General features: G+C 27.3%; 7 protein-coding genes across 10 annotated transcripts; 6 read left to right on the forward strand and 1 right to left on the reverse strand.

The window, feature by feature from the left end:
• Positions 1-16,734: 16,734 nt before the first annotated feature.
• On the forward strand, positions 16,735-61,059 carry LOC122512668 (putative uncharacterized protein DDB_G0289263). Of its 3 annotated transcripts, XM_043628652.1 has the most exons (5): positions 16,735-17,545; positions 22,655-22,801; positions 53,553-53,942; positions 57,245-57,685; positions 60,040-61,059. In XM_043628652.1, the coding sequence occupies exons 3-5, from the start codon at positions 53,925-53,927 to the stop codon at positions 60,841-60,843; spliced, it is 1,263 nt and encodes a 420-aa protein (XP_043484587.1). In that variant the 5' UTR covers positions 16,735-17,545; positions 22,655-22,801; positions 53,553-53,924; the 3' UTR covers positions 60,844-61,059. The 3 variants fall into 3 exon arrangements, with proteins under 3 accessions (XP_043484587.1, XP_043484596.1, XP_043484577.1); XM_043628661.1 differs by lacking the exon at positions 22,655-22,801; XM_043628642.1 differs by lacking the exons at positions 16,735-17,545; positions 22,655-22,801 and having other exon boundaries at positions 53,274-53,942.
• LOC122512581 (zinc finger CCHC domain-containing protein 10-like) lies at positions 35,073-35,600 on the forward strand. Its single transcript, XM_043628497.1, has one exon. It carries the CDS (start codon positions 35,073-35,075, stop codon positions 35,598-35,600), a length of 528 nt encoding a protein of 175 aa, XP_043484432.1.
• Positions 61,060-63,857: 2,798 nt separating the features above from the next.
• LOC122512741 (kinesin-like protein KIF16B) lies at positions 63,858-90,091 on the forward strand. 2 transcript variants are annotated; one of them, XM_043628779.1, is made up of 9 exons: positions 63,858-63,963; positions 66,343-66,524; positions 68,189-68,489; positions 68,646-68,740; positions 80,960-81,066; positions 81,131-81,405; positions 82,496-82,673; positions 83,795-83,964; positions 84,675-90,091. In XM_043628779.1, the coding sequence occupies exons 2-9, from the start codon at positions 66,478-66,480 to the stop codon at positions 89,172-89,174; spliced, it is 5,673 nt and encodes a 1,890-aa protein (XP_043484714.1). In that variant the 5' UTR covers positions 63,858-63,963; positions 66,343-66,477; the 3' UTR covers positions 89,175-90,091. The 2 variants fall into 2 exon arrangements, with proteins under 2 accessions (XP_043484714.1, XP_043484710.1); XM_043628775.1 differs by lacking the exon at positions 63,858-63,963 and adding an exon at positions 64,400-64,463 and having other exon boundaries at positions 66,347-66,524.
• A 2,271-nt stretch (positions 90,092-92,362) lies between these two features.
• LOC122512786 (L-threonine ammonia-lyase) lies at positions 92,363-95,836 on the forward strand. Its single transcript, XM_043628856.1, has 6 exons — positions 92,363-92,500; positions 93,772-93,894; positions 93,996-94,354; positions 94,709-94,871; positions 94,966-95,258; positions 95,318-95,836. Exons 1-6 carry the CDS (start codon positions 92,468-92,470, stop codon positions 95,661-95,663), a joined length of 1,317 nt encoding a protein of 438 aa, XP_043484791.1. The 5' UTR covers positions 92,363-92,467; the 3' UTR covers positions 95,664-95,836.
• Positions 95,837-95,854: 18 nt separating this feature from the next.
• On the reverse strand, positions 95,855-97,758 carry LOC122512794 (speckle-type POZ protein-like). Its single transcript, XM_043628865.1, has 2 exons — positions 96,889-97,758; positions 95,855-96,779 (listed from the first exon to the last, which is right to left on the reverse strand). The coding sequence occupies exon 2, from the start codon at positions 96,761-96,763 to the stop codon at positions 95,858-95,860; it is 906 nt and encodes a 301-aa protein (XP_043484800.1). The 5' UTR covers positions 96,764-96,779; positions 96,889-97,758; the 3' UTR covers positions 95,855-95,857.
• A 1,404-nt stretch (positions 97,759-99,162) lies between these two features.
• LOC122512811 lies at positions 99,163-100,366 on the forward strand. The gene is made up of 2 exons (XM_043628890.1): positions 99,163-99,287; positions 99,873-100,366. Exons 1-2 carry the CDS (start codon positions 99,243-99,245, stop codon positions 100,236-100,238), a joined length of 411 nt encoding a protein of 136 aa, XP_043484825.1. The 5' UTR covers positions 99,163-99,242; the 3' UTR covers positions 100,239-100,366.
• Positions 100,367-135,805: 35,439 nt separating this feature from the next.
• Positions 135,806-139,419, forward strand: LOC122512704. Its single transcript, XM_043628722.1, has 2 exons — positions 135,806-135,950; positions 137,422-139,419. Exon 2 carries the CDS (start codon positions 137,434-137,436, stop codon positions 139,309-139,311), a length of 1,878 nt encoding a protein of 625 aa, XP_043484657.1. The 5' UTR covers positions 135,806-135,950; positions 137,422-137,433; the 3' UTR covers positions 139,312-139,419.
• The last annotated feature ends 4,760 nt before the right edge of the window (positions 139,420-144,179 follow it).

The raw sequence follows: 144,179 nt of genomic DNA on the forward strand, positions 1-144,179 counted from the left end.
GCCAATGCTTGATCAATAATGCGGTTGTGCATTATCACCAACTTCACTTGGTCCTTCTTCTTGGCCACAGATAATTTCTCGTACATGGATCGAATTACAATCATCAAGCGTTGCATTCGAGCCATGATTGTCTGGCGATCCATCTTCCAAAAAAAAACAAGTAAACGGACACTGTACTCGTCAACTTCGAAAGAGTTCCGAACAATTAATGATCAGTGGACAGAGAATGTGGCCGTATTTATACGCTGCTGAGTCAGTGCGGTAGACGGTGGGGGAAATAGGATCCCCACTAGTTGGTAGAGAGTTGGAAGGGAGGCAAGCGGAACAGCGCGGTTGTTCAGTACGTGGTTGTGTCAGAATGACCTGGTACTCCATAGAGACTTTGGCAACTCTTGTCTCATCGACGTGGGACAAAAAAGTATTGTCTGCATGATGCGCACAACAGAGAAAATTTCTCGTTACGCGCCAAAGATGAGATGGGAAGTAATAGAAATATATTTTTATCCTTTTCCATCTTATGCTATAAGTTCGCCAAGCCTTTTCTCAGAATATAAATTAGCTCCTTTTCTTTGAGAACTAAGAGTTTTTCTTGGCATATTTTATTTTGTAAATTATTTATATAGTTTTCTTATTCCTAATGAGAAAATAATTCCCAGGAACATATAATTGTTATTTTTCTTAACATTACAGAATAAATTGATAAATAAAGTAAAAAACAAAAATTAAGTAATACTTAATTTAGGTAATTTTTATTTAAACTAAATAAATTCTGTTCCACCCAATTAATTTCAGTATTCAAAGAATTTAATTAACACTAATAAATATTATATGAGACAAATAAGCATTTAATATTATATAAATCGACTTCTGTTTCTATGAGAAAACCAAATGTAATGTGAAAGAGACTATTAGTTATAAATTTTGTTTCGTTGTATCAGAATCAAAATAAAAAGTAAATTTTGTTTCGTTACTGTACCAGAATCAAAATAGGAAGTAAATTTTGTTTGTTACAGTATCAGAATCAAAATAGGAAGTAAATTTTGTTTCTATATCGGAAAACGAAACTATAGTGGAATAAACTTTAAAATATTCTATTGATTTAAATTACTTTTATAAAGAAAAAGTTTCTCACTAGGTAAGAGAGACACTTCTCTTTGTAAGAGTGAAAGAAAGACAATTTATTTACCAATCATTTTTTTGAATTTAAAAAAAATTCTTAAAAATTTTGATAGTCAAAAATTCTGTGTCAAAAAATACTGTAATATGATTGGTTGCGCGTTCTCGGTGTGAAAATTACTGTCAAGCAAAAAGAATTTCTTCAACTGAAAACAAACCTGAATAAAAACACCTATTCTTAAGTTAATATCAATTATGCCAAATATTTTAATGCAACTTTTCGAAATCAATTTTTTATGCAATTCAATTTTTATTAATTCTTCCGAAAATTCAATTATTAATACAACTTTTGTTAAAACTCTTCGAAGGAATTCAATTAATTTCAAAAGCTACTATTTAATTAAACTTTCTCTAAACAATTCCATTATGTAAAAAAAAAATTCCGAAGAAATCAATTATTTTTACTAATTTTGATATAATTAGTTTATATGAATTGAATTATTTTTAATACTAAAAAAACATTATGTAATTTTCTTTATGAGAATTCATTTTTAGAAATTTTTATTTCTATCTATTATTTATTTTTCTGTTTAATAATTGAATTTTCAAAAAAATTTCTATTAAAAATTGTTTGATATTAAGTTAAAAGTAGGTGTTTTCATTCAGGTTTCTTTTTAGTTGAAAAAATTCTTTTTGCTTGACAGTAATTTTTACGCTGAGAGCGCGCAACCAATCAGATTACAGTATTTTTTGACACAGCATTTTAACTATTAAAATTTTCAAGATTTTTTTTTAACTACAAAAAAATGATTGGTACATAAATAAATATGTGACGCTCCACGAGAAAAGGGACCTTATGATAAGAGTAAATAAGGTCCCTTTTCTCGTGGAGCGTCACATATGTTTTTCGTTCACTCTTATAAAGAGAAGTGTCTCTTTTGCTTAGTGAGAAACTTTTTTCCTATAAAAGTTATTTAAATCATATATATTATAGAATATTTAATTAAAAAAACCAAATGAAAAATCTATTTTAATTATTAATTTTTTTAGAATTCCATATAACAGTAAAGAATGTGTTTTTAATTAACATTTGAACAAATTTTAACAATTAATAGACTGGAAAATATTTATTTAATTTACATAAAAATTATTTCATTCAAGTAAATATTAATTTAATTACAGAACATGTAATCTGTTGTTTGAATTTATTAAATTTTTCTTTCATTGTAGCCACATATATGGAGAAGAAAAAAATTTATTCAAAACATATTAATTTGAAAAGTTCTTCAGCAGAAGTTAAATTAAAAAAATATATATAATAATATATATAATATATATATTTGTCACCAAATTCTCGGCTACGAGAGGCAACAGTAAAAAAGGCAACTATTGCAGCAATCTGATTGGTGCGCTCCTTTTAAACGTGCACTCTGAACGACAACAATAAAAGGACATGAAACCATTCAGAAAAATTATATTAAATTACAATTTTAGTGTAAAATAAGTAAAATTAAAGATATAAATTTTAAACAAATATATTGAAAGTAAATAATTAATTGAGACTAAAAATTAGTAATAAAATGGAATAAAAATTAAAAACTAATAATAAAATAAGTAAATTTTATTACTAATTTCTAGTTTTAATTAATTATTTACTTTTAATATTTGTTTAAAATTTATATTTATATCTTTAATTTTACTTATTTTACACTAAAATTGTACATAATATTTTTTTCTAAATGGTTACATCTTCTTTTACCGCTGTCGTTTAGAGTGCAGATTTAAAAGGAGAGCACCAACCAGATTGCTGCAATAGCACAGTTGCGAAACATTGGAAAAAATTTTCTGCGAAAGCACGCACCAATTAGATTATACCTAGTATTTCTACAGTTACCTGGTGTAGCCAAGAATTCTATTTCTATGACAAAAATATATATTTTTTTTAATTCAACTCTTCCTAAAAAACTTTTGAATTACTACGTTTAAAAGAAATTTTTTATCAAATACTATCATCTATCAGACTACTTACTTGTCTGTTATCAAATAAATATTACTAATATAATATAATATAATAATATTATAATATTATAATAATTATAATTATTAATCATTAATTATTAATTATATATATAATTATATTATAATTATTATAATAATTTTATTATAATTATTATATTATAATATTATAATTATATAATATAATATAATTATATATATTATAATATTACTATTATTATTATATTTATTTGAATGAAATAATTTTTATTTAAAAGAAATAAATTGTATTTCACCCAATTAATTTCAGTATTTAAAGCATTTAATTAGCATTTAATTTAAATTAATATCTAAAATTCTAAATATCAATATTCTTTCACTCTCACAGAGAGAAGTATCTCTCCTTCTTACTTAGTTAGAAAGTTTTTCCTTATAAAAATTAATTAAAGCATATATTAGAAAATTTAATTAAAGAAACAAAATGAAAAATCTAGTTTACATATTAATTTTTGTAGAATTCGACACAACAGTAAAAAATGATGTTTTAATTAAATTTAAATCAAATTTTCAAAATTGACAGATTAAAAAAATATTATTTAATTTAAATAAACGATTATTTATATAAAACTAAATGTTTATTTGTCCCAAATAATATTTATTAGTGCTAATTAAATGCTTTAAATACAATTTATTTCTTTTAAATAAAAATTATTTCATTCAAATAAATATTTATTTGATAACAGACAAATAATCTATTATTCGAATCAAATAATCTTTTCTTTCAGTGTAGTCTGATAGATGATAGTATTAAATAAAAAATTTCTTTTGATCGTAGTAATTCAAAAGTTCTTTAGCAAGAGTTAAATTAAAAAAAATATATATTTTTGTCATAGAACTAGAATTCTTGGCTACGCCAGGCAACTGCAGAAATACTATAATCTGATTGGTGCGCTCCAAAACGACAGCGATAAAAGGAGATGCAACCATTTGGAAGAATAATATTAAACTAATTTTACAATTTTAATGTAAAATAAGTAAAATTAAAAATATAAATTTTAAACAAACAAATAAACAATTGTTTGTTTTCAATTTGTTTCGTTATCAAAACATTTTTGTTGCTAAATACAGATATCAAATTTCGACATTTTTTTCCAAATAAATTGTTAGAAATTTTATTACAATTGCAATTTTTAAAATTGAAAATATTTGTTCTAAAATTGTTCACTTTTAGTGTTAAAAATAAAAAGCAATTTTAAAAACGCTTCAAATATTGACGAAAACGAGGAAAAGTTAGACAGCACTGCGAGGCGCCTGGACACATAGGCCTTTCTTCACCGTCCGTGTGTTCCAATAAATAACCGCGCGCTCTTGCGCTTTCGTACAGTTATTGTCTGACAGTTATTCTGTACAGTTCGCGGAGGTTACAGTAAAAATTATAAATTCATGTATTAAATTTATTTTTTTACTTTATTTATAACTAAGATAATTCACTTAAATATCGCAAACTAAAGTATCCCATTAGTAAAAATTGGACCGATATACAATTTTTCCTTATTTTCTTACCAGTGAAATTTTTAAATTAGTTCATTTACCACCAGGACCCTCATCATATCTAGATTAATCATCTTAGTTTATAATTATAACAATATTTTTATAATTGTAAACTTATTGATTTATAGTCATAAAAATTGTAAGAATTTTTTTTATAAATTATAATAATATAATATAATAATATAACTCCCACAACCAACTCAGTTGTGCTTAGGGCTTTATACAAAAATGATAAATATTCAATTGTGAGAGTTATAAAATACATATTACCTACTGACTGCAGAGCTTCACTATTAGGAGATAATCGGAAACATTCTAGTCTTCAAACCACGATTTATGAAAAATTCAATACTTCTTTCTTGAGACTTGTTCTCTATATGAATTTATCTAACCAATGGATGTGAGTCGCTTGAAAATTAAGTGCAACACGTGCGTCAATCCATTTAATAAATACGATCATATTATCCATATTATCCTTAGTTTGATAAACAATTCACAACGTATATTTAAAATTAAGTTATCCTAGTTGAAAATGAAAGTTGAGAATGAAAATACCTTCTCTTATAACTTAATATCAATTATTTCAAATATTATAATGAAACTTTTTGAAATCAATTATTTAGTCAATGCAAATTTTATTAATTCTTCCACAAAATTCAATTATTAATAAGAATTTTATTAAAACTCTTTGAAGGAATTCAATTATTTTCAATAGCTACTATTTTATTAAACTTTCTCTAAACAATTCCATTATTTAAGTAAAAAATTACAAAGAAATCAATTATATTTAATAATTTTGATATTATTAAATTATATTATTTAAATTGTTTTTAAAACATACCTACAAAACATTTTGTTATTTTCTTTAAGAGAATTCATTTTAGAAATTTTCTAATCAAAATTGATTGATATTAAGTTAAGAGTACGTGTTTTCATTCAGATTTCTCTTGAGTTGAAAAAATTCTTCTTGCTTGATAGTAATTTTCACACCGAAAGCGTGCAACCAATCAGATTACAGTATTTTTTGACGCAGCATTTTTGATTGTAAAAATTTTTAAGAATTTTTTTTAATTACAAAAAAATGTTTGGTAAATAATTATGTTTTTCTTTCATTTTTACATACAGAAGTGTCTATCTTGCTTATTAGGGAGAAACTATATCCTTAAAATATTTATTTAAATCATATAAGTATTGGAATATTTAATTAAATAAACCTAATGAAAATCTATTTTAATAATTAATTTTTTTAGAATTCGACATAACAGTAAAGAATGTGTTTTTAATTAACATTAAAACAAATTTTTAAAATTACTAGAGTGGAAAATATTTATTTAATTTAGAGAAAAATTATTTCATTCAAGTAAATATTAATTTAGTTACAGTCATGTAATCTGTTATATGAATAAAAAAAATTTTTCTTTCAGTGTAGTCTTATAGATGAGAGAAGAAAAAAATTTATTAAGAACGTATTAATTTAAAAAGTTCTTCAGCAGAAGTTAAATTAAAGAGAGAGAGAGAGAGAGAGACCTTTCTTCTCTGCACGGAGAGAAATTTATAGTAGTGGGTAACATAATTGTGGTTAGAGTGACCATCTTTAATGCTACGTATACAGACAGCTATCTAGATAGTCACCGTTACCATCAATATCATCAGGAGTAACATCTTGGTAGTACGGGGTAGCATAACTATATTTTTTTTAGCATCTGTGATGGTTGGCAGTAGCATAATGATAGTATCGTGTAACATCATCTTTTTAACATCAAAATCTAAATATCCATTTCTCTCAGTGTGATAGTGAAAGAAAAACATTTTTATACCAATCATTTTTTGTAGTTAAAAAATATTCACAATTTTATTATTAATTTAGAATTTTAATTTCTTTTCATGGACCTTAAATTTACTTTCTTCTTTTATTGTTAATTTAAAATTTTAATTCATTTTTATTACTAATTTCTAGGTTCAACTAATTATTTACTATCAATATTTGTTTAAAATTTATATTTATATCCCAAGTGCGAAATGCCAAGACTGCAAAAACGGCCCATCATTGGTGCAGTAATGTCTGCCGAGAATTGGCAGTAGTTACTGGGCCATTATTGGTAACCAAAACGTCCCATTACTGGGCCAATGATGGTGCCGATGGTCAGAATTTCAAATTTTTTAAGACTGGGCCAGCTCTCGGCCCAATAACGGCACATTCATGGCAAAGTTTATCAATGTTTAATGTCAAAAGACAATTGCCAGTGATGTGCCGACCATCGGCCCAGTAATGGCTCATTATTGGCACTTTAATGGCAAAAAATTTGTATCGTTCATGGCAAATTATAATTACCAGTATTGGGGAGTAGCTTGGCTCAGTAACGGCATAATATTGGCAAAGTTGATCAATCTTTCATGGCAAAATTCAATTGCCAGTGATGTCACGAAGATCGGCCCATTAATGGCACATTAGTGGCACTTTAATGGCAAACATTTTGTATCTTTGATGGCAAATTATAATTGCCAGTATTGGGGCGTAGCTTGGCCCAATAACGGCACGTTATTGTCAAAGTTGATCAATCTTTAATAGGAAAATTCAATTGCCAGTGATGTGACGAAGATCGGCCCATTAAAGGCACATTAATGCCATTTTAATTTGGTATAATTTTTTATAAGAATTGAAATTTAAGAAACATTCAGGTATTCAATAAATTATTTATTTTGTATTTAAATAATTGAATAAGCTTGAAAAGGATTCAAATTAAAATATTTGAAACTTTGAATTTTCTATATTTTTAACTGTCAATTTTAAAGAATTAATTTTTTTGAAAAAGTTTAATTAAGTATTAATTTAAAAAAAAAGTTATTAATGTTTTCATATAATTTTACAATTAAAGAAATTCGTAAATAAATGTTACAGAAACCTTTTTTTGAGTAAAATTTTTCCTTTATTATCTAAAAATTAAGAAATTTTCAATTTCACTTTCAATTAATATTTGCAATTGACAAATAGAATTTATAAACATTTTTTTCCTTCATTTTTTAAAAATCTTTGAATTTTTCTTAAAGCAATTGTAATTAAGAAATAGAAATGATGCAAATTATTTCCTTAAGAAAATTTATTGAATAAATGAATGTTTTTTAAAATTTAATTCTCATAATTCAATTTTAAGAAACATTTAGTTATTCAATAAATTATTTATTTTTGCATTTAAATAATTAAATTCTCGTAGAATTTTGTAGTAAAAATTGATTTCAAAATGGATTCTAGTCAAATTTTCAGATAATAATTAAATATTAAAAATATACCATGAATTATGATATTAAAATTTTTTTAAATTCAATCGCCAATGATGTGACAAAGATTGGCCCATTAAAGGCACATTAATGGCACTTTAATGGCAAAAAATTTGTATCTTTCATGGCAAATTATAATTGCCAGAATTGGGGCGTTGCTTGGCCCAATAATGACACATTCACGACAAAGTTGATCAATCTTTAATGGTAAAAGACAACTGCCAGTGTTGTGACGAAGTTCGGCTCATTATTGGCACTTTAATGGCAAAAAATTTGTATCTTTCATGGCAAATTATAATTGACAGTATTGGGGCGTAGCTTGTCCCAATAACGGCACATTCACGGCAAAGTTGATCAATCTTTAATGGCAAAATTCAATTGCCAGTGATGTGACGAAGATCGGTCCATTAATGGCTCATTGTTGGCACTTTAATGGCAAACATTTTGTATCTTTGATGGCAAAATATAATTGCCAGAATTGGGATGTAGCTTGGCCCAAGAATGGCACATTAATGTCTATCATTTTGTATCTATGATGGCAAATTATAATTGCCAATATTGGGACGTAGCTCGGCCGAATAATGGCACAGTATTGGCCAGTGTAGTGTAGCTTATAAGAACCCTTTTGCTTCCTCGACTTCAAGTCAGAGTAGCAGAGTGGTCAGAGTGTTAGGCTGTGGAGCGTCAGGTTCAGGTATCGATCCCCGCGAGAGGTAAGAATTTTTCAAATATTTGTAAGTTTGCGTTTAAATTAGGGAAATAAGCCGTATAAATGTTATAAATTAATTAGTTAATTGAATAAAAAAAAATTATTTTTATTTTTTTCTAATTTTGTCAACACTGGGGGAGTAATGGCAGCCAATATTGGGCCATTAATGTCTGCTGAGATCTGGCTGCCAATAATGGGCCATTAATGTCTGCCGAGATTTGGTGCCAATATTGGGACAGTAATGTCTGCCGAGATCTGGCTGCCGACGTCCAACCGCGGTTAACACCACAAGAGTCGGCGCAAAGTCGGGCCAATATTGTCTGCCAAGTCTCGATGCCAGCTTTGCCAATACTGGGCCAGTGTTGGGCCGCGTTGGTTTTCGCACTTGGGATGTTTAATTTTATTTATTTTACACTAAAATGGTAGTTAAATATTATTTTGCTAAATGGTTACATCTCTTGTTATCGCTGTTGTTTAGAGTGCAGATTTAAAAGGTGCGCACCAATCAGATTGCTGCAATAGCACAGTTGCGAAGCATTGGAAAAGATTTTCAGCGAAAGCGCGCACCAATCAGATTATAATATTTTTACTGTTGCCTCGCGTAGCCGAGAAATCGGTAACAATATTAGATATTTTTCTTAATTTAATTTCTGCTGAAGAACTTCTTAAAGTAATACGTTCTGAATAAATTTCTTTCTTCTACTCCCTATGCGGCTACACTAAAAGAAAATTTTATTTGATTCAAATAACAGATTACATGTTTGTAATTAAATAAATATTTACTTGAATGATATAATAATTTTTATCTAAATTAATTAAATATTTTCCAGTCTGTTAATTAAAGAAATTTGTTTTAATGGTAATTAAAAACACATTCCTTACTATTATGTCGAATTCTAAAAATATTAATAATTAAAATAGATTTTTAATTTGGTTTATTTAATTAAATATTCAAATACTTATATGATTAAATAACTATTTTAAGAAAGAGTTTCTTACTAAGCAAGAGAGACACTTATCTTTGTAAAAATGAAAGAAAAACAATTATTTGCCAATCACTTTTTGTAATTAAAAAAAATTCTTAGAAATTTTTATTGTCAAAAATTCTGTGTCAAAGAATACTGTAATCTGATTGGTTGCGCGCTCTCGGCGTGAAAATTACTGTCAAGCAAAAAGAATTTTTTCAACTGAAAAGAAACCTGAATGAAAACACTACTCTTAACTTGATATAGTAAAAATACTATAATCTGATTGGTGTGCGCTTTCGCAGAAAATTTCTTTCAATGTTTCGCAACTGTGCTATTGCAGCAATTTGATTGATGCGCACCTTTTAAATCTGCACTCTAAACAACAGCGATAAAAGGAGATGTAACCATTCAGAAAAATAATATTAAACTCATAGACCTTCACAGAAATCAAATTTTGATTTCGTTACAATATTTCAAAACAAAACGAAATTATCATTGTATTTTGATTTTGATTCGGTAACGAAACAAAAGTCTATTCTACTTTAGTTTTAAAATATCGTAAAGAAATCAAAATTTGATTTCCGTGACGGTCCCTGAGTTTAATATTATTTATCTACATGTTTACATCTCCTTTTATCGCGGTCATTTTAGAGTGAAGGTTTTAAAGGAGCGCACCAATCAGATTGCTGCAATAGCACAGCTGTGTAGCATTGAAAAAAAATTCCTCTGAAAGCGCGCACCAATCAGATTATAGTATTTCTACAGTTGCCTGGCGTAGCCAAGAATTCTATTTCTATGACAAAAATATATATTTTTTTAATTCAACTCTTGCTAAAGAACTTTTAAATTACAACGTTCAAAAGAAATTTTTTATTTACTGCTATCTATCAGACTACACTGAAAGAAAAATTTATTTGATTGAAATAATTGTCTTCAAAATATTGTCTGTTATCAAATAAATATTTACTTGAATGAAATAATTTTTATTAAAAATATACATAATGAGATTATATTATTTTTCTAAATGGTTGCATCTGCTTTCATCGCTGTCGTTCTAGAGTGAAGGTTTAAATGGAACGCACCAATCAAATTGCTGCAATAGCATACTATACTACTCTTATTTTGAAAGTCGAAAAAAATGTCTAAACGAATAAAAAATTCCTGTATTGGTCCTGAAAAGGACCGATTTTTAAAAATTGTTCCACGTTTGACGTTTTGTCTAAACGAACAAAAAAAATTCTTGTATTGGTCCTGACAAGGACCGATTTTTTGAAATTATTCCATGTTTTTGAGAAACTGAAATACTCTTACGTTGTGAATAAATTTTTTGGCCCTTAAAAGGGCCGATTGGGTTTTTTTTCTCACTGTCGATTTTTTCTATGCAGAACTATATGCTTCTGCATTGCTCTCTTAAATTGTCCATTTAAGATGCGCCATCTTCTTTTTGTCTTCGGTGAGTGCTCGACGTTGTTGATTTCTCCCTTTTCGATTATTCGTCCCTGAATAGCAAGAATTCGTTTTATATAAAAACAAGTTGTGCACTTATGCATGGCGACGAACATTTTTGAAAAATAATTTTTTATTTTCTTAAAACTGTTTTCGGTTGAAACAACTGACGAGAACTGTAATGCTGTGCAGTTGGAGCGTCCGTATTTATAGATTTGCTAACATTTCCCTCACTCCTGGTGGCGAGGGAATTGGATGCGCATGCGCGTGGAAGAGCGTTGACGATGAATTCTTATACGATCGAGAAACTTAAAATAAAATTTCAAAAGTAATTATATACTTTTAGCAAAAGTCAATTATGTTCAAAATTTTTTTTAAATTCTCGTAAAAATTTCTATTATCCTTATAAATAATTAATTTCTTCTCTGAAATTCAATTATTTTCAGAAATTTTAATAAAATTCTTGGAAAAACTTCAATTATTTTCAAAAATGTTTTTGAATTTAATGATTTTAAATATCTACTATCTTGATAGAATTTTCCAAAAGTATTCAATTTATTTAAAACAAATATTTTATAAAATTCTACGCAAACATTTCATTATTTTCATAAATAATAAAAGTTTCACGGGAATTTAATTATTTACAAATTTTTTTTATGAATTTCTTTGTAAAAATTCAATTATTTTCATAAATAATAAAACATTTTATAGGAATTCAATTATTTTCATAAATAATAAAACACATTGCAGAATTTCAATTATTTTAAATACAATTTTAATCGAATTTCTCAAAAAATGTATTAAAATTCGTCAAAAGAATTCAATTACTTAAAAAGTTGTCTATAAGCTTGTATTCAAATAATTGAATTCTCGTAGAATTATTTAATAAAAATTGATTTGCAAATGAATTCCAGTTAAAATTTTAAAATTATATTTTAATTCCTTTTTTTATAATTATATATTAATTTAATACAAATAAATAAAATTTTATTTTTTGTTTAATATTTTGAAGAATCTATTAAATTATTTTTTAAATTGTTTAATATTAAAATGAATGTATTAAAATGTAATCGTATTAACATTACTATTATTATAATTTATTTAGAATTATTATATTATTTATTTACTTATTCAATTTTTTTTTATTATTATTATTACACTGAAAAAAAAATTCGTCAGAATGTGCTTTTTTCTTCAAGCAATTTTTGACTAAGAACAAAAGCAAACAGTCGTAATTTTTGTTTAAACACCATAAACAATTGCTTTTTTAATTTGTTTCGTTATCAAAACATTTTTCTTTTTACATATTCCATTCATTTGTTAGAAAATTGATATTCATTTATTTTCAGTTGCTGAATACAGATATCAATTTTCGATATTTTTTTCCAAATAGTTAGAACTTTTATTACAATTGCAATTTTTAAAATTAAAAATATTTGTCCTAAAATTGTTCACTTTTAGTGTTAAATATAAAAAGCAATTTTAAAAACGCTTCAAATATTGAGGAAAATGAGGAAAAGTTAGACAGCACTGCTGGGCGCCTGGACACATAGGCCTTTCTTCACCGTCCGTGTGTTCCAATAAATAACGGCGCGCTCTTGCGCTTTTGTACAGTTATTGTCTGACATTTATTCTATGCACTTCGTGGAGGTTACAGTCAAAATTATAAATTCATGTATTAAATTTAGTTTTTTTACTTTATTTATAACTAAGATAATTTACTGAAATATCGCAAACTAAAATATCCCATTAGTAAAAAAGGACCGATATACAATTTTTCCTTATTTTCTTACCAGTGAAATTTTTTAATTAGTTTATTCACCAGCAGGACCCTCTCATCATATCCAGATTAATCATCTTAGTTTATAATTATAACAATATTTTTATAATTGTAAACTAATTGATTTATAGTCACATAAATTGTAAGTATTTATTTTTTTATAATTATGATGATTCTTAAACAAAAATGATAAATATTCAATTGTAAGAATTATAAAATACATATTAACTACTGACTGCAGCGCTTTATTATTATGGGAGAATTGGAAACATTGTCGTCATCAAACCACGAGTTTATTAGTGAAAAACTTTTCCCTTGAAAAAGTTATTTAAATCATATATTAAAATATTTAATTAAATAAACCAAATGAAAAATCTATTTCAATTATTAATCTTTTAAGAATTCGACATAACAGTAAAAAATGTGTTTTTAATTAACATTAAAACAAATTTTTGAAATTACCAGACTGGAAAATATTTATTTAATTTAGATCAAAATTATTTCATTCAAGTAAATATTAATTTAATTACAGACATGTAATCTGTTATTTGAATCAACAAAATTTTTCTTTTAGTTTAGCCGCATAGATGGTAGAAAAAAAAACAATTTATTCGGAACGTATTAATTTGAAAAGTTCTTAAACAAAAGTTAAATTAAAAACTATATATGTTTTTGACAGAGAACTCTCGGCTACAGGAGGCAAAAACATCTGAGTAGTGCGCGCTTTCACAGAAAATTTTTTCCAATGATACGCAACTGTGCTATTGCAGCAATCTGATTAGTGCGCTCCATTTAAACCTGCTCTCCAAAACGACAGCGATAAAAGGAGATGCAACCAATTGGAAAAATAATATTAAACTACAATTTTAGTGTAAGATAAGTAAAAATAAAAATATAAATTTTAAACAAATATTGAAAGTGAATAATTAATTGAAACTAAGAACATTATTTCTAAATGGTTACATCTCCTTTTATCGCTGTCGTTTAGAGTGCATATTTAAAAGGAGCGCACCAATCAGATTGCTGCAATAGCACAGTTGCGAAACATTGGGAAAAATTTTCTGCGAAAGCGCGCACCAATCATATTATAGTATTTTTACTGTTGCCTCGCGTAGCCGAGAATTCTGTGACAAAAATATATATATTTCTTAATTTACCTTCTGCTAAATTCAATTATTTTCAATAGCTACTATTTTATTACACTTTCTGTAAACAATTCCATTATTTAAGAAAAAAATTCCAAAGAAATCAATTATTTTTAATAATTTTAATATAATTATTTTATATAAATTTAATTATATTTAATACTAAGAAAACATTTTGTAATTTTCTTCATGAGAATTCATTTTTAGAAATTTTTGTTTCTATCTATTTTTTATTTTTCTGTTTAATAATTGAATTTTCTAAAAAATTTCTAATAAAAATTGATTGATATTAAGTTAAGAGTAGGTGTTTGCATTCAGGTTTACGTTCTGAATAAATTTTTTTCTTTTCCATATATGTAGCTACACTAAAAGAAAAATTTATTTAATTTAAACAACAGATTACATTACTTGATTTGCCACCAGGACCCTCATCATATCTAGATTAATCATCTTAAAGATGATAAAATTTTTACTGTAACCTCTGCGAAGTGCCAAGAATAACTGTCAGGCAATAACTGTACGAAAGCGCAAGAGCGCGCGGTTATTTATTGTAACACACGGACGGTGAAGAAAGGCCTATGTGTCCAGGCGCCCCGCAGTGCTGTCTAACATTTCCTCGTTTTTGTGAATATTTGAAGAGTTTTTAAAATTGCTTTTTATTTTTAACACTAAAAGTGAACAATTTTAGAACGAATATTTTCAATTTTGAAAATTGCAATTGTAATAAAATTTTTAACAATTTGGAAAAAAATGTCGAAAATTGATATCTGTATTTAGCAACTGAAAATAAATGATTATTAATTTTCCAACAAATGAATGGAAAACGTAAAAAGAAAAATGTTTTGATAACGAAATAAATTGAAAACAAACAATTGTTTATGGTAATTAAACAAAAATTATGATTGCTTATTACAGAATATATTAATTTCAATATTAATTGTAATTTTTATTTATATATTTAATTTTACTTATTTTATACTAAAATTGTAATTTAATATTATTTTTCCAAATGGTTGCATCTCCTTTTATCGCTATCGTTTTGGAGCGCAGGTTTAAAAGGAGCGCACTAGTCAGATTGCTACTATAGCACAGCTGTGTAGCACTGAAAAAAAAATTCCTGCGAAAAAGCGCACCAATCAGACTACAGTATTTCTACTGTTGCCTGGCGTAGCCAAGAATTCTATTTCTATGACAAAAATATATATATTTTTTTTAATTCAACTCTTCTTAACGAACTTTTGAATTACTCCGTTTAAAAGAAATTTGTTATCTAATACTATCATCTATCAGACTGCACTGAAAGAAAAATTTATTTGATTCAATTAATTAATTGCTTTAAATACTAAAAATAATTTGGTGAAATACAATCTATTTCTTTTAAATAAAAATTATTTCATTCAAATAAATATTTATTTGATAACAGACAAGTAATCTATTATTTGAATCAAATAAACTTTTCTTTCAGTGTAGTCTGATAGATGGTAGTATTAGATAAAAAATTTCTTTAGAACGTAGTAATTCAAAAGTTCTATACCAAGAGTTGAATTAAAGAAATATATATATATATTTTTGTCATAGAAATAGATTAATTCTTGGCTACGCCAGGCAACTGTAGAAATACTATAATCTGATTGGTGCGAGCTTTCGCAGGAATTTTTTTTCAATGCTACACAGATGCGCTATTGCAGCAATCTGATTAGTGCAAACATTTTGAAAAATAATATTAAACTATACAATTTTAGTATAAAATAAGTAAAATTAAATTTATATAAATAAAAATTACAAATAAATATTAAAATTAATATTTTCTGTAATAAACAATCGTAATTTTTGTTTAATTACCATAAACAATTGTTTGTTTTCAATTGGTTTCGTTATCAAAACATTTTTCTTTTTACGTATTCCATTCATTTGTTAGAAAATTGATAATCATTTATTTTCAGTTGCTAAATACTGATATCAATTTTCGACAATTTTTTCCAAATTGTTAGAAATTTTATTACAATTGCAATTTTTAAAATTGAAAATATTTGTTCTAAAATTGTTCACTTTTAGTGTTAAAAATAAAAAGCAATTTTAAAAACGCTTCAAATATTGACAAAAACGAGGAAAAGTTAGATAGCACTGGACACATAGGCCTTTCTTCACCGTCCGTGTGTTCCAATAAATAACGGCGCGCTCTTGCGCTTTCGTACAGTTATTGTCTGACAGTTATTCTGTACACTTCGCGGAGGTTACAGTAAAAATTATAAATTCATGTATTAAATTTATTTTTTTACTTTATTTATAACTAAGATAATTCACTTAAATATCGCAAACTAAAGTATCCCATTAGTAAAAATTGGACCGATATACAATTTTTCCTTATTTTCTTACCAGTGAAATTTTTAAATTAGTTCATTTACCACCAGGACCCTCATCATATCTAGATTAATCATCTTAGTTTATAATTATAACAATATTTTTATAATTGTAAACTTATTGATTTATAGTCATAAAAATTGTAAGTATTTTTTTATTATTATGTTGATACTTAAACAAAGATGATAAATATTCAGTCGTAAGAATTATAAAATACATATTACCCACTGACTGCAGCGCTTCACTATTAGGAGAGAATCGAAAACATTCTCGTCTTCAAACCACAAGTTATGAAAAATTCAATACTTCTTTCTTTAGACTTTTTCTCTATATGAATTTATCTAACCAATGCTTGTGAGTCGCATGAAAATTAGGAGCAACCAGGAAGGAAGAGTAAGGAGACCGAACTCTGTGTAGAAAGCGCTTTAAAAATCTCAGAGAAATATGCACGAAAAGTGCCAGGCTCACTGTGTTCTAGTTGATCGCCAATTAAGTCGATCATGCGCATAAGCTGTGTTGTGTCTCTGTTTCTCGTAAAAATTGTGCGAGTGAGATGTAAGATCTAATGTTTACATTTAGCCGGTCTTAGTGAGATACATATACAATACATTTCGTTTTAATAATTATGTATTTATTTTATTTAAAAAATGTCGTGTTGTGTGCCCGGATGTAAAGAAAGAACAAAAAGAGTCTAAAAACATTAGTCTCTTCTATCCTTCTACGGTATGTAAATATACTCTAGTTATAAACACAATTCTTCTTAACCATTTTCGCAAAATTTTTCCCTTTTCATAAATATATTATTAAATTATTTTGAAAATCTAAATAATATCACAATTGCAAATAAATAAATTTGCTTTTAAAATTAACACTGTTTAAACTATGTTATATTTACCTTGACATAACCACACTTTTCATCTATGTCAACACGGTCAACACTGAACTTTAGTTCAATGCGCATGATCGACTTAATTGGCGATCAACTAGAACACAGTGAGTCTGGCACTTTTCGTGCATATTTTTCAGACATTTGTAGAAGCAGAGTTCGGTCTCCTTACTCTTCCTTCCTGGGAGCAACACGTGGGTAAATCCATTTAATAAATACGATCATATTGTCGTTGGTTTGATAAACAATTCACAACGTATATTTAAAAATAATTTATCCTAGTTTTATTTAATTTATAAAACAGTCTAAACCGTAAGTTTGAGAATTATTATACACGTATTAATCCTATTAATTAATTCTTAACCCTCATTTATATATTCGTAAAATTCGTAAGATTGATTGTTTTTTAAACAAATTTTTTGCAAGTAGAAATTTTATTTTGTTAATTTTATTAAAAGGACATTTCTCGAAATTATTCAATTATTTTAAATACAATTTGCATACATATATTAGAAAAAATCAATAATTAATAATATTTTAAAGAATCTCTTTAAAGGAAATTAATAATTTGCTTCAATTCTTTTAAATCTTAAAAAATTCAATTATTTTAAAAATTAAATTCTTAGTAAAATTTAATTATTTTTAAAAATTGAATTTTTAGAAACATTCTTGTAATTTTCAAGGAATTTTTCGAAAAATTAATTTCTTTTTAAAAATCGATTACTTAAAAAAATTTAATTATTTTTAAAAATTAAATACTTCGAAAAGTTCAATTATCTCTTAAATTTCTTTAAATTTTTAAAAATAATTAAATTCCTTCGAAGAGTTTTAATAACATTTTTATTAATAATTGAATTTTTGGAAGAATTAATAAAAATATCATTAAATAAATAATTGATTTCGAAAAGTTTCATTATAATATTTGAAATAATTAATATTAAGTTAAGAGTAGGTATTTTCAATGAATTTTCTTTTTACTTGAAAAAATTCTTTTTGCTTGACAGTAATTTTTACGCCGAGAGCGCGCAATCAATCAGATTACAGTATTTTTTGTCACAGCATTTTTGACTATCAAAATTTTTATAATTCTTTTTAACTACAAAAAAATGATTGGTACATAAATAAATATGTTTTTTGTTCACTCTTTTAAAGAGAAGTGTCTCTTTTGCTTAATGAGAAACTTTTTCCTTATAAAAGTTATTTAAATCATATATATTATAGAATATTTAATTTAAAAAACAAAATGAAAAATCTATTTTAATTATTAATTTTTTTAGAATTCGTCATAACAGTAAAGAATGTGTTCTTAATTAATTAATGTTCTTTCATTCTTTCATTCATTCACTTTTTCTGTCCCTCACACTCTGAAGTTGTCTTTTGTTTATACTTTTGTTTTTTATTAACTTTAGATAGAAAATAGAAATCATCAGAATTTTTTTACTTCCTTTCATTAAAAGACTAAAATTTTGTTAAATATTATGTTTTGTCAAATTGAAATTATTTTTGTTCTTTACTTCTAAAAAAAATTAGAAAATTATTAAACAACTGTCATTGAGAAATACAAAATTTATTTATTTTGCATTTTTTTTCTTGAATCAGAATTTTTTCAAGAAAATTATTTTGTTTTAGAAAAATAAGAAAAATATTTGTACAATTTTTATTTTAATGTTATCTTTGGAACAAGATTTTCCACAGGAATTAAGACATTCAAAAATTTCAAATTCAAACGTTTTTTAAATTAATTAACTTATAAAAGTATTGTTTATAAAACATGAAGATATCGATTGCACACATTCGAAGAGTCGGAGTGATCAATTTCTTCATATTTTCTAATAATTAAAGATGACTGAGAGATAAAATCATTATTTTACATTATAAGAATATTGTTACCGTAACTTCATCAAAATTATTTTCATCATTTTAATTCAATTACTATTTTTAGAATTTTAAATTATTTTCATAAATAATAATTTAATTCCTTAAAAAAATTTTATTATTTATGAAAATAATTGAATTCCTTGTGAAATTTTAATTATTTTATGAATATAATTAAATGTTTGCGCAGAATTTTAATAAAATTTTTTATAATTGAATTCTTTTAAAAAATTTTAGTATATATTATAAAAATCATTGAATTGAGAAAAATTTTTGAAAATAATTGAAAATTCTGCCCAGAATTTTTTCAAAATTTTTTTAAATAATTGAATTGATTCGAAGAATTTTATCAAACTTTTTAAAATAATTGAATTTTTGCAACGAATTTTATTAAAATTTTCAAAAATAATTGAATTCTTATGAAGAACTTTTATTAATTTTTTTGTTAAATAATTCTTTAATTTATTGAATACAATCGAATTTTTTAATAATTGTATTGAAAATAATTGAATACCTGAGAAGAATTTTATTATTTTTGAAAAATACTTTAATTATTGCGATGAATTTTAATAATATATTTCTTTTTAAATAATTGAATTCTTTTGTGAACTTTTATTGAAATAGTAGATATTAAAAATAATAGAATTTTGATATTATTGAAATTAATTTAATTCTACGAAGAATTTAATTCAAATTATTTTGAAAAAAGTCGAATTGTTAAAAATTATTTCATTAAAATCTTTGAAAATTAATTTTAATAAAAATTTTAAGAATAATTAAATTTTTCGAGAAATTCCATTAACATTGTACTAAAAATAATTGAAATTCTGCGATGATTTTTATTATTTATGAAAGTAATTGAAAATCTACATACCTATTGAATTTTGTTATTTTTGAAAATAATTGAATTCCTTGTTAAAAAAATGTTATTCTTTATGAAAATAAATTAATTATTGCGATGAAATTTATAAAAAATTTGTAAATAATAGAATTCCTCTGAAATTTTTATTATTTAATTCATTCATTCAAAATTGTCATTTTCGCGAATTTTTTCTTAAGATTTGAACAGAAATTTAATAAAAAGAATTTTATTTTATTTTTTTAGAATTTTTGCAATTATTTTTAAATTCTACAAAATTGAATTTTTATTAGTATTTTCAACAAAAATTTAAATTAGAAAACTTTAAAATTTTATTATTTTTAAAATTGCTAATTTTATTTAAAAAAGGTAGTAAGAAGTTAGCCGCGCGCTTTAGCGCGCGATTTGTTGCTGTTAACATTAAAACTAATTTTTAAAAAAATAGAAAAATAATAAAAAAATTCTAAAATAAAATTAGAAAAATAATATTAAACTTAGGAACGGTCACGGAAATCAAATTTTAATTTCGTTACGATATTTAAAAACAAAACAAAATTATTATTACATTTTGATTTTGATTCGGTAACAAAATAAAAATATATTCCACTTTAGTCCCGTTTTCTGATATAGAAACAAAATTTCCTTACTATTCTGATTCTGATACTTCAACGAAACAAAATTTATAACCAATAGTCTATTTTACATTACAATCGGATTTCTTATAGAAACAGAAGACGATTTATCTAATATTAAATGTTTATTTGTCTCATATAATATTTGTTAGTGTTAATTAATTGCTTGAAATACTGAAATTAATTGGGTGAAATACAATTTATTTATTTTAAATAAAAATTATTTTATTCAAGTAAATATTTATACAATGAAAGAAAAATTTATTTGATTTGAATAATAGATTACTTGTCTGTTATCAACTAAATATTTACTTGAATGAAATAATTTTTATTTAAAATAAATAAATTGTATTCCACCCAATTAATTTCAGTATTTCAAGCATTTAATTACCACTAATAAATATTATATGAGACAAATAAACATTTAATATTTTATATAAATCGACTTCTGTTTCTATAAGAAAACCGAATGTAATGTGAAATAGAGTATTGGTTATAAATTTGGTTTCGTTGCAGTATCAGAATTAAAATAGGAAGTAAATTTTGTTTCGTTACAGTATCAGAATCAAAATAGGATGTATATTTTGTTTCTATATCGGCAAACGAAACTAAAGTGGAATAGACTTTTGTTTCGTTACCAAATCAAAATTAAAATACAATGATAATTTCGTATTGTTTTAAAATATTGTAACGAAATCAAAATTTAATTTCCGTGTCGGTCTTTGAGTTTAATATTATGTTTCTGAATGGATACATCTCCTTTTATCGCTGTCGTTTTAAAGTGCTGGTTTAAAAGAAGCGCACCAATTAGATTGCTGCAATAGCACACTTGCGTAGAATTGAAAGAAATTTTCTGCGAAAACGCGCACCAATCAGATTATAGTATTTTTACTGTTGCCTCGCGTAGCCGAGAATTTGGTAACAAAATATATATTTTTTTAAATTTAACTTCTGCTGAAGAACTTTTTAAATTAATACTCTCTAAATAAATTTTTTTCTTCTACCCTCTATGCGCCTACACTTAAAGAAATTTTTTTTGATTCAAATAACAAATTACATGTCTGCAATTAAATTAATATTAACTTGAATGAAATAATTATTATATAAATTAAATAAATATTTTCCAGTCTGGTAATTTAAAAAATTTGTTTTAATGTTAAAACTAAATGAATACACCTACTCTTAACTTAATATCAATTATTTCAAATATTATAATGAAAATTTTCAAAATCAATTATTTATTTAATGCAATTTTTATAATTTCTTCCAAAAATTCAATTATTAATAAAAATAAAATTAGTTAATAAAATAAAATTTATTTTATTAATTTTAATATTTTATTTTTTATTTATTAATAAAATAAAATTTTATTAAACCTTTTCGAAAGAATTCAAATATTTTCAATAGCTACTAATTTATTAAACTTTCTCTAAACAATTCCATTATTTAAATAAAAAATTCCAAAGAAATCAATTATTTTTAATAATTGTAATATAATTAGTTTATATGAACAATGTATATGAATATATATATATATATATATATATATATATATATATATATATATATATATATATATATATAAACAATAACTTAGGACCACTCTTCCCTAATAGAATGCAATTAATATTGAAAATTAATAATAAAATAAGGAAGTAAATTTTAGTTCCATAAAAAGAAATTGAAATTGTAAATTAGTAATAAAATTGTGAATTAATAATAAAATTCAAGTAAAATTAAATAGAATGCAATTTTAATAAACCAAACAAAAAACCATTTTAAGGAGTGCATTGCAATGCGTATATAAATATTAATTGATTGTGAAAGACGAAATATTTAACACTTATTGAACTAAGTTAAGAATTCCATACGTAAAAATCAAATTTTGGCTCTGAAAAGGGCCGATTGTTATTGTCACTGCTGTTGAGACGCAGTCTTATGTTCATTGAATCAAATGAAGAATTCTAAACGCAAAAAAAATTTTGTGGCCCTGAAAAGGGCCGATTGTTAATGATGAGAGGAGACACTTTAATAAATGCCCAATTGCTGCTTCAGAAATTCCAGTCTCGCCAGTGCTTGGTCAATAATACGGCTGTGCATTATCACCAATTTCACTTGGTCCTTCTTCTTGGCCACAGTTAATTTGACGTACATGGATCGAATTACAAGCATCAAGCGATGCATTCGAGCCAACATTGTCGGGTGATCCATCTTCCAAAAAACAAGTAAACGGACACTGTACTCGTCAACTTTGAAAGAGTTCCGAACAATTAATGATCAGTGGACCATTACCATTAAAAGATATTTATTGAGATCAGTAAAATACAGAGTAAAAAATACACATGTAGATTTGTAACTTAAACTATGGCTCCTATCTTTATTGCGATTTATCCATAGATATTCTTTTATGTTATGCTTAATATTTCTCTTTTAGTAAAAATATATATATCTATGTGTTTTAGGAAAAGTTTTATAAAAACCTAATTGATCTGATTTTCTATATAACAAAATTTAACAAAAAAATATAACTATGTAGGACTTATTTATACTATTTACATTATTTACAAGCTATTGTATTAGATGGTTAGGTAATTTATATTTAATTTTGAATGGCGCTTCGTTATACTTAATTTTACATGTGTTGCTTAAAATATCTAAATTATTTAACTTATTAGTATAAAAATCTTCAGTCAAACTATATATTATTTCTTTAACAGTTTTAATTTTTAATTTTCTATGCATAAGAATGACTTTTTTGCTTCTCTCAGCATTTAATATTAATCGTAAACATTTGTTTTGTAGTTTTTGTAACTTTTCAATATAGGTTTCATAAGTACTACCCCAGATGGGAGCTGCATATAACATAATAGGTCTAATTATCGTTTTGTAAATAATCTCTTTGTTTTGAATGCTCATTTTGCTTTTTCTATTTAAAAGGCAATATAATTGTCCAATTACTTTAAAAGTTTTAATTAGGGTTTCATTAATATGCTGAGTATAATTTAACTCGTTGTCTAAAAACATACCTAAGTATTTTACTTTAGGTTTAGGTTTAATTACTTCTTTGTACATTTCAAGTTCGGGGATAAAACTATCTTTTGGTTTGTGACTGAAAATTATAAATTCTGTTTTATTTGCATTAATTTTGAGCTTCCATTTGAGATAGTACTCTTCTAAAACTAAAATATATTTTTGGAGGTTTTGTGCTAATTGTTTCTTTCTCCAAGAGGAATTATATAACGCAGTATCGTCAGCAAATATTGCTATTTTGACTTTGTCATCCTTTGGTATGTCATTAATATAATATAAGAAAAGGATTGGGCCTAATACTGATCCTTGAGGGACTCCGGCTACTACATCTTTTACGGTAGATGTCTGACAATTTATATCTACTACAAATTTTCTATCTTTAAGATAGTTTGATACAATTTTGATCAAGTAATAATTTAATTTTAAATCATGTAATTTAACTATCAGACCTTTATGCCAGACAGTGTCAAATGCTTTTTCCATATCAAGGAAAACAGCGCCGGTGCTTTTATTTAAATTAAAATTTGTCGATATATGATCTACTAATCTAGCTAGTTGTTTAACAGTACAATGTTGAGATCTAAATCCAAATTGTTCAGGAATTAGTAGCTTATGTTCGAATTCAAAATTTTTAATTCTATTTAATATTATTGTTTCAAGAAGTTTACTTAGGCTGCAAAGTAGACTGATTGGTCTATAACTTAATGCTAATTTATGATTTTTACCTTGTTTTGGTATGGGGATTATTTTTGCACATTTCCAGCTTTGAGGAAAGTAGCCCTGTTTTAAGCAAGCATTGAAGATGTAGTTCAGTTGAACTATAGCTTTCTTTGGTAGCATTTTCAATATGATATTCTGAATTTTATCATGCCCCGGGGCTTTTTTAGACTTAGTTTTTGTAATTATCTTTTTGATTTCCCTTGGTGAAGATAGTTCTACTTCATCAAGGTTTATTATTGGATTTAAAATTTGTTCATATTTATCATTTATTTCTTTCTCAAATTTAGCGCTACCAAAGTTTGCTGTCAACCTGTGTACACCCTCAAAATTACTTGCTATTAATTCGGCTTTTTCCTCATCTTTGAAAATAATATTATTATTGTCCTCTAGGGGAGGAATAAAAGAATTATTTTTACCTTTTAAAGCTCTTGTCATTTTCCAGAGCGAATTATCTTTTATGTTTAGTGAGACTAATTTTTCTTCCCATTTTTTATTTCTAAATTTATTAATAGCATCTTTGATTTTCCTACTCGCTTCATTTATAAATGGTTTCAAATATTGGTATCTGTATTTTTGAGAAATTTTTCTAAGCTTATTCCTTTCATTTATTTGTTTTATTATTTCTGAAGGTAATTGATATTGATATTTAAAAGGTTTTGATCTAGGTATAGACCCATCCATTGCATTGTCAATTATATTTGTAAATTTTTCAACTTGCAAGTCAATGTCAGAAGTAGAGTCAATTTTGGAGTCAATTTTTAAATTTTTGTTTATTAACTCTCTAAATTTAGTCCAATTTGCTAGTTTGTAATTTAAAGTTGGAGGTTTATTTTGTGTGTGATTTATTAAAGAATTACTAAGGGTAATTAGAACTGGTTTATGATCTGAATTTAGTTCATCTAATGTAATGACTGATTGGATATTAGTAATATTTTTAACAATAGATAGATCTACAACACTAGGTTTTGCCTTACGATTGAAAGGATATAATGTAAAACTATAGGGTGCTTCGATATTTAGTAATGTATTCTCAACAAAATTAAAGAGGATTTTTCCGTTTTTATTATTATTATAACAATTCCAGCAAACATGTTTTGCGTTTAAATCTCCGGCAGCTATTATTTTATTATTTAAATTAAAAATACTGTCTAGATCTTGTTTGGAAATATTTTGAGCTGGAGCATATAAAGAAACGATTAATATATTATTTTCTAATTTAATGGCATGTGCTTCTATAGTTTCAAGGTTATCTATATGAATCTCAATACAAGGAATTTCATTTTTAACAAACAGGGCTACTCCTCCAGCTTTTTTGTTAACTCTATTTTTCCTATAGCATCTATAACCTGATGGAGGCTTTGGAAATATGTCATGTTTGAACCATGTTTCTCCAATTAACAATATGTCTACATTGTATCTTTGGAGAAAAATGGGCAATTCATGCATTTTATTATTTAGTCCATTTGCATTCCAATGTACTATTCTAAGTTCACGAAAATTATTTGGGCTATTATCCATCTAATTCCTGAGCAATTTTGGATATGGCCATTATTCTATCTAAATCGTTATCACAATTTTTTAATAAGTCTCTTAAATTATATGCTAATTTGATTACCTTGTTTAAATCACAGATTTTGTTTATCTCAGCTAAGACGTCCAGTAGTTCCTTGAATTTACCTGGGTTGTCATCACTTCTGCTTTGGTTTGTGTGTCTGCTGTAGCTTTCCTTGATGGGGTTGATATCGGCGTTTGCTATTGTGTGTTTGACCTTCAGTTGAGGGAAGTCCTCGGCAGTAAATTTCGGAGGGTCCTTAATTTTGGGCGGCAGGGCCCAAGTCAAGCCCCTTTTTTCCTCGATTTTGGTCACATGTTGAAGATAAGCTGGGCACTTGCTGTAGTTGGCTGGATGGGATTGTTTACAGTTTGTACACTGTGCTTTGTCCTCCTTCTTTTTTGGACAGTCTTTGGTGAGATGATCTTGTATGCACTTTACACATTTTGGGTCCTCATGGCAAAATTTGGATCCATGGCCAAATTTTTGGCATCTGTGGCACTGTGTAGCTTTTCTTTTGCTTTTAAACTTTTCCCACTTCACTTTCACGAACAAAATGTCCTTCACTTTAAATGCGTCACTGGATTTGGTGTTATTGTCCAATACTATCATGTAAAATGGGTTAATTTGTGGTTTATCTGCTGCTTGTTTCATTATAACACACTTTGACACTCCAATACCTTTGTCACTGAGATCACTAATTATTTCACTCGTGGTGAGAGTTGGTAGGCCTTTAACTACGAGACTTTTACTTTTTTCTTCCTTCGAAGCGTAAGTGAAGAATTTCGTTTTTCCAATTTCCAATATTTCAATAATACTGCGGTGGTCTTTGTAGCTTTTTGTATGTATAGTGTAGGATTCCTTCTTCAATGTGATGGAGATTTGCTCGGTGCTGTTTTTGTTTAATTCTCGCATGAGTTGTTGTACATTTGCCAGCTTTTGCGTGACAACTATTGGAGGCGGTCTTCCGGCCCCTTTGTCATCAGTCTTATCCGAAATTACATCCATTTCCTCTAAGTCATCCAGAAGATCGAATTTGTTGTGGGTTTCAACTCCTGTAGAAGGTTGTTGTTTCTTTGGATTAGCCATGTTCAATAAATTGTCAGATGGTCTTTTCCTTTGATGCATTTTTGTGTACATACGTCCACCTGCGCCGAAGCGCCTTCCAGAGATTGGTAACAACGTGCGCCAAACGCCTTCGTTGTTACTGTTTGCATAACGCGCGCCAAACGCCTTCGTTGATATACAATAGAGTGTGGGAAAAGATAAGAGTGCGGTTCATACGTGCGTATCGAACGAAGAACAGAATGAATCTGATGGATGCTTTCAACTCAAGCGTTCAAACAGTTCTGATCTGATCAGTGGACAGAGAATGTGGCCGTATTTATACGCTGCTGAGTCAGTGCGGTAGACGGTGGGGGAAATAGGATCCCCACTAGTTGGTAGAGAGTTGGAAGGGAGGCAAGCGGAACAGCGCGGTTGTTCAGTGCGTGGTTGTGTCAGAATGACCTGGTACTCCATAGAGACTTTGGCAACTCTTGTCTCATCGACGTGGGACAAAAAAGTATTGTCTGCATGATGCGCACAACAGAGAAAATTTCTCGTTACGCGCCAAAGATGAGATGGGAAGTAATAGAAATATATTTTTATTCTTTTCCATCTTATACTCTAAGTTCGCCAAGCCTTTTCTCAGAATATAAATTAGCTCCTTTTCTTTAAGAACTAAGAGTTTTTCCTGGGATATTTTATTTTGTAAATTATTTATAGTAATTTCAAAAATTTGTTTTAATGTTAATTAAAAACATATTCTTTACTGTTATGTCGAATTCGAAAAAAATTAATAATAAAAATAGATTTTTCATTTGGTTTATTTAATTAAATATTCTAATATATGATTTAAATAACTTTTTAAAGGAAATAGATTCTTACTAAGCAAGAGAGACACTTTTCTTTGTATGAGTGAAAGAAAAACATATTTATTTACCAATCATTTTTTTAGGGGATAGGGCCCTAAGGTGGTCACTCTAAGAAAATTTTTGTATATTAGTTAGTATCTTCAAATGTTTTTTGTTATTGTTATTATTTGAGAAGACAAAGATTTTAGTAAAGTTTTGAGGTAAATATTCGTATGAGTCTCTTTGTAACGTGAACGTCGTGAAATTTCTGTTTTTAAATGATCGAGAAATTTTTTTTTCTCAGGGTGTTAAAATCATCGAAATTAACCATTTTAAATTAGTAAAAATCGTTATAATTATCTTTATATATCGTACAATAATATTCCGAATGAATATAATTAATATTGTGCTTTAAAAAATTTTTTCATTAACGTTTAAAAAATTTGTGCCTTGGCCCTAAGGTGGACACTTTTTTGGCCACAAGGTGGTCACTTTTGATTTTTTATGAAAATGTGTTTAAACGCTATATTTATCAACATTTATCACTGTGAATGTGAATTTTATTAATTTTTAAGTTTTATGATGAATAATAATGAAATAGAATTTTTTTCAAAATTTTACCTGTCTAATACATACACAAAAAGTATCATTTTTGACGAAAGGACAAAGTGCAAAAAAAATATGTAATATGTTTCTGTGATCCTGAAAAACAATTAATATTAAATAAACAACTTAATAATACGTTTTTTACATTTTTTTAAAAAATTTTTAGTGAATTTTTGTATGGTGACCACCTTGGGGCCACTTTTTTAAAAGTCGGATTTTCAACTGTTTTTAAAAAGTGCCATAACTTTTTTTTATTAATGAAATGAAAAAAAAACTATATGATAGGAAGTCAGGTAATAAAGTAAAGTATTAAACGCCGTATTATTGACATTTTATATAATTTCATTTCAAATCTACAGTCGTTAAAAAGATGGGTGACCACATTAGGGACCTCTCCCCTAGTTAAAAAAAATCTTGATAGTCAAAATGCTGTGTCAAAAAATACTGTAATCTGATTGGTCGCGCGCTCTCGGCGTGAAAATTACTGTCATGCAAAAAGAATTTTTTCAACTGAAAAGAAACCTGAATGAAAACACCTACTCTTAACTTGATATCAATCAATTTTTATTAGAAAATTTATAAAATGAATTCTCTTAAAGAAAATTACAAAATGTTTTGTATATATTAAATATAATTTAAATAAAATAATTTAATAATATCAAAATTATTAAAAATAATTAATTTATTAATTGTTTAGAGAAAGTTTAATAAAATAGTAGCTATTGAAATCAATTATTTATTCCATGCAAATTTTATTAATTCTTCCACAAAATTCAATTATTAATAAGAATTTTATTAAAACTCTTTGAAGAAATTCACTTATTTCAGGTTTCTTTTCAGTTGAAAAATTCTTTTTGCTAGTGACAGTAATTTTCACGCCGAGAGTGCGCAACCAATCAGATTACAGTATTTTTTGACACATCATTTTTTACTATAAAAATTTTTAAGAATTTTTTTTAACTACAAAAAAATGATTGGTAAATAAATGTTTTTCTTTCACTCTTACAAAGGGAAGTGTCTCTCTTGCTTAGTAAGAAACTATTTCCTTAAAAAAGTTATTTAAACCATATATTAGAATATTTAATTAAATAAACCAAATGAAAAATCTATTCTTATTATTAATTTTTTTCGTTTTCGACATAACAGTAAAGAATGTATTTTTAATTAACATTAAAACAAATTTTTAAAATTATTAGATTGGAAAATATTTATTGAATTTAGATAAAAATTATTACATTCAAGTAAATGTTAATTTAATTACAGACATGTAATCTGTAATTTAAATCAAAAAAATTTTTCTTTTAGTGTAGCCGCATAGATGTTACAAGTAAAAAATTTATTCAGAACGTATTAATTTGAAAAGTTCTTCAGCAGAAGTAAAATTAAAATATATATATATATATATATTTGTCACAGAATCCTCGGCTACGCGAGGCAACAGTAAAAATAATATAATCTGATTGGTGTGCGCTTTCGCAGAAAATTTCTTCCAATTCTACGTAAGTGTGCTATTGCAGCAATCTGATTGGTGCGCTCCTTTTAATCCTTCGCTCTAAAACGACAGCGATAAAAGGAGATGTAACCATTCAGAAAAATAATATTAAACTCATAGACCGTCACAGAAATCAAAATTTGATTTTCGTGACGGTTCATGAGTTTAATATTATTTTTCTGAATGTTTACATCTCCTTTTATTGCTGTGGTTTTAAAATGAAGGTTTAAAAGGAGCGCACCAACCAGATTGCTGCAATAGTACAGTTGCGAAACATTGAAAAAAATTTTCTGCGAAAGCGCGCACCAATCACATTATACCTACACGGAGAAACTTTTAATACCACTAATTCTTAAAACTGGTGAGACATTTTAGTATGTTAGGTTAGATTCAAGGGAAAAACGACATAGGTTATAGAAATTGCTATTGAGACTATCAAAAACACTCATTCAGTATATATTTTACAGTTCTTCATAAGGAAACTAACGAAAATTAGTATGTTGTTTTAGAAAGAAAATAATAATTTTTGCAAAGTTGGGAAAGCCATGAATTAAAAAGAAACACAACAAATTAATTGTCTATAGATACTCATAGAGACGATAGTGATACTTGGATCTGATGGTAGATGGCATTAGTGAATGTCACTGTAACTGTAGGTAAATATATTTAACACGACGTAAGAACCAAACCTATATTATTAACGCACACACGCACACGCAAGTAAAGACACGACGATTGGTCACGGAAACCGAAAGATCGCACGATTCGTTAGAAGTACACAGCTGAATCGTCCTTATATATTAAACGAGTGGAAAAATATGTGCCTTCGAGAGAGAGCATTTTTTAAAATAACTTACTAATCAAATTATGTAAATAAGTAAAAGTCGTGAAAAAAATTATGTTATATTGAGGAACAGTTCTTGAATTTAATTTGGCATGAGGAGACATTCACGTTTATTAATAAAAGGTTTTTTTCTTTCATACACGTGTGAATTTCAACTTCGAAAACATTAGGGTTAGTTCGCGACGTCAGGTGATGGACTCGGTGATGCTCGGGCGAAATCGGTTAAGTCCGCCCGCAGTCCTTCCAAAATTGGTATGTTACGTTAGAATGTCTGTTATATATTCTATCTATATGTGGAAAAAAGGTTAGAATTACCGTATTATTTCACAAACAAAAACTAGCATTTTATTCTTTTCTAAAGAAAAATAAGACTATTTCTAATGCAGATAGTAATTTTTGTACACCGAAGGTTGCTTAATATATAACGAACTTATCATATTTTCGTATTAATGTTGAAATTATTAGCACAACGCACGAAAAATCCTCACATTCTAACGTACTTTTAGAATAAAGATAACCAAATATATTCAATATTAGAAGAAAAAGTTTCTCCGTGTAGTATTTCTACAGTTGCCTGGCGTAGTCAATAATTCTATTTCTATGACAAAAATATATATTTTTTTAATTCAACTCTTCTTAAAAAACTTTTAAATTACTACGTTTAAAAGAAAATTTTTATCTAATACTATCATCTATCAGACTACTTACTTGTCTGTTATCAAATAAACATTTGTTTGAATGAAAAAATTTTTATTTAAAAGAAATAAATTGTATTCCACTAAATTAATTTCAGTATTTAAAGCATTTAATTAACACTATAATAAATATTATTTGGGAAAAATAAACATTTAATTTTATATAAATAATTGTTTATTTAAATTAAATAATATTTTTTTAGTCTGTCAATTTTGAAAATTTGATTCAAATTTAATTAAGACAACATTTTTTACTGTTATGTCGAATTCTACAAAAAATTAATATCTAAAATTCTAAATATCAATATTCTTTCACTCTCACAGAGAGAAGTCTCTCTCCTTCTTACTTAGTTAGAAAGTTTTTCCTTATAAAAATTATTTAAAGCATATATTAGAAAATTTAATTAAAGAAACAAAATAAAAAATCTAGTTTAGGTATTAATTTTTGTAGAATTCGACACAACAGTAAAAAATGTTGTTTTAATTAAATTTAAATCGAATTTTCAAAATTGACAGACTAAAAAAATATTATTTAATTTAAATAAACGATTATTTATATAAAATTAAATATTTATTTGTCCCAAATAATATTTTTTAGTGTTAATTAAATGCTTTAAATACTGAAATTATTTTGGTGAAATACAATTTATTTCTTTTAAATAAAAATTATTTCATTCAAATAAATATTTATTTGATAACAGACAAGTAATATATTATTTGAATCAAATAAATTTTTCTTTTATTGTAGTCTGATAGATGATAGTATTAGATAAAAAAATTTCTTTTGAACGTAGTAATTGTTTCCAAATTGTTAGAAATTTTATTACAATTGCAAATTTTTAAAATTGAAAATATTTGTTCTAAAATTGTTCACTTTTAGTGTTAAAAATAAAAAGCAATTCTAAAAACGCTTTAAATATTGACGAAAACGAGGAAAAGTTAGACTGCACTGCGGGGCGCCTGGACACATAGGCCTTTCTTCACCGTCCGTGTGTTCCAATAAATAACGGCGCGCTCTTGCGCTTTCGTACAGTTATTGCCTGACAGTTATTCTGGGTACTTCGCGAAGGTTACAGGAAAATTATAAATTTATGTATTAAATTTAGTTTTTAGTCTTGTTTTCCGATATAGAAACAAAATTTATTTACTATTTTGATTCTGACACTGCAACGAAACAAAGTTTATAACCAATAGTCTATTTCACATTACATTCGGTTTTCTTATAGAAACAAGACAATTTATATAATATTAAATGTTTATTCGTGTTAATTAAATGCTTGAAATACTGAAATTAATTGGGTGGAATTCAATTTATTTATTTTTAATAAAAACTATTGCATTTAAGTAAATATTTATATACTGAAAGAAAAGATTATTTGATTCGAATAATAGATTACTTGTCTGTTAGCAAATAAATATTTACTTGAATAAAATAATTTTTATTTAAAAGAAGTAAATTGTATTCCACCGAATTAATTTCAGTATTTCAAGCATTTCATTACCACTAATAAATATTATATGACACAAATAAACATTTAATGTTATATAAATCGACTTCTTTTCTATAAGAAAAACGAATGTAATGTTAAATAGACTATTGGTTATAAATTTTGTTTCGTTGCAGTATCAGAATTAAAAAAGGAAGTAAATTTTGTTTCGTTACAGTATCAGAATCAAAATAGGATGTTTATTTTGTCTCTGTATCAGCAAACGAAACTAAAGTGGAATAGACTTTTGTTTCGTTACCGAATCAAAATTAAATTACAATGATAATTTCGTTTTGTTTTAAAATATTGTAACAAAATCAAAATTTGATTTCCGTGACAGTCCCTGAGTTTAATATTATGTTTCTAAACGGATACATCTCCTTTTATCGGTGTCGTTTTAGAGTGAAGGTTTAAAAAGAGCCCACCAATCAGATTGCTGCAATAGCACACTTACGTAGCATTAGAAAAAACGTTCTGCGAAAGCGCGCACCAATCAGATTATAGTAGTTCTACAGTAGCCTGGCGTAGCCAAAGAATTCTATTTCTATGACAAAAATATATATTTTTTTAATTCAACTCTTACTAAAGAGCTTTTAAATTACTACCTATGTTCAAAAGACATTTTTTATCTACTACCATCTATCGGACTACACTGAAAGAAAAATTTATTTGATTTAAATAATAGATTTCTTGTTTATTATTGAATAAGTAATTACTTGAATGAAATAATTTTTATTTAAAATAAAGAAATTGTATTCTACCTAATTAATTTTAGTATTTAAAGCATTTAATTAACACTATTAAATATTATATGAGAGAAATAAACATTTATATTATATAAATTAATCGTTAATTTAAATGATATTTTTTCAGTCTCTAAATTTCAAAATTTTGATTAAAAAATAATTAAAACAACATTTTTTTCTGTTATGTCGAATTCTGTAAAATATAATATCTAAACTAGATTATTTATTTTGTTTCTTTAATTAAATTTTCTAATATTTGATATAAATAATTTTTATACACTGTAAAATCAAGTGTCTCAATGTAATACGTTTTGTCCCCAGTTTTAAAACATTTGAGGTGTTTTATCTCAAAATTATTAAGGTAAAACACCTGAAATGTTTCAAAAGTGGGGACAGAAACGTCTTACATTGAGACACTGTTACCTCGTGTAGCCGAGAATTTGGTGAATATTCTTTAATATAATTCATTTTAATAATGTAATAGGATTATATTTAATCAATAAAATTTACTATTTCATTAATATCTTTTATCATTTTATTATAAATAACATGTACTACACAATTAATAATATTTATTATTTATGTTTCAACAATTCCGTTGATAGTAGCTACAATCACTGGAATTGTTAAATATATCATGTTCTGAAATTATATTAAAATCAAATACGATTTATTTGATTCAAGTAAATATTTATTTGAAAATAGACAAGTCATCGGCAAGAATATTTTGCCAAAAATCGTTCCGAGATTTGGAAACATATGAAACAGACAAGGACAGCGATATGTTTGTGTCCTTTTCTATCTCATGTTCCACAAACGCAGGCGTTCCGAAAAATGGGCGTTGGCCTTTGAGGTTACTAAAAAACAGATTCTATTTTTATTTCACATTGAATAAGAAATTAATTTGAAAAACGGAATTTTGAAACTCGACGTAATTAATTTTCTTGTATATAAAAAAGTAAAGAAGCGGTTATTTTAATTTTTGGTAAAAATAATAATGTATTGAAAGAACAAAAATATTCGTAAAATTTATGTTGGCCCTGAAAAGGGCCGATTGTTTTGTAAAAGTCTGGATATCAGAACAAATATACGTTCCCAACGTCTTCTTGAATCTCCAACAACAATTTTCAACAAAATAAAAACACGTCTGAAGCAAACGTGAGTTCACGAGAAAATGGTGCCCGATCGTGAAATGGCGACTTCTTTTACGTGCGTCGCAAGTAGAGGGAGAAGCAATCTGATTGGCGGGCGCACTCAGGTACCCTTTCCATGGAGAAAATTGTCACTGGTGGGGACGTAACTCGGGGCGCAAGCATAAATACCCTTGCGTTTCGTGAAAATGTCACACAACACCTGCAAGAAGAGTCTCAAGCGCCAGAAGGATTTCTCAAATTTCAAAACAAGAAATGGATCAACCGAAGAAATCTGAAGAAGCTTCGCGTCCTTTCATCGGCGGCCAAGGAAGAAGATACTTTCCGAATGTGCCGTGTGAGGTGCCCTTTGGAAAATTCCCGTCGAAATTCATCCCAAGGCTCTTCGCACGGAAAAATCGACTTGCTCTGAAGGCGAAAATTCAAAGAGCAAAAAAATTGAAGCGGTACGTGTCGGAGTCATCGGGTACAGACGACGATGACTTTTACTGCCCACCGTCGTCAAGTCCAGTGGGAAGTGCGATGACAGTGACGTCATCTACAATGGGATCGGAGCGTACAAGAACGTTGTCATCATCATCGACGTCCGATGATGAGAACAATAATTGTACGAAGTCTCTGGATGGAATAGCTGCACTAAAGAAGATTCCGGACTCTTTAAATCTGTCAACCTCAAGTACAGATAACGATGAAGAGTCATCATCATCGAGCTCCTGTTGCCCGACTTGTTGCTCTTGCTCATCATCGTCTTCTTCTGACGATGAGACTAACAAGAGTTCATAAGGACATTGTGCAGAATTTTTATTTGCACTAATAATCGGCCCTTTTCAGGGCCAAAAAATATTTTTACGTGGAATATAAGGTTCAAAACATTGAGTCACGTACTCTTTGAAGGTCCATTCACAAGTAAGTCGAATGCGCAAAAGAGGAAAGCATAAGTGCAAGAGAGATAGACGCATGCTTCTGCTTCTCTCACACTTATTAATTTAATTATTTTAATTGATAAAATAGAAAATTATTCTTCGTATTTCTTTACAGAGTGAAAGAATGACATTTTATTTACCAATCATTTTCTTGAAGTTAAAAAAAATTGTTAAAAATTTTGATAGTCAAAGATGCTGTATCAAAGAATACTGTAATCTGATTGGTTGCGCGCTCTCGGTGTGAAAATTACTGCCAAGCAAAAAGAATTTCTTCAATTGAAAAGAAACTTGAATGAAAACACCTACTCTTAACTTAATATCAATTATGCCAAATATTTTAATGAAACTTTTCGAAATCGATTTTTTATGCAATGTAATTTTTATTAATTCTTCCAAAAATTCAATTATTAATACAAATTTTGTTAAAACTCTTCGAAGGAATTCAATTATTTTCAATAGCTACTATTTTATTAAACTTTCTCTAAAGAATTCCATTATTTAAGAAAAAAATTCCAAAGAAATCAATTATTTTTAATAATTTTGATATAATTAGTTTATATGAATTCAATTATATTTAATACTAAGAAAACATTTTGTAATTTTCTTTATGAGAATTCATTTTTAGAAATTTTTATTTCTATCTATTATTTATTTTTCTGTTTAATAATTGAATTTTCAAAAAAATTTCTAATAAAAATTGATTGATATTAAGTTAAGAGTAAATGTTTTCATTCAGGTTTAAGTTCTGAAAATAAAAAAATTTATTCAATATAAACAACAGATTACATTACTTGATTTGACACCAGGACCATCATCATATCTAGATTAATCATCTTAAAGATGATGAAATTTTTACTGTAACCTCTGCGAAGTGCCAACAATAACTGTCAGGCAATAACAGTAGGAAAGCGCAAGAGCGCGCGGTTATTTATTGGAACACACGGACGGTGAAGAAAGGCTTATGTGTCCAGGCGCCCCACAGTGCTGTCAAACTTTTCCTCGTTTTCGTGAATATTTAAAGCGTTTTTAAAATTGCTTTTTATTTTTAACACTAAAAGTGAACAATTTTAGAACAAATATTTTGAATTTTAAAAATTGCAATTGTAATAAAATTTCTAACAATTTAGTAAAAATTGTCGAAAGTTCATATCTCTGTTTAGCAATTGAAAATAAATGATTGTCAATTTAAGTATAAAATGTACCATCCAATATCAACACATGTTCAATTTTTACGAATTCAACCGAAATATTAGAGTAAAAAGCGAGAATATGGGTGTCGCACACCCAGGGTGCGGTTTAAGGGTTAATTTTACTTATTTTATACTAAAATTGTAATTTAATATTATTTTTTCAAATGGTTGCATCTCCTTTTATCGCTATCGTTTTGGAGCGCAGGTATAATATGAGCGCGCTAGTCAGATTGCTACAATAGCTACAATAGCACAGCTATGTAGCACTGAAAAAAAATTCCTGCGAAAGTGCGCACCAATCAGACTATAGTATTTCTACAGTTGCCTGGCGAAGCCAAGAATTCTATTTCTATGACAAAAATATACAATTTATTTTAATTCAACTCTTCTTAAAGAACTTTTAAATTACTACGTTCAAAAGAAATTTGTTATCTAATATTATCATCTATCAGACTACACTGAAATAAAAATTTATTTGATTCAATTAATTAACTGCTTTAAATACTGAAAATAATTTGGTGAAATACAATCTATTTCTTTTAAATAAAAATTATTTGATTCAAATAAATATTTATTTGATAACAGACAAAAAATCTATTATTTAAATCAAATAAATTTTTCTTTTAGTGTAGTCTGATAGATAGTAGTATTAGATAAAAAATTTCTTTAGAACGTAGTTATTCAAAAGTTCTTTAGCAAGAGTTGAATTAAAGAAATATATATATATATATATTTTTGTCATAGAAATAGAATTCTTGGCTACGCCAGGCAACTGTAGAAATACTATAATCTGATTGGTGCGAGCTTTCGCAGGAATTTTTTTTCAATGCTACACAGATGTGCTATTGCAGCAATCTAATTGGTGCAACCATTTGGAAAAATAATATTAAACTATACAATTTTAGTATAAAATAAGTAAAATTAAATTTATATAAATAAAAATTACAAATAAATATTGAAATTAATATTTTCTGTAATAAACAATCGTAATTTTTGTTTAATTACCATAAACAATTGTTTGCTTTCAATTCGTTTCGTTATCAAAACATTTTTCTTTTTACGTATTCCATTCATTTGTTAGAAAATTGATAATCATTTATTTTCAGTTGCTAAACAGAGATATGAACTTTCAACAATTTTTTTCAAATTGTTAGAAATTTTATTACAATTGCAATTTTTAAAATTGAAAATATTTGTTCTGAAATTGTTCACTTTTAGTGTTAAAAATAAAAAGCAATTTTAAAAACTCTTCAAATATTCACAAAAACGAGGAAATATTAGACAGCACTGCGGGGCGCCTGGACACATAGGCCTTTCTTCACCGTCCGTGTGTTCCAATAAATAACGGCGCGCTCTTGCGCTTTCCTACAGTTATTGCCTGACAGTTATTCTTGTCACTTCGCAGAGGTTACAGTAAAAATTATAAATTCCTGTATTAGGGGAAAGGTGTACGAGATGATTCGCCTAAGGGAAAAAACCTATTATTCAAAGAAAAATCAACATATTCGAGTTTTTTTTTGTACGCACTACTAGATAATTAATCTATCTAACTATTCTGATTTGTAATATTTGCAGCTAATTAATATTTTACTATTAAATTTAATTTTTCTAAAACCAAAATTAAACCCCAATTATTAGAAAAGGAGTCTAAATTGAAGGAATAACAGTGTATCAATGTTAAATATACTATATTTAGGCCATAAACGCTTTCGACCACTCACCACGATTCGTTTTCCTACTTTATAATTACGAGGCATTGTCTACAACGAGAAAATTAATTAAATAGATGTAGATGTTAACTTTTTGTTTTAGATAAGTTAGTTTTTATAATAAAAACATATAAGAAGCGAGAAAAATTGAATTTTTTATTAATACTAGAAAATTCACTTTGAGGTGAGACGAAATACATGGGAATTAGGGGGGATCATCTTGTACACCCATTGAGGGATCATCTTGCCTCAAATGCCACTATTTTGTAATTTGTTCGTAACTTAACCTACAAGCTCTGTTATTCCATAATACCAATCAGAACACTCAATTGAAGATATACTGAAGCCGTGAGTGCAAGAATCATATAATTTCAGCTACTACAACAAAAGTTATCTAAGCCCAAAGTTAAGCTTTCCTTAGATCAAAAGTATGAAATTTTTATTTTTTCCAATAGAATTTTTTTAATTACGCGTATTGTCATGACAGTTTGATTTATTTAATTCAGATAAAAATTATTTCATTCAAAAAAATATTAATTTAATTGCAGACATATAATCTGTTATTTTCATCAAATAAATTTTTCTTTCAGTGTAGCCGTATAGATGGTAGAAAAAAATTTATTCAAATCGTATTAATTTGAAAAGTTCTTCAGCAGAAGTTAGATTAAACAAAATATATATTTTTGTTGACGAATTCTCGACTACGAGAGGCAACAGTAGAAATACTTCTGATTGGTGCGCGCTTTCGCAGAAAATTTCTTACAATTCTACGCAACTGTGCTATTTCAGCAATCTGATTGGTGCGCTCCTTTTAAACCTGCACTCTAAACGACAACGATGAAAGGAGATAAAACCATTTAGAAAAATTATATTAAATTACAATTTTAGTGTAAAATAAGTAAAATTAAAAATAAATATATTTTTTAAACAAATATTGAAAGTAAATAATTAATTGAAACTAGAAATTAGTAATAAAATGGAGTAAAAATTAAAAATTAATAACAAAATAAGTAAGTAAATTTTATTACTAATTTCTAGTTTCAATTAATTAATTGAGGGGCTGGATGCTATAATGTGTTACGCGCCATGTTAAGTGAATGGCGCGTAACACATTATAGCATCCAGCCCCTCAATTACTTTCAATAGTTGTTTAAAATTTATATTTATATCTTTAATTTTACTTATTTTACACTAAAATTGTACATAATATTTTTTTTCTAAATGGTTACATCTTCTTTTATCGCTGACGTTTAGAATGCATATTTAAAAGAAGCGCACCAATCTGATTGCTGCAATAGCACAGTTGCGAAACATTGGAAGAAATTTTCTGCGAAAGAGCGCACCAATCAGATTATATTATCTTTACTGTTGCCTCGCGAAGCCGAGACTTCTGTGACAAAAATATATATATATATATTTCTTAATTTAACTTCTGCTGAAGAACTTTTCAAATTAATACGTTCTGAATAAATTTTTTTCTTCTACCATATATGCGGCTACACTGAAAGCAGAATTTATTTGATTTAAATAACAGATTACATGACTGTTATAAAATTAATATTTACTTGAATGAAATAATTTTTATCTAAATTAAATAAATATTATCCAGTCTGGTAATTTAAAAAAATTGTTTTAATGTTAATTAAAAAAATATTTTTTACTGTTATGTCGAAATCGAAAAAAATTAATAATAAAATTAGATTTTTCATTTGGTTTATTTAATTAAATATTCTAATATATATGTTTTAAATAATTTTTTAAGGAAATAGTTTCTTACTAAGCGAGAGAAACACTTCCCTTTGTAAGAGTGAAAGAAAAACATATTTACTTACCAATCATTTTTGTGTAGTTAAAAAAAATTCTTAATCATTTTTATAGTCAAAAATGCTGTTTCAAAGCATACTGTAATCTGATTGGTTGCGCGCTCTCGGCGTGAAAATTACTGTCCAGCAAAAAGAAATTTTTCAACTGAAAAGAAACTAAATGAAAATACCTACTCTTATAACTTAATATCAATTATTTCAAATATTATAATGAAACTTTTTGAAATCAATTATTTATTCAATGCAAATTTTATTAATTGTTCCACAAAATTCAATTATTAATAAGAATTTCATTAAAACTCTTTGAAGGAATTCAATTATTTTCAATAGCTACTGTTTTATTAAACTTTCTCTAAACAGTTCTATTATTTCAGTAAAAAATTCCAAAGAAATCAATTAATTTTAATAATTTTGATATAATTAAATTATATTATTTAAATTATTTTTAATACATACAAAACATTTTGTATTTTTTTTTAAGAGAATTCATTTTAGAAATTTTCTAATAAATATTGATTGATATTAAGTAAAGACTAGGTGTTTTCATTCAGGTTTCTTTTAAGTTAAAAAAATTCTTTTTGCTTGACAGTAATTTTCACGCCGAGAGCGCGCAACCAATCAGATTACAGTATTCTTTGACACAGCATTTTTGACTATCAAAATTTTAAAGATTTTTTTTAACTACAAAAAAATAATTGGTAAATAAATATGTTTTTCTTTCATTTTTACAAAGAGAAGTGTCTCTCTTGCTTTGAGAAAACTATTTTCTTAAACTATCAATTTAAATCATATAAGTATTAGAATATTTAATTAAAGAAACCAAATGAAAAGTCTATTTTAACTATTAATTTTTTTAGAATTCGACATAACAGTAAAGAATGTGTTTTTAATTAACATTAAAACAAATTTTCGAAATTACCAGATTGGAAAATATTTATTTAATTTAGATAAAAATTATTTCATTCAAGTAAAATATTAATTTAATACAGACATGTAATTTGTTATTTGAATTAAAAAAAATTTGCTTTTACTGTAGCCGCATAGATGGAAGAAGAAAAAAAATTTATTCAGAACGTATTAATTTGAAAAGTTCTTCAGCAGAAGTTAAATTAAAAACATATATATTTTATATTATTGTCACAGAATTCTCGGCCGCGCGAGGCAACAGTAAAATACTATAATCTGATTGGTGCGCGCTTTCGCAGAAAATTTCTTTCAATGCTACGCAACTGTGCTATTGCAGCAATCTGATTAGTGCGCTGCTTTTGAACTTTCACTTTAAAGCAACAGCGATAAAAAAATGTAACCATTTAGAAAAATAATATTAAACTTATGGACGGTCAAGGAAATCAAATTTTAATTTCGTTACGATATTTCAAAACAAATCAAAATTATTATTGCATTTTGATTTTGATTCGGTAACGAAACAAAAGTATATTCCACTTTAGTCCCGTTTTCCGATATAGAAACAAAATTTACTCACTTTTCTGATTCTGATACTTCAACGAAACAAAATTTTATAACCAATAGTCTATTTTACATTACAATCGGATTTCTTATAGAAACAGAAGACGATTTATATAATTTTAAATGTTTATTTGTCTCGTATAATATTTATTAGTGTTAATTAAATACTTGAAGTACTGAAATTCATTGGGTGGAATACCATTAATTTATTTAAAATAAAAATTATTTTATTCAAGTAAATATTTATACAATGAAAGAAAAATTTATTTGATTCGAATAATAGATTACTTGACTGTTATCAAATAAATATTTACTTATATGAAATAATTTTTATTAAAAATAAATAAATTGTATTCCACCCAATTAATTTCAGTATTTCAAGCATTTAATTACCACCAATAAATATTAAATGAGACAAATAAACTTTGAATGTTATATAAATCAACTTCTGTTTCTATAAGAAAACCGAATGTAATTTTAAATAGACTATTGGTTTTAAATTTTGTCTCGTTACAGTATCAGAACCAAAATAGGATGTATATTTTGTTTCCATATCGGCAAACAAAGCTAAAGTGGAATATACTTTTGTTTCGTTACTCTAAATAAATTTTTTTCTTCTACCCTTTATGCGCCTACACTGAAAGGAAAATTTTTTGATTCAAATAACCAATAACATGTCTGTAATTAAATTAATATTTACTTTAATTAAGGAATTATTATCTAAATTAAATATATATTTTCCAATCTAGTAATTTAAAAAATTTGTTTTAATGTTAGTTAAAAACATACTCTTTACTGCTATGTCGAATTCTAAAAAAATAATAATTAAAATAGATTTTTTATTTGGTTTATTTAATTAACTATTGTAATATATGACTTAAATAACATTTATAAGAAAAAAGTTTCTAACATTGGAAGATAGACACTTCTCTATGTATGAGTGAATCAAAAACATATTTATTAACCAATAATTTTTTTGTAGTTAAAAAAAATTCTTAAAAATTTTGATAGTCAAAAATGCTGTGTAAAAAAATACTGTAATCTGATTGGTTGCGCGCTCTCGGCGTGAAAATTACTGTCAAGCAAAAAGAATTTTTTAAACTGAAAAGAAACCTGAATGAAAACACATACTCTTAACTTAATATCAATTATGCCAAATATTTTAATGAAACTTTTCGAAATCATTCATTCAATGCAATTTTTATTAATTTTTCCAAAAATTCAATTATTAATAAAAATTTTATTAAAACTCTTCGTAGGAATTCAATTAATTTCAAAAGCTACTATTTTATTAAACTTTCTTTAAACAATTGCAATATAAAAAGAAAAAAATTCCAAAGTAATCAATTAGTTTTAATAATTTTGATATAATTAGTTTATATGAATTGAATTATTTTTAATACAAACAAAACATTTTGTAATTTTCTTTATGAGAATTCATTTTTAGAAATTTTTATTTCTATCTATTTTTTATTTTTCTGCATAATAATTGAATTTTCAAATAATTTTCTAATAAAAATTGATTCGTATTAAGTTAAGAGTTAATACTGAGTTTTCATTCAGGTTTCTTTTCAGTTAAAAAAATTCTTTTTGCTTGACAGTAATTTTCACGCCGAGAGCGCGCAACCAATCAGATTACAGTATTTTTTGACACAGCATTTTAACTATTAAAATTTTCAAGATTTTTTTTAACTACAAAAAAAATGATTGATAAATAAATATGTTTTTCGTTCACTCATACAAAGAGAAGTGTCTATCTTCCATAGTAAGATACTTTTTTCTTATAAATGTTATTTAAATCATATATTACAATAGTTAATTAAATAAACCAAATAAAAAATCTATTTTAATTATTAATTTTTTTAGAATTCAACATAACAGTAAAGAATGTGTTTTTAATTAACATTAAAACAAATTTTTCAAAGCAATCTAATTGGTGCGCTGCTTTTAAACCTTTACTCTAAAGCAACAGCGATAAAAGGAGATGCAACCATTTGGAAAAATAATATTAAACTACAATTTTAGTATAAAATAAATAAAAATTACAAATAAATATTGAATATAATATTTTCTGTAATAAACAATCGTAATTTTTGATAATTACCATAAACAATTGTTTTTTTTTAATTTGATCGTTATCAAAACATTTTTCTTTTTACGTATTCCATTCATTTGTTAGAAAATTGATGATCATTTATTTTCAGTTGCTAAATACAGATATCAACTTTCGACAATTTTTTCTAAATTGTTAGAAATTTTATTACAATTGCAATTTTTAAAATTGAAAATATCTGTTCTAAAATTGTTCACTTTAAGTATCAAGAATAAAAAGCAATTTTAAAAACGCTTCAAATATTGATGAAAATAAGGAAAAGTTAGACAGCACTGCTGGGCGCCTGGACACATAGGCCTTTCTTCACCGTCCGTGTGTTCCAATAAATAACCGCGCGCTCTTGCGCTTTCGTACAGTTCCTTATTTTCTTACCAATGAAATTTTGTAATTAGTTCATTTGCCATCAGGACCCTCATCATATCTAGATTAATCATCTTAGTTTATAATTATAACAATATTTTTATAATTGTAAACTTATTGATTTATAGTCATAAAAATTGAAAGTATTTTTTTTTATAATTATGATGATTCTTAAACAAAAATGATAAATATTCAATTGTAAGAATTGTTTTTGCAGAAAATTTCTTCCAATGGTACGCAACACTGTGCTATTGCAGCAATCTGAATGGTGCGCAATTTTTAAACCTTCACTCTAAAGCAACAACGATAAAAAAATGTAACTTTTTTGAAAAATAATATTAAACTTAGAGACCGTCACGGAAATCAAATTTTAATTTCATTACGATAATTCAAAACAAAACGAACTTATTATTGCATTTTGATTTTGATTCGGTAATGAAACAAAAGTATATTCCACTTTAGTCTCGTTTTCCGATATAGAAACAAAATTTACTTAATATTTTGATTCTGATACTGCAACGAAACAAAATTTATAACCAAAAAGTTATAACCACAGAAAGAAAAATTTATTTGATTCAAATAACAGATTACATGTCTGTAATTAAATTAATATTTACTTGAATGAAATAATTATTATCTAAATTAAATAAATATTTTCCAGTCTAGTAATTTAAATAATTTGTTTTAATGTTAATCAAAAACACATTATTTACTGTTATGTCGAATTCTAAAAAAATTAATTATTAAAATAGATTTTTCATTTGGTTTATTTAATTAACTATTCTAATATATGATTTAAATAACATTTATAAGAAAAAAGTTTGTTACTATGGAAGATAGATACTTCTGTTTGTATGAGTGAAAGAGAAACATATTTATTTACCAATCATTTTTTTGTAGTTAAAAAAAATCTTGAAAATTCTTATATTCAAAAATGCTGTGTTAAAAAATACTGTAATTTGATAGGTTGCGCGCACTCGGCGTGAAAATTACTGTCAAGTAAAAAGAATTTTTTCAACTGAAAAGAAACCTGAATGAAAACACCTACTCTTAACTTGATATCAATCAATTTTTATTAGAAAATTTATAAAATGAATTCCCTTAAAGAAAATTACAAAATGTTTTGTATATATTAAAAATAATTTAAATAAAATAATTTAATAATATCAAAATTATTAAAAATAATTGATTTATTAACTGTTTAGAGAAAGTTTAATAAAATAGTAGCTATTGAAAATAATTGAATTCCTTCAAAGATTTTTAATAAAATTCTCATAAATAAATGAATTTTGTGGAAGAATTAATAAAATTTGCATTGAATAAATAATTGATTTTCAAAAGTTTCATTATAGTATTTGAAATAATTGATATTAAGTTATAAGAGTAGGTATTTTCATTTAGGTTTCTTTTCAGTTGAAAAAATTCTTTTTGCTTGATAGTAATTTTCACGCTGAGAGCGCGCAACTAATCAGATTGCAGTATTCTTTGAAACAGCATTTTTGACTATAAAAATTTTTAAGAATTTTTTTTAACTACAAAAAAATGATTGGTAACTAAATATGTTTTTCTTTCATTTTTACAAAGAGAAGTGTCTCTCTTGCTTAGTAAGAAACTATTTCCTTAAGAAAGTTATTTAAATCATATATTAGAATATTTAATTAAATAAACCAAATGAATGCGCTCGGAGGAACGCGCAACTGCCAGTTAGTGAGCAGTGAGCGCCTCTGGGCCTCTCACTTCTACCCGACTGGTATTAGCGCGTGTCTTCGAGCGTCGGGCGAGTTATTGGATCCAAGTCGAAAAAAAATGTCTAAACGAATAAAAAATTCCTGTATTGGTCCTGAAAAGGACCGATTTTTAAAAATTATTCCACGTTTGACGTTTTGACTAAACGAACAAAAGAATTCTTGTATTGGTCCTGACAAGGACCGATTTTTCGAAATTATTACATGTTTTTGAGAAACTGAAATACTCTTACGTTGTGAATAAATTTTTTGGCCCTTAAAAGGGCCGATTGGGTTTTTTTTCTCACTTTTGATTTTTTCTATGCAGAACCATATGCTTCTGCATTGCTCTCTTAAATTGTCCATTTAAGATGCGCCATCTTCTTTTTGTCTTCGGTGAGTGCTCGACGTTGTTGATTTCTCCCTTCTCGATGATTCGTCCCTGAATCGCAAGAATTCGTTTTATATAAAAACAAGTTGTGCACTTATGCATGGCGACGAACATTTTTGAAAAATAAGTTTTTATTTTCTCAAAACTGTTTTCCGTTGAAGCAATTGACGAGAACTGTAATGCTGTGCAGTTGGAGCGTCCGTATTTATAGATTGCCTAACATTTCCCTCACTCCTGGTGGCGAGGGAATTGGAAGTGGAAGAGCGTTGACGATGAATTCTTATGCGATCGAGAAACTTAAAATAAAATTTCAAAAGTAATTATATACTTTCAGCAAAAATCAATTATGTTTAAAATCTTTTTTAAATTCTCGTAAAAATTTCAATTATCCTTATAAATAATAAAATTCTTGGCAAAACTTCAATTATTTCCAAAAATGTTTTTGAATTTAATGATTTTAAATATCTATACTATTTTGATAAAATTTTCCAAACTATTCAATTTAGTTACACTTTAAAAGAAGGGAGTTAAATTTTAACTCCCCCGGAGGGTCTGTAAAAGTCGCACCCATTGGGGAGTTAATGCCAGGGGAGTTAAATAAAGAGAGTTAAAATTTCACACCTAAATGCTAACTCCCCAAGGAAAAAATAACTCGCGCGGGTGTTGAATGAAGGGAGTTAGAAATTAACTCTCTTTTGGAGTTGATTTTTAACTCGAAAAATTTCACTCCCAACTCCCGAGTCCGTTAACTCCCTAAATTTTTTTGCAGTCTAAAACAAATATTTTATAAAATTCTACTCAAACATTTCATTGTTTTCATAAATAATAAAAGTTTCACGGGAACTCAATTGTTTACAAATTTTTTTTATAAATTTCTTTGTAATTATTCAATTATTTTCATAAGTAATAAAATTTTCACAGAAATTCAATTATTTCATAAATTAAAATAATTTTCACAAGAATTCAATTATTTAAAACAGAATTTTCGTAATATTTTTCGAAAAAATCAATTATTTAAGTAGATTTTTATAATTCAATTCTTCAATAATTCTTCTTCAAAATTCAATTATTTTCAAAAATTTTAATAAAATTCTTGGCAAAATTTCACAGGAATTCAATTATTTAAAAAATTTTAAATAAATTTCTTCGAAATAATTCAATTATTTTCATAAGTAATAAAATTTGCACAGGAATTCAATTATTTACAAAATTTTTAATAAATTTTATCGAAATAATTGAATTATTTTCATAAGTAATAAAATTTTCACATGAATTCAATTATTTAAAATACAAAATTTCATAAAATTTTTCGAAAAATATTAATTATTGAAGAAGATTTTTATAAAATTCGTTGCAAGAATTCAATTAAAAAAAAAAATTTAACAAAATTCTTTTCAAGAATTCATTTATTTTTATAAATAATAAAATTCTTCACCGAAATTTAATTATTTTTATAAGCTTGAATAAAATTCGTTGCAAGAATTCAATTATTTTCGAAAGTAATAAAATTCTTCGCAGAAATTCAATTATGTTCAAAAATTAAAAAAAATTCTTGGCAAAATTTTAAGGTTCTTTTTAAATTATAAAATTCTTGGGAAAATTTTAATTATTTTCATAAATAATAAAACCCATTGCTGAATTTCAATTATTTTAAATACAATTTTAATCGAATTTCTCAAAAAAAGTATAATTATTTTTAAAAATTTTATTAAAAGTCGTCAAAAGAATTCAATTATTTAAAAAGTTGTCTATAAGCTTGTATTTAAATAATTGAATTCTCGTAGAATTTTTTTAATAAAAATTGATTTAAAAATGAAGTTCAGTTAAAATTTTAAAATTATATTTTAATTCCTTTTTTTATAATTATATATGAATTTAATACAAAGAAATAAAATTTTATTTTTTGGTTAATTTTTTGAAGAATCTATTAAATTATTTTTTAAATTGTTTAACATTAAAATGTATGTATTAAAATGTAATCGTATTAACATTACTATTATTATAATTTATTTAGAATTATTTATATTATTTATTTACTTATTCAATTTTTTGTTATTATTATTATTACACTGAAAAAAAATTCGTCAGAATGTGCTTTTTACTTTAGGCAATTTTTGCCTAAGAACAAAAGCAATACACGTAAAGCAATTGTTTCTTTAGAAAAAAGCAATTTTTGCCTTTAAAAAAGATAATTTCCTTAGTTAAAATTTTTGGCTTTAAAAAAAGGCAAAAATTACTTTTTTTTAAAGAAACAATTGCTTTGCGTGTATTGCTTTTGCTTTTAGGCAAAAGTTGACTGAGTAAAAAGCACATTTTTTCAAATTTTTTTTCAGTGTATAGTTATTAATGTTTTTCTTATTTGCATAATTATAAAACCCACGGTAATTAAATATACAGAATTAAATAAAATTTAACAATTACAAATTTTTTAATTTTTAAATTAAAAAAGTAACATCTAAAAGTATTTAAAAATCAGAAATTATATTCTTTCTAATAAATTTAAATAACTAAGACAGAGGTTAAGATGGGTTTTAAAAGTTTGGACCTGGGTGTTGATGGGGAATCCCAACCGTCCTAGTGGGGGGCTGGCGCTGATCGATTTAAAGATCAACGGATTATTATATCTTCCTCTAAAGGGTTTTTCGCCATTCAAACGATTCAAACAATACAATTGTCTCTCGTCTAAAGTATTTGTTTTTTCTTGTAATCATATTTTACTCGATATAATGACAATGTTACAATACATTATAATTTTTGAGTTGGTATATAGTTTGAAAAGTTTATTCGTTTCGTCAACCGCAGGTCCTTAGTGGCCTTAAATTTTTCTTTTTATATACAAACATATTTAGCAATACACAAGATTCTAGAAAACTGTATTTTTTAATATTGAAAAAATTTGAAAATTTGAAAAAAACTACTTTTGAATAATATATTTATTTAATTTTTTTAATTTTATGTATTTAATTTTATATTTAATGTTCTTAAAAATTTCCTTTAAGGGCATGCAACAGGTCATCATAGACAATTTTTAATATTTGTTGTCAATAGTTAGTTGATCCAATTTGACATAAATTTAATAAAACATACAAACTCGTTTACCATAATTCGAATTTTGACGTAAAAATCATTTGACAGGAATTTTATTTAACATAACAAATATTAGACATAAATTTTAATTGATCTAAGTTAATTATAATTTGTGAATTAATTTTTAAGTGTCATTTAACATAAGAGACATTTAACATAATTCTTTTTTGACATAAAATTTACTTGACGCACCTGACATAAATTTTATTTGACATTCAATTTCATTTGATATAATATTCAGTTCATATCAAGTTTATTTTACATAAACGTCATTTAACGTAATTCTCTTTTAACATATTCACTCGCCATTTTAATTTTACATAAAAACGCGTTCAGCATATTTTAGCATTTGACATGAATTTCATTTATCATAAAAAAAATTGACATAAATTTCAAATGCTCTGTTTTATCTTACAAAAAATTCATTTGACAAAAAATTAGTTTAAGACAAATGTCATTTGTCATAAATGACATTTAATATAATTATCATTTGACATAAAAGTCACACTTGACACAAATTATAATTTGACATTAAATTTCATTTGACATAAAATTCATTTGACAAAGAATTCGTTTAAGATAAATATAATTTAACATAATTTGCATTTGACATAAAAGTGACAATTGACATAAATTATAATTTGACATTAAATTTCTTTTGACATAAAATTCCTTTGACATTACAATTCATTTGTCATAAAATTCATTTGACAAAAAATTCGTTTAGGATAAATGTCATTTGACATAAAACAGACATTTAACATAATTCACATTTGACATAATAGAATTCACTTGACATTTTTACTTTTTCATAGAAACTCGATTAGCAAAATTCAAATTTAATGCAAAAATCATTTGACATAAATTTCAATTGTATTAAGTTTCATTTGACGAAAAACTCTTTTAACCTAAATAATGTCATTTGACGCATAAGAGACATTTAACATAATTTTCATTTGACATAAGAGTGAATTGATCTAAATTTCATTTGACATAAAATTTATTTAACCTTAAAATTCATTTGCCATAAGATTCATTTGACATAAAATTTATTTGACATTATTTATTGCATTAATAAATAAATGAAATAATAAATTATAAATAAACGAAGAATAATTTAGAAAAAAAATTTTAAAGAAAATAATATTGAAGCAATAATTATATCTAATATCAATCAATATACAATCGCCCATTTTATTTTTATTTTTGGTTTTCCTGTTAGTCTAGACATTGACCATTTGGGATTCTTATCCGATTTTCTCTAATGAATGGGGTCTAGTACCCCCTGCGGTTTGGTACAGGTGTATTCATAAAAGTTTGTGTGAAAAAGAGATTGAACTCTGATTATCTTATGATTATTTGACAATAGGTAGATTAACTCTTCAAGTGGGTTGTTTCACACTCATTATAATTTCATAAATCAATAAAATAAGGAATGAGATTTTAGATTTTGAATATAATCCTATTAGTTTTGAAAAGTTGAGAATTGAAATGAACAGTTAACGGATTTGCTTGTCCTCACAAAAGTATGGTAAAGTGTTAAAAATTAATTTCCCTCGGCAAACAAAATTACATTTTTCTTTATTCTCATTTTTGTCCAGTTACTTAGAAAAATAAACATACAAAAACCTTGCAGGGTATTTTTCCAAACCTGTTCGTATATAATTACAGCCTTCAATAATTCTATTATAAGAGTTTTAAGTTTTATTATTATTAATTTTCCAATTTTTATTTTAAATTATTATTTTATTATTATTATATATTGTTAAAAATATAATAATATATTGTGAAAATGAAACTAAAAATGACAATTTAGCAAATAAAACTAAAAGTGAAATTGATAATATTATGGTCACAGTAAAACTAAAAAATTTTGTAAAAGTTGAGTTAGAATGTTTCTATAAAAATAACGAGATCTAGTAAACCTAAAATTTAAATTTAAAGTAAAAATGTCAATTTGTTAAAATGAAAGTGAGAATGAAACTAAAAATAAAAATTTGTCAAACTGATTTGTGAAAATGAAAAAAAGTAGAAATTAATAAGAATGACAATTTAGCAAATTGAAAATTAAAATTGATGATTAATCATAGTAAAATTAAAAATTTGTCACAAAAAAAGTGAGAATAAATCCGATAGCAACGAGATCTTGTAAACTTAATGTAAAATTGAAAGTAAAAATAATAATTTGCTAAAATTTAAAGTAAGTTACAATTTGTCAAAATGAGAGTGAAAGTAAATAAAGTACAAATCACAATTTAGTACAAAGAAAGTAAAAATAAGTAAAATTTAAAGTAAAAATGTCAATTTGTTAAAATTAAAGTGAAAATAAAACTTGTAAAAATGAAAGTGAAAATAAAAATAAAAATGTCAATTTGTTAAAATGAGAGTGAAAATGAAACTTGTCAAAATGAAAGTGAAAATAAAACTAAAAATGTCAATTTGTTAAAATGAGAGTGAAAATGAAACTTGTCAAAATGAAAGTGAAAAAAAACTAAAAATGTCAAAATTTAAGAGAGTATGAATCTAAAAATAATGAGATTTGGTAAACGTAAAATTAAAATTGAAAGTAAAAATGTCAATTTGTTAAAATGAAAGTGAGAATGAAACTAAAAATTACAATCTTTAAAAATAAGAGTGAAAATGAAAGTAAAAATGCCAATGCAGCAGAATGAAAGTAAAATTAAAAGTAAAAATGACAATTTGTCAAAGTGAAAGTGAGAATGAATCTAAATACAACAATCTGTCAAAATGAGAGTGAAAATCATAATCTAGAAAAGAAAAGTAAAATTGGTTCTTCAAAGTTAAAGTATAAGAGTAAAAGTGAAAAATTTTCAATGTAAATGTAAAATTAAAAATGTAAAAGAGAATGAAAGTAAAATTTTTGGATTTCATTTTCACATTCTTTTTTACCACTTTTTTCTTTGAATTTGATTTTCAAATTTAAGATTCATTTTAACTTTATTTATTGTCATATATTCTTAAAAAAATGAAAATGTAAATCCAAAATGAAGATTAAAATGAAATTCAAAGCGAAATTGATATATTAATTCTATGTGAAAATAAAATGAAAAGCAAAAATATAATGTTAAATGAAAATGAAATTCAAATTGAAATGAAAAGGAAACCCGAAGTTAAACTAAAATTGTAGATCCAAAGTGAAGATTAATATGAAATTCAGAGTAAAAATGAAATTAATTGTAAGTGAATAAAATAAAATGTGAAAATGAAAAGCAAAAATATAATGTTAAATGAAAAGTGAAAATGAAAAGAAAAAATATAATGTTATAAATGAAAAGTGAAAATGAAAAGAAAAAATATAATGTTAAATGAAAAGTGAAAATGAAAAGCAAAAATATAATGTTAAATGAAAATGAAATTCAAATTGAAATGAAAAGGAAACCCGAAGTGAAAATAAAATAATTGTAGATCCAAAGTGAAGATTAAAATGAAATTCAGAGTAAAAATGAAATTAATTCTAAGTGAATAAAATAAAATGTGAAAATGAAAAGCAAAAATATAATGTTATATGAAAAGTGAAAATGAAAAGAAAAAATATAATGTTAAATGAAAAGTGAAAATGAAAAGCAAAAATATAATGTTATATGAAAAGTGAAAATGAAAAGAAAAAATATAATGTTAAATGAAAAGTGAAAATGAAAAGCAAAAATAAAATGTTAAATAAAAAATGAAAAGCAAAAATAATGTTAAATGTAAATAAAAATGAATGAGTAAAGGAAAGTTTTTATGAGAACAAAGAAATAACTATAATTTCATCGTCAAAATTCAAACGACATTAATGCAAAAATCATGAAAAGTATATGTTTAATTTTTACAATAAGTTATTTAATTAACATTCGAATGATTTTTGTTGTGAACAATAATTTTTATCGTTTTTTTGTCGTCAATATTTGTCAATTTTAATAGTTCGGTCACCATATTTGTATTCAGTTTATTCGTCACGACTTCGGCTATCATCGAGCGTTGTCGGCAAAAGAAATGAGAGAGTCTAACGTTACAGCCAATAGGGTTGAGAGAAATAGTGTGATAATTAACCCCCACTATGATGTAATTAAGTGGTGGGGAAAATTTTTGCCAATTTGAAATTACTGGTCATTAACGAAAGTGTCATTCGTTCGACTGCACTTGTGGTTGTTGGGAAATCCTTGAAATCCTTCAGGATTTTGAATACTTTTAATGTATTATTGAGTATTTTATTTTTTAAACAACAAAAAAAAGAAGAAAACAACAAAACAAACAAGAAAAAGAAGCAATCAACAAGAAAAAGAAGCAACAACAAAAAAAAAAAGAAAAAAACAAGAAATGGAGGAAATCGGCAAGGTAAGAACAATGTTTTTTTATTAACTAAAATATTTTACTGTCACTCATACATTTTTTTTGCTGTTAGAATATTTTAATTTATTTTCCTTATTTCAAACTGCAATATTAAAAAAAAAATTAATTAAATTAATTAAACAATTTTTCTAAACTAAATTAAAATTTCATTTTTAGCGATAAATTTATTATTTTTTCTGTTTATTATTTTGTTAAAAGTTTTATTCAAAATTATTGTTTATTGATGATATTAACTATTTTGATTCAAATTATGATTTATTTTATTTATTCTTATTCGAAATTATTATTTTTTATATTTAAAAATATTTATTTTATTTTTTGTAATTTTTTTCATAATTATAATGTATTTTTACTGTTTATTGTTATTTAAAATTATTATTTACTTTTATTTATAAACATTATTTGTTGTTTTATTTTTTACTTTGATTAAAAATTTTAAAGTGAAACTACATATTTTTGTGAAAAGAAAAAATTGAATAAAAAGGTTGAAAATTTATTTTCAACAGTTAAAAAAAATTATGTATGGAAAATTTTCAATTTATTCATTTTAAATAACGAAAAATTGAATAAAATATTTGGAAATTTATTTTTAACAATTAACAAAAATTTATAATTTAGAAATTTTCCATTTATTTATTTTAAATTATTTATTTATTTATTTCATTTAAAATATGTACTATTTTTAACTTATGTGGAAAATAAATTATCAAAATTTCCATTTACACTAAATTTTAAACTATTTAAAATTAAATTTCATTTAATTCAAAATTTCAAGTGATATAAATTTTTGAAGCTGTATCAGACAATTTAAAAAGTTCGAGTGTTCGAACTAAAAAAATTAATTGAAATTTTTATGTGTCAAGAGGTCAAGACATTATTTCTAATTTAAAATTAAAATTTTATAATCACAAATTTTATATTATTTAACAAACAAATTTCATTTTATCCCTATTTAAATTTTGTTATTATAAAAGTTATTTTATTTTCTCTAAAATTTTTTTGCTATTAAAATTTCTTTTTTTTATTTTATTTAATTAACATTATTTAAACATATGATTTATAATTATCAATTTTTTTTAAATTTTAATCATCAATTAAATATTAATTATTTAATTAATATTAAATTATAATTAAATTTTTGTTAAATTTATTTTTTCTTTCTTTCACATATTACTAAGAATATAAATTTTTTTTAAAAATTGTAACGACTAATTTTTAATCAATTTTTTACAAAAATTTCAAGAAAATATTTGAATTCACTTTATTAGAGGAAAATTCAGTAGATAAAAATACCTTTAGTCAGACATTTGTATTAACGCCTCTGCATAGGCAAACAAACTTGCACACGTGTATATTTCTTTGCAATGAATTTAATTGAAATTAAATAAAAATTTTAAAAAAATTGTTTACCTAAAATTTGAAGTTTATGTTCTTTATTTATCCTGAAACGCATGCTTTTAAATTTTGAGGTTATATTCGCTATTTAGCACGTGATTTTGACCTAAATTTAACAAATTACATCCACATTCCAACCTGCGATATTTGACCTAAAATGTTAAATATTATACAATTGGCCTCTCTTCAACTTTCCATTTTTGACCTAAATTTTAAGTTCACATTTTCATTAAGTTATTTTTTCAAAACAAATTTAAAAAAAAATTTTTAATTCAAAAATTAAAAAAAAAAATTTAAGTTGATTTAAATTCACTTGTATTTCTTTTGTGCTTTTGACCTAAATTCTAACCCAAAATTTTTATCTTAGGTTAAGATTTTTTCTAAGATCAATATTTTTATCTTGACCTTTTAAATTTTAAGGATAAATAAATATATTCAATGACACTTGACCTAAATTTTTAAATTGTGGTTGTTTACATATAGGTCATTAACTTGAAATTTTAAGGCTTAAAGTCAGATTAATTTTTACTTTTGACCTAAAGTTTATAGATATGTAAAATTTGTCCAAAGTTATTAAATATTAAATTAGATTTCAGGTTAAATATTAACATTTGACCTAAATTAGGTTAAAATTTAACAATTAATCTAAATTAGGTTAAAAGTTAACAATTAACCTTAATTAGGTTCAAAATTAACATTTGATCTAAATTAGGTTCAAAATTAATAATTGACCTAAATTAGATTAAAAATTAACATTTGACCTAAACTAGGTTAAAAGTTAGCAATTGACCTAAATTATGTTAAAAATGATAATTTGGCCTAAATTAGATTAAAAATTAACATTTGACCTAAATTACATACAATTGACCATTCAAATTATGACCATCACATAAATTTTGACATTTGTCCTAAATTTATGTACGTTTATTTTTCTATAGTATATCTTTGACCTAAATATGAACATAAACTGTGAGTCTCAATCTGTAATTTTTTAAAGTTAAATATCTATGAGACTTGACCTAAATTTTTTAAGTTATGATCAACAATTCAAACAGGTCAATGACTTTCGCTTTTAGGTCAAAAATTAAAATTTGACCACAATTTTCGTGTATTTTTATTTTTGTACATTTGACCTGAATTCTAACCTAAAATATAAGTTTTGACCTGTAAAATATTACATTTTTAGGTTTATAAAATTTATATTTGACCTAAGGTTTAAAATTATGTTCGACACTTAAATTGTGACAGTTGACCTGAATTTACAAGTATTTTTCTATTATATTTGACCTATATTCTTACCTAAAGTAAGAATTTTGACAATATTCATTATTGAGCATAAATATCAATGCAATTTGACCCATAATTTTAAATTTATATTTCAAACAGGTCAATTAGGTTTGACAATTGACCACAATTTTAACGTGTTTCTTTTGTAAATTTGACCTGAATTCTAACCTATGATAAAATTTTGACCTTTAATTTTAACGGGTAAAAATAAAAACTGAAGTCCATTAATTTTACATGTATCTGTGAACGATCGTGAATTCAAAATTTAGGTCAAGTGTCTTATTTTTATCTTCGAAATTAAATTTTTAACTTAGGTCAATTTAGGTCAAAGGTATCAAAAAATATGATTTCAAAATTTACAATTTGACCTAAGTTTTGAAATTATGTTCTTTGACACGTTTGACCTTAGTTGACCTGAGTTTAAAATTATATTTCGAGGTTAACCTGAATTTTGAGGTTATGTCTGTATTCTCTTCAAATTTTTATATTTATTAATTTAATATATGCAAAAATATCTAAAGAAAATTCTAAAAAATTTAATAAGAAAGGAAGAAAATCAATTTTTTAAATTATAGTAAAGAGTTTAAATTATTTTTTATTTATAGAGAAAATCAAGAGCTCAACGTAGACGAGAGCGTAAGAGAGCGGAGAGACATCGTCAGATGAAGGAAGCGGAGGTTCAAGTCCTGCCAAGTGTTGCGGCACCAAAACGACCAACAAATGATATTTTACCATTAATGTCACTTCCACAACCATCATGGCTATCGAATACAAATAATAATATTTATAATAATAGCAATAATGGATTATTGGGTTCAAATCCTTTTGCATTGCTGGAAAATTTACAGCGAAGCGCCAATAATAATATGAATATTGTTCCGAAATCAATTGGACTCGAACCATGGAGTAGATTGTTACAATCGTCCCATTATATGCCCATGATTGTTTTTCCAACACAAACACCTGGACCTGGATACTGTAATAATAATAACAAGAATCATCAGACGAATTCAACTCATACTCCTGTGACTGGTGTTGTTCGAAAGGTAAGAAATAATGTTTTGATTTTTTGTTATTTTTAATATTTTTTACAAAATAACTAATTTTGATAAATTCAAAATGACGAATCGAATATGACGGATTTTTTTTTAAATTCATGATTTTTGGATAAAATAAAATTCATTTGACAAAAAATTTATTTAACATAATTTTCATCTGACAAAAATTCACACGACATGAATTTCAATTGACATAAAATTCGTTCAACATAACCGTTCATTTAACATAATATTCATTTGATATCAATTTTATTTGACATAAAATTCATTTGTCATAAATAAAAAGGCATAAAGGCATTTAACATAATTTTCATTTGACATAAAAATCATTTGACTCAAAATTCATTTAACATAAAGTTCCCTTAACGCACAAGCATTTTAGCATAATTTCCATTTTACGTAAAAATCACTTGGCATAAATTTCGTTTAACACACAACCAATTTAACATAATTTTCATTTGACATTAAATTAACTTGATATGAATTTCAATTCACATAAGTTCTATATGACTTAAAATTTATTTGACGTTTAACGTCAAATGTCATTTTACATAAAATACATTTGACATAATTTTCGTTTTATCTTAAAATTCATTTGTCATTAATTTAATTTGGCATTAATGTCACTTAACATAACTATCGCTTGCCATAAAATTTACTTGATACAAATCTTATTTGACATAAGAATCACTTGATATGAATTATATTTGACATTAATTACTTTTGACATAAATTCCATTTTATCTTAAAATTCATTTGTCATAAACTTTATTTAACATTAAATGTTACTTAACATTATTATCATTTGATATAAAATTCACTTGTCATAAATTCATTTGATATAAATTTCATTTAATATAAATTTATTTGACATAAATATCATTTGACATAAATTTCACTTGACATAAATTTCATTTTAACATAAAATTCATTTGTCATAAGTTTCATTTGACATAAATTTCATTTTAACATAAAATTCATTTTCAATAAGTTTCATTTGACATAAAATCTGTTTAATATAAAGTACATTTGACATTAAATTGATTTAACATAGAAATCATTTGACATACAATCAATTTAGCATGATTTCTATTTGTCATACAATCATTTTAGCATGATTTCCATTTGACATAAAAATTTTATTCTAAAATTCATTTGCCATTAATTTCATTTGACATTATTGTCACTTAACATAATTCTCATTTGACATTAATTTCATTTTATCCTAAAATTCATTTGTTATAAATTTCAATAAACATAAAATATGTTCAACATAAAGTACATTTGGCATAAAAATCATTTTGATTTTTTTAATTTGATATTAATGTCAATTAACATAATTCTCATTTGACATAAAATTCTTTTGTCATAAATGGCATTTTACATAAATTTCATTTAACATGATTTTCATTTTAACCTAAAATTCATTTGTCATAAATTTCATTTAACATAAAAATATGTTCAATATAAAGTACATTTGACATAAAATTCATTTGACATATATTTTATTTTATCCTAAAATTTATTTGGCATAAATTTCATTTGACATAAAATGCGTTCAACATAACATTCATTTGACATAAAATTCATTTATCAAAATTTTCATTTGACTCAAAATTCGTTTAACATAAATGTTACTTGACATAAAATTTATTTGACATAAATTTCGTTTTGACCTAAAATTTGATTATTCATATAAATATGTCATTTAACATAATTCTCATTTGACATAAAATTCACTTGATATAAATCTAATTTGACGTAAGAATCACTTGACATGAATTATATTTGACATAAAATTCATTTGACATAAACTTCATATGACATAAAATTAGCGCCGCTTATTTTAAAAGTAACCAATCAGATATTAACAAGAAAAGAAATGTTTAAATTTGATTAAAACTTATCAGCTGGATATTTTTAGGGTCTCTCATTCATTTTTCAAAATTCAAAATGGCGGATGCAATATGACGGAGAATTGATTAAAAATTGAGGAGACATATTGAAGAATAGTTGAGATTTGATAAAAACTTGTAACTCGGAAATTTTCAGAAAATTAAAAATAACAATTCCAAAATGACAGACATTTTTTTAAATCATTAGAATCACTTAATAATCGTTATTTTTTCAAAATTCAAAATGGCGGATCCAAGATGGCTGACAATTTAAAAAAATTATTGCATTTCTTTGAAACTTGGTATTCAGGCATTTTCAAAGTCGTTGATTCTGAATCCGTTATTAGATTTTGAATATTCAAAATGTCGGAAAATTTTTTAATTGAAAAATTATTGATAATATTTGAATTTGTCAAAATAAATAATTTTAAATGACATTTGTTTTAGGCTCCAAAAGTTAAAACAGAAGCCCGACGACTTCGAAGTCGATTGAGAGCAATGGAGCATCGCAGAAAAAAGGCGGCTAAAAAAGAAGCAGAAGAAGAATTGTCAATTGTTGTTAAAGGTGAAACAACTCTTTCTGAAAACGAGTTATCAATTGTTGTTCAAAATGAAACAACAAATTTAAATGATTCCGAGCTGTCAGTTGTTGTTAAAAATGAAACGACAAATTTAAATGATTCCGAGATGTCAATTGTTGTTCAAAATGAAAAAACAAATTTAAATGATTCCGAGCTGTCAGTTGTTGTTAAAAATGAAACAACAAATTTAAATGATTCCGAGATGTCAATTGTTGTTAACAGTGAAACAACAAATTTAAATGATTCCGAGATGTCAATTGTTGTTAACAGTGAAACAACAAATTTAAATGATTCCGAGATGTCAATTGTTGTTAACAGTGAAACAACAAATTTAACTGATTCCGAGTTGTCAGTTGTTGTTAAAAATGAAACAACAAATTTAACTGATTCCGAGGTGTCAATTGTTGTTAAAAATGAAGCAACAACAACTTTATCTGATTCCGAGGAGAAAGAGAAGAAAAAAGAAGAACCATTGAAATTGATTTCAAAACAAGTGTCAAAAAATAAACCATCGCCAATAATTAAAAATCCTTTATGGAAACCCATACAACCAAAGTTAGAAATACGTAATGATAGTGATCACGTGCCAATATATCATCAATTACCATATCGTGTGATTGATACCAATCGCTGTCATGTACGCGTTCAAGTACGCCTTCGAAATGTATAATTTTTAGTAGATTTTTTAGAAAAAAGGAAAAATTAAAACGACAAAAAATTATTTAATTTTTTTTGCAAATTTTCATAGTATATTTCTGAAGAATGATTCAACTTTTTGAGAATAACTTCTGATATATGTTAAGACGAAATATAATAATTTTATATAATATGTTATTTATTTAACATGTTAGATAATAAGAAAAAAAATTGTAATATTGAAAATGGAAATGGAATTTAGTTTTAAAAAAATTTTAAGAGATTAATTTTAATGTATGATTTAGACAAAATAGATTTTTTTTATTTGCATGATAGTTTGTAATCTATTTGAATTAGAAAATCAGATTTATTAATAGTTTTCTAATGTTGGAAATTTTTATAATTTTCTAAAAATAAAAACAAGTGTAAAATAGGTGTGTGTGTGAAATAAAAAATTGTATAGAAACTGTACTTGAATTTTTTCCCCATAAAAATCTTAAGTTTAATTTTTCCATAATCTATTTTTTCTTTCTCGAAATCTTTTTAAAAATTTTTATTGCAAAAATAAAAATATGATTATCAAAAAAAGTTAATTTAAAAATTTTTCGAATTATAAATTTTATGAAGAAATATTTTTGAATAATTTAAACAATTAAAAAATTGAATATTTTTCATTATTAAATTCAGGAATTAAATATTTTTAATTGTAAATTTAAAAAATAAAAATTTTTATTTGTAATTTTAAAATTCTTAATTTTAAATTAGAATTTTAATTTTTTTAACCTAACATTTAAATTAAAATATTAACAATTTTTAAATCACAAATTGTAAATTTTTAATTTTCAATTAACAATTTCTAAATTATAATTCAAAATTTTTTGATACATTTACATTAGAATTAAAAAATTTTAAATCACAATTGAAAATTTTTAAATTAAAATTAACAATTTTCAAACTACAATTAAAATTTTTTATCTATAAATTAAAAAGTTTTTAATTTTTATTCCAAATTTACAATTTTTAAATTACAATTAGCAATTTTTTAGAATTAAATTAAAATTTCCAAATTAGAAATTTTGATTTTCAATATAAAATTCAGTTTTTAAAAATTTTAATTAAAAAAATACATTTAAAATTAAATAAATATAAAAATAAATAAATATAAATATAAAATAAATTAAATTTTAATTAAAGTTACATTTAAATTAAAATTAACAAATTTTAAATCACATAATTTAAAAATTTTAATTTAAAATTGACATTTGTACTTCAAAATTGATTGATTTTAAATTAAAAATTAAAAATTAAAAATTTTCAGCTGTGATTTAAAATTTGTTAATTTTAATTTATAAAAAAATTTTAATTGTAATTTGAAAATTGTTAATTTAAAATTAAAAATTTGCAATATTGTGATTTATGTTAATTTTAATTTAAATGTAAAAAATTGTTAATTATAATTTAAAAACTGGTCAATTTTATATTAAAAATCAAAATTTTTTATTTGGAAATTTTAATATAATTATAAAAAATTGTATGTTTGAAATTAAAAATTAAAAATTTTCTATTGCGATAATGTAATTTGTTAATTTAATTTAATTGTAAAAAATTGTTCTTTGTAATTTAAAAATTGTAATTTTAATTTAAAAATTAAAAAGTGGTAATTTTGCTTAAAACATTAAAAATTGGCAATTTTATTAAAAATTTTAAATTAATTTCAATATTTAAAAATGAAAAAAATGTTAACCTTATTACTGTAAAATTACGTTTCTTTAAATTAGTTAATAAATTCATCTTGAAAAATATAAATGAAAAAATAAAAATAAGAGCAAAAAAGAATTTTCAAATATTATCTAAGAATAAAAAAAAAAAATTATCCTAAAAATAATGTTTAAAAAAGAATGTGTTAAATTTTGTTTGCCTAACAAGAATGCAAAATTTTTTTTTTTTTTTGTAATATTTCAAGCACCACATTTTCATATACCTTTCGCAATCTTTGAAATAAGGTGTTGTAAGCTGTCAAAGAATAATTGAGTTTTAAGATGAATAATGAGTTAGTTCGTTTACCTACTTTTGAAAATAAAAATAGAAAAAATGAGGAAAAGACTTCGCAAGCAAAAATCTTTCAGAAAATTGAAATTTATGGTAAACTGCGCAAAAAATTGAGTAAAAAGAAATTTAATCAAATTTTCTAATTATTAATTAATCTATTAATTATTAAATTAATAAGCAAACATAATTTATAAGACAAATATTGATTATATAATTTTATGCAAATTTAATTCCAATCTGTTCATTGACTGTAAACTTATTAAATATTTCGTATTTTGTAATTCTGTTTGAAATAAGTTAATAATATTTTAATATTATTTTTTATTGATTAATAACATTTTTTCATAATATTATTAATTAATAAATATTATTTTTTAATACTAAATTAAAATTATTATTCAAAAATTTTTTATATACTTTATTATTAATTCAATATTTTTGGAAGACATAGTTAATATAAAATTAAGAAAAAGAAGAAAGAGAAAAAAATATCTAAATTGAAAATTAAATAATTTATTATTTTGAGTGCGAAAAAAAAATTGAAATTAATAATTATGTCTCCATGTGCCATATATATATATACACTAGCTCAAGAGCGTTATAATGACGATTCTCTCTCTTTGACTTGTTCTTCTACGATCTATGAATATCCTGAGTCGGAAAAAAGAAAAGTACAGCCAAATGGGGTCTCAGGGACCCCACTACCAAGAAGATCACAGCTGTTCATTTTGGTGGGGTAATTCTCATGAGAAGACGTTGGATATTTTCATCTCAAATAGTATAACACGTGCTCTCTTACCGCGTACACTCGCGATTTTCTCCAAAACATTTTTCTTCTTTTAAATACAATCAAAAATAAAAATCTCATTTTTTGACATTCCTTTTAATTAAAAAAATTTTTTTTTTTTAATTTGTTACTAAATCTTTTTTATTTGTGGAAAAATTATTTTTAATTATTATTTTTCTTTCTCTTTTTTTTTTTTTGAATGAACGGAAATATTTGAATTTCGCGCGAAATTTCGAAATTTTTTCGGTTGTAAATATTGAAAAATTATTTATATGAAAGTTGTTTCCGCAGTGAAATTATTTACATGAGTGAAAAATAGTAAACAATTTTTATTTCTGTAAATATAGAAAAATTACATTTTTTTCTCGAATAGTGATAATGAGAAATGTTTAAAAATTTATCTATTTATAAATTTTCAATTAAAAAAATGACAATTATTATTATTTTTTTATTAATTTTTGAAGCCAAGTGTGTTTTTTCGGCTCTTTTTCGACATTCGAGGAGAATGTGTGAATCGTTCTAAAAATACGAGTGTATATACAAACGACGAGTGTTTCTGTAATATGAAACTGAAACTCACCTAAAAATCAGAAAGAGAGAAAAGAGAGAGAGAGAGAAAGAGCGAAAGAAAGCATTAATGATATATCAAATGATGAAACAAAAAAAATGCTATTCAGGTTTTTGAAATAAAAATAGGATGCGCGAGAATTGTGTTTCGCATTTTTTCCCTGTGTTATCTATACTATCAAGTTTAAAAAGCTGAATTACAAAGGCTTTTGTTTTATTTTATTGTAAAAAAATATTAAGCAACCAGCAGTGTCAGTTTTACAAAATATTTAAAAAATTAAAAAATGTTTTACAAAAAAAATTTTTATTTTTTTTCTTAAATAATTAAATTATTTACCTATTATTATATTTCATAACTCATTAAATTGAAGATTTATTATTTAATTTGACAATTTTTAACAATTATTTAGTAATAATAATGATAATTAATAATTAGTGGTGAAAAATAAATAATTAGCAATTAGTAATTTAATAACTAGTAATTAGCAATTTAATAACCAGGAATTAACAAAAATTATTATTATTATTATTATTAATATTAACCAGTATTTAATAATTAATTATTAATTAGTAATTAATTACCTTAGTAATTAAAAAGTAATTAGTAAATTTGAATTAGAAATTAACAGTTGATGACTAGTAATTAATTTTAAATAATTGTTAATTTAATATAGTTAGTATTAATTATTAACTTATTATCGAGTTTGTTAATAATTGTTATTAATATTTTTACTATTAAAATTTATTAAAATTATTGATAGAAAATTAAATTCTTTCAAACAATTTTATTAGAATTTTGTAAATGATTAAATTCTTATGAAGAATTTCTTAAAATTTTTATGAAAATAATGTAGTTTTTTGAATAATTTTAAATGAAAATTTTGAAAATAATTGAATGAAACAAAGAATTTTTTTTAACTTTATAAAAAATAATCGTGTCTGTTAATAATTATAATAAAATATTTGATTATTAAAGTTTATTGAATTTGTATTGAAAATAATTAAATTCCTGGGAAGAATTTTATTACTTATTAATAATAATTGAATTGTTTCGAAGGATTTATTAAAAATTTTTTAAATAATTGGATTCTTTCCAAATTTTTAAAAAAAATTGAATTGTTTCGAAAAATTTATTAAAATTTTAGAAAATATTGAATTTTTTCGAAAAATGTTATTAAAAATTTTTTAAAAATTAAATTATTTTGAAGGATTTATTAACATTTTAGAAAATAATTGAATTCTTTTGAAAAATTTTATAACGAATTAAGAAAAAAATTGAATTCTTTGGTGTAAATTTTATTGAAAATAATTGAATTTTTGCAAAGATTTTACTAATTATAAAAATAATTGAATCGAAGGATTTATTAAAATTTTAGAAAATAACTGAATTGTTTCGTGTAAATTTTTTTGAAAATAATTGAATTTCTGCAAGATTTTATTATTTATGAAAATAATTGAATTTCTGCAAGATTTTATTATTTATGAAAATAATTGCATTGTTTCGAAGAATTTATTAAAATTTTAGAAAAAAATTGATTTCTATTGACAAAATTTTATAATGAATTAAAAAAAAAATTAAATCCTTACGTGAAATTTTATTGAAAATAATTGAATTTTTGCAAAGATTTTACTATTTATAAAAATAATTGAATCGAAGGAATTATTAAAATTTTAGAAAATAATTGAATTCTTTCGTGAAATTCTATTAATGTTTTGATGAAGATAATTAAATTTTTGCTAAAAATTTTACTATTTATTAATAAAAATAATTGAATTATTGTGAAGAATTATTTAACAAAATTTCCAAAGTATAAACAATTATAATTAATTAGGTACTCTATAAGTGTACCTATCTTTAAAAGTTTGATTATGAAATTATTCAAAAATTCATGTTTGAAATTAAAAAAATTTGTAATTTGCATAATAATTATAAATTGAATATCACGTTCCGCGCGTAACATTTGCTGGTTAATAATAATTAATAATTTAATAATCAAAATTGACAAATGGTTAAGTTCTTAATTAGTAATAAATAATTAAATAGTTTATTTATTGAACATTTTATTTATTAATAAATTTTGTTAAATTTGTAATTCTATAATAATAATTAATATTTATGATAATAAATAGATAGTGAGTGTAAACAATAATTGAAAAAAATTAATAAAAATAAACAAAAAAGCAAACAATAGTAGTGAAAATTCTGCAACAATAGACTACAGTGCCAATGAATTTGTTAGTGATTAAAATTAAGAGGATGAAGAAATGGCCAACATAAAAGTAGCTGTACGTGTCAGGCCGATATCAGAACGGTAATATATATATTTTTTTTGCATAAACTTTGGTTTAAATTCAGAAAAAAAATTTCTGCTTCCTAATTCTGTTAAGTTTGACAAAAAAAAATTTTTATTTATGGAATTTTGTATAGTAAATTATTTTTTCACTTTCGGAGTCGCTAATCACGACTCTCTGTCCTGATTTTGAAAATCTAATATGGCGGATCCAATATGGCGAACGACTTTTTTAAATTCTCAAATTCACTTGAATCATATAAGTAGGGATTTTTTTTCACAATTTTATGTATTCGAAATACTTTACAATTGAATTAAAAAATATATTCAACTTTTAACAAGCGCAATAATAAAAAATAATTAATTAAGTAATAAAAGTCTTGGACTTATTACTTAAATTATATATGGCTTTTAAAAAAGTTCTTTTATCATAATAATTAATTAAATTTTATAAATTTTAATTTTTTTTAAAAAGTAAAAAAATTGTTAATTATGATTATTATTATTTAGCAAGAAGTGGTTATTGTTGATAATAAAAATGTAAATAAATAGACTTGATATTTCTGTTGTGTCGGGAGTTAAAATTAAAATATAATAAATAACATTATAGTCGGCTGTTTACTTGCATGAAGAGCTATTTATATATATAGCTAAGAAGGGTGGAAGTGAAATAGAAACAAAACGCCATCAAGAAGGATGTGACAGTCTTATACACGCATAAAGCAGGGTCACCGGAAGTTCATGTCACTAAGAGAAAAAAAAATTCACGAAAACAATTTTTGCAAATTAAAATATACGAAAAAGTCTTTCCCAATTTTTTTTTTCAATTTTAAAATTGAAAATATTCAAAATAATAATATTTTATTTAACATTTACCAAATTTATAATTTTTTAAAATTTGTTTTCTTTTATTCTTGCTTTTAATTAAATTCCAAAAAATTACGTAATAGTTTATTTTATCGTTGATTAATTTTTGGAACATATCTGCCAAAAAATATTATTTCTATTTAATTAAAGTAATTTTGATTTTGAATTTAATGAGTCAAGTGAAAGATCAAACGAGAGACTCGTAACATTTGGCTTCAACGATATTTTCTAGTGGCTAAATAGGGCACAGACAAGGCGTATAAATACTGCTAAATAGAGAATCACGAATAAATTTCTAACCATCTCTCGAAACATTGGAATAAAATTTTATTTTCAAATTTTCAATTTTGTTTTATTGATGAAAAATATTTTTGCAAATTCAATTCTGCAGTAAAATATTAGTGCAATTATTTTTTTAATTTCTAAATTTTTACCTTCTGTTTTTTTGGATTTTTAAAATTTGTTGTCAGATTCGCAATTACTGATCTCAAAAAAACACCCCGAGTGACGAGATTAAAAAAATCAATGATTTCTATAATAGTTCGCCGTATTGGATCCGCCATTTTGAATTTTCAAAGTATAACATCAAATTCGTAATGAACGACTCCAAAAATCCGCGAATAATATATTTTAACCAAATTTAAATAATTTTTAAATACTTGTTCTCAATTTTAAGTAAAATAATAAGTACCTATTAATCAAATTTGAAATTGTTTTAAACATTTGTCCTGAACCCTCAACTAAATCGTCAGCCATCTTCTAACCGCCATTTTGAATTTTGAAAAACTAATTGCTTTGAATTTATTATTTTATTTTAGTGAATTGAATTTCACTGGATCAAAAATTGTCGTTCGTGCGCAATCGAATGAAATATCGTTGACGAATTTAAAGGTTTCATCATGGAAAACTGGCGATAGTCGAGAGCGCATTAAAACTTATGGCTTTGATTATTGTTTTGATTCATCCAATTCGGAAACAGAGAATTATGCAACACAAGCGAAAATTTATGAAACCCTTGGAGAATCGGTACTCGATTCTGTCTTTACCGGATATAATGCTTGTCTGGTGGCTTATGGTCAAAGCTCGACGGGCAAAACATATACAATGATGGGTAGCAAGGTACAACATTTCATTTAAACAACCATAAAAAATAATTAGCAAAAAAAATTAATTTACAATAATTAATTTAAAAAAATTAATTTACAATAATTAATTTAAAACAATTAATTTAAAATAATTAATTTAAAAAAACAATACAAATTATTTTTTCTACAGGATGATCCTGGACTAACTCCAAGATTATGCAAAGGAATTTTCACTCGTATCACTCAAGAAGAGGATAATGCCAAGACCTATCAAGTTTTCGTGAGGTAAGTCATATTTTGTATTTAACAATTTTTCCTATCTCGAGACAAAACAATTTCTTTTGTTTCATATCTATGGAAAAGTTTCCATTTTATGGATCAAAATTGAGACTTTGTTTGAAATTGAATAGCATGCAGTGAGGAGATAAAGATTAGGAAAAAATATTGAAAAATAATAGAGAACATATTCAAAACGTCAATTTTTTAGTTGTAATGGTGAAAAAACGTTTATTTTTTTCGTGACTGGTGTGAGTTTAGAGTGCAAAAAGAAAATTATTCCTGGAAGAAATTTTGAAATTATATGATTCGCATTTTCGAAAAAATATCTCATTTATATTGTCTGTTGAGAAAATTACAACTGATAATATAGTGTAAAATTAGTAAACATATTTATGTTTCCGGAGCTTAGAATGATAATTAGACTTAATTTACTTTTTGTGTTATTTACGGGGACGAAGAAAACTAGAATGATTAGATTTTGAATGATAAGAAGTTGTGAAGGTTGAAGGCGATATTAGGCGAGGTTGTTTTGTATGTGAAAATAAAATTCTGATTCGGAATTAATTTTTATTAATTAGAGACACTCGACGGATTTTAAGGAGAGAAATGTCTGTAAAACCTTCGCTTGACTTCTAGAAACATTCCGATGGAATTTATGTTGTAATTAGTTTTGAAAAATTAGGAGAGAATGTTTTGAACTTCGACGGAATTTTTACTAAAATTTGTTCGTTAAAAGTCTGCAGATTGTTTTAGTTGAAAAGTCTTATTACACTTGTATTTAGAGAGGATGAGTATCTCTACTAAATAGGTTGTATTTCGAGTGGTATACTAAATTAGCCCAGTATTTAACCACAAATAAATTTTTGTTAATCTTACCTAATACTGCTTCCTGAGATGCTGCGTCCATGAACCTTGTAATATTGAAGTCCTTCTTCCTTGAAGATACTACGTCTAATAATCTGTTTAGAAGATGTTATCTCCTAAAGGAGTTTTATAAGAAATTCGAGTGGTATACTATTTTAGCCCAGTATTCAACCACAAATAAATTTTTGTTAATCTTACCTAATACTGCTTCCTGAGGTGCTGCGTCCATGAACTTTGTAATATTGAAGTCCTTCTTCCTTGAAGATGCTACGTCTAATAATCTGCTTAGGAGATGTTATCACCTAAAAGAGTTTTGTAAGTATTTCGAGTTGTATACTATTTTAGCCCAGTATTCAACCACAAATAACTTTTTGTTACTCACCTAATACTGCATTCTGAAGTGCTGTATTTATGGAACCTTGGTATTCTACTGAACGACTTCCCAAACCCACATTGTCAATACTTCGAATCATGTTGGTGAAATGCGACAGGAAAATCTTTTTTTCAGTGACACCTTTAATTAATATCAATGGGACCCCTTTTTATAGACAGCAGTTCTATCTAAAACTTAAGGAATGATTTTTCGTCCAAGATTAAAAATTTTTCTCAATTCGTGGTGATTTACAAAAGTTAGCTCAGTATTCAACCACAAATAACTATTTGTTAAACTTACCCAATACTGCATCCAGACGTACTGTATCCATGAAAGTCCTCCTTCCTTGCAGGTACTATCTTTAATAATCTGTTTAGAAGATTCCTCCTCTAGTTTCAATGGCGTCTTCTTGAAATCCTTTTCTCAATCCCTTTTCCTTAGTGTGTCAGTCTAAGCAATAAAGTCAAAGAATTTTATCGTAATTTATTAACATAATTGAAAAGATAATGCGGTAAACTTTTTTGGGAATATTTAACTAATGGTAAATATTGTGTCACGGTTAACATATTAATGAGATTTGAAAGAGGATGTTTGTAGTAAAATGGCAGAACAGGTACACTAACTTAGCCCAGTATTCAACCACAAATAAATATTTGTTAATCTTACTTAATACTGCTTCCTGAGATGCTGCGTCCATGGAACCTATTGATTTCCTTCCTTGAAGATGCTACTTCTAATAATCTATTTAGGAGATGTTAACTCCTAAAGGAGAATTTTAAGTATTTGTAGTGGTGTACTAATTTAGCCCAGTATTTATCCACAAATAACTCTATTTGCTAATCTTACCTAATGCTGTATCTTAAGGTGCTGTGTCCTGAAAACTGTGTATCATTATTCCATTCCCGATGAGGAGTAATCGAAATCAGTATGAATGTAATTAACTGCTTCTCCTTTTCATTGTCCATCAGTTTTCTTCTCTTTAAAAATTGTCTATCCTGTAGGGAAAATGTAAGTAGCTGGAAAAGGAAGTAGTTTGTAGCTGCAAAGGAAGTCCATGCTAACAGAGGGATTTTTCCTTTTGTGTTCCGAATCTGGAATTAGAGAGTTCTCATCCAAAATCAAAAAGCTACTAACAACTATCCGATCCTTATTGATATGGGTATATGAGTTTCCTATCTCCATGGCGGAGAAATTTAGGATTTTATATTTTAATTTACAATATCTCAATATTCTGTATTTAATTTCCCATTACAATACAGTTGTTTTTGTATGAAAGCTTAACTCGTTACTATTTAATCCAATTTAATTGTAACAGGAAATATAAGATTCATCCGCAAAAAATGAATATTTTTGAAATACAAAATGTTTAAATAATATAGTGTTCTTTTACAAAATTAACGAGGATGTAACGGAGAACATCATGGAAATTCCATGCGATAATACTGAAATATAGTATTTCCGCAAAATATTTTCACGCAGTTGGAATATATATATAAAGAGGAAGGGAGGAAATCCAATATCAATTATTGTCCATAGAATATAGAGAAACATTCAAACAACTAGCCAGACAGAGACGAGGTTACTGTCTGATTTGATAACTGTGGGAAAGCCAACACGTTGGCCTGCGCTTGTAGTTGAGATATTTGCTATATAGTAACACACAGCTGACGTTCCCAATCATTGGAAACTATTTTATGCGCGCCCACCAAGGGCTTCAAATCTCTGGTTTTGGATTTCAACTTCGAACTATAGATAGGATGCTTCGTGCTGTCACATATATTTCGAATCGAATACCACTGCAATTTTCAATCCATCAATGATTTCGCGCTATTTAAGTGGCGATCAGGACCGGCCTCTGGAGAAAAGAATCGTGCAAGCACCAGATATCGACTCGTGTCGCCGTGACCTGAAATATAAGAATTGCTTTTAAATCTCAATTTCTGATAAAAAAAAATAGGGGGGAACTATAGTTTTAAGGTTTCTTGTAATACTGTTTTTTGTTCTTCTACCTTTTTTTATTGCTTAGTGTATGGGATCTGTTTTTTATATTTCAATCTTTTTGAATTGGACTTTGTTAGACTTTGTTATATTGAAAAAACAAAATAATGAAGAAAATTAATTATAAAAGATATGGGATCTTTAATAAAATTGTTTACATCTAATGTATTTGGAGGATAAAACCGTTAACTGTTAAGCCTAGAAGTGCCTCGAAGCTGTATGGTCACAAACCTAACAGATATTATTATAAAGACGCTGGCAAAGAACATAAAAACGTACAATCTTTAGGATCATCTGAAAAGAACATCAGAGGTCAGTATCGTCAAATGACTTCCAAATAAGGAGGGCGTCAAGTTTTTAAAGGTTACGAAACACCAGCGGAGGATGGAGCACTAGGTAAACGGAAGAATATTCTTAGAGTTTATTTGTGGTTGAATACTGGACTAATTTAATGGAAACAAGAAGTTTTACTGATGCTCAAGAGTGCACGATTTGCAAAGCTACTTAAATTTTTCAATACCACAAATCATTTTTGAAAAATTCGATTCAAGTAAAAGGTGTATCAGGTTTATCATCTTGAGTCCAGTCAGTAGTATTTTAAAAATTTCCATTAATGAATATAAATAAGTATAATTTTGAAACGACCTCCAATTAAAGATTCTGGTAACAAATTAAAAATAATATAAAGCAAAGATGAAGAAAAGTCCTCTTCAGGTAACATCGTTTACATAATGTGAACTATAAAAAATTATTGTTTCACTGTGTGGAGGGTGGTGAGAATGGAAACTTAGGGTTTGAGTTTGTAAGCTTTATGAAACTATATGTTGCCTTGAATGTGTCTTAAGCGTCAGTGCCTCGTGACTCGCATTCCTAGGTGGTCGTAAAAAACGTATCGCAATTAGAAACTAAGATTCTTCCTTTTAGTTCGTTTAATTTTGTGATGTTTCTCTTATTGTTATACTATGTTCTAGTGCAGTCTTTTTAGTTTGAAAACTTTTTTTTACTACTTTTTTTCTGGTTTTGTGCGACATTATTTTTTATGTCATTTTTCATGTCCACTTTCAGTGTGAGTTTTAAAATATTTAATTACCTATGATAATTGCATTGAAATAATTTCAATTCTCTAAGGATTTTTTATTCTTTTAATAATTTGTGAGATAAATCGGTTTATTAAATACTTTTGAGGAATATTTGTCATTATTTTTGCAACTGTTATGCTTGGAAGAATTAACAACAAATTATCTCCTTCACATGTAATCAAAATTGTAAGGATACCTCTAATTTTTACACAAAAAATAAGTATTATCTTAAAAGCACGACAATCTTAAAAGTATTTAATATTAAAATTAAAAATATTAATAAATTAAATATTAAGTTAATATTAACAATTACTATTTTGGAATTAAACGGAAATGAGTGTAAGTGTATGAAACTGATACTTTTTTAAAGTGGAAGTGTAATTATTCGGCCTTGTTAATTTTAGGGGTGGAAACTTTTTTTTCACAATAAGCTCCTGATAACCTCAGATCTGTACTTTTACAGTTTTTATTCTAGTTTTATCGAACTATAATGTGTTATCAAGGTCATCATTCTGGAGGAAAAAAGTAACCTGCGACGTCAATATTTCATAAAATTTTGTAAGGCTACGGTAATTGAGGATAATCGCAATAAAAGCAAAAAATAAAATTTGAATTTTAAACAATTAAAATTAGAATTAAAATACATTTTCTTATTTTTGACGGTATAATAAATGTTTTTATAAAATATCAAGAAGACCGCGTACTTAGTTTATGTAGGGGTGAACAAGAGTCCTAGGAGACCCATTAAAAACCACGCTCTTTGGCTGGACCGTTTTTTATTCTACGGAACTGTTTCTAGACTGCACTTTGTCAATACTTCGAATTACCTTGGTGAAGTTCGTTAGAAAAATCTTCTTTTTGGTGTCGCTTCGATTTTTACCAAACGGACCCTTTTTTTGTAGGTAGTATTCTACCTAAAAGTTAGGTACTGATTTTTTCCACAAGATTATAAACGTTTCCCAATTTGTGGTGAACTACAAAAGTTAGCCCAGTATTCAACCACAAATAAATTTTTGGTAATCTTACCTAATACTGCTTCCTGAGATGCTGCGTCCATGAAACTTGTAAAATTGGAGTCCTTCCTTGAAGATGCTTGAAGATACGTTTAATAATCTGTTTAGAAGATATTATCTCCTAAAAGAGTATTTTCAGTGTTTTGAGTGGTATACGATTTTAGCCCAGTATTTAACCACAAATAAATTTTTGTTACTTACCTAATACTGTATCCTCAAGTGCTGTATTTATGGAACCTTGAGCTTTTCAAAACCACCTTGTTAATACTTCGAATCACGTTGGTGAAATTCGTCACGAAATCTTCTTTTTGGTCACACCTTTGATTTTAACCAGAAGGATCCCTTTCTATAGGCAGCAGTTCTACCTAAAACTAAAGTTGTGATTTTTCCTCCAAGATTAAAAATATTTCTTAATTCGTGGTGATTTACAAAAGTTAGGCCAGTATTCAACCACAAATAACTGTTTGTTTATCTTACCTAATATTGCATCTAGACGTACTGTATCCATGAAAGTTCTCCTTCCTTTCATATTGCAGATGCTATCTCTAATAATCTGTTTAGAAGATTCTTCCTCTAGTTTCGACGTCATTTTTTTGAAATCTTTTCCATATTGTCTCAGTCTAAACAATAAAGTAAAACAATTTTATCGTAATTTAACAATACAATTAAAAAGAAAATTGAATTTTTTTCTGAAATATTTAACTGATGGTAAATATTGGTACAGTGCAGTGTCACGTTCAACAAATCAATGAGATTTAAAAGAGGATGTTTGCAGGAGAGAGGGAGAGTTATTTACCTCGAAAGGGTCGCCAATGATTCCATTAGTGCAAAACGTTGATCGAAATTTCATTGGTCGTAAATTCCAATGATTATCAGAAATACTTAATGGGTGGTATCGGGAGCTTGACATTGGGGAACGATTGTGGTCAATAGCAGGGACGAGTGAGGAATGCGATCACTTTCATTTGCTGTTTCACAGGAGGGAATTTATTTCTTTTTTCTTTTCAAATGAATATTTTCCTTGATATGCGAATTGTTCTTCCGAAATACCCAGTTATATGTTAAACCTGTTTAGAGATTTTCAGCAGTAGCAGAAAAATTGGTCAAAATTGGTCATATTGGAAATAATCAGAAACAGATTAATTGTATTCTGAAATAAGATTTATCCAGAAAAAAATTTATTTATTGAGAGAAAAATTTTAAAGGGTAAAAATAGTATCGTTAGCAGAAAATTAAAATTTTTGATAAATATAGTTATCAGCATTTTAGAAAGTTTAAAATGTAGAGGTAAATTTGATTTTAACTGCGGCCCTTTGTGTATTTGTCATGACGATATTACGGACGTGTCGTTCAAACACTATAAATTCACATTTAGGTGGGACTGCCAGTTATTAAAAGCCTCGGGTTTTCAAGCGTGGAATTGCGGGTTGAACTGAAGTGGGTGTTTGGTGTGAGGATGGGACACGTTGGATAGGATAAAAAATATGGGCGTCTGTCCATCAGTGTCCAACGGCAGTTAAACAAAATTGTGTTTACACGAGTCTCGACGCGTTGTAGATTTTATTCCCAAAAAGCGAGCCAGATAGAGATGAAACCCTTTTGAAGTTAGACAAATACCGTTCTCAAATTTGATTTGACAAAACTTTTTTTGTTAAATATTAATTCTTTATTAGTACTGTAAATTTTAACATATATATCAAATCTAAGCCAATAATGTACTTTTTTAAGTACTACTGTCGAATATTAAAATTTTTATCTTCTTGAAAAATGTTTGTGCTTTTTCGAAATGATAGAATTTAATACCATCTTTTTATTAGGAGATTATAATAACAGTGTTATATATGACGATAATGTCCTTGGCTTTGTGAATCGGGAACAAATCGAATATCAAAACGATGCAGTGGAATATCATATAATGATTCCTTTATGAGAAGGTATAACAGTATTGACGGCATCAGTTACATCGAGATAGTCGTTCACCTAAACGTTTGTTCGAACGTGATAGCCTTCTATTTGCTTCTATTTTACGCGCGCGATCATCATCAAGAGCACGCAACGCGTTAATATGTATTATTAACGGAATTTTCGAAATTATTTTACTATCGTTTTAAATAAATTTAATTACTTCAGTATTTTTTAATTTGATAGTTATTTTTGGCTTCTTTTACTGCTCTAATTCTAATGGAGATTATTGTCATCTTCTACAAATTTGAATGACAAAAAAAGGTAATAGATTTCGGTATTATTCTTAGATATATTTGTGGTTGAATACTGGGCTAATTAAGTGAAACCAGGAAATTTTACTTCTATCTTAAAAAGATATGATAAGGTAACATCATTTATAGAAGTATATCACCATATTTATTTCGTAGTTTATAAATTTGATTCGGAAAATTAATTTCGAATTGACATCTATATCCTTTAATGTAAATTGTATCAAATTCTAATCTACCTTCCAAGTAAAACAATTAAATCATTTTATAATTAAAACTTTGACAATAGATGCAAAAATAATTGTGTCCGAGTGACGCTTTATTGAAACGAATGAAGAAATAAAAACATTTTTTTAACACAGTTTAATCTATTTATTACAATATAAACAAATTCAGTTTATAAATTGTTAATGAAATAATACATTTTGTATTATTATGAGGAAGCCTTTGTATTTATATTGTTGTTTGAATTCACAATGAAATGAATGAAATAAAACCGAACGAATGCTTTGAAATGTTTTTAGAGTGAAATCAAATTAAAAGTATGAATACATGAATATCTTTTTGGTACGGATAAAAAAAGTAATTTAATTATTTTCATTTAGAGCTTAAAAGTAACATTTCAAAAACCACGGAAAAATATTCAATAATAAATTCGTTTTTTTCAAAGGGCAATACAATTATTTTAGTTTAAAAATAAAATTCATAAAGAAAGGATTTTAGGAAATTTTACCACTTTTGGATAAAATTGATAATGCTGCCCTAGGATCGATGTTTAATGATGATTATTGCTTTCAAGGTTTTAATTCCAAAATAAAAATTCAAGTTCCAATTGATCTGTTTGATTTATGAATATTGTCGGTTTTACGAATTAAAAAATTTTTAAACCATGTTTGTTCTTCAATATTAACAATAAAGTTAGATGAAATTTTTTTTATTTTAATTTTGACATGCAATTTTCTTTCTGATATAAAAGAAGTCAGTTACTATGGAAGTTTTCTGGGAGAACTGTAAAAAACCACGCTCTTTGACTGGAGCATTTTTATCCTACAGAACGGCTTCTCGACAGCCGTTTGTCAATACTTGAAATCACGCTAGTGAATTTTGTTGGAAAAATCTTCTGTTTGAAATCACCTAAAATTTTGACTAAAAGAATCCATTTTTGTAGGTAACAATTCGACAATAAAATAGGCAGATTTTACCTACAAGATGAAAATTTTTTTCAAATTCGTCGTGATCTACAAAGTTAGCCCAGTATTCAACTACAAATAACTTTTATTCTAGATTGGAAATATTTTTTAATAAAAGTCTGGTTTTAATTTTAGAATTTTATTCCGTTCCCTTTAAATCGTAATAGTTTCAAAAAATAGGTCAATTGAAAATTTTCTATCTCGAAAATAAAAAAAAAACTTTGTAACACAATTTTTCTAAACGTGAAGTGTGAAAAAAAATTTTCATTTCTTGATTGGTTTTTACTCTGAATTTAACTAATTTTTAGTTTATATTGAGAGATTTAATTGATCCACATTCTGAGTAGATTTGTAGATAGCAATGGTAATCGAAATTGCACGGATTTTAATGAAAGCTCCCCGGATTCTATCGATCAATCAGCCATAAGTAATACAGGGGCTTTTGATGGGTTATACATAGCATTGAAATGAAAAGCTTCTATCCACATGCTATTCTCCCGAGTTGAGACGTAATTACATTAAATGCCTAATTGCTGAAAATAGCAATTAACATACCACTAATTTCTCCTTAACACGTTTCATCTTATTTAGATAATTTTTTCTTGGTTATCAATTGGGTACTTGCAGTACGATAAGGAGGATTGTCGATTTTATGCAATTGTGACTAGTGCTGGTTAATAAATAAAAATATAATTTGATAAATAAGTCTGATAAAATAATTATAATAACTGAAGAAGATAGTTGCAATGGCTATTATAATTGGAACTACTTTTTTGTTTATGATCAGAAGTGGGAAATCTATTTGATTAATTTATTTTATTACCTGGATGTTGATCCTAGATTATGTGAGGCTGATCGCTCTTGTTCTGGTCGACCTACAAAAAACCACTACCGTCTTCAAGTGGATTCTATGTTTACGGTTTATGAAACTACCTTTCAGCTTTAAACTTCGCAGGGAAGGTCTTATAAATCCAATCATGTTGTGTCCCAGTTTCTCCAGTTGATCCGCTTCCTCCTGGTCAGTGACTACAACGGCGAGCTACATCCCTCGCCTATTTGGTCCAAAGACAGTGATGTTCCTGCTTCTCGAGAACATCTAGCAGCCTCTGCTGTACCTCATCTTCCTAGGTAAGGTAGTTGAGGATCGCAAGAGTAGCTCCTTGATTCACCGACTGAACATTGCCTATGCTTTCATTAGCTTCGATGATCCCAGAGGTAATAGCTTCTTTATTGGCGTCTCCTCTGATTTGTATCAGTTTCCCTTTCTTGTCGGCCTTGTCCGCTTGGTCCCCACTGATATCAAGTCGGGCACTGACTTGTAGAGACAAAAGAGATTATAAACTTCCCGCTCTAGACCGAGGAGCCACTTGGAAGTGTTTCGAAACAGTTTTTATGAGAACCGTAAGATAAGTCTACCAAAAAACTTCGATTGCAGTATCTTGACTCCGTTCCTATAGAGGATCGTAGAACTTCGTTTGAGATTGGATCATTGTCATCTCCATTAACGTTACTAAAGAAATCAGCTGGAGTTTTGAGTTTTTGATCCGGTAATGTTTTAAGGACGTTCTAAAGACATACCACGTCCCAGTGTTCTTTGGGTGTTCATCAGGTAATATTGGAGTGACTTTTCCAATGTTCCTTCATGTACAGGAATATAAAAAGCAAACTCCACAACTGTTAGCAGTCCGCCCCAATCCTCACAGTCGATGGCGTACTGTTTTACATAATCAGCTAATACAGCACGACTTTTTTCTAATGCTCCATTAGTTTAAAGTCTGTAACCACTCCTCATCTAAGTCAATCGGTGACCTTAGCAATTGTTTAACTTAAGAACATTCTTAGATTTATTTGTGGTTGAATACTGGGCTAAATGATTGGAAACGGAAATATTCCCAACCTTTCTCTAATCCTCCATCTATTTAAGGTCTATGAGCAGAGGATCCCTAATCCTCTTCCTCAGTGAACTTAGCAATTGTTAAAATTAAGAACATTCTTAGATATATTTGTGGTTGAATACTGGGCTAATTGACTAAAAACAGAATTAATTATCTAATTATTATTCTCAAAGTTGTACCACTGATTGCGAGGAATGATTAATTTATAGAAAACGATTAGAAACTGATTTATAAATTCTGAAAAAAACCGTAAGATATTTAAAAACACATTTTGTAGTATGAATTCCAATGTGAAAAATTGAAAGGTGGAAAAAGAATCTTTGCAATTCGATTTTCTTTTATTTTTTTTTCACCTAGAGGTATCTAACTCGTAGTTCGAAATCGATTCTTATTCCCTTCAGTTTCAACCCCTTTAATGTGAAACAGACACGAAAGGCTGTGTTATACTTGACGTTTGGTTTTCGTTTTTGCCAATGAATCTCTTCTCCTCTTTCTTTTCCTCTCGCACTCTTTCTCTCTCATTCCCTGTAACAAAGACTCTAAGAAAACTACTTGAAAATTTTGAATTCGTAACTTTAAATGAAAGATTCTAACACCTTCCAATTTTTTAAGGCTGAAAAAAAAGAATGTTTTCTAAAATTAGTATTTCGAATAATAATAAAAATAATAATATTAGTAATAATACAAATAGTAATAATATTAATAATAATAAAAATAGTACTAATATTAATAATAATAAAAATAATTATGATAATAAAAATTTGAATTAGGTTTGTTTCAAATATTTCATTCTACATAAAAAAAATCGTAAAGGAAATTGAAGTCCTGACAAATATTAGCATTTCGCTATATAATTTTTATGATAGAATTCATAAGAAAGTTTGTAGAAAACATTTTTTCAATTATTGTTGTAAGAAGAATAAAGTACTGGGAAGTTGTCATAAAAATAATGCCTTCGAAGAAAATAAAAATAAGTGATATTTACTTTCATTTATTGTCCTCATAATTCAAGTTCTCTAAAAAATAGTTCTTTTTTCGAATTTCTTAGAATTTTTCTTCAGAATGGTAGTAAAATAAATTTTCCAATTAGTATTTGATTTGTCAACATTATGTTGACGTTGGTCTGAGATAAAAAAGTTTCTTGTTTTGACCTTGGATGTCAAGGGTCAGGAATCCTGGAATTTCAAGTACTGAATGAGTCTTGCGTACGCTTCCAAGAGTTGGAAGTTCGATTTTCTAATTTCCGGTGTTCTCGTTCTCATTTCAACTGGTAAACATTTTGATGGGCGTCTTAAAAGTGATTGCCGAGCTTGCGCCGCTAAAACTTAGTTTCACTTCAGGAGGAGTAGGTTTAAGTTCCGTCGAGCTTTTTCTTTACATCTAAAATTTTCCCTTCGGTGAGCAAAATTTCTCCTCTCCCATTTACAGTTAAAAACTATTTAACGGGAGATATACAACTCCAGGAGTTGGTAGAAAAGGATATTTTTTGAAATATTGCATTGGAAGTTTTTCTATTTAAAAGTGTACATTTCTTTGACCATGCTGATTTCATTTTACTATTAAAGGCGAAAAAGTTGAAGATGATACTTTTTGGTTCCAGTTATTTGGAGATCTACAACGAAAGGGTCAGGGACCTCTTGAAACCAAGAGCAAATGCCAGTGGTCTCAGAGTTCGCGAGCACCCCCGTTTGGGTCCATATGTTCAAGGTACGAATTGTCTCTAATTTTTTAAAAAATTTTCGGCAATTCGATAAAATATTTTTAATTCCAGGCCTAACACGTCACAAAGTCTCCAATCTGGGGTCGTTGATGTCTTACGTGGAAGAGGGAATCAAAGCAAGAAAGACAGCCTCAACTCTACAAAATCCAAATAGTAGTCGTAGTCACGCATTGCTTACGGTCTCCCTCGCACCAGTTTCGCCAAACAATCATTCAGCAACAGCTACTGCCAAAGAAAAGGATTTTCATCGTGGCAGTAAATTGCATTTGGTCGATCTGGCGGGCAGTGAAAGTGCAGCCACGTGCAGTGGGATTCATCGACTAAAAGTGAGTCATCAAGTATAAATATATCTCATTATTTATATACGCACTAATTTCTAAAATTACCCCCCAAATAATTTTACCAAATCTATTAATTTTATTTCAAAATTTATTTTTATTTATTCCTATGCTATTTTTACGATTTTTTATATTACACATCCCAATTTTTTTCTATCAAAATATTCGATTAGTTGTCAAATTTAAATTTGATATGAAAAAGAAAGTTGATAAATGACATCTAAATAATGAATCCATTAAATTGCAGTATTCGATTTGGTGACCATATTAGAACATGAAACGTCGCCTTAATTCAAAATCACCTCCATAATAAATTCAAAAAGTAATTCCTGTCACTCAAATATCCTATTACAGCATTGCACGAAATATAGACGATTGTTTTAAGCGTTTTGCATTCAGGAAACATTGTCACGCGATGGAAGCATATATAGTCTATTTAGCCAAAACTAACATTTTGATTGTTGTTATATTGAGTACTTGGGGAAAAATTATTTCACTCTGTTCACTTTAAAGGTGGAATTTACTTAAAGGGTTATAAAAGAAGTAAGAGGCAATTTAAAGATTTATATTAAGTAGAATGGAGTTAAAATATAATGTCGAAATTTTTAGGGCTTAAAGGAGACGTTCTTGATGATTTTTTTGATGATCGTTTTTATGGTTTTCTAATTTTTTATATTGTTCCAACCCAAAGAGGATATTTTTTGCAAGTAGAGTATATGTTGCAATAATTAATCCTGTTTGTAGTTAATTAGCCCAGTATTAAACCACAAATATATCTAAGAATGTTTATAATTTTAACAATTGCTAAGTTCACTGAGGGACTTAGACACTTAGATTAGGAGTCCTCTGCTCATAGACCTTAAATAGATGGAACATTAGAAAAAGGTTGGGAATATTTTTGTTCCCAATCATTTAGCCCAGTATTCAACCACAAATAAATCTAAGAATGTTCTTAAGTTTAACAATTGATTATATCAAATTTAAAATGCATCTTGGTGTTGTAAGCAAGTTTTTTCTGTCTGTCCCACTGTGCCTCTCTAAAATTCCATTAACTAACAATAATTTTCATTCCCAACAGGAAGGCGCAAATATCAACAAAAGTTTGGTAGCTCTGGGAAACGTGATATCAGCACTCGCTGAAAGAGGCTCCAGTGGAAACGTTCCCGGCAGAAGATTTATACCTTACAGGGATTCATCTCTCACCTGGCTATTAAAAGATGCTCTCGGTGGAAATGCAACCACAATTATGTTCGCCAGTATGTCTCTATCTTAATTTACCGAACAATAAATTAACATTTTTTTTTTGAATAAACAAAAAATATTCAACTAATAAAAAATTTCGCCCAATTTACCTGGGAGATAATTCAAACTTTAAACAAATTCAAAAAAAAAATAATTCAAACTAATTAAAAAATTCTAATCAATAATAAAATTTTGATAAGAACTTTATAAACAGAGTTTGGGAAAGGACGAATAACAAACATTTTTCAAATACATACGAATAAAGAATGTAGGATTAAATCGGTTTCAATAATTTTCCAGGCCAACTAAGATGGAGTGATTAGAATACATAAACCAAGGTAGAGAATGTAGTTCGATTTTTTTTTCTAAAATTTTTTTTTTTTGTAAATTAGTTTGAAAACGTAGTAGTAAGCTTGATGACATAATCCTTTGACGAAATTAGTACGTTAAAAGACGAAAGGATCAACGTGAATATTGCCTTTGTAGATAAATACTCTAAATGCTGTATTTGCTCTAAATTACAATTAAGTAGTATAATATAATTGAAATATTTCCTTGCAGTATCCGGGAATTAAGACTCCTTGCCTTATTCTAAAGAATTTCTTTTGTCATATCGACAAAATTCTCCTTTTATTTTAGTCATCGCACATCACAAATCGTAACGCACTTTAGTACAGCACAAATTAAATGATTTCAATTTTTTTTTTCACTTTTTGGAAAAGAATATTTGAGTCAAGAAAATTTCTTTCCTTTAACTCTTAGATTTTTTGTATTTCTTTAATTTTTTCCCTCTTCGTTTTTATACGGTCCATTAAAAATCATTTTAACAAACTGTCCTAATTTTGAAAAATTCAGAAGATTATTAAAGATTTTAAATATGATAGGAAAATAATTATAAAGCTTAATAATTATTTTTTTAATATTTTGGAAGTAATTCAGGGAGCAAGGGAAAGAATAGAGAAAATTAATCTTGTTAGTGAATTGACACAAATCTCTTTAATAAACGTAATAGCATATAAATGTATATACATATATAAACGTACTTTGTAGTTACAGCTTAGAGAAATTGAAACGCGTAGAAATTGAGGGTTGCGGGAGAAAGTTTTAATTAAATGAAACACTTTGTCGTTTACAGCAATATCGCCGGCGAGCGGGAGTTACAACGAAACCGCTCATACACTACGTTTTGCCCAGAGGGCGCAAAGTGTGGTTAACAGACCTGTGGTCAACGAAGATCCCATAGCCAGAATTATTCGTGAATTGAGAACCGAGGTTGCAAGACTCAAATCATTATTACTGGAGAAAGTAAGATTTTTGTTTTATTCTACAATTCATTTTGTTTTATCATAGGAAAAATCTTTATATAGAAAATAACAGAGATAAACTTTTTAGAATTAGTAAAATTTTATTGCAATGGGGATCCTCACAGCCAAACTTGACCAGTAGAGTGCAGCACTACTATAAGATTTTATGGCGCAAAATTTTAAATGTGATTTGTTGCATAATATTAATTAAACAATATAAATGGTTTTTGTTCATGTAAATGAAGAATAAAATCATTAGATCAGAAATATTGGTTATAATAAAGTACGGAAAACTATTTAAAGATGTTGGGAGATTCAAAATTAAAATGTGTTTACAATATTTTTAATAACAGGCAACATAACCTCAATTTTTTTTTATCTATACTTTTACGATACTGTGACTTGCAAAACCGTCTTTTTTCCTGTGACACAAATTCCTCACCCAAGTAATTCAATTTTTAACTTTTCACAATTCCAAAAAAAGTATTTATTTACTTCGCCCATTTGTTTGTAAAACAAATATGACTTTTCAAGAAATCAAAAATTAAGCGCTAGACAAATCTTGCTATAGTGCTGCCATCTGAGATTAGCTTTACATATAATGATCCCTATTCCAAGAATTTCCAATTTTTTAAATTACTATTTCCCATTGGGGATTTTTATTTTCTCAGTTCGATGATTTAATTAATAATAAACGCTTTTGTCTTTTAGGAATTAGGGGGATTTGCAAAGTCTCCGTGCAGTTGTGGTCATAATTTAGAAGCTGAGTTTGAGAAAGAAGATCAAAAGGATGAGCAAGTGGTGCCTTTGACCCGGATATCATCGTCCCGCCTTCTTGGAGAACCAAAGGAGATTATCAAGCCTTCTATCAGAAGATACAACTCGAATGAATGTCTAGTGACACGTGATACTAGACCCTCGAATTCCATCAGAAAGTGCGGTTCCTTTGAATCAATCAGTCCAAGTATATCCTTTGCTAATGAAGGAAGATCCTATCGTTCAGAGCCATCAGAACCGCTCAATTACCAAGTCAACGAGCCAGTCTTTGTCGATATTCCAACATTAGTGGCCGTTTTGATCAAGCCCGAGAATTCTTCTCAAGTGCACTCGACCCAAATTGAAGAAGTCTGTAACGATGGACTATTGGAGGGATTAATCGATACCAAACTCTTTAACAATCTCCAAGACTTGTCATCAGAAAATGATGATTTGTCCACAATTGATGGGAATTTAAATAAAATCGTCGAGGACACGGATGTTTTGACTAAAATCGATAAAGATTTTGTCGAATCTGAAGATTTTACCAACAGGAAGGATAATATTAGATGTTCGGATGACAATCATGAAATTCATGAAATTAATACCAAAGAATTGGGAAAGAATGAAATAGTAAATTTAGGTAACGTAGTTTTATCTGATTTGAATACTCAAGTTCCGACACTTTCCGAGAAGACAAAGAAGGAGAAAACCGAGCGACCGAAGGAAAAGGGAAAATTAAGGAAACAAGATTCGGTCGATTCGAGAAAGAGAAATAATCTCAACACCTCGAGGATCTTTGGTTCGGTTGATGGTCTTTCGAAGAGAAAGGAAGAACCCCTGATTCGTTCGCCAACGAATCTTGAGAATCGGGCAAATTCCGAAAAATCGAAACGATTGAATAATATCAAAGAAGTCGAGGATCGAAGACCCAAGGGCGGAAATTATTGGCGGGGTTTAGTCACACCGGGCAATAAGGAACTACAACGAAAATGGAGCAACGATTCCGATCGCAGTCAAAAGGAGACCCATAAGACTAAAAATCCCCTAAGGAAGTACAGTATTGATGATCTTAAACGTAAGACTAGTAAGGACAGCAGTTCCAGTAGCTCGAAGGAGGATCAATTAATCTCTAGCAATTATTCCAGAAAGAGTTCATTTCAGGATCAAGACAGACCCCATACTCCAATTCAGAGAAATCGTCGAGCTGAAATTGTGGCCGCAGTCACTGAAAGACTCTACTCAAGTGGTAAACGATCAGACGAAGGAACTGGAGCAACGACTCCAGTTTCGGATTACCGATCACCGGAAAGTACAGACGTTAAATTAGCCGCTGTCACTAGAATGCGTTTGCAGGAAATCTCAAGAAGAATGTTGGCTAAACGTAGAAAAATTTCTGCCGATACGCAGACTGATAATACTCAAACCGTTAGAGTTAAGGATAAAGCTTCTCTCACCGATGAACCGAAAATTGTTCAAAAGGACGCCGAGGTATTGACTGATGAACACGAAGTTTGCGAACGATTGTCCCATGGGCATCAAGTGTTGCGTGTCAAGGAGCGAGCGACTCTTACCGAAAAGCAAAAGACTCCCACCGTTAGATATAGGGACGCAGGAAATATCACTGACGACTGTGATGAAGATTTCGATCTCCATTCGCCACGCAACGATTCCGGTATTCTTTCGGACGATACACAGAATTATGCAGACAGCAATATCTCCGAAACGTTGGATTTTGGCGAAGAAAGAAGAAGTACTGAAAGCTCCACGAATACGGTGGGAGGGATTGAAACTAGCGTTGACGGCACTGCCCAAACGCGACCCGAGGATCTGAGAACGAAAGAAAACGACTGTTGTCACAGACTCCATGAATGTTGCTACCGTCGTCATTCACAAAAGCACGAACACAAATCTACTTCTGGTAGCGAAAGCAGTCAAACAAATGAAAACGGTAGTATTAGTAGTAATCAAAATCTTCAAAACAATCATATTCACTGTCAGAAGCAAAATTGCAAAGACAAAAGTGTCATATCGATTAATTTACCGGACATGATTAATATCACCATAGAGTCGCCGAATATTTTAGAATCTAGAATTTCCGTCGCTGACGAGGAGGAATTGAGGACCAATTACAGAGATCGTGAGGTGCAGACTGAGGAGAGGAGAATATTCACCGAGGACATAAATCGTTACTACAATACAAGACCCAGTCAAACCGATGGTCGAACATTCAGGATAGAGAACATATTTCAAGAACCAAAGACCATAAGGATAACACCCGATTCTAGAATCACAAATCGAATAAGAATAGTCTCGAGTATTGAAGATCCAAAAATGAATTTCACCAAAACAATCGGAACATCAGGACAGAGAATAACTTCCAGACGATGTCTAAGTTTTCACTCACCATTAAAATCCCTCCGTAGAAAGTTTTCCCTAATCCGTGACAGACCATTTACGGATAGTTATTTTTCCCGACGAAGTCGAAGTTTCAGTCCACATTGCAGAACACCATTTGTAACGGAGGGTTTTCGAAATCGATATCCATCGTCAGAAATGATATTAAATCCGGTACAAGAAGTTTTACTAGAGCGTGGACTTCTATTTCCGAGGAATCAGATTTGGAGTGCTAGTCGTTATTTTCGTACCACACCAGGCGAGATGAATTTATTCAATGGTAGACGATTTCCAAATGTTGACAATGAATTGAGAAAGGATTCCTATTTCTCGGATGACAGTTTGGATCTTATGGAGGAGAAGAGCGTTGAAGATCCCTGTCAGCCTGATCTTGTCGCCCATACCAAGGAGAGTTCAAAAATCACCGAAAACAAAGTTCCCGATGCAGTGGAAAACTTGGAAACTATCAAGAAGAAGAAGGTCTCATTCTCAAATCCAAGTATCGTTGACAATCAAAGTGCAGATCAGAAACTTCCCCAAACACCCAAACCGATAATTAAGAAGAAAATTTCGTCTGTGGATTCTAATTCTCCGGATGATGAGGAACCGAATACGTCGATTGCGGGTATTTCGGAAATGGACGAAAAAATTTCTAAGGAACTTGAAAAAAATTCAGAGGAGGAAAGTTTAATTACCGATCGGGATGAACCGACAGGTGGAGATATTCCGGCAGAAAGTTTGGAAGATAATGGAGAGAATTCGACGGAATGTGAAAAAGATTCGACGGTAGCTGAGGGAGACAAGACGATTCAGTTAATCGAAGAACAAGATCCAGAGGATCAAGAGAGGAGGAAGGAGGAGGAGGAGGTTCAAGAATTCGAGGAGAGTGGAAAAACTGATGAATTAGAAGAAAAGAAAAGTGTAGGACCTCAGAATATTTTGCAGGATTATCTAGACGAGGCAGTGACATTTATTCGGAATGTTCATTCGGTTAATGATTACGCGACTGCTACGAATTTTTTGAAAAAATATTTACGATCTACACGAGGATCGAGACGACTGCCACAGAAAAGTAGAGATTACGTGGAGTACGCTGGTGAAAAAATAAGCCTAACGGACGATACCGATCAGTATTTACTCGATGAGAACATTGAGGTACCAAATAAAGCTTACGAGAAGTGCCTCCAAGGAATTGAGAAATTAGAAAAGTGCATCGAAAAAGTAAAGGACCACGAAGTGTCATTGAAGGAAAAATATGGAATTGGAACCGAACCTGCTGGTGCTAAACACGTTTTAGCAAATTCCAATCAGGATTTGTTGGGGTACCTCGACAACGATAATGACAGTGATGACAATATTCTCAACTCCGACGTTGATGAGAATGATACATATCGAAATTCAAATTCCGTTAGAGGGAATTTTCAAGATATTGACAATGATAATTATAATTGGAGTTATCGACATATCGACCCTGGACTATTTCCCTCCCATCAGAGATCCCAATTTTCAAGTCATATGTCAAACTCACAAATTGGTGGTAATTACAGATTATCCAATAGTTACAGATCAAAATATTCAAATCAAAAGTCAAAAACATTTGATAATTTTGAAAATTATCTAAAGGAAAATAAAAGTTCGAGAACGACAAAAAATTTTCCATCATCAAAAACAGAATCATTCGATAGACATTTTGGTAGATTTACTGATTTCGATGATAGTGAGAGAAATTGTTCACGTTTGTCAAAAATCAGTCCTCTTAGGAGATATGGACCTTTTAATGGTACTTTTCGGGTTGATGATGATGATGATGATGTTTTGGGGAAAAAATGGAAGAGTCCAGCATCATTTCGACACAGTTCACTTCCACGTTTGACAAGTTCGTCTAATGAAAGTTTCAGTTCCAGTGAAACAATTGCAGCAAGTTTGGAATCAATTGACAGTGTTTCGAATGTTAGGGAACAAATTAAATATCCCGGCAGTCCAAGGGCAAAGTTTCTTCAACTATTAAATGAAAGACGGAGAATTGTTGAGAATAGTCGAAGAGGCAACAAAAGTTAAAAACAAAAAAAAAAGTTTAAGACGAATATTTTCACACAAATATAATTGAATCGCGAGACTGAAAATGTGTATTTTTGTAATTTTCATAGAGACAATTCTGCTTCTTAATTGATTCGATTTTCTTTTTGTTTGTATATAAAAATATCTTCCCCTTTTTGGTTCATTGGAAATTTTTGATGAAAGATCCAAAATGAGTCGAAAAAAATTTAGAAATTGATGCGCAAACGAATACTCCGAGATTTTTTTTTTTTTTTTGAGAGAGGCATTGATTATGATTATAGAGTCAAATTTGCAAAATTCAAAATGGCGAATCCAATATGGTGGAAATTTTAAAAAAATGGATTGAAGTTACTTGAAAGTCGTCAGTCAGGAATTTTATATATTCGCTGATTGTAAATTTAAAATTCAAAATGGCGGATCAAATATGGAGGGAATTTTTTTTAAAAATTCATCAAAATTCACTTTAAAGTTGTCACTTGGGGGCTTCTGGACTCGCTGATTATGAAATTGATATCTATTTTTCAAAATTCAAAATGGTGGAAATTTTTTTAAAAATTAATCAAAATTCACTTTAAAGTTGTCACTTGGGTACTTCTGGAGTCGCTGATTATGAAATTGATATCTATTTCTCGAAATTCAAAATGGTGTCAATTTTTTTAAAAATTCATCAAAATTACTTTAAAGTCGTCAATCGGGAATTTCTAAAATCGCTGATTGCAAATTTGAAATTCGCTTTTTAAAATTCAAAATGGCGGATCAAATATGGAGGGAATTTTTTAATTTTAGATTTGCATTAATATTCGAACTTATTTTTAATTCTATCTTCTTTGATGAATACTTAAAAAAAAGGGGAAATGAATACATTTTTTCAAATTAATAAGAAAAAAAGCGAGAAGCGGAAGATTTATTGTACTAACAATTTGTTATGAATTTTTATAAATTAGCTATTTTTATGTAAATTGCAAAATTTTTTCTTACATAAATTTTTTTTCAAATATTAAAAAAAGGCTTTTTTATGAAGATTAGTAAAAAAATAGAATATCGTTTTTTAATACTGAAAAGAAAGAAAAAAATTTTTTTTTCCTACCTTGAAACAAACGTATGCGATAATTTTATTCTTCATTATTAATAATGTATGTATATGTATAGGTATAAGTGTAAATTGTAAAATATTTTAAGTGATTTGTAACACGTGTTAAATTATCGTTAATAAAATGAAATTAGTTTTTAAAAATTGTTTTTCAATCATTCAGGGTAAATTATTATTATTTAAAAACTAATAATTCAAAAAAAGAAAATAGAAAAATAATATTGGTTTATATTTTTTTATATTATTATTTGCTCAAAAAAATATCAAGACCCAATTTTTTGGAAGTGTTTCTTTCTTACCTTCCAATGGGAACCCATGTGGATTGAATTATAATTGGATAATAACCCATAATTTTAATAATTACAATTGTAATTAACATTAATAGTAATATTAATATTAATTATTACTAATATAATTATTATTAATAAAATAATTATTATTAATATTAATATTTATTATTTTTAGTACTATTATATTGTTTTTATAATAATTACTATATTTATTGTTATTACTATTAGTTTTATCATTAGTAATATTTTGAACTAATTTTAGTAATTACACTGTCACTTAAATTTTTTCGTTTCATAATAAATTGAGAATTTAATTTTTATTATACTTTCAAACATTAACCTATTTTAACGTAAAAAAAAAATTTTTTTTTACGCAAAACTAATAGAAAATTACAAATGGGTATTTTAAGTAGATAAAATTGTGTAGATATGAAATGATTGCATGTTTTTAAAGGTTTTTTTAAAACATAAATTTGAAGAGTAACTGGAATGAAAAATTGTGTAGATATATATATATATATGAAATGATAGTACCTATGTATTTAAAGGTTTTTTTTAAAACATAAATTTTAAGAATAACTGTAATGAGCATATTTTTCAATGTCATTTAAAAGATTTTCAAACATATATAAATAGTTCTGCAATTTGGAAAAAATTAAAGTTAATTTTGAAAACGAACAGAAACATGAAAACGTTTGGGTTACTAGCAATAACGCTCATCATTATGATGAATTTTTCTCTTCAAGTTAATGCACGTAAGTATTGAAAAAATGTCTTTTAATTTTTTGACAAATTTATTATTTACATTTTAAAAAATTTGTATTATTATTTTTAATTATAATTATCCAATAGTAATGAAAACGTAATTTTAATTTAAAAAGAAAAAAATTTTTTTTTTAATTTTAGTTAAATTGAAATTGAAATTGAAATTTAATTAATTAATTAATTAAAATTTAAATTAATTTAATTTCAGTAAATGCGTAATGTTATTTTTTTATTTAACATTTAAAAAGTAAAAAATTGTTTATATTTATTTTAATTTATAATAAAAAATTATGAAAAATATTTTTTAGTTTCAATTTTTTTTTGTTTTTACTTAGGTGAACGCTACTATAAAGGAAAAGACGGTCGTGTTCATTACAGTTGGAAATCTGACGATTAAATGTTAATATTTACAATCAGTTTGTTATTTTCGAATAATAATTCAAATATTCAATGCACATAAATTGCGATTTAAATTTTAAATACATTCTGATGAATCTTGTAAACGATATTAAAGAATAATTTCAAAATTAAAACAATTATATACTATTTTTCTCCGCATGTCCAATTAAAAAAATTAAAAATCATCAATTTTACATTCGAATTTGTAATTATAATTATAAGTTATAAATTCTAATTCTAATTTATAAATTCTAATTAAATCAGTTAGAAATTAACTACAAATTTGTCTTTATTTCATGACCTATATTACAGACAATGTTTTTAAGTTTTTTCAAAAATTATCAGAAAAATTTATTGTGTCAATATTATTGTATCATAGAATATTTTTCTTTTAATAAATCTACTTTAAATTTAAAAAAAAAAAATAAATAAATAAAAGGTAATAGTAAAAATGCGTCTTAATATAAAAAGCAAACTATTTTGATAAATAGAAAGACTTTGAATCATTGATTTTGAAAGAACATATATTTAAAAAAAGGGTTATCAGTGAAATGCTTGACTTTTGATCTTAGATAAGTTTTAACTGCCTTATTGTTTCTTAAGAAAAAAAGAGAAAAAAAGACATGAAAAGTAAAGTGAAAACATTTAAGGTCAATGTAAATAAAGAATGTTTTCCACATACATACTACGAATTTAGAGTACATCAGTAGTTTATTGTCAGTATTAAAAGTGTTACATATCGAGAAAGTATGAATAGTTCGGAATTGGAATTTTCAAATTTGGTTTGTACATTTTTAAATATTTAAATTTTTTTTTTAAATTTCATTTTATTAAATTAAGTTTTATTAAATTCATTAAAATAAAAATAATTAATTTCTAATTGACAATTAGTCATTTGTTTATCAGAAATTAGTAAATTATAAACTAACAATTAGAAATTAATTATTAATTAATTAATTAATTAACTTAATTAATTATTAATAATAAATTACTTTTTTAATTAGTAATTGCAATTAAAGTAATTACTATAAATGCTAACATTTATTTATTTATTAATTACTAATTATTAATTAACAATTTACAAATTGCTGATGAATAAATTAATAATTATTAATTAATAATTTATTAATTTCTAATTAATAAATTACTCATTATTAATTAATAATTACTAATTAATTACTTAGGTTATTTATTAATACCTATATCGAAAACTGATAACTAATTACTGAATATAAATTAAATGTGTGTGTAAGAATTTGTATATGTGAAAGTTTACAAGTATATTGTGTTTGTGTAGTTTATATATGTATGTGTTTTATGTATATGTGCAAGTTTAAATGTGTATATGTGTTTTGTGTAAATGTGTAGTTTATATGTGTGTATGTGTTTTGTGTATATGTGTAAGTTTATATGTGCAAGTTTAAATGTGTATATGTGTTTTGTGTAAATGTGTAGTTTATATGTGTATATGTGTTTTGTGTAAATGTGTAGTTTATATGTGTATATGTGCAAGTTTAAATGTGTATGTGTAGTTTATATGTGTGTATTGTGTATATGTGTAAGTTTATATGTATATGTTCAATTTTATATGTGTATTGTGCATATGTGTAAGTTTGCATGTGCATTGTGTTTGTATAGTTTATATGTGAATGTGTTTTGTGTATATGTGCAAGGTTACATGTGTATTGTGTATATTTGCAAGTGTAAATGTGCATTGTTTATATGTGTGTATGTGTTTTGTGTATATGTGTAAGTTTACATGTGTATTGTGTTTGTATAGTTTATATGTGCATGTGTTTTATGTACATGTGTAAGTTTACATGTGTATTGTGTTTGTATAGTTTATATTTGCATGTGTTTTGTGTATATGTGCAAGTTTACATGTGTACATTATTATTTACTAAACGATTATATAAAATAAATATAGGTACACATAAATTTTACCAAAAGACAAAGTACGACTGACGACAAAAACAACAAAATTAACTTTCCTATCATATTATATTACATCAGACAAAATTTTTCACATTTAACAAAAAAATGTTATTTAAAGTTTGGAACTGACGATTTGATGGATCCATTCTGCAAGGAAGACAATCCATTGAAAATAACATTCGAGGACATTACTTCAGCTGCTTTTAAAATTAAAGAGGGAGTAATAAATACACCATGCGTGGTAAATAAATGAATCAATAAATAAATTAGTCATTTACTAAATATGCAATAACTGCGATGAAGTGAATTTAATTTTTTTAAAACAGAAACTATTTTTTCCAGCAATCCAGACTATCCGAAATGACAGGAGTGGATCTTTATTTAAAAAAAGATTTTCTACAAGTAACAGGAAGCTTTAAGGAACGAGGTGCAAGAAATGCTCTCTTAAAATTATCTGAGGAGCAGAAAAAAATTGGCGTCATATCGGCGTCATTAGGGAATCATGCATTGGCCCTTTGCTATCATGGCTTATCACTGGGAATACCAGTGACTGTTGTAATGCCTGTTGTGGCACCTATAATGAAAATTGCATCGTGTCAACATTATCGTGCTAATGTTATAGTTAAAGGCGCTGAAATGGGTGAGGCAAAAAGAGAAGCACTGAAATACGCTAAAGAGAAGGGATTAATCTACATTAATGGGTAAGTTAGAATTAATAGATGATAATAAATAAAATTGTTCAGAAAACGATCGGGATAATTATCCCGGTAGGATAGATGATATAAATTATTTATTGTAATGTGAGTGCTGGAGTAGATTATAGAAGAGTAGGAATTAAATTACTATTAAACATTTGAGATATAACAATTAAATTACCATCAAACAGACGTCAAATTGACATTCAGTTAACAATCAGGTTCAAAGTAATAGCATTACATTTATTCATTTAAATTTTTATTGTATTGAAAGCGTTAGATCTTAGATTTTGTATGATGTTTAGCAGAAAGTTTAATTAATTATTAAATTCATACACAACAGGCTATTTTATTTTTCAGATACGATCATCCGGACATAATGGCAGGACAAGGAACACTTGGCCTAGAAATTGTGGATCAAGTGAAAAAAATTGACGCAGTCGTTGTACCAGTAGGAGGTGGAGGTCTTATTGCCGGAGTCGCTTTGGCCATAAAGACCCTACTCCCAAACGTTTCCATAATTGTGGGTTCTGGTATTTCAGTACTTAATGAATTCTTTAAAACAAAATTCTTTCATCACATACAAAGTTTTGAATTTAATTTCCACGTTTTTAAAGGGAGTGGAATCTGAGAGGTGTCCTAGTTTTCATTTGGCTCGGGAAAAAGATAAACCAACATTTACTCCTACTCAATCAACACTAGCTGATGGTCTAGCTGTTCCAATGGTTGGTTACAATGCTTTCGCCACCGCTAATCCTCTAATTGACAAACTGGTGGTCGTTAAAGAGGAATGGATCGCCATTGCAATTTTGAGACTAGTGGAGAATGAAAAATGTATTGTCGAAGGCGCTGGTGCTACAGGCCTAGCGGCAATTCTCTCTGGACAACTGGACGAACTAAGGGGCAAAAGGTATTTTTTTTTGCTGTAGTGGTCATATTCAGTCTTTTAAATCGGGTATCTAATTTCAGGGTCGTCCTACCACTTTGTGGTGGTAACATTGATACAACAATTCTAGGTAGATGTTTAGAAAGAGGACTCGCTGCTGAAGGACGTCTAGTTAAATTTTCAGCCCAAGTTTCCGATAGACCGGGAGGAATTGCCGAACTTTGTACATTACTGGCCAGTATTGGGGTTTCGATAAAAGATATTATACACGAACGTGCTTGGATAATGTCAGACATTTTCAGTGTTGATGTTAAAGTTGTCTGTGAAACCAGAGACGCAGGACACGCTCAACAACTTAAGATGATTCTAAATAAAAATTACTCAAAGGTCATCTTTGGAATGGATGACATTTTTCCCCTTTCACCATAGAAGATTTATTATAATTATCGACCAAAAACAGTTTATAGCAGAATTTCTAAAAGTAAAATAACTAAGAATTGAATTATAGTTTATTACAATTTATTTATTGTTCTTAACATAACTGATGTACAAATTGACAATAGTGTTCTAATGATAAAGAATAAACATTTTTGAAAAACAAATTCAAGAAAATTAAAATATTCTTATTTTCCTAAAATATGGAAACGACAACAAGCTTCTAAATTTTCGCATTTGCATTGCGCCGCAATTGATAACAAATTAGCCGCCTTTTCTTTCGACATATTGGATGTTAATACTTTCTCGCACATAAACTTAAGTTCATCAATTAAATACTTATCAGCTGCAATCAATAATTCATCAGCGATATCATTCAAATCCTTTATCTCACAATTATAAATATACTGCAATAGTGCTTCAAAAATTTCAAATCTTATATCCACTATTGTCACATTATTATTTTGTTCGGCAAATTGATGTTGAAACATTGCCAAGAATACCGGACTTCTCGAGGCCAAAATCACTTTATGCGCTTTTAATTCACGATTGTCGATAAAAAATGTCACATCACAAATTGTTTGACTTTGACGAAATTGATCGAAATTACTGTAAACTGGACTGGGTGTTGAATCATAAACAAGATTTGTGACAACATCGTCGATAATGTCGATTTGAAAAAGTAAAACTAAATTCAAATATGGCTTGTAGGGTTTTTTCAATTGAACCAGAAATTCGGGTGTTAATTGAATTCGATTTAACGGTGGAATAAATAAGCTCGATTGCCAATCGCTCATACCTCTTTTGTTTAGAACTGAACAAACAATCGTTGAATACTTTGGTAAATCTGGTGTACATTTGAAATGAAGAAAATTGTAATTATAGTGAAATGTGATTTGAAATGGTTTTTCACGATCTTTGTCCTGTATGAAAAATGTCGACGATTGTATATTTGGAAATCGTCGTCGATTTTCACTTGATGTCAATGTTTGAAAATCCTTTATAGTCCATTTGAGTTTGGCTGTTATTTTTTTCAATCCTGTTTCACTGTTCATGATGATTTCATCATTCTTTTGATGTTTAATTTCCGTCATTTCTTTCTGTTCCTTTCTGAAAGGTTTAGTAGAAGAAAAATTAAATTTCCGTTCTGTATTAATGTTATTTTTATTATAGGGACAATTCTTTCTTAAAATTAGAATCAAATTCAGATTATACTAACCTTGATGGTTATTTTGGAATTTTTCTAGACCATAAACGGATAATTTTTTTAACAGAATTGTAACTTCCACTGAATTGAATTATTCACTGCTGTCAACTGCTGTGTTCTAACCTGACATTTTTTTTATTGACATTTAAATTTTTTGTTTCTTCTCCAATTCAGAACAACTGAATTCAGACTTTTGAATTTGCTGATTTTGATTTTATTTAAAAACAATTTTCGTTATTCACCTGTTTTAAAATTACTTTATGGAATTAAAAAATAAAAAAAGAATTATAATACATAATTCACTGAAGAGTTTATTTGATTTTCGGGAAAAGAATTAATTACAGTAAATGGACGCGTACTTTAGGTCGGTATTGAAAGTTAGGAGTTAGAGAACGCTGATCTGGAAAATTTATTTGTTAAAAAGTTTCCTCGTTAAAAGCCAGATACCTTACCTGGCATTTCGCGCTACTCTCATTGAACACTTGTATGTATATACATATATAGTTCAGAAACAAAAGCCGGAAGAACAACAGCAATGCAGGAAAACTGTATTTACCTCTAAAGCGGTAAATTATGGGAAAAGTACACGACTTCCGGTATCTTAAATTGCTACTTTTTCCTAACTTCTCTCCCTTGCCATCTGAAATGCAAAGGGAAGACAGAAAGAAAGAAACACGAGTTCGATTAGCAGAAATCGGTTTCAACTACGGGAATTAATTTCAAAATATTTTAGAAAAGATTTTCTTCTTCGTTTCTATGTGCTTGGATATCTTAGTTTCTGTATGAGCGATGTTAGACTTTTAAGTCCTTTCTTGATTGTCACGTTAACATTCCTTTACACTTCGCAGAGGTTTAGCATCTTGCTGACCTCCTCTACGATTGATGGTGACGATTAGAATGAATTGCGTATGGATAAGTTAGGTTTCTAGAATGTCTGAATTTGACTCAAGTAGTGAATCTGGGAGTGAGAGTGAGGCGCGAAAATTTCAAAAGAGGAATATAAAAGAATGGAAAAGTTATGACCAAAAATTTATCAACTGCAATCTAAAAGAAATTCCAAAAGATTTAATCTAAATAAAATGTCTCGCAAGTTTAATAGAAGATGACGGAATGGACTATAAAATGTTACGAAGGGAAACTTGATATATAGATAACAGAGGGGAGATGCGTGAGTAGTTAAATCCACCTGGTACACTTGACATTAGGCTTCCCGTTTTGATGAGGACTATACATGTTACGAAGCGAAGACGTGGAATGCTAATGTCCAAATTAATCCAAACTCTCTCTTTCTCTCCCCTCCAATGCTATTTCTATCTCTCTGTAATTAGTAGCAGCTTGTACCATATCGTTTGGACCCCTTTGTGATATCTCGTCACCTTTTGACATTCAACCCTGCACTCGTTAAATTCATTTTAACATTCCACGAGAAAATTTTTACAAAAAGGGTTAGGATAAGTACTTCCAATTTATAGTCGCTAATGTTTTCGTAAAATTTTTTATTTTACCATAATAGATTAAAAAAATCTTTAAAGGTGATGTAATAATTAAATCTGAAATCGAATGACAAATGGAGGAAGGGGAAATTATCATGGTCCGGTTATCAATCGTTATGATTAGGTTAATAATTTCTCGTCGCCTCAGCTAGATCAGGGAATACGTCGCGCCGTGATGGGAAACATGAAAGTGACGAGACAACCTGCCCAGAGTAATGATGAGTTGAATCATCCTCAATGCCTCTAGGGGTTGGTGTTCCAAAATACGTTTTGCATACCGATATGACTTATGATGGTAACAACAAGTGACGTGCGAAATAGATGCTTTTCATTCGATGTCACGTATACGAGCTATAATTGTCGATTGACTTTGACTTAACGAATCCGATCAAAATTATAGCAACTAGAATAATGATTTTTATTTTTCTGTAATTAAAATAATTAAATATTTCTATCCTTTCATAGTGTTAATGAAAGTTAAAATAACAAAAAGAACAATTAGGGCTTAAGAATAAAAAAAATTTTCAATACTGTCTTATTTTTTAAGTGCTCTTGAATTTTGTTCTAAAGTTCTAATTTTTGTTGTTGTTGTGAAGAAAAATGAATATTCACTAAAGACTTTAAAATTCATATTTCTATGTAATGACAATGGACCTTTTCTTCCATAATTCTCTCTCTTCGCCAACATCAGCCGTGTAATTTACTGTTGATGAACGGTAATTCCGTTTCACTGATAAATGTGGTAGCATCCGGTCAGTTTGATCAGTATAATAAATACTCAGATATCTGCTTCGCTAACTGCAATTAATCGTTTTAGATTTCCGCACGATATTCAGCTTTTCAAATCAGATTTAATCAAACATTTATGCAGAGATGAAGTTCGCAATTTTTTTCCTTCTATTTTGTTTCTCCACACAGGTAAGAGGATTACATTTTTTTATTTACATTACTAAATAGTAAATTATTTTGCAAACTAGTCTTAAAGGGTGCGATAATAATTTAATTAAAAGTAACAAATGCGAAGACAAAATAAAATAAATAAAATAGAAAATGAAGATTATTACTAAAATGAAATTAGAAAATAATTGTTATGAACAGATTAAAATTCTACCTTTGAAAACTATGATACTGTTAGGTAATGGACATTTTTTTTACCCATGTTTCTTGTTTTAAATTAGTTTTGGAATTGAACCTAATTTGGGATGTTTGTGAATTGTCACTAAACATTTATTACTTTCGATTAAAAGTCTGTTATTGTGAGTGTCATTCTTTGTGTGATTTTCTGTTATTGTGACTTCTCACAATCAGTGGCGTCAGTATTAACTTTTTTTTGTATTCTTAATTAAAATCAATTCATTAACAGTCCTGAAACTAATTTAAAACGATAAACTTAGGGATATTTAGAAAAAGTTTCTTGTTCTGACGTAATAATAATGATTCTGTATACATAAGTAAAGATAAATAATTTTTTGCTGGACCTTTGCATTTTTTTGTCTCTTTTAGGCACTGGCCAGACCAGTACCAGACGATCTTTTTCAAGAATTTTTAGAAAGTATAAAGAGTCGTTTTAATAAGGCACTAAATCAAGTACAGGAATTGGCGAATCGTGCCCTAGAATCAATTAAGGGATCACTATTAAATAGTTTCGATGTTGCACAAAATGCGACAAAAGAGGGACTCGAATATGGCAAGGGTTTAGCTAAAGCTGGTGAAGCTTCAGCAAAGAAGTTTATTGACAATACTAATACAATGTTTGGATCTGAGAATAATTCCACGGAACAAGTTCCTTTGATGAATGCATTTTTGAATGAAATTCATTCCATGGACTTAACACCACCTGAAGAGCAATATTCTAGAGGAACGTACTAACTAAACAATAGTATTTACTTTTAGGTGACTTATAAAAATAAAAAATAGAAAGGTTTTTTAAAATTTTACCCTGTTGTGTAAATACTTTCTTTTAATTATAGCTTAAGATGTTATGTACTTGAAGAAATAGATATAAAAATAAATTGTTATTTTATCTTTAACATTTTTGTTCTTTTAATTATAGCTTAAGATGTTATGTACTTGAAGAAATAGATATAAAAATAAATTGTTATTTTATCTTTAACATTTTTGAACTATAAAGGGGTCATCCATAAAGCAAGTGATAGATAATTTCGGAAATTTTAACCCCCCTTCCGTCATGACGATTTTTTCCAGTAATGATATTAATCTGATATTTTATTGACCCCCCTACCCCATAAAATATCATATACTTTATGGACGACCCCAAAGGATCAATACAAATGTGCATATTTATTAAAATTTTCTCTGTTTAGAAATAAAGTCGTCTAACAAGACTTTTGTTTACTTCTAATGATTTTAGAAAATTCCTTTAGCGCTAAGTAATAAAAAAAAAGAAAATTTTAATTTCAAACGTAGGTACAAAAGAGATTTTTTAATTTTGAAAATATGTACGTGATTGTAAAGTTTTTTTTTTATGAGCAAGAGGAACATTGTTAATGAATGTTTTTGATGATACGCATTTACCAGATTTAAGAGAGAAAGTTTCGTTAAAGGTTTAAAGAGCCAAGAGTTTACGATTATTCTACTGACTTCTGGTGTTAAAGAGGCGAAACGTAAATTCTTTCAAACCCAGTTTTTTTTAACTCTAAAAAAGTAATGCTTCAAAACGTAAATCAGTCATCGAGAAAATACATCCCCGCATGTTATAATTCCAAGTTTTTAAATCAATTCCCCCTTTTTTTTTATTCCTTCCGTTTTTTATTATACTAAAATGTTTCCTGGTTAGGTGAAAAATGAGGTTAAACTTAGTTATATGAGTAATATACTATATTCGAAAAATTGTCAGTTAAGGAAAATGTTATATCGGCAAAAGTTCAAAAACTTCGCTATATACATATGTGAAGGAATTTTATTTTTTATTGGAATATCAGTTTTTTGGATGGATTGAGAGATTTCGCGGTATCGAATAGACAGACAGGTTTGGCGGTCGTTTATTTATGAAAAAATCGATGCTCGTAATTTGTAGAAAATATTTTCCTAGCCAAGTGGAATATGATTCATAAAACAGTCGATATAAACCTGTAGGTTTTTTTGAGCGCAAAAACGAAAAGAACTAAAGTAACTTTAGTTTAATGATTGACGATATCGAATTTCGATTTTCAAACAAATTTAGTATGTTGTAAAACGTGAACAGAAACAAATGCGGAATTATTTAGGGTTGATTTAAGAGGTTAGTGGAATTAAAACTGTGTTTGGAAAGTTAAAGGGGAAGTGATAATTTTAAGTAAGAAAAATTTAGGAGCAAGTGGATTTTTATTTTAGAACACAAAGATGATGTTGAGAAGGAGGTTTGAACCATTTCTTAAAATTAGGTTCGGGTTCATTTATTTGTAGGTCTTAATTTTAAACAGGACTCCAAGATATTTTGTAAGATACCTTGGATCCAAAAAAACCCGAAGTAAAAATAATCCCAACTCCAGAAATTTGTTTACGGATTTTCAATTATTTAATTATGACCCAATAATTAATAATGATTCGACGAGTGATTGATTCATGAATATACATATTATTCTATTCGACAAAAGCCTTGTAAATTGATATACAATGATTAATTAATATTACCCTAATCAAGTGAACAAATCTATTTATTCATCTCTTTGATCATAAGCATTATTCAATTCAATTATATGTATATTATTTGTTATTATCGGATACAAATTCAGTTTCAAAATACACGTCCATTTAATTAATTTGTATGTGGTATTAATTTTCATTTGTATTCATCGGCTGTTTTCATTTTTTCGAAAATTGATTTTTTTTTAGTAAATGTAGCCGATTCGAACTATACGCAGAAGAAAAGTTTTTGATAGAAATTTTTACAAGGAGTTTATCACGGTTCAATGATCCGTAATGGTATTTATGCGCGTGTATGAAATACAACTTTTGGAGTTTAGTATCTTGAAATGGGAGTTGAGTATATGCTGTGAAAAGGAGTGTTTTAGTGAAGTAAGGAAAATAGGGGGTTTGAGAAACATCGCAATCATGAACAAAGTGTGGGAGAGGGATGTTATGTTGAAAAGGGGTCATGAAAACAAGTTGATATCTAATTCTAAGTCACGGTGGTCTAAGGCAAGTTTGCCGGAAGGAAAATGCGAATCATCCTCATTGTCGTAAACTTTATGCTTTAGAGATGTTTTCTATGTGTTGTGCTTGTCGATGTTTAGAGAAGTTGCATCATTTTATATCCGACAGTCTAGAGAGGAGACTAAAGTGGAAGTATCTGCGAAGAAAAATTAGCATTCATAGAGATGTGGACTCACTGTTCATAATTTACTGTTAAAGCGATATGGGCGTCATTCGATACTCTGTAATTCTCTTGAAATTATCAGGATTATTTAAATTGATATTTTTATATTGTCTCCACAATTTTTTGATTATGGATTTGAGTCTTTCTTTAATACTCATTTCTTTAAAATTGTTGTTTTCATTTGCTTTATTTTCGTAATTCGTTCTTCTCATTGCAAATGAGAAAGTAAATCATACATAAACACAGTTTGCGTTAGAAGTGTTGTTAGAGAAAAACTTCAAATTGTTCAACAAACAAATCTTTATTTCCTTATACGTTTACACTGAATAGTACAAATGTTACAACAAGACTGACGGACTGGCATTCTTCCTTTCCTAGATTCCTCGAAGCGCCCCTCTCCTTCTGTGTGGAAATAAATTTGTACATATGTAAAATAAAAGAACAGTCCGGAGAGGGCAGACCATAAGGTCAAATATTTATTTTCAGGTATGAAGATTATAATTAGGTAAACCATTTTAAAGATGGTTTCGTCAACAATTACCAAAGAAAAATCGTGTCAGTCCAGCAACCGCGATCAAGTTAACTAGTTGTGTACTGTCATCGAGTGTTTTCTTCGACTCCAGTCCAGAAAATTTCTTCAAGTAGCTTCCTTCTTCGAGTATCGTTCTAGTCAAATTTATTCAAGAAGATAATTTCTACTACGAGGCACATTTTTATTTTTCTAAGGACTGCATTACTTCGACATCAACGTCAAATAAATAATCCGATCACTCCTAGGCAGAGGGGTGTTTTATCTAATTTACATCGACACCTTAACTCCGGACCTATCACATTGTCTGTCCCTAAAACAATTCGAGGGAAATCTACTGCATTCTCAGTTTCGGATAAAAATAATTATAAAATTGATAAACGATTTTCGATTAATTTTCCACTCTTGTTGTTTGATGTATAAAATTTTTCCCTCATCATGACAGCAACAAATTCATATATACGTATCTAGTAAATAAACTAAAAAAAAACACGTTCGCCAATTTAAAAATACTGAAGGTGATGCTCCTGGCGATTATATGATCGATAATATAAAAAGGCAATTTGCATAAAGTCCATCGGGTAGACTCTACACAATTTTGCTGTCATGTCCTACCGAAAAAGTGAGATTAACGTTGTTTAGAGCTATTTTCGAAAATTAATCTCAACGAAAAATATTTATCTTCGTTAATTATGGTATTGAATATATAAATTTTTCTTTGTGTATTTAGTTGTGACATTGATTTACATGAACGACTTTCATAATAATAACTGTTTCCCTTTCCCCCAAGAGGAGATCAATTTATATGATAGTAATTATCAAATGATATAAAGCACGTCTTATGAGGACTTTTCACAAATTTTATTAATGCAAATGAATAATGATACTTTATGATGGAAATAAATTATAAAATAAAATTCAAAGACCTAGTGTACAATTTGAAAAATTTATTGATAGTATATGTTGTCAATTACTGTCAAATTATATTTTCTATTTTAAAGTTTGCCTTTTGTGGAAAAATGTATTAAATTAAAAAATGAGAAACATGATTTAAAGGATAAATTTTGTAATGTTATTATTTATTCTTGAATAGAAAATATTTTTATAAATGGTATAGTACTTTTTCGATGAATTCATAATGAGTCATTTTTTAATTAAATTCTTCAAGTATCGTTCTTTTTCAGTCGTCTATTAATAAACATTCTTGTTAGCCTTGAGGATTCATTAAAATTAAAATTTCACAAATCCGTGTCACATTTCCGCTTTTAAAACGTTTAAATTAAATCTCTGCAGTATATATGCATATATATTCATTTTTCTTCGCTGAGATTTCACCTGAATTGTTGCCATTAGTTATTTATACGTGTGTGTGGCAGGTGCGCGTTTGCAGGTGAAAAGCAAGTACTTAAGAACTTTGTTACATGTAAAAATAATGAGAACGAGTGGCGTGTCGGCCTGACATTTAACAGCCTCTTAAAAAAGTACTCGGATTTTTTTATTTTACATTTATGCATGAAAGGAGCCTCCTAAATGGCCAATGTCAATTATTTAATTAAATATCTCTTTTGGAAGAGAAATATTCATAGTGGCAACCCAGTAAGCACCGCAGGATGTCTTAAAGATATACTAAAAAGGTCCTAAAATGTTCAGGATCAATTTAATTTTTTTTGGAATATGAAAAAGACCACAAGTGGTCTATAGGGGTCCCTGGCATACCCATCATGTCAGGGTGTTCCTACACAACTATGTCAAATTGTCTTTTAAAATTTGTTTTTTCAACTTCTGCCACTAAAACCAAGTTACATAAATGGAATCTATAAATAATATTGTTAATTTGTCTTTTATTATTTAATAAAAAAGAAAGTTTTTTTTTTGGGTTTTTTGTCAAACTGTCGACATTCAGGCGCCTTAAGGTTATTAATGACTATAAATGTCAAATGTCTAATATTTTCCGATTTAATAAGAATATTTAATTTATCATTAATCGTTAAGTGTACTAAAAAGTGAAATTACAAAAAAGTGCATAAAATTAAGAAAAAAACAAAATTTCGGTATAGTTAACGATCCTAGACACTGGGCTACTTGTTATAAAAGGTCTATTTAAACTTTAACGATCTCGGTTTATGTTTTTTTAATTTCCCACCATTTACAGTCGATAACGGACGATTTTTTACGACCTGCAAAATTGACATCCTTAAAAGTTCAATCTCCCAGACACGAATGTGTTTTTTATGTGTAATAAGGCACTTTTATATATATGACATTCTCGCGTTTTCAATTAAAAACTAATATTCAAACTTTATAATCGTAAAATCGTAATATTTTTCATTTTGATCTTTTGATTTTAAAGATTTTCATTAATTTTTTTTTCATAGAGAATGGTTCTCCAAATTTTTCAATTAAGTTCGACGTTAATTGAACTACTTTAAATAGATGGATTAATTTTAAAAGTTTTAAATTAACATAAAGCAGGATGCAGGGAAATAAAAAAACTTGGAATGGTCTATAAAATTCTCAATTAGACAAAAATCGTTAATGTACGAATTAAATGGTTTGAAAAAAGAAAACAAATATACAAAGTGAAAATAAATTCCGAAAATACATTCAATTGGTGATAAAATAAATAAAATAAATTTACTGTAAGTGAAATCGTGTATTGAATGAGAGAAAGGAGGAGATGATTGAAAAAAGGCGAGTACAGGTATAAATCAGAGCGGGATTGCAGATGGCCAAAAAGAAATTGTGAAATGTAAATAAATTAAAGTTTCGCAATAGGTTGAGGTGCATTGCCAACTGCGAGGCATATTTTTATGTTATCAACGTCAAATAAATAATTCAATCACTTATAGGCTGAGGGGTGTTTTATCTAATTTACATCGACACCTGAACTCCGGATCTTTCAGTTTGGCTGGTCCGAAAACAATTCGAGGGAAATCTACTTCATTCTCTTTCTGCGCTAGACAACGTCATTTCTTCGACATCACACTGAAGGAGGTATCGCTTGTTGGGTCTACGACTCTAAGAATAATTTTTAAAAGTAAGTAACTAATACTTTTAAATTTTGTCCCAATTTGAATTCTCGATTGATTCCACAAAGTTCTGATCATGTTTCAGTATCCCTAAGGACATCTGGATCTACTCCTTCTCTCTGATTCTAATTGTAACCCAGGTAAAAAATATTCGTACGAAATTTATGTATGGTTTTCGTGCGAATTTCGTTCAGAAATCCGTCCAGATTCGTACAGAATTCCTATCGAATTGATATGAAATTACTTAGTGAAATTCGTGTTGCGTTTTGAAACGTTTTTTCGCACGAATATTCGTGCGAATAGTACCCGGATTTTTTAAAATGGATTTAAAAAAAAAAAAATTTCGTTCGGAAATCCGTATGGAAATTTGCACTGAAATTCTTTTGACAATTTCTTAAAAAAATTTTGGCCAAATTTCCTTTCGAATTTCATACGAAATTCAATCGAATTACAAACGGAATTATTTTGAAATTTTTTTTATTAAATTCTGCTCAGAAATTCGTATGGAATTCCGCACGAAATGAAAACTAAAATTTCCTCAAAAGTTTTTGGCCAAATTTCCATACGAAATTCGTATGAAATTCGAGCGATTTACAAACGGATTTATTTTGGAAAATTTTTATAAAATTTTGCTTGGAAATTCGTATGGAAATTTCGCCGAAAATTTTTGAAGGAATTTTTAGTTGACATTCCGTGCGGAATTCCATAAGAATTTCTGAGCAGAATTTTATAAAAATTTTCTAAAATAAGTCCGTTCGTAATTCTATCGAATTTCATACGAATTTCGTATGGAAATTCCGACTAAAATTTTTCGCTGACATTTCCGAGAAGAATTTTCCAAAAAATTTACCAACAGAAATCCGGTGGTAATTCGCTCGAATTTTAATCGAATTTCTTATGGAAATTTCGTTGAAAACTTTTTTGAGGAAATTTTTAGCTGACATTTCGTGCGGAATTCCATAAGAATTTCCGAGCAGAATTTTATATAAAAATTTTCCAAAATAAATCCGTTCGTAATTCGATTGAATTTCGTACGAAATTCGTAAGGAAATTTGTCCGAAAATTGTTGAAGAAATTGTCAAAAGAATTTCCGTGCAAATTTCCATACGGATTTCCAAATTTTTTTTTTTTGAAAATTCATTTTAAAAAATCCGGGTACTATTCGCACGAATATTCGTGCAAAAAAACGTTTTAAAACGCTACAGGAATTTCAATGGTAATTTCATACGAATTCGATAGGAATTCTATATATGAATCCGGACGGATTTCTGAACGAAATTCGCACGAAAACCGTACGAATTTCGTACGAATCTTTTTAACCTGGGCAAAGGATTCAAATAAAAACTTTAATAATTTAATATCAATTTAACAGTTACAGTTAAAAATTTTTGTATTACGATAGCAGTTAACTTTTAACTTTGTTTTTAAAAATGTATAAATTATAAAAGAGGTTTTCACGATTTTAGAGGAGTCTGAACGAAGGCCTGGTGTTTTAATAAGTAATCGTTTGCCGGCTCGTAGAAAGTGCTTCCCGACTCCTAAAGCTTCACTTTTCGAGACTTTAGTTGCCATTAGCTTAAACCATGTCGGTCAAAGTGAGTGGGACGAGATAAAAGGCCCACTACTATATTTTGTTGAGAGTGGAGATGAAAAATCACCGCGTTTTCTGAACGCTTAACTGCAACCCTGGGCTTGGAATGAAAAGCCATCTTCTAGTGGAAAAGCGTCAAGTACGGAAACGACACAAGGGGAGTGCAACACTCACTATGCGTCTGACTGTGTCTCTCTTGTTCGCTGATTTTACTATTCCCTCTTTCGCTTTCTCTCTTCCCTTTCCTCGCCTATACTCTGAGACTAAAGTTCGAGCTTGTAATCACATTAGGGAACTCCATTAGCGTGCGACTGTCTAAACTCGAATTAACTTCGATTGGTCCTCCTTCTTCATCCTCACTATTGCGAAGAGGTGTTATAAACATCACTGTGTTACGTATAATTTATTGAAACTTCACTTCATTGTGTGCTATCATACTTTGTAGTTCAAAATTTTGAAATTTGCATAACTTCGTTAAATAATTTTTTTTCTACTGCAAAAAAATATGAGTCGTCTAAAATTGTCTCAAAAATATATACCTAAATAATAACATATATGCTTTTCTTCCGGTTTGGACAACCCAACTTTAAAATGGTTTACCTAATTCTAATCTTCATACCTGAATAGTTATTATCGTATCAAGGGCGCAAAACAGGTGATTGCGACGATGGCGAGATGAAGGGACCGAGGGGACATTTTCGCGCCCGAGGCGAAGCCGAGGGTGCGAAAGTGTCCCCGAGGTCCCGAATTCTCGCCAAAGTCGTAATCACCTTTGCGCCCATGTTGCAAACATAATTTTTTGTCCTAACTGCATGAAAAGTATGGCATTGAGGGCACGAGCGAAGCGGGCGCAAAAGTACAGCAAGCGGGCGTAAAAGTACTTTTGCGCCCGCTCGGGCTAGATGAAGCGGGCGCAAAAGTACTTTTGCGCCCGCTTGTGTGACGTCAGCGGGCGTAAAAGAACTTTTGCGCCCGCTACCCCGACCCCGGGCGAGAATCAGTTACTTTGCGCCCACCTTTAGTGCCCGAAATGACATACTTTTCGTGCAGGTAGGACAAAAAATAAATATTTGACCTTATGGTATGCCCTCTCCGGACTGTTCTTTTATTTTACAGGTACAAAGTTATTTCCACACAGAAGGAGAGGGGCGCTTCGAGGAATCTAGGAAAGGAAGAATAAGCAGTCCGTCAGTCTTGTTGTAACATTTGTACTATTCAGTGTAAACGTATAAGGAAATAAAGATTATTTTGTTAAACAATTTGAAGTTTTTCTTTAACAACACTTCTAACGCAAACTGTGTTTATGTATGATTTACTTTCTCATTTGCAATGAGAAGAACGAAGTGCGAAAATAAAGCAAATGAAAACAACAATTTTAAAGAAATGACTCAAATCCGGTTTGGACAACTTTTGAAAAATGGTCTGCCTTCTATAAGAATTTTTTAAGTCTATGGTGTATCATACTTTTTGAAAAGTGGTGTGCCTTCTATAAGAATGTTTTAAGTCTATGGCGTATCATACGCCATAGACTTAAAACATTCTTATAGAAGGCACACCACTTTTCAAAAAGTTGTCGAAACCGGAAGGAAAGCATATATGTTATTGAGTGTATTTTAATTAATAATTTAAAAAAAAAATAAAAATATATCGACATTGGAAAATGATTCCATGACTCAAACTATATAATTGAAATGGAATCGACAACTAGTAGACAACTCTAGTTATAGTCAGACAGTGACGATAGCGCCTGGCTAGAGGCAACCCATCTTGCGCTAGTGTCGATCCTGTTTCAAGACTATACAAGAATCTATTGGTTTTAAACATATACACTGAATAACATATATGCTTTCCTTTCGGTTTGGACAACTTTTTGAAAAGTGGTGTGCCTTCTATAAGAATGTTTTAAGTCTATGGCGTATGATGATTGAGATACGCCATAGATTTAAAACATTTTTATAGAAGGCACACCACTTTTCAAAAAGTTGTCCAAACCGGAAGGAAAGCATACATATGTTATTGTGTGTACATCCGACACGTATGATTAAACAATAGTAAAATTATTTTTAAAATTAAGTAATTATTAAATTCTCAATTTGTATTAATTATAGAAAGCGATGAAACCGAAATATAATTATATAGAAGATATAAAGAGCTTATAGAAGATCATAAAGTACACAGATAAAAGCCACAATTGCAAAATGAACCGAATAATTAAATGGTTGAGATTTAAGAACTGAATGTGGCACACGTGAATCATAAATTCGAAAAGAGGATTAGTAAATACGCTCACTGCCGCAAGCGCCTACTATATATAGTTATATCTTCAGTAAAATGAATTTACTGAGAAAAGTGAGACTGCACGAATTAAATCAACAAACTCTAGTAGGAATTTATTTTTTTCTTTTCAATTTTAAACTAGTATTTATTAAAACCATTTTTCTATTTAGTAAACAAAAATTTATTTATTAAAAAAAATTCTCAAGTGGATAAGAAATTTTGCAAATTGTGAAAAAAAATTAAAAAATGGAAATATGATGTTGTTCTTCTTCTTCATCAAGAGGACGTTATCTAATGGAGTCTTTTAGTTTATATTTCTATATTGAAGTAGCAAACGTAAGTTATTCACTTTATTCACTACATAATGTATTATGTAAAGATGTCCTAAAATCACTGACTTTTATGGAAATTGGATGACACTCCCCCTATCTTGATATTAAGGCAAACCCTCGTTTGTACACAGTGGCTTCGACAATATTCCTCGAGACGTGAAGCAATAGATCATCAAGCCCATTAGTCACGTTCCCTGATGGATCTCTTGGCATGGAAATGCTCTGTTTACAAGGATCACGACTGACTGCATTTAATTTAGCTTTTACACTTGAATTTCAATTTCCTCTCAGGGGGAAACGAAATTTTCATTGCAGTGAATCTTTAAGTCCTAAAAAACGTATTTTTTGTTCGAATAATAATTAATTTAGGACTTAAAGATTATGAATACAATCCCTTTTTGGAAGAGGAGGTACCCCGCATGTAGGGAATTAAAGTTTGCAATTAATTTAATAAACCAATCAGTTAGCATTTAGGCTAGAGAACAATTTTTGTTTGATCAAACTAATGAAAGATTCATTCTCGCCAATTTAGAAGATCATCATCTCGTGTTCATTTATCTTTTATGTCTCGAGAGAACGTGCCACGCTTATGGTTTGGTACCATCGAGATCAGATCTTATCGTTCGAGATTTAGATGAAGGTAACAATTATTAAGTTATAAAAGCGAACTTAGAATTATAGAACATTAATTTCACATTTATATTATATTTCGTATATTAGATATCATCGACTGTATTGAAATTGAATTTAAAATTCAATTAAGTTTAATTTATGTGGCATGTAAATTATAGAGATAAATAAAGTTACTGTTTAGTGAATATTATGGAGATGGAAATGATCCCCATTCGCTAGAATTAATGATGTGTTTGGTTGCAACAAACTTATTAATCCAAATACGAGAAAAAAAATCAGTTTGGCTACAATCGTTACTGTATACTATTATCAGCGAATCAATATTATTTCTTTCTCTTTTCAATAAAACCATTATTCCTCACTTTCAAGATACAATATAATTTCTCATCAATTTTTCCCGACCATTTAGAAAATTAGTCCGTGCCATTTAACACACAGAGATACTGAACTTGAGTGTATTAGTGAACCCTTTTAACGCTAACCCAAACCATTCTGATGGTCCCTTTCTGCCGCTAAAGTACCTTTAATGAGACAAGGCATCTTTCCAATTTATTCGCACTTAGCAAATAATTGTAGAATACAAATTTTATTCACTTGGACTACAAGTGCCTTTTTGTATATTAACTAGAACCACGATCACTTTTAGTTTAATATAACTTTACTAAATTTCACATATTGGTTTTTTTATTCCACTCTTACCTTCCCTATGATCATTTAAATTAATATAACTAAAAAGAGGTTTTTTCATCATCTTGCCAAATCCAGCCAAAAAAATTAGCTGTTTTTCTATTAGGATTAGGACCTTTAGGTTCCCTTTAGGAAACTTTTGATATTTTGAATATAGTATTAATTTACATACAGAGTTCTGAATTTCAACTCAAATCATAGTTTGCGAATTATTATTATTTATCAGAAAGTTTATTGGATGGCATAAGAATATTCCACCGGCACATCACCATTAGCACACTTGTGATAACATGCTAAGTTTTCCTCAAGGTATGCGTGTTCCTAAACTACACTGGATGGCAGTTAGCTAGACTCGGTAAGCCCATAATACAGTGGGATTTGATTACGTGGGATTGCTTGATTTGCATCTACTCAGTAAAGGAGGTAGAGTTCCAAGATCGAGAATAGACAGAAGCTGCAGTGAGATAGACTCCAGAAAACAGAGAGTGAGAGAGAGTGAGTGAGTGAGAGATTCAAGGTGAAGAGGATGAGGCCCTTTCTTGGGGGTCTACATTTCGAGATTGAGAATCCAAAGCTCATGCATATTATCAACCTTCATATATTGCCATATCTTCATCCGTCTTTGACTCCACTGATGATGTTGATTCCTTTTAAGCCCTTCCTTCAACTACCGTTACGGCAAAATTATTCAAATGCATATTACATTCATCCCAACAGATTTTGGAGAATATTGAAAACAATTTGGAAATTCGGTTGGCAATTTCGAACTTATTTGAAAAAATTTTAATCAAGGCTTCATTGCTTTAATTTTTCTGTAAATTAAACAAGTGGGAAATGATTTTAGAAAGCCTTTCTAGGATCCTAGATAACATCTAATATAATAGATAATAGATAGATGATGGTACAAAATAGGTATAGGGGTCTGACCCATAAACCCACTAATTTTGTCAGGGTATTCCTACACAACTATCTCAAATAGTGTTTTAAATCTGTTTTTTTCTGTCCCCACTGATCGAACTCGTCAACTTAAGTAAAATTCATTAATTATACTGTCAATAATGCTTTGTATTTAATTACCAAACTCTTAAAAATGTATTACGAATACTTTCTGGTAATCATTAATTTGTACTTAGGTAGGGTCTTCCTGGGCAACAAGTTCAAATAGTGCTTTAACTATATTATTTTTGTTATCAAAACTTACTGGAATAATTGCGATTGTCTTTAGTTAATTACGAATTAGTCTGTTTTCGCAGACTCGTTTCATTCGGAATAGTTGTAAATTAACTAAGTGCAGAATCTGAATTAATTTTGGTTTAATTTGGAATTTATTAATTATAGTACAAATTGAATTAATTTAGAACTAATCTTGAAAAGAACTATTGCGGAATAATTAGAAACTAATCCGTAGTTAATCTTACGGTCTAATTATAGATCAATCGGAAATTATGAATAGGAAGAAAACAAAAAATTCAATTTAGAAAATCTTTATCTACAACTTTCATCTCTTAGAAAATTTTTCACCCCAGCTATTAAAACCAAAAAGTACTTTTTATTTACCTTTTGTCAACAAAAATCCCAGCTTTACTTTTCTGCAAATTTACCAAAATGTAATTAAATTTTCAGAACGTCCTTTCATGTTCCATACCACTAACTTTTAGTTTATATATCATTGAATTAATTCCAACATCCTCTTCAATTTTCATCTCATGCAGACAAACTGAAAGTAACCCGTTTGGAAGAATTACCCATGGAGGAGCATCCTAGAAATTCTAACAAAATTCCAGGAATTCCGACGAATTTAGGATACCGTTTTGAATTATAATATCAAAATGCTATTCGAAATCCGCTAGCATTTCGAATGAAACATTTAGGAGGATGGAAAACCTAGTATATGGGCTTTTATTATTGGAATCATATCGGAAAGAAAATTCACTTCTGACTGAATTGGCGACATAAATCATTATTGGAATCCAAATATGGAAATTTTATGGTAGATCAGAAAATTGGGATTTTTATTGGAACACTTTTGGAAATTCGATGGAATTCTAGTGGAATCGGGATAGAATTTATTGTCAGGGTTCTAATAACAGTCAATAGGGGAAGAGCTTCCTGGTGCATATATTTGGATGTGATTCCCGAATATTCAAGAGCAGCAGGCAGATGAAAACTGTTGTCTGTTTGGGGTCTATCAAAACACTAGCAGCATTCGTCTTGAAATGAAAATTATAATTAAAGGGGTTCGTGACTATGGATAAATTGGTGTTCTGTTTTATCGACAGCGGATAGTTACCGACTGCGGGTAATAAAATCTGTAATCTAATAAGTAGTTCACTTGGGACTCACTATCAAAAAGTAAGCGCTGAAACAACTCTTTCTCACTTTTCGTGGACTTATTATGAACTTTCCCTAATACTATTCTGAATTAAAGATAATTGCTTAAATTTCGGTAAATGAATAGTTCCTTGTAAAATATCCTGGCGCTAAATAAAAATAATACTCATTCTAAATTTAATAAATTAATAATTAGAATTCCAGAAATGTATCCAAGCATATCCAAGTAAAAAATTTCTTTTCATAACTAAAAGAACAAAAAAATTCAAATCAATTGTTGCCGAGAGCAATGGATACAGATTAGTGATATACATTGTCTTGCCCGAGTGCTTTTAACAGACATTTCTAAGGTCGCAACTAGATTAGATGCTTGAAACCTGATTATTGAGGAACGCGAGATCTAATCAATAGGCGTTCTCACTCCTCTTAGTCTTGACTCCATCCCATTCGGCAGGGCGTTCATCTCACTTGGAAGCCAAGTCTGTAATTAGAGAAAGCAACCGCGCGAATGACGAGCGAGCAAGCGAGCGAGAGGCAGAGAGAGAGAGAGAGAGAGAGAGAAAGAGAGAGAGAGAGAGAGAGAGAGAGAGAGAGAGAGAGAGAGAGAGAGAGAGAGAGAGAGAGAGAGAGAGAGAGAGAGAGAGAGAGAGAAAGCAGACGTTGATATGTGTGATGCGGTAGCCAAAAAGGATTAGCCAAGATGTTTCATCGTCGTCAAATAGTGGGGGGACATAATTGCCACTAAATATCCTTAAATTGATTCCAACTTGCATAATACCTGATGACCTTAATTTCAAAAAATGCGGATACAGTTATAAAAATAAAAAAAAAGATCTTTAATATCCTTAATTAAATATAATTTGTATCTGTTGCTTTATAGTGGAATTCTTTTTTATTTTAAACGTATATTATATCAGTATTTCTTTTTTTAAAAAGAGCATTAAATAGAATGAAACGAGTATTACCTAATTAAGTATTTAAAAATGGTATAATTTAAAATGCAAATTTATCAGATTCAATTACTAAAATTAAAAGAGCTTTTAAATTGAGATAAAAGGCAATTGTTTAGCTCGGCACTGTAAACTCGAGTCAGACATAAAAGCTATTTAATAATAACAAATGCAGATTGTACATTAGGGGAAAAATTAAATTCACTCATTTGGAATGTATCATTGTGGAAATTTTTCATTTGGATACTTTTACCAGAAAGGGTACTCTGGGAAATTTTTATCAGAATTTTGATTATAATTTCCGTTTGGAATTGCACTGGATTTCCCCTTCGGATTTGAGGTGAAGCAGTAGAACAGAATATGCAGTAGATTTCCTTCGAATTGTTTTTGGGCCCAGTCAAAGTGAAAGGTGTCTGGAGTCCAGGTGTCGAATTATTGATTTGACGTTGAAGTTGAAATAATGCAGTTCTTAGTAAAATAGAAATGTGCCTCGCATTAGAAATGATCTCCTTGAATGAATTCTCCTTGAATGAACTTGATTGAGACTTGAAGAATGCACTTGGTACTTGAAGAGATTTTTATGGAACTGGAGTCGTAGAATAAACTCGATGACAATACACAACTTGTTAACTTGGTCGCGGTTTCTGGACTGACACGAAGAACGCAGGTTGCTGATTTGAGGGTGACTTCTGGACTGACTAATTTGGCAAGGGTGCCTCCTATTCCTTTGCAAGGGATAATACGTCACACCACCCACTTTTATTTGGGTCAAGACACATTTATTGATTAGATTCTTAGGTCCTGTATCCAACAGGTAAGGACCCAGTGGAAGAGTAGCAAACCACAGATGACCATATTTGGTAACTGCTAATCCGGGTGAACATTTGGATCAATATGGTTTAGATTTCGAGAACAAGGATTCAGTTATTTTTAACTTTTACAAAATATTTTTAATATAAATATGCATCGCGATGACGTGACACATCACTATCCGAAAAATAATTCCAAACTAGATTTTGTTGTCTTGTGTACATTCCTTATTCTCTTTCAAGAGAAAATAAGATATTTGAATTGAAGGGAATATGGTATTGCGGAAATCGTATGTCGATAATCCCGCAATAAGATATTAATGCTCGCAATTACGGTCTAGAACGTGACTTTCAGATCTACAGCCTCCCATATATACATATGCAAAGGCTCGTTGACTTGTATATGAAGAGAAGAATGAGAAATGTTAGTACTGGTTGTGAAGGTTCGAGAAAAGGAGGGGGAAACCTCACATGAGATAATAACTTCATACAAAGTACCCGGTGGTCTTCCATATATTTCATATTACGAACGAAGAAAATAAAATTTATTGCCATTTCCTCTTTTTACATTTGATTTTTATTTACATCTTTTTCCCCTCTCGTTGAAAATATTCGGTATCAGATTGAGATTTTATCGAAATTCCGAATACAAATTCAAATTTTTGACGAAATTCTGACAGAATATGGAATAATAGTAAAAGACAGGAATTCTATTGATTCTCCATGATCCAGAAAAATAATTTTTTGAATGATAAGGAAAACAGAAAAAAGTGTTTTATATTATTTTTTATATGTCAATTATTATTAGATTTTATTTTACGTTTTTTTTTTTACTACGAGGAGAGAGAAGATGGTGTAGGTACATGGGTGCATGTACTTGGTGCAAAGGCATGCAGCGATCGTGTAATAAGATATTGCAAGAGCAATGCCGCGAAAGCCCGACAGGCAAAACAACGAACGTAGCTGGTGGTCCTGTTGATTTCCGTGCCAAGCGAACCTAGAATATCGTCGTTGACTGTCATCATCAAGTCCATACGTGTTTTTCCTCCACACCCTTAAACACACACACACACACAAATTGCAAATTCGTTGTCTTTCATTCCGATTCTAAAATCTTGATAGCATCCACGACAAGCAACATGGATTTTTATCTCTTTTAAATATGTTATCTCAATAGGTGCGAGAGAAGTTTTCCGCATCATTGTATTGAATTTTTTTTCTCCTCTCCAAACACATAGTGTTAATTAAAAATAAAAGAGGGGGAAAAAAAGAAACAATTTTTTCTACTAATAATTACAGGAATCTTTGACGAAATCTTTCTTTTTTCTCACATTTACATTATGTGACAATTTAGCGCCATTTTAAACAAATTTTACGGACACTTGTACAATTTTGCGGCACTTTGCTTGAAACATACTTTTGAAACGTATTATTACGTTTTTTATGAAGCAGAAAATAAATGCGTGATTTATAAAAAGTGGATGTAACATCTCATATTTTGTTTCTCGATTTTTTTTTTCAAGAGTGTGAGGTGTTTCAGTTATTTCTCTTTTTTTTTCTTGCGCAAAAATACGCTTTAAATCTTCATGAACGAAGAAGGAAGGAGAGAAGAAGAAGGTGGGTTTCGTAAAAATCAGTTGCTTCAGGACACTGTTTTCGAAAGCAGCTGCTGCTTAACGAGGCGGAGCATATTCTTAAGTATATACCTTATTTCTTGCCGACACAGTCCCACCAGTGATTGATCCATCTTCAACATCAAATATTTTCTTCTTCGCTTCAAGGGACACACTCTAAATTAAACATTGTTTGTTTTAGCCAAAATGAAAGTGACATTCAAATTAATAAAAAAAAAATCACACCCTGGAAAAGGTTGTTGAAAATTATTTTTTGAATATTTCATTAAGGAAGGTTTCTATGGCAAGGATTGACATGAACTTCTATAGGAATTGTAAAAATTGCAGAAAGTTTGGAAAAAAATTGGTTAATAATTAATAATACTTCTATAAGAGGCTGACTATAAGTTATTTGGTGGATGAAAAAAAATTTTTTGCAATTAACGTGAGATTATTGTTTTTTTTTTGTCAAAGAATTATAAGATTCGAGGGGGAATTGTATTCGTAATGGAAGTTGAGGGGGGGAAATGGAAAATGAACGATGGTTGAGATCCACTGTCGCAAAGGAGAGAACGCGGCACCTCGTAGCGTATGGATGGATGGATAGATGGACGAGACCTCGCTCACTTGGCCATCTTCGAGGCAAAGGGTATTATTAGTCCTCAGCCCGAGCGTAATGACTTAATACCACGCATCTGTGTTAGTTACCCTATATACTAAACCGACAACCAATTCGTATTTGCAAATACCTTTGAGCTAACTTTTCATTTAAATTTCGCTACTTTTTCATTTCACCTCTTTACCGGCCTTTTTTCCAGGAAAATATCCTTTTATAACAAAATATTTTCAATTCTCCTTCTTCAGCCTCTGTATTTGTCAAAAAAAACTATTTTTATTCAAAAAGTAGCGTAAAATAGCGATAATTTATTATTAATATCAATATTCAATTAATCAAGTTTTTCTTATTTTGAATTTCCCGCCACTGCAGTTCTTTAAATTGCCGTCTAGATGTCGAATTTCCATGACATCTAGGCGGCAATTTAAAGAACTGCAGTGGCGGGAAATTCAAAAAAAAGAAAAACTTGATTAATATTAATAACAATATTGTAACAAGATAAAAAAACAGAAAATTATTTTCTCGTAAATTAATAACAAAAAATAATAATAAAAAATTCCCATTTGAAAAAGGATTTTTTTTTAAACAGAGATTTCATTTTTTTTTTTTTTGCTAAATTCGAAAAATAAGAATAAATATATATGATTCGAGTCCTTGAAAAAATTTGTACATTCGAATAATGACGACATATTATTCGAGACGTATAAATACGTAAATCATTCATGGATTTAATCTCATAAAAGTTTGAAAAGCAGCTGGTCGTCAAAGTTTCTTCCTCGGGGAACAGATAAAATGCTAAGCTAGAACTCCCAAGCTCGAGAAACTATCGAAAGCTTCCAGCCGATGAGTTTTCAGAATTCTGTCGTAAAATCCAAATGCCAAGTGTATATATGTATATATATATATGTATATTAGTGTCAGTGAAAAGAGCTGTTCTAGAAACACAAAATTTTCCCCCTTTATTCGAATTAGAGTCAGGTAAATAAAACTAGCATAAGCAGAGTTTAAAGTCTTTTGAAAATTGAAAGCAAAACGATGAGTTTTCCTAAAACAATACCTACAGTTACATGCAATCAATATTCATCCAGGGGAAACAAAACAAAATTTATAATTTGGGAAAATATTTTCAATAGGATTTTTTAAGAAAATATTAAATACTGAAGTTGAAAGCTGAGATTAAGAGTAACAGAGAGAAAGAGAGAGAAATTTAAGAATGACTGAAAGAAACAGTGAAGAAAAGAAGAAGAGTAAAGGAAATAAAGAAAATTTACAATAATTAAAGGAAGAAAGTAGGAATGAAAAGTATAATGAAGAAAGAATGAAAAAGTGAAGTATAAAAGAAAGAATGAAGAAAGGGATTATAATTTTAAAAAATGAAAGAAAAATGAAATAAAAAAAATAAGAAAAACAGAAAAGTAAAAAGACAAAGAAGAAAAGAGAGAAATGAAGAATAGACAAAAAAATAAAAATGCAACAAAAATAAGAAGAAAATAAGAAAAAATAAGAAGAAAAAATAAGAAGAAAGGAGATTAAGAAGAAGAAAAAAGGAAGGAATGAAAAAAATAAGAAAAAAAGAAGAAATGAAACAAAATAAAGCAATTAAGTAAAAGAAGATAAAAAGAAATACAGAAAGAGTGAAGAAAGAAGAAAAAAAGAAAAATTAAAGAAACTATGAAAGAATTAAATAAAAAAAAGATGAAAAAAACAAATAAAGAAATGAAAGAAACAAAGAAAAAAATAAAATAAATAAAGAAAGAATGAAAAATAATAACAAAAAATGAATCAAAAATACAGTAAGGTAGAAGAAAGGAGAGAAAAAAGAAATACAGAAAGAATGAAAGGAAAGAATTCAAAAAGAAGAAAAAAGAAAAATTAAAGAAATTATATGAAAGAATTAAATTAAAAAGAGGACGAAAAAAAATAAAGAATGAGTTGAAGAAATAGAAGAAATAAATATAAAAAGAATAAAAGAGAATATTTAAGAAAAGAATTAAATAAAAATGAAACTAAAATAAAGTAGCAAGTAAGAAGAAAGGAGACAAAAAAGAAATACAGAAAAAATGAAAAGAAAAAATGAAAAAAGAAGGAAAAAAAAGAAAATTAAAGAAATTAGAGAGAATTAAACAAAAAAGAAGACGAAAAAGAAATAAAGAAAGAGTTAAAGAAGTAAAAGAAATAAATAAAGAAGAAATAAAAAAAATGAAACAAAAATATAGCAAGTAAGAAGAAAGGAGATAAAAAAGAAATGCATAAAGAATGAAAAGAAAAAAAAGAAAAAAGGTAAAAATAAAGAGATTAGAAAGAATTAAATAAAAAAGAAGACGAAAAACTAAATAAAGTAAGAATTAAAAAAATGAACAATGAGAGAAATGAAATAAATAAAATGAATGAAAATGATCCTAATAGAAATAAAATCCTATCAAAAGTTAAAATAAATGGGGGGGGGGAATAAAAATATATCGAAGAGTAAATAAAATTTAAAATAAAAATCTATCAAAGCGAATGTTTAAATTTTAAAGTTTTAAAATATTAATTTTTTTTTTAATTTTTAAAAGTGATAATTTTGCAGGAAACTGATTAATTGAAGTGTCAATTTAAATGGAATGTTTAGTTAACACGAAACTGACAAATAAATACTCGTAAGCGGACTTTATATATAACACAAGTTAGTGTACAAATTGAAATATTCCGATAATCAAAGCTCTCGCAACGTAAACCGTGTTATTCCCTCCAAACGTTTGAAATGTTATAGTTACATCACAAGTTTAAGTGAAGGGACAAAACTCAAATAGAACATTATCCATAAATGATTTCGAGATGTACATTTTCAAATTAGAATTTATTTAGAAAATAAAATATTTTTCCTCAGAGAGGATAATTTTACGTAACTTTTTTAAATCAAAGTTCATTCAATTAAAAATATTCATTTTTCAACAAATTGTCAAAGTGAAAATATCAGTGAAAATAAAAGTGAAAATAAAATCCTATGAACATTAAAGTCAAAAAGAGTAAAAGAGATAAAGTGAAAATAAAAATCCGTCATAGTGAAGGTGAAAATAAAATCTCTCAAAGTGAATGAGAATGTGAAATATTTATCAAAGTGAAAGTGAAAAAGAAAGTGAAAGTAAAAATTTGATGACAGATTTAAATTATTCAAAATGGCGGATCCAATATGGCGAAATATATTATTTTTTAAATTTTTTTGTCGCCATATTGGATCAGCCATTTTGAATTTTTGAAACTTGACATTAAATTATTAAATTATTAAATTTATACCTCATTTATTTAATTTATGACAGAAACTGACGATTTTAATTGCAACTTATAATTTTTTCAACTTTTATAATACAAAATGCATGAATTTCATCCTTGCATGTAGAAAAATAAAATCTTTCTAATTTTTTTTTTATAATTTTCGTAAAATGTTCTCCCTCTGTTTTTTTTACCGGAAGTTAAGAAGTATTTACAGCGTATTTTTGAGTACAAGAATATTTATTATAATAACTGTGTGTATGTATGTATGTGTGTTGATTTTTCACCAGCAGCCTCAGGCCAGTCATTATCGATATTTATGCTAATAGTATAAAACCAGTTATATATCTCTCTATAAAAAAAAAAATATAAACAGTTCAATGCATTCAGATTGGATTCTTTTTTCCTTACGATACTGTCATTAATAATTATTGTATAAAATGTGATTTTATCTTAAATCGTGATAGTGAATTAAATAGCGCAAATATCTCTCAATAGTTCCACGGCGAAAGACTTTTATTGATAATTTCAAATCTTAAATGAATTATACATTTTAAGAAAAATAAAGATTAAAATAACTAAAGTTATGTTTTTCTTGAGGAAAATAAATTTTATTATTTTTTTCTTTCTGATGAAGTTTTTACATTTTATGATTTATTATTTTGGATATTTGATTTATTTTGTTTTTTTATATTTGAAATTTATTATTTTTTACATTTTCTACATTTTTATTATATTTTTTCGATAAAATGAAAATCTATTGAAAATAAATTTAAAACTATGAAAAAAATGAAAATTTATGTTTTTTGGGCTTATTTTCAAACATTTTATTTCTGACTTTTCCCAGAATTCCCTGACCAGTGGCAACACTGAAAAAGAAAAAAAATTTATTAGTTAGCAGACTTGTATTGAGGTTAAACATTTAGTGAACTTAATTTTTAGTTAAAATTAATTTAAATTTAGTTAAACAATTAATTTCTCCCTCCCCCCACTCTTCACCCTACTCTTTTTTCTTTGAAATATTTATTTGGTCTAATTCTTTAAGAACATTTTAAATATGACGGGTCTTATGTCTTTCGGTACTTTTGCTGTCGAAGCAAGAGCAGTAATGACTTCATCAAGACGCTAGTCTGCCAGGATGTTATTAAAGTAATTACCGCCTCCCCCTCCCTCACCCTCCCCTTCTACACCCCATTACTTTACCCCCTTATTTATCTCCCACTTTTGATTTCAAATTCACAATGAATTATCTTCTCCTTTCTTTTATACTCTTGACATGCACTCTATTTACAAAGACACCAATAATAATCAACAACACTTTTATTCTTATTCTACTTGATTATCAATAATTATTTTTTTTTCTGAAAAAAAAATTTTTTTTTTTTTTATCGAATTTGCAAAAGAGCAGAAAGAAAACATCGGAAATGCATAGAGAACAAAACTATTTTGTACAACTGAGTATTATGAAAATCAGTTTAAAAATTTAGAGGGGGAGAGGAAAGAGGGAAAATTTTGAAATTTTTGGGGGTTTTCAAGATGATTTTTTGGTCAATTTGACGTATTAGAGACTTTTATTCCCCGAGATCTTAAATTATTGTTTGAAGCGTAAATTTTAAGACTCATGTGCGCTAGACCAAAAAGAAAAATAGAGATTTTTGAAAAAAATGGGGGTAAGAATAAAAAAATTTTTTTTTTTGTTATTTTTGATCATGGTAGTCGTTTTCAATGTATTTTTGTCCTCTGAACACGATCCTGGGTCTCAAAATTGTCTAGCACTTTAGCATTTTGAGAAAAGTGGGGGTAAGGATAAACAAAAATTTTTTTTTCGTTATTTTTGAACATGGTAGTCGTTTTTAATGTATCTTTGTCCCCTGAACACGATCCCAAGTCTCAAAATTGTCCAACGCTTTAGCATTTTGAGAAAAGTGGGGGTAAGGATAAAAAAAAATTTTTTTCGTTATTTTTGATCATGGTAGTCGTTTTAAATGTATTTTAGTCCTCTGAACACGATCCCGGGTATCAAAATTGTCCAGCACTTTAGGATTTTGAGAAAAGTGTAGAAAGAGATCCAAACTAAGGTCCAACCCTGACAATTATCCCCTATATTTATTCCTTTAGGTCAGATTTAAGTTTGCTAAATTTTTTCAATAACACGCATAAATAAAAAACCAAAAACCTAAGATAATACAGAAACTTAATAAAATAAAAAAATTATCCGAATTTAAAATTTTTTTCTAAAAAAAATTTTTTTCTAAAGTCAAAATGCAAAAAAATTCTACAATTTCCACCTCTTTTTCGATGTATTTAATTTAACTTTCCTTTTTTTTTATTGCGTTTAAACCACATTTCCAATTTTCCCGAACGAAACGAGAGTGAAGTCCATTCGGAGGATTTAGTCAATGTTCTGTTATATAGTGCTGCGCAAGGGAGAGAGAGGGAGAGAAATCCAAGTCTCAAATAGAGAAAATAAACCCTATCCGCAGTAGTCTCTATCTATTTATTTTACTCTATTATAGTCACTGAGAGATGACCTGAGATACGATTCCGGGTACAGAATTCTGTAATGTGGAAAGTATCGGGTCGTGTTTCTCTCGTGTCTGGAATATTGTTTTCCCGAGGAATAAAGTCATCTGATACACGCTTTTGTACCGAAAAAGAATTCTAAAAGTATTCAACTTGAAGAGAGAATATAGGAAAAATGCCTCAATGGATATACTATACATTTTTCAAGTTAGGTAGGTATATATATATATAAAATACATGTGTGGAAACAAAAAATATTCTTGACAATTTCATTTTATCGTATTTCTTTCTAATTTAATAACAAGAAATAAAATAAAATTTATTTACACTCGGAAAGTTTAAATTCATTTTTTTAAAGATTTTACACTAGCTTTTTAATCGGCTATTATTGACATAAATTCTTTTTTGACCTGTGAATTTAAATCTATTTGTAACAATTTTTTTAATCCACTTTTTGACCTACTTCTCTTGACTAAAATTTAAATTTTTAATGCTTTTAAATAAGACCCAATTTTTGACCAGATAATTTTAAATTGAATTTTTGATTTACATAGAGCTCTTTAAAGTTGACCTAAATTTTAGCCCTAAACGTTTTTTTAACCAGTTAGTTTTGACCTAAACTTAAATTTTTAACGCTTTTAAATAAGACCCAATTTTTGACCAGATAATTTTAGATTGAATTTTTGATTCACATAGAGCTCTTTAAAGTTGACCTAAATTTTAGCCCTAAACGTTTTTTAAACCAGTTAGTTTTGACCTAAACTTAAATTTTTAACGCTTTTAAATAAGACCCAATTTTTGACCAGATAATTTTAGATTGAATTTTTGATTTACATAGAGATTTGTAAAGTTGACCTAAATTTTAGCCCTAAACGTTTTTTTAACCAGTTAGTTTTGACCTAAACTTAAATTTTTAACGTTTTTAAATAAGACCCAATTTTTGACCAGATAATTTTAAATTGAATTTTTGATTTACATAGAGCTCTTTAAAGTTGACCTAAATTTTAGCCCTAAACGTTTTTTTAACCAGTTAGTTTTGACCTAAACTTAAATTTTTAACGTTTTTAAATAAGACCAAATTTTTGACCAGAAAATTTTAAATTGAATTTTTGATTCACATAGAGCTCTTTAAAGTTGACCTAAATTTTAGCCCTAAACGTTTTTTAAACCAGTTAGTTTTGACCTAAACTTAAATTTTTAACGCTTTTAAATAAGACCCAATTTTTGACCAGATAATTTTAGATTGAATTTTTGATTTACATAGAGATTTGTAAAGTTGACCTAAATTTTAGCCCTAAACGTTTTTTTAACCAGTTAGTTTTGACCTAAACTTAAATTTTTAACGTTTTTAAATAAGACCCAATTTTTGACCAGATAATTTTAAATTGAATTTTTGATTTACATAGAACTCTTTAAAGTTGACCTAAATTTTAGCCCTAAACGTTTTTTTAACCAGTTAGTTTTGACCTAAACTTAAATTTTTAACGTTTTTAAATAAGACCAAATTTTTGACCAGAAAATTTTAAATTGAATTTTTGATTCACATAGATCTCTTTAAAGTTGACCTAAATTTTAGCCCTAAACGTTTTTTAAACCAGTTAGTTTTGACCTAAACTTAAATTTTTAACGCTTTTAAATAAGACCCAATTTTTGACCAGATAATTTTAGATTGAATTTTTGATTTACATAGAGATTTGTAAAGTTGACCTAAATTTTAGCCCTAAACGTTTTTTTTAACCAGTTAGTTTTGACCTAAACTTAAATTTTTAACGTTTTTAAATAAGACCCAATTTTTGACCAGATAATTTTAAATTGAATTTTTGATTTACATAGAGCTCTTTAAAGTTGACCTAAATTTTAGCCCTAAACGTTTTTTTAACCAGTTAGTTTTGACCTAAACTTAAATTTTTAACGTTTTTAAATAAGACCAAATTTTTGACCAGAAAATTTTAAATTGAATTTTTGATTCACATAGAGCTCTTTAAAGTTGACCTAAATTTTAGCCCTAAACGTTTTTTAAACCAGTTAGTTTTGACCTAAACTTAAATTTTTAACGCTTTTAAATAAGACCCAATTTTTGACCAGATAATTTTAGATTGAATTTTTGATTTACATAGAGATTTGTAAAGTTGACCTAAATTTTAGCCCTAAACGTTTTTTTAACCAGTTAGTTTTGACCTAAACTTAAATTTTTAACGTTTTTAAATAAGACCCAATTTTTGACCAGATAATTTTAAATTGAATTTTTGATTTACATAGAGCTCTTTAAAGTTGACCTAAATTTTAGCCCTAAACGTTTTTTTAACCAGTTAGTTTTGACCTAAACTTAAATTTTTAACGTTTTTAAATAAGACCAAATTTTTGACCAGAAAATTTTAAATTGAATTTTTGATTCACATAGAGCTCTTTAAAGTTGACCTAAATTTTAGCCCTAAACGTTTTTTAAACCAGTTAGTTTTGACCTAAACTTAAATTTTTAACGCTTTTAAATAAGACCCAATTTTTGACCAGATAATTTTAGATTGAATTTTGATTTACATAGAGATTTGTAAAGTTGACCTAAATTTTAGCCCTAAACGTTTTTTTAACCAGTTAGTTTTGACCTAAACTTAAATTTTTAACGTTTTTAAATAAGACCCAATTTTTGACCAGATAATTTTAAATTGAATTTTTGATTTACATAGAGCTCTTTAAAGTTGACCTAAATTTTAGCCCTAAACGTTTTTTTAACCAGTTAGTTTTGACCTAAACTTAAATTTTTAACGTTTTTAAATAAGACCAAATTTTTGACCAGAAAATTTTAAATTGAATTTTTGATTCACATAGAGCTCTTTAAAGTTGACCTAAATTTTAGCCCTAAACGTTTTTTAAACCAGTTAGTTTTGACCTAAACTTAAATTTTTAACGCTTTTAAATAAGACCCAATTTTTGACCAGATAATTTTAGATTGAATTTTTGATTTACATAGAGATTTGTAAAGTTGACCTAAATTTTAGCCCTAAACGTTTTTTTAACCAGTTAGTTTTGACCTAAACTTAAATTTTTAACGTTTTTAAATAAGACCCAATTTTTGACCAGATAATTTTAAATTGAATTTTTGATTTACATAGAGCTCTTTAAAGTTGACCTAAATTTTAGCCCTAAACGTTTTTTTAACCAGTTAGTTTTGACCTAAACTTAAATTTTTAACGTTTTTAAATAAGACCAAATTTTTGACCAGAAAATTTTAAATTGAATTTTTGATTCACATAGAGCTCTTTAAAGTTGACCTAAATTTTAGCCCTAAACGTTTTTTAAACCAGTTAGTTTTGACCTAAACTTAAATTTTTAACGCTTTTAAATAAGACCCAATTTTTGACCAGATAATTTTAGATTGAATTTTTGATTTACATAGAGATTTGTAAAGTTGACCTAAATTTTAGCCCTAAACGTTTTTTTAACCAGTTAGTTTTGACCTAAACTTAAATTTTTAACGTTTTTAAATAAGACCCAATTTTTGACCAGATAATTTTAAATTGAATTTTTGATTTACATAGAGCTCTTTAAAGTTGACCTAAATTTTAGCCCTAAACGTTTTTTTAACCAGTTAGTTTTGACCTAAACTTAAATTTTTAACGTTTTTAAATAAGACCAAATTTTTGACCAGAAAATTTTAAATTGAATTTTTGATTCACATAGATCTCTTTAAAGTTGACCTAAATTTTAGCCCTAAACGTTTTTTAAACCAGTTAGTTTTGACCTAAACTTAAATTTTTAACGCTTTTAAATAAGACCCAATTTTTGACCAGATAATTTTAGATTGAATTTTTGATTTACATAGAGATTTGTAAAGTTGACCTAAATTTTAGCCCTAAACGTTTTTTTAACCAGTTAGTTTTGACCTAAACTTAAATTTTTAACGTTTTTAAATAAGACCCAATTTTTGACCAGATAATTTTAAATTGAATTTTTGATTTACATAGAGCTCTTTAAAGTTGACCTAAATTTTAGCCCTAAACGTTTTTTTAACCAGTTAGTTTTGACCTAAACTTAAATTTTTAACGTTTTTAAATAAGACCAAATTTTTGACCAGATAATTTTAGATTGAATTTTTGATTTACATAGAGATTTGTAAAGTTGACCTAAATTTTAGCCCTAAACGTTTTTTTTAACCAGTTAGTTTTGACCTAAACTTAAATTTTTAACGCTTTTAAGATAAAATATGTTAAAATTATCTGGTCAAATATAATTATAGGTCAACTTAAGTTCAACCTAATAGGTCAATAAGTAAAAATATCTTAAAATTTAAGTTAAAATTAGCAGGTTTTCTTGTTGCAAAGTAGAAACGAAAAAGAAAAATGTTCTATGGTTATTTTCATAAGTTTCGACTTAATAAGAAAAAATCAGTTAAAACCAGAAAATGTTTAGTTGAAAAAATTTTTTCTTTTAGAAATATTATATTCATATTACGATCATTATTTATACATTATCTAATTTAATTGGGTTGGTCATTAACGATTTTGACACTTGTAATAAATTTCTATTATTATTCATAATTACCATATGATCTACTTCAATAATTATCTTATAATGATGGAAAAATATTATATTCGTCACAAGAGAACATTATGTGTACAATAATTTTGATGTCTCACTTTAATGTAATTAATTCGTTTAAAAATTTAAATATGATGAAAATTAATGTCATTATCAGCAGACTTTAAAAGCAGGAGATCGTTTATTTTATACTTTTTTCTTTATTAAAAATAATACAGTAAACAAATAATAAATAACTAAACCATAAATAATAATAATCAATAATAAAAGAATATTATTTAAATTAATTTAAATAATTAATTTATTATCATTTAAATTAAAAACAATAATTTATATTAAAATTTAAACTATTTATTTTTAATAAACTATTTTATTTATATTAAAAATTGTAGAAAAGAGAGAAAATGAAAAATTAATTTTTTTGTATGTGTCGTAGCTTAGTGATAAGTGCGTTAGCTTTTAAGTCCGTAGGTCGTAGTTTCAAATCCCGTCATGAGCAAATTTTTTTTTAATTCGTAATTTTTCAGTAATTCTAGCCTTCAAGAATTTAGTAATTATTTTATTTGAATTAATATAAAAATAGTTAGTAAAAATCTATTTTTTTGTTAATCCTTTTTTCAAATTTTGTACAAATTTAATCGAAATTCGCATTTTTAGCAAAAATATGTATATTTGGATAAATTGTTTATTTCTAATAAACTATTTTCTTTGTATTGCAAATTATAAGAAAAAGAAAGTGAAAAATTGCAAAGCTTTTTTGTTTGAAAAAAAAAACAACTTTTTGAAAATGTCCTATAGCATAGTGGTAAATGCGTTAGGTTTTTCGAGTTCGTTCGTAGGTTTGAGTTTTAATTTCCCTTGGGATTAATTTTTTTTTTTAATTCATAATCTTATTGTTGATTATAGTTTTTGTGCATTAATTCTAATTGTCAATTTTGTTTTAATTCAAATGATTATAAATTATTTATTTTGTAAATTATATAATAGTTAAAATTAATTTATCTATTAATTTAAATTATAGTTAAAATTAATTTATCTATAAATTTAAATTATTTCGCTTCAAATTAGTCATTATACGTTAACTTGCTTTAATTTAGTCATTCATATTAATATTCGAAAATTCCTATTCATATTTTTTCTAAATCAGCAGTCGAAGAAAAAAAATTTTTTTTCTCTGTCTCAACGATTTCAACTGATTAGAATGATGTACGACGCGTTCATAGACATAATCTTTAGCAAATCGGCTTCTGAATCAAGTGCGTTGAATCTTTCTCGTGACAGTTTTGGGAGGTCGGTATATTCCCCCTTTTCTTCTCAATAAAAAAAAAAGAAGAAGTCGAAATACAAGTTTGGACTCCCCAGGTATCGTTGAAGCGATAAAGCAACAGCGGCAGCAGGTGGACGTTTCGAGTATAGGTCTTGAATCGGGGCCTCACATGATAGAGTTATTATACATCAAGGCAGGTGAATCTCTTTCTCTCTCTCTCTTACTCTCTCATCTCGATTTACCTGCGAGCTCTCTAATTTGTTTTCGGAATTCGTGAACATCATCATTCTTGTAAATTTTTAATCAGGAACAACTTATTTATCCTCTGGCTGAACAGTGGAAAAAAAATGTGTTAAATTTGTTGCGTATAGTTTTCAGGTGGCTATATTGTATAACGTTGTAGTTTTGATTCTTGATATTTGCTCTTGTTACTGCTGAAAAAAATGATATTATTTTTTTTTAAATCCATGTACATAGGAACCTATGTACGTTTTTTATATTTCAAAAATACCCATATAGGTACCCCTACAGGCGCTCCTATGGGTTTCTATATATGGGTTGTTATATTTTTAAATAGGAACCTATGTGTGTTTCCCTTAAGGCTCTCCTATGGGTTCCCATATAGGTTATTATATTTTTAAACAGGAACCCATGTTCTTGTTTATATATCCAATATAATAACCTCTATGGGTTATTATATTTTTAAATAGGAACTTGTGTGTGTTCGTCTCTCCTATGGGTTCCCATATGGGTTATTATTTTTTTAAATAGTAACCTATGTAAGTTCCCCAACATTCTCTCCTTTGGGTTCATATATAGGTTATTATAATTATTAAATAGGAACCCATGTGTTTTCCTCTATAGGCTCCTGCGTTCTACTTCTATAATAACCTACTCATATGGGTTATTATAATTTTAAATAGGAACCTATGTGTTTTCCCCTACAGGCTCTCCTATGGGTTCTCATATGGTTTATCATATTTTAAAACTTCAACCTATGTGTATTCTTCCTACAGGCTCTCCTATGGGTTCCCATATAGGTTATTATACTTTTAAGTGGGAACCCATGTGTTTTCCCTTACAGACTCTCATTTGGATTATTATATTTTTAAGTAGAAGCCTATGAGTGTTCCCCTAAAGAGTTTCCTATGGGTTCCCATATGGGATATTATGTATTTAATCAGGAACCTATGTTTGTTCCCCTACATGCTCTCCTATAGGTTCCTATATAGGTTATTATAATTTTAAACAGGAACCTATGCGTTTTCTCTTATTGGCACTCGTATGGGTTCCTATATAGGTTATTATAATTTTAAACAGGAACCTATGCGTTTTCCCTATATAGGCACTCGTATGGGTTCCTATATAGGTTATTATATTTTAAAAATATAACCCCAAAAGAACTAATATAACTGCCTACAGGGGAACACACATAGGTTCCTAATTAAAAACATAATATCCCATATGGGAACCCATAGGAGAGTCTTTAAGGGAACTTATGGGTTCCTAATTAAAAACATATAATATTCCGTATGGAAACCCATAGGAGAGTCTTAGGAAACTTATGGGTTCCCAACTAAAAACATAATATCCCATATGGGAACCCATAGGAGAGTCTTAGGAAACCTATGGGTTCCCAACTAAAAACATAATATTCCATATGGGAACCCATAGGAGAGTTTTCAGGGGAACTTATGGGTATTCATCATATTTTTAAATAGGGACCTTTGTGTGTTATCCTATAATGACTCTCCTATGGGTTCCCATATAGGTTATCATATTTTTAAACAAAAGCCTATGGGTTTTCCAATTTAAGCTCTCCTATGGGTTCCCATAGCAGATATTATATTTTCATCTACGAACTTATAGATTCAGAGAAAAAATTTTTGCCTCTTGAGAAATCTTGATGAATGCTGTGTGTTTATTATAATTTTTTTCCATGGGATGGTAATTTTTGATCGGAACCCATATATATGTGAGTGTGTGTATGTGCGAATAAGGGATTGCGTCAGGTTTTGAAGAATCGAATTGAGTTATTACATTGAACTTCGGGGCGTATATATCGACTCACCCTTCTCTCTCAGTCTCTCTCACTCTCTCTCTCTCTCTCGATCGAGCGTGTAGGTACGCTCTTCTCTGTAATAAAGCCTAAGTTTCGAACCCATCAGTTCTGCTGGTATAATCACCGAAACGCTAGCGTGGATAATTTTCTCCTCTACCCTCAGGACATGCCAGACCGACATGGTAGTTTTGCCTTTGTGTAATTGGGCTAGGACAGGTGGTTCCTTTCGGATATATCTGGAAGGAAACCAAGAAGATGACTTCATCGTTCTTCAAAAAGTCCAACCTTTGCAATTTTTTTTTTTGCCTTCTCTTATAAGGCGCCAGGTCTAAATCCAGAGCTCTCTTCTAATTATCTGAAATATATCATGTATACATATATATTATGTAGTCTTAGTAAATAAAAAAAAAAAATTCGAAACCAACGTTCAGCTGATCCCACCGCTGTCACCTTGAAGTCGTGTTTTTTCGGATATTATAAAAAAGAAGCGGTGTGAGAAATGTAAATAAGAAACTAGACCTAAAATTGAAAATTAATATAAATTTTATTTCCTAAAATTCGAAGTCGAGGTCAGTTTTTCAAAATTCAAAATGGCGGATCCAATATGGCGAACTTTTTTAAATTTATTGAATTAGCTTAAAACTTGATATTTGAGGTTTTTTGGGGTCAGTGGTTACTAATTACTAACCTGATATTATTTCATAAAAATTTTAAACGTTTGAAAAAATTGGAAAATTTAACAAATTGTTTATAATTTTTTTAAACCAATAGCAAATTTTAGATAATTTCCTGTATGAATATTTTCTTGAAGCCTTCTCTTTGCTGAAGAAATCGCACCAAATTTGAATGAAAAATATTAATTTTGTTTCTAGATATTGAGCTTTTTGTAAGTGGGACAACAATGGGACATTTATGTCCCAGGGGCTACCAAAGGTGCTACCAAAAAATTTTGACCTAAATTTTGACATTAAGCTCGCAAATAGACCTGCGATTCTTTATCTGCAATTTAAGTTTATTTTTTGCACATCACAATTTTTTTAATATAAATTTTAAAATTTAAAGTTTATTTTATGAAAATTACAATTTTTTGAAAATGAATTTTAAAATTTATCTTCTTTTGTTAACCTCAAAATTTTGACCTCAATTTTAAGGTTAAGCTCGCTAATAGACCAGCGATTATTATTTATTTGCAATTTAAGTTTATTTTTTAAAATAACAATTAAAAAAAAAAAAAATTTTTAATGGGACAAAAACTGTCCCTAATTGTTTTCTTTAACAGGTATAAATACATATATATTGGAAAACCCCGATTTTCTGTTTCCTCAAAATTACGGGTATAAGAAGAATTTCTAAAATGATGAGAAAAAATGACATCTGCAGGTTAAGAGATTATAAATGGTACCAGGACGAACCTTAATGACACTTTTGAAAAGAGAGAAAAAAAATTGGAAGATAATTTTTTGGGATGTTCTTTTAATGATCCAGCTCATTCCTAAAATGATATAGCCACCTAAAATGGAAACCCTACAATTGGTCAAGTCGTTGTCACTGATGATCACCAAAAAAAAAAAAAAAAAAAAAAAAATATGGTGTCGACAATTCTAGAGGCGCCTTATTGTCATAGGTACTATTATTATCCAACTGAGAGTCATAATTATCTATAGCTGCCGACAAAAAAATTCTCCTCCTCCTCCTCACCTGATGACGAGATAATCTGCACTCGTCTCGTCTATATAATATATAATTTTAAGAAAACAGGTGCAAATTTGAGACAATTTCCACATAAATGACAAATTTTTTTTTTAATTATAGTTTTATTTTGTATTTTTTATTATTTTTATTTATTTATATTTTTTACTCTTTTTTTATTTGTACTTTTTAATGTTTATTTATATTTTTTACTATTTTGTTATTTGTACACTTTTTACAATTTATTTATATATTTATATTATTTACTATTTTTTTATCTATATTTTTAAACATAATTTAAAAATTTACTTTTTCGAAAATTGTTAAATTTTTAAAAAATTATTAAAAAATCAGCTTTAATTGAAAATTTATTTTCAAAAAAATCAAAATTTTTGAAAAAAATATATTTTTCAAAGAATAGAAAAAAAAATTGTTCGTTCTTGTGTCTAAGCCATAAAGTTTATATTTTACGAGCGTGTGAAAAAGTCGCGCTTCAGGCCTCGAACCCTCCTTCTTTATTCGATCGAGCAAATTTTTTTTTTGTTGTTTCTTTTTTATTTACTTTTATTCTTCTGTCTCGGTTACTCCTTTCCCTTCGCGCCCTCGGGACTCGAACGTGGTAATAAAGACATTAGCCCCGGCCTGCTTGGATCATTCACCATGATGAAGACGTCCTGCTTCGGGAGAGCTGGCCAGTTAGCCAGTTATAGTTAATGCCAGCTGAGCTTAGTACACACATATCGCCCTTAACTTTTATATTTTCGACGAACTGATTTACGCCTTTTATCAACCTAATTATTAAAAGTGCCGCTGCTCTTTTAATTGCTTTCACTCTATAATTTTTTTTTCGAGAAATAAAACTCTGTGTACAAAAAAAAAAATAAAGGAAATTCCGAAGAAGTTAAACAAAAAAAGGGTTTATTATTTAGGATTATCTTTGTCTTCTTGACCTAAATTAACCTAAATCACTATTTGACCTAAATTGAAAAGATTGTAAAGTAATATTTACCCATTGACCTGAATTTAGCCCGAATTTTGACGATAATTTTAAGATTTTACTCTCTTTACTTTGTTACCTCTTGACCTGTTATAGTTGACCTATTTGACCTAAACTATAAAGATTATAAACAAATAGGTTTACCCTTTGACCTCAATTTTGACCGTCAATCACAATTTTAACCTTTTATTTTCTTTTCTTTTTTACCTTTTGACCTTTTATAGTTGACCTATTTGACCTAAATTATAAAAATGATAAAGAAATGGTTTTACGCATTGACCTCAATTTTCCCCGTCGACCACAATTTTAAGCTTTTTCTCTCTTTTCGTTTTTACCTCTTGACCTGTTATAGTTGACCTATTTGACTTAAATTATAAAGATTATAAAGAAATGCTTTTACCTACTGACCTGAATTTCGACCGACGACCATAATTTAAAAGTTTTTGAATTTCTTTATTTTTCACCTCTTGACCTGTTATAGTTGACCTATTTGACCTAAATTATAAAAATTATAAAGAAATGCTTTTACCTACTGACCTGAATTTCGACCGTCGACCATAATTTAAAAGTTTTTGAATTTCTTTATTTTTTACCTCTTGACCTGTTATAGTTGACCTATTTGACCTAAATTATAAAGATTATAAAGTTTACTGTTTGATCACAATTGTGACCGTCGACCACAATTTCCTGCTTATATTTTTTTACCTTCATTTTTTCATATCTTGACCTATTTGACCTATTTGACCTAAATTGTAAGAATTAAATTAATTGATTAATTGTATAAAGTAATAGGTTGTTTACTCTTTCGACCTAAATTCCACTTTTCCCGATTATTAAGATTTTTTGACCTAAATTTAAGTTTTTTGCCGATTGTTAGTTTTTGACCTAAAATTCAAAGTATCATTTACTGATTTGCCAGTAAATTTTACCTAAATGTCGAGATTATATTCAATTATTGACCTGTAAATTTTCACCTACTATAAATAATTATATCCTACGAAATAAAAAATTTTTCAATATAGAGAAAAAAAATTACAAATTTTCATAAATTAGTATTTAAATACTAATTTTGGGAAATTTTCTATTCTTTCGCTTTCAAAAATTATTATTTCTCATTTTTTTTATGAATTTGTTTTTAATGAGTAATTAATTAATAATACGTACACTGTTTTGTTTATTAAATGAAAATTTATTTTATTATTAATATTATTTTAAGTGATAAAAAAACTTTGTATAAAACTGTAAAGTAAAATTCTATATTGTATATAGTCTAATTATAAACCTCATTAGCATTAATGTGAAGAATAATTAAATTGTCTTTTTTTGGATTTATTCTTCATGAATTGAAATATTTTTTTTCATGATAACAGTTTATATTATTACAAGAAAGAGAAATGTTGTGTGTTATAGAAAATGGTTTAGAAAGTTTTGAAAAGTTGGTTTTTTAAGGAAAAATAAAAATATCGAATATCAATATATAAAAAATTGTGATTGAGTTTCTGTTTGCTTTGTTTGATTTATTGTTTCCTGGAAGGAAGAGGTAATTTAATTTAAAATTTTCTGATTTTTATTAAAAAGTTGTTAATAATGAAGAATTATTTTACTTCTGAACATAAAGTTTCGTAATTTTATATTTTTTTTTAAGTTTTTGATTTTTTTTTTTTGTTTAGTTTTTCATATTTTGTTTCTTATTATTTATTTTATTGTATTTGCTTATGCATTAATTACAAAATTTTCACCTTTATTACATTCATTTCTTTTTCATTATTTATACTTTGTTCTTTATTAATTAGGTTAAATTTTTTTAGAATTTTATTTTATATTTATTTCTTTTTCATTATCTTTTTTTACATTATTTTCCCATATTAATATTTTTTGCATTTCTTAGATTTTGTATTTCTGTTTTTTCCATTTTTTTCCATTTTTTCTATATTTTCTAAATTTTGTACTGTATTTGTTAAATTTTGTCTTCTTTTTTTTATTTTGCTGTTTTAATTTTTTTTTATTTAATAGAAAATTAGTAGAAAATAAATTTTTAAAAAAGTTTGTTTTTGATTCTTTTTTTTATTATTTATTTATAAATGTGTTACTAAAATATTTTCTGAAATAAAAATTTTTCTATAACATTCAAAATTTGTTACAATGAAATATTTTAAGGAACATAAGACAAAATTAAGTAACATATTTCAAGTAATAGTGAAATAATTTAATTAATTTTTAATTAGCGTTCAACAATGTCTTGGAGCTGTAGATTAAAAAAGAAATTAACAGTGTAGTTATTAAATTATTAAAACAATAAATTTTTCTAACATTTAGAAGATATTAAGTGTTGATTAGATTTCACACTAATAATTATCGTTTCGCTAATCAGGGCATCAGCTATTTTTAAAATTTTTTTGTTTTTTTTTATTTTTCTAATTTCAATTATTTTTAAAACAAAGCTTTTCTCTTTTTTATTAATTTTTATTTGAATATATTTTTTCTTTTTTCTTCTTTCTTCTTTCTATTTTTTCTCCTCTCTTCTTTCTGTTTTTTCTCCTTTCTTCTTTCTGTTTTTTCTCCTTTCTTCTTTCTATTTTTTCTTCTTTCTTCTTTCTATTCTTTCCTCTTTCTTCTTTCTTCTTTCTTCTTTCTTCTTTCTTCTTTCTTCTTTCTTCTTTCTTCTTTCTTCTTTCTTCTTTCTTCTTTCTTCTTTCTTCTTTCTTCTTTCTTCTTTCTTCTTTCTTCTTTCTTCTTTCTATTTTTTCTCCTCTCTTCTTTCTGTTTTTTCTCCTTTCTATTCTTTCTTCTTTCTTCTTTCTTCTTTCTTCTTTCTTCTTTCTTCTTTCTTCTTTCTTTCTCTTTCTTCTTTCTTCTTTCTTCTTTCTTCTTTCTTCTTTCTTCTTTCTTCTTTCTTCTTTCTTCTTTCTTCTTTCTTCTTTCTTCTTTCTTCTTTCTTCTTTCTTCTTTCTTCTTTCTTCTTTCTTCTTCTTTTTTCTCTTCTTTTTTATTTGTTAAATATATTTTCTCAGGTCCCTTAAATAATGGATTTGCCACTACGGATGAAAATGAAGACGATGATGACGACGACAATGATGATGATGCTTATAATGACAGGAATAATACTCCAACATGGCGAATCTTTATCAACCGACGAAATTTATTTCAAAAATACCGAATTCAATCTATCCTCGGGATTATTTCACGAAAAACTTGGAACCCTACAAATAATCGGTGGTACACGTAAAATATCAATAGTCCTAACAAAACTAAAAAATCATCAATATTTACAAACATTCGTCGAAATGTTGGACAAGGCACTAAACAATTGTCAAAAAGCAGGACAATTAAGATGTCGTGAAAGAATAAATTATCCACGACTAAAGAAACAAATCGATTTAGCAACAAATTTACGAGCAAAACTTTTAGAGGAATTAGAAGAAATAAATCTAAAGCCCACTGATTTTGAACAATCACGAAGAAAACGTCAGGCAGAAATAAATATTGATACAATAGAAAATAGTTTTGCATTCAGTACAAATTTTTTAGATGAAAATAGTATGACAATTTTAATGGGCAATCAAAATCATACAATACAATCCGAATTAGATGAACTCAATAAATTCGAACCAAAAATAATTCATGAATTAACAATTTTACAGAATCAATTGAAAAATCCAACTCTCAATTTTTCGAAAGAATTAGACGAATATATGATTTATAGAAACTTTAATTTAATATTAGAAAAAACTTCATTTGAACTTGAGAAAAGTATCGATGAATATATGAAATATCTAGAAGTGATGCTTGCCGTTATTAATTCAATTAAACAAGGAAAAGTTCATCATTATTTGATAAAAAGAAAACAATTGATTGAATTTATCACTAAAATCAATGATTTGCGGGGGAATTTACAATTTCCCTTTAGAATCGATAAAATGAGTGTTCCTGAGGTTTTGCAAATTTCTTCAATGTCTTACAAAATGGATGGAGACGATCTTCATGTTATTCTACACATTCCTCTAATTGAGAAGAATAAATTTAATTTCTATCAATTGCACTCGATTTATGTATCAAAGAGTTTGGTGAATAATACATTTGGTTCGGGTTTTATTAAACCAAAAACTAATTTTCTAGCTATTGATGAAGAAATAAGGTACTATTTTCCCATTGAAGAAAATATACTGAAGAAATGTCATAAAATTGATGGAAGATACATTTGCCATTTATTTCAGGCCTATTACAATGTTAATGAGATGAATATTTGTGAGGTGAAACTATTGAATTCAACGTCTGAGGAAATATTGCAAACTTGTGATATTCATGTGTCGATAAAACAAACACCATTGTGGACGGCAATTACGAGTTTGGGTGGTTGGTTATATTCGTTGACGGATGAAGAAAGAGGGATTGTCTCGTGTGATGGTGATAAAAATAATTCACGTGAAATAATTTTGAAAAATAGTGGAATTCTACAATTAACGACTGGATGTACATTGAGAACGAAAACAATAACATTACCATCATTGGCGTACAAGAATATTGATTTTCACTTTAGTCATCTAGTGATAAAAAATGAGACAACTTTTAATGAATCGAAATTAGTTCGTATTCTTCAGAGGAAAAATCGACCGATTATTTATTGTACTGGCTCAGCGTACGATTGTAATTATTCGGATCTTGAAAGTTTAGCGTTAGTTGATGGATCGTCGACTAAAATGGAGACAAATCCATTGATTTATATTATTTTAATTTGTATGGTCACCATTTTGATAAATCTTTCGATTTTATTTTGTAAAATTCGCTTGTGTCACGGTGGAAAGAATAAGAAAGTAAATGGTAAAATTGAAAATGATTCACGTCCAAGAGTAGCGGCTGAATATTTTCCCACTAAAATGAGTAAACCAGAAACTTATATTTAATTTATTGTAAAAAAATTTTTTTCCATTTAATATTTAAATTGATTTACAAATATTATTAGAAATTCTAGATTTTCTATTAAATTCAATAATTTAAAGAAACTAATTTTTTTAAAGCAGGTAATCAAATAAATTTTGTCGACTTTTCTTCAAAATATATTTTCAAATAGCCAACAAAATACCATAATTTTTGTACAAAAAAATTTAAGAAATTCTATTAAAATATTTTTAAAAAACTAATTAAAAAAATTTTTTTTTATTATATTTTTTTTAAATTCAATTATTTTCAAAAAATGGAAATAAAATTTTTTAAAATATTTTCATTTTTAGGCTTATTATTTAATTTTCGAGGAAATTGTGTATTTTTATATTTGCAACTAAAGTTCTCAAGAAAAATTTTTTTTAATTCGGTACATTAAAATATTTTTGAAAAATGCAATTCTTAAAATTTTTCTTTATAATTTTTTTAAATTCAGTAATATTTTTCAATATTTTTAGTTACATATTTCGGAAAATTTAATAATTTTCAAAAAAAAGCATAGCCAACATTTTTAAAAAATTCTTATTTTTGAAAGAATTATTTTTAAAATTTTGTAGAGAACAATAATTTTTTTGGATTTGTTAAAAATTATTGTAGATGTAATGAAATTTTGGCAAAGTTAAAAAAGAAATTAAAATTTCGGAAGTAAATTAAAATTAAATTAAATTTCTGAAGGGTTGAAATTGAACTTTAAAATATTTCAATTCCTTTGAAAAGTAAATAAGTAGGTATTTAAATATTTATATGACAAAATTATTCAGGTATAGAAATCAAATGAATGTGAAAATTAATATTAAAAGTAAAATAAAAAAAAATACATAAAAAAAAGAAAATATGATTAAAAAAATTAATGACAAACGAAAAAGCGAATCTTGAATTTTCAGTAAAAATACAAAGTGAAAATGAATGTCAAAGTGAAAGTGAAAATATAAATTTAAAAGATACCAAGAGTGGATTATTTAATAAAAATTTTTTTAATTTAAATGAATGTCAAAATAGGAGTAAAATTTTAAATTAATATCAAAAAGAAAGTGAATTATGACTAAAATTCAAAATAAAAATGAATATAAAAGTGAAAATAAAATTATACTTTCTATTAATGGAAAAGGAAAGAGTAGATTTTTATTAAATATCTCTATTAAAAATGGCTGTGAAAATGACAGGGAAAAAATAAATAAAGATAACAAACAACGAAAAAGTGAATTTTGAATGTTGATTAAAAATTTATTGTAACAATGAATGTCAAACGCAAAAAAGTGCGACAACAAAAATTAATGTTAAAATCGCAGAGAATTGTTTTTCTAAAATTCATATATATACTAAAAAACGAATGTATTTATTTACTATTATAACAAAGAGTCAGAGAATTTTGAATGTTGAGTAAAATAATGAATAAGGGTTCACATTTAATTTTGAAATATTTATAAATAAATAAAAAAATAAACTCTTTAAAAAATTAATTCTTACAATTATTATTATTTAAAGGAGAGCATATTAATTATGAAAATAATTGAATTCTTACGAACGATTTTATTAGAAATTTTTTAAATAATTGAATTTCCGAGAAAAAATTTATTACTTTTAAAAATAATTGAATTCATGTGTTGAATATATTGTTATTTATGAAAATAATTGAATATTGCAAAGAATTTTATTAAAATGCCTCAAAATAATTGAATTTTCGGGAATAATATTGTTATTTATCGACATAATTGAATTATTTATGTAAATAATTGAATTCTTGGAAAGAATTTTATTGCAATCTAAAAGAATAATTGAATTATTTCAAATAAATTTAATTAAAATTGTATTTAAAATAATTAATTTCTTTTGAACCAATTTATTAAAATATTTGAAAATAATTATTGAATTCCTGTGAAAAATTCTAATATTTTGGTAAATAATTGAATTCTACCAAAGAATTAAAAAAAACATTTTTTTTAAATAATTGGCTTTTTCGAGGAATTGAAATTAAATTTTTAAGAATAATTATATCTTTCGAGCAATTCTTGTAAAATTGTATTAAAAATAATTGAAATTCTTCCATGAATTTTATTATTTATGAAAATAATTGAATAGTTGCAAAGAATTTTATTAAAATTTTCAAATGTTATTGTTTAAATTATTATGTAGTAAAAACAAACAAAATTGATAATTTTTTAATTATACATACTGTTTAAAAATTATAATAATTAATAATTCAATGTTGAAGAAAACCAAAATTTTTACCATTTTCTCCTTTTAGACATAAGACAAAACTGAACTGTGGAAAAAAAATAAAAGTTTCTTAAAAATCAATACCAGTATTTGTAAAATTTGATCTGTAAGTGTGATAAGATGTAAATAATTTATATATTTCAAATTCACTTAGGGATTGTCCATTTATTACGTCATCAGGAAGCTTAAAGAAAAAATCAATATAAAATCAAAGAAACATTATCCATCATGGTAAATTGAAAAAGAAATTGTTTAAAATTGTTATAAACAAAATTAGACATTTTTTTTAAAAATAAAATAAAAAAACCTTTTGCATCGATTTTAAGTTAGAGAATATGGTAAAGATGGAAGAAAACTTTTTTCATAAGCAGCAAGATTTTTGTACTTTTTGATTATTATTATTATTATTATGATTATTATATTTTTTTTCATCCTCTCCATCCTGAATTTGGGTTATAGTTTCGATGTGAAGTTAGGCGAAAGTATAGTACAGGTGCACCAGGTGATGCTAACGACGTTTATTGGCCTTCTTGCTATAAACTTTTCAAAATTATGCGCGACCCAAGATTTTGTTTTTTGTTGAAATTCTAAAATATCTTTCGCAAGAATTGCGCCGCGCGCCGCCGGTGAAAAATGATAATGACTTTACTAAATTCTTTGATTGGAATCTAAACATCTTCTTCCCGCATGTTAAACATAATGTTGAAGCATTCAAAGCACATGTTATTTTTATTATTATTAGTATTTTTATTATTATTATCATATTAATATTATAAATATTATTATTATAATTTATAATAAAATGAAATGAAATGAAATAATTAAAATTATTATATTATAATAATTATTATAATTACTAATTAAAAATGTTTAATATTAATAATAATTGTTAAATCTGTAGAATAATTCAAGATTAAACTAATTTTTAATTATTATACATTAATTTATATGAATATTAGGTATTATTTGTAACATTTTCCAAGAAAACATTTTAGCAAAAAAAAAAAAAGTAAAATGAAAAAGATATAATCTGTTATTATTAATCTTTCCTCCTTTTTAACAAAATAATAAATTACTATTATTATTCATAATTTAATTTAAAATAAAAAAATTATCCAGAAAAATAATTGTTAAAACTAAATTAATTTAATAAATAATTTATAAATGGGACAAAATTTGTTAACTGCGTGCTATGAATATATTAGTCAATATTTTAATAAAAATTTTGTTAAGTACATAATAATTTTCTTTTGTACTGATTTTTTTCAGCGATTTTCTCTTATTTCTGCGGAAAATTTGATTTTCTCCACATTGAACATTTTTATTTCGACTTGCAATATTTTTTTTTATCTTTTTTTGTGTTCAATATATTTTTCTCCTTTTTATATTATTTTTCCTTTAACAGAATTTTCCACCTTTATTTTATTTCTATTTGACAAATTTCAAAATTTTTTTCTATTCCTCTTTTCTTACTTCTTTTGAAATTATTTCTTCATTTTTCTATTTCAAACAGTTTATTCTCTCTCTTTTAAGTTTATAAATTTTTTCACATTATTGTTATCAACTGAATTTAATAAAAAGTGAACAATGTTTTTTTTATAAATTTTCAATAAAACTTATTTTCTTTGAAACAATTATTATTTTTCTGTATTTCATTATTTTACTGTTTTATTATATTATTTCTAATTTTTTATTTTACTTGAAATTTTGTATATTAAAAATTTTTTCTTTTTAGCAAATCAGAGAAGGAGAGAGAGAGAGAGAGAGATTAGAAATCGATGACATGTAATTATCTGATAATGTAAATTAAAAAAATTTTTTTTTGTTAGTTTTCTTGATGAAGTTGAAGTGATAAACTTATGAAGAAAAGAGAGAGAGAGAGATGACCTTCTTTTTACTTTCGAAAGACTTTTCAATTTCCTCGACATTCAAATACCCTCGTTTTCTGAATATCCTTTTGCGACTTCCAATTTCTTTCTTGCTAACGAGTCACTGAAACTATTTCTATATCCATACCTTGTCAGCGATGAAGAAGTAAGTCGAATATTTCCCCTTTTTCCACCCCCTTCAAACTCACTTTAATCTTTTTTTTTTCCTTTTCCTTTGGGTAATCATCCTATAAACCGCCATTTGCGTGTGAATTCAATGAGCTATTAAACCATCAATTCTATTCTAAATTGTTTTTTTCCATTCGTTTTGCATAAGAACATCAAATGTTCCTTTTTAGATAATCTGAAATTTGATTTAAAGTACTTTTGTTAACAAAAATGTTCGGTACGGTTGATTGCATGAGAATGTCGAACAGAAAATGTAATAAGAATAACTTAAATATTTCCTTTGAAAAATTCTATTGGACATTAAGACTGCGAGTTAGGTTCTAAATTAGTCTGAAGTTTAAAAAAAAAGAATAACCAGATGTTATCCGTTTGAAACGAATCTGTTAGATTTAAAAAAATTGTCCGCCATATTGGATCCGCCATTTTGAATTTACCACTTTACGAGGTTCGCATAATTTTTGATTCAATAATAATTGTTAAACGCGATAGTAAAAATTTATCCATAATAATTAGCTCAGCATAATCCCTTAAAGGAAAATGAAAACCACTGCGTTTAC

Source organism: Leptopilina heterotoma, unplaced genomic scaffold, assembly GCF_015476425.1.
Source record: "Leptopilina heterotoma isolate Lh14 unplaced genomic scaffold, ASM1547642v1 Lhet_1, whole genome shotgun sequence".
Lineage (NCBI taxonomy): Eukaryota > Metazoa > Arthropoda > Insecta > Hymenoptera > Figitidae > Leptopilina > Leptopilina heterotoma.

What these genes read in the sequence shown, in the direction of transcription:
- LOC122512786 (XM_043628856.1), top strand. Translation starts at nt 92,468, where the DNA reads ATGAATAGTTCGGAATTGGAATTTTCAAATTTG. An exon ending in AATTGGAATTTTCAAATTTG is followed by an intron (nt 92,501 to 93,771) that starts GTTTGTACATTT and finishes TGTTATTTAAAG; the next exon opens with TTTGGAACTGACGATTTGAT. An exon ending in TAATAAATACACCATGCGTG is followed by an intron (nt 93,895 to 93,995) that starts GTAAATAAATGA and finishes TATTTTTTCCAG; the next exon opens with CAATCCAGACTATCCGAAAT.
- LOC122512704 (XM_043628722.1), top strand. Translation starts at nt 137,434, where the DNA reads ATGGATTTGCCACTACGGATGAAAATGAAGACGATGATGACGACGACA.
- LOC122512794 (XM_043628865.1), bottom strand. Translation starts at nt 96,763, where the DNA reads ATGACGGAAATTAAACATCAAAAGAATGATGAAATCATCATGAACAGT.
- LOC122512741 (XM_043628779.1), top strand. Translation starts at nt 66,478, where the DNA reads ATGGCCAACATAAAAGTAGCTGTACGTGTCAGGCCGATATCAGAACG. An exon ending in ACCTATCAAGTTTTCGTGAG is followed by an intron (nt 68,741 to 80,959) that starts GTAAGTCATATT and finishes TTTTGGTTCCAG; the next exon opens with TTATTTGGAGATCTACAACG. An exon ending in TTTGGGTCCATATGTTCAAG is followed by an intron (nt 81,067 to 81,130) that starts GTACGAATTGTC and finishes TTTTAATTCCAG; the next exon opens with GCCTAACACGTCACAAAGTC.
- LOC122512811 (XM_043628890.1), top strand. Translation starts at nt 99,243, where the DNA reads ATGAAGTTCGCAATTTTTTTCCTTCTATTTTGTTTCTCCACACAG. An exon ending in TATTTTGTTTCTCCACACAG is followed by an intron (nt 99,288 to 99,872) that starts GTAAGAGGATTA and finishes TGTCTCTTTTAG; the next exon opens with GCACTGGCCAGACCAGTACC.
- LOC122512668 (XM_043628652.1), top strand. An exon ending in TGACTGGTGTTGTTCGAAAG is followed by an intron (nt 57,686 to 60,039) that starts GTAAGAAATAAT and finishes CATTTGTTTTAG; the next exon opens with GCTCCAAAAGTTAAAACAGA.
- LOC122512581 (XM_043628497.1), top strand. Translation starts at nt 35,073, where the DNA reads ATGGATCAACCGAAGAAATCTGAAGAAGCTTCGCGTCCTTTCATCGGC.